The following is a 144179-nucleotide window of genomic DNA, read 5'->3' on the forward strand; positions in this document are numbered from 1 at the left end:
CTGGCTGGCACTGATTCACGAGACCAACACTCCAATTATCATCATTGCCAACAGTAGAGCACAAATCCTAACAGTCTCCACACCACAATGAGACCCACCGATGTAGCGCATGGGTGGAGCAATCACCACATAAATGTGTCAATGTAATGGAGCACTCTAGTTAGATGCATTTCTAGCCCATGGTTTGGCATTACAATTGTTTGTATGTCGCAATGTGCAAAACTCAGATCATATGGTGAAAGTATGGCCTCACCCCAAAACATTGGGTTGTTTTGTCATCTTTGAGATGATCGACAAGAACAAAATAGCCAGTGGCCTCTTAGAATTCATCCATAGCTGCTCATACAAACATTAAAGAAACGAGTTTCAGAGTTTTATTTCATCATTGAATCTCTGACCAGTGCTCCTGTGGCCCCTGTTAGGTCTAAGCCCACAAGCTCAGCCTTGATCCATCTCCCTGTTCATTTGCCTTTTCTTCATTTTCCCTTTGCCATTTCTAACTCATGCAAATTTGGCCTCTCTGCTGTATGATCCATGGACCGGAGGCCTCAGCACTGCCGGGTGCCAGGAAGGGTCTCTGTCAATTATATCCATTTAATACCTACTTATGTCTGAAACGACGTCTTCTTACTGAGGTCACACGGACTTTGCCCTGCACTTTATCCAATAATCTCACAGAATATAGGCTTGGATATTCCTAAAGATCAATGTCATTAACAAGGGGGCACGAAATGCATTTGATTATAGATGTAATTAGTACAGGCCTGAGGGGACTTACTCCTTTGCACAAAGAGACAAAATCCACTTAGTATCAAAAATACCTCCACTCTGAGATCATTTTTGCAACTGATGACCACCATAATGTAATTAGTATCACTAATGACACCAAATTAGGGCTCATATACATAATACTCATGCCTAACTTTGACAGATCGAGAAGAGCATTAAGTGTGCCTAACTGCAAAGAGAGGGTTCATTTAACCATCACAAGTCTCAGTGGCTCATGCTGGCCTGGTTTATTCTCTATCGATATACCTTGGGGGAGAAAAAAAGTAGTCCAGTTGGTCGAATGTCTTTGAGTGAAAGGGGACACTGTGAATGCATTAAGAGGATGAGCTTTAAATAATTCCGCCACACAGTCTGAGAATATCAGACATGGATCATATTACAAGCCGTCTCATCATCTGACCATGTCTCCATAGAAGGGAGTCGTTAAAATTTCCTTTGATGATTTCCTCTCAATTTATTGCATGTTTTATTAAAAGTCAGCTTTTCTACATACACAATACAGGAGGCCTAACTAATACATATAACGGTAAATGAAAATATAAAAAAGATGGCATATAATATGCCACTAAAGCTTTCAAATGCCTGCTTTGAGCTTTTGAGTTCAATATTGAGCTTCATCATAGAAGTAAATCGTATTGCACATACCTCCTTGCTCAAAACAGTCTTGGCTTCCCTTGGAAACCTGTTGCAAAATATTTGAAAAGGAAAGAGACAAAATGGCAGGACTGATGAGAGTTTCTGTTGCCTGTATTGAATTGCATTGTCCTGAAACCCAAGCCTGCGTGGTGTCAAGGTACAGCCGCTTAAGATGGCAAGATAGCCATGATGATGGACAGTTTAATTTTTTACATAATATCCACAGGTCATACTTTACAACCGAGGGATGGAGCATGTTTCTGCTCCCTTGGCTTTCATAAACCCTATTAAAGTGTTTTATATGAAGAAGTTATTTATGGGATTTGTTTCCATAGTTTAAGGTATTTCGCATAGATTCTACACCAGGGGTGGGCAATTGTTTTTTTGCATAGGGCCACATGACAACCAGAAAATATTATGGAGGTCCGGGTCAAAAGGGTGAAGTAAATTCGACATAATATTAATTGGATTTCTTTATTTAAAAAGCAGTATTTTGCATTTTTTGGCATGTTTTTCAGACTTTAAGAGTACACTATTCCGTCGTATTGAATGGGATTTGCTTGACTTCCATATCGTCTCCCCCTCCCACCCTATGCTCTGCAACTTCAAGTAACGGTCCAAATGAAATGAATGCAGTTGTTGACATCGAACCTTAATTGTGTACCAACCTTCGGCGAGCCGGATTAAAAAGACCAACGGGTAAGGATTTGGCCCGCGGGCTGTAGTTTGCCCACCTCTGTTCTACACCATGTAGAAAACAGGAAGAGGCTGAATAAAAACAAAAACATCGATTTATAGGGGCCAGCATAGAAGAAAAAGTGAGCTTTTATGCATATTAATATGTACAATACTCCTATTGCTTCCATCAAATGTCACATGACAAATTATAAGTCTGAGAGTGATATGGGGGGTGGGAAATAGACAGCTAAGCATCTATCTGAATTTCTTTTTTACTACATCACAAAACCACAGTAAATGCACACGTGCAAAATCCTTCTGTTTCCCATCAATCTGGTATAAAGTGTCCATGTTAAATGTTGGTGGTTTGATGATCTACCGCTATTTTATTATATTTTTATTGTTTTTATTTGTAGTTGTTCATGAAATTGAAAGAGTGTAATTCAAAACTTCAGACTGCATTTTGCCCGGTGAGTGGTTGGCATTACAAAAACTGCACACTTGCATTTTTATGCCGAGACTGCTGGTGCCAGATATGAGAAAAATAGGATTGATAACATGTTCCTGAATTCACTAATATGTAACCATGATTTAGTAATCGATATACTCAATGTACAAACCTTTACACTCTGTTTTGTAATCTATATACTTAGTTTAGTTATCTGTATACCTAGTTTAAACCAACTTGCTAAAATGAGGGTAAAGATGACAACAATGAGGTTCCAGAATAGGGAGCTGGAGTCTATTCGACTTGACTTTGGACAAGTGGTGGGTGGGGTACACTCTAGTCCTCGAATGCCGCTATCTTGCTATCTATTTTCTGTCTACCTACTCCAACAAACCTGATTCAAATGATCAGCTCTGAAGAAACCTGAGAACAATCCTGATCAGGACACCGATTACCAGCCAATCACAGAGCACATACTGACAAGCAATCCTTCATACTCAAGGACAATTTAGTCTTCAGTTCACTTTAGAAGCATATTTTTGGAATGTGCAAGGAAGCCAGAGTGCCATGAGAAAACCCACGCAAACATAAGGAGAACTGGTGAACTCCACACCCACAACCTCAGAACTGTGAGGTGGACGCCCTAACCACTTGGTCACCATGCTGCAAAAATAAATAAATAAAAGAAAATAAAAATCTAATAGTCAATCATTTGAATTATTGCAAATAGGCAACTAAAACCAAAGCTAATAAGTTGGTATTTGCATTGTATCTGCATATCTGAAATGCAACAAAACATATTTCCATGACAGCTTCAAGCTCTTCTTATTTTATGTATTCTTTTGCCTGCGGACATTAGGTGAACAAATGAATAACCTGACACATCAAACCGTGATCTCTTAGAGAGCAGAAGTAAAGTTGCCAAGATACAAAAATCCAAGCAAGAATGATTTGTCAGGCAGGGTAACATTGTTTGTCACATCTACCCTCTTTCTAGCCTCAGCTCAAATGAACAAAGTCCAAAAATATGGATGACTTATATTTGACGCTGTAACCCAAGAGCCTTCTTGATGAAATCATCTTTCTTGATTGGCTGTTTCTGAGTTGTGCAGCATCTGATATGATTTCAAATGGTAACACATCAAAGCCATTTGTGTTTAAGTAAGGGCAGTTTGCACACATTTAATTGAAATACAGATGTTTATCAGCATCTTGATGATTGACCTGAGCAGATTGTTGTGACAAATATACTGTGGCCGTCATAGTCATTATAGATTTTTGTGGCTAAAAATATGGAGGGAGAGAGGAGAAATGTATCAAGGTTGACGTGGTATTTGCTATAAAATGCTCTGAGGCCAGCGGAGCTCAGAAAAGCAGGCATAGCAGTTGTGTTACTTCTGTTATCTCTTTGGGATTGAATCAGCATATTTTTAGATGATTTACAATGTTAATGTCCATGGTAAATCCAATATAATGAATGAGTGTGGGCGCTTTTAGTTTTAGTTGATAGTTAATTACCTTTTTAACCTTTACAAACATACACACTGCTAAACAAGGCATAAATAATTCAATCAGCGTGTAGGAGACAAGTTGGACCCATCTCTTGGAGAAGGAATATACATTTATCCAGAGAAAACATCTAACATGACATTGCTGTTGGACAAACTCATTGCAAAAGTCATCAATGTGTGAAAATAAAAATGTAATGGCAAATTGTAAGCGGCTAGACTATCCCCCAAAAGATCTATGCATATTTCAAAGTCATTAGTAATATTTTAGCAGTTTCTTTTAAGTTTTTAAAATGTGAGAAAAACACTGGCGGTGGATCTTTCATTGGAATCTTTTGACTTGGAGACCAATCGGTGCATTATGCATGGGTGTCTTGCAGGTTCAGGAAGTGATTTGAGTGTTATACAATTCTCTGATCATGAATGCATTCTCATACCCTTGTTTTAAAAAAAGCAAGTGTTTGATCATCTTAAATTCAGGCTCTGATGCATGTTCTTCCATTCTAAACTCACCCAAGCCTAACTTTTGGGATGTTGTTTGTGCACTGAGGCATGTCATGCTGAAACAGAAGAGACCCTTCACCCAACTGTTCCCACAAAATTGTCACTGTACTGTAGTCCAAAATATCTTCAATGAAGTATCAGGATTCAGGGTGATTCAGATCGCTGTACTACTACTACTACTGGTTCATTAATTGTGTTTGCGTAGTTCTGTCTACACAGTAAAGTAGAATGCCTTCAGTAGATGGACGATAAATGTATTAAAGTCAAAACCGGAAATAAAAAAAGGAGACAATAGGGCAAGGATTGGGGGAAGCATCTTGATTGTGATTGAAAAACTGCTTAGGATCTCTTCTGGTGCTGCACAGGTGATCAATACCCTTAGGCAATTTTAAGCGTGATCAGTTTGGATGGATTATTGCTTGGCAGGAAGGATTTTTGCATTGATCCTCTCATCATGTCAATCACCTACTGTGACAACCAAAATCTTCAAATTCCATACATCAGCATGAATTGCATACATTTAAGCAGCATCAAGATATTTAATGACTCCAGAGACCCAAATGCTGCCTTCTCTTGTTTAAATGGTTTTGGAGTGTTTATACGCGTCAATCATGCTGTTGTCTGTTTGGTTCTACTTTCCTTCCGCTGTCAACAAAAATCAGGCATTTAGCTCTTTGATAAAAAGTAAGGTGTATTTGGTGAGTAAAGCAGTATTTGGTGCAATGCTGCTTTGCTGCAAGCTAATTCCGTTTTTTATTCCCTTTCAAATGGAGCCACATTTGTAAGGAACAGCCATTTGTGGGATGAGCAGCAAAGCAGACTACGTAGTTCGCATCCTTGAAAACATTGACAAATTTTCTCTGCCAATGCCAGACAGCTTATTTAGCCGTTGCCATCGGCTTTTGTTTGCTGTTATGTGGATTGTATGATTGATCTTTGAAGCAACAAGAAAGAATAGAAAGTTAAAATTCATTCATTTAACAATCATGACCCGCAGTAGAATGGGCAGGGGCCCTACGCATCCAGAGCAGCCTGGCATCTCCTTCGAATACTCGTCACCAGCTTGGTCGCACACTACCATGGGATGGTATCCCATATTTCAATCAGCATTTTGTTGGAATTCAGCCAACGTAGTTGGGTAGTCAACGCCATGTCCAAGCTGATCGCACAAGCGTTCATTTGAGGTCAGGCCATTCCATCATCTCCACTTCCAAATTGTAGCGGTCATCTCTGACAAAACCCGCCATGTGAGGACGATTGTTGTTTTCTTGGAGGATAGAGTTCGGTCCTGGAACACGGAGATGTAAAACTAGTTGCAGAATCTCATCTCGGGATCTCGTTGCATTCAGATGACCCCCATTGATGACAAGCCTTGTTTCATCAGTGAAGGAGATGCCCCTCCATGCCATTACATTGCGTCTGCCAAAAGATGTTACTCCATGGGTGCAGCAAAACAAATCGTTCTGTCCGGAGAAGATCTGGCAATTCTTTTTCCCCATGGGCTTAAGTCCACATACTCAGATCTCTGCTCATATCAAAAATATATTCATTCATTCATTCATCTTCCTAACCGCTTGATCCTCACTAGGGTCGCGGGGGGTGCTGGAGCCTATCCCAGCTGTCTCCGGGCAGTAGGCGGGGTACACCCTGAATCGGTTGCCAACCAATCGCAGGGCACACAGAGACGAACAACCATTCGCACTCACACTCACACCTAGGGACAATTTAGAGTGTTCAATCAGCCTGCCATGCATATTTTTGGAATGTGGGAGGAAACCGGAGCACCCGGAGAAAACCCACGCAGCCCCGGGGAGAACATGCAAACTCCACACAGGGAGGCCGGAAAAATATATGATGCTTCCAAATGTGTGGCACCATTTAAGGGCGACTCAAACACACTTTTCAAAAGTATGAGGTTTATTTTGATCAGAAGCATTGTTAAAATGACAACAAACGAACAAATAAATGCAAATGTACGTACATTTGATGGTATGCGTATTTAATTGTACAGTCAACATGTAAAATTTACACAGACCGAGTGATATTTTACAGATGTAATGGAATCATAATTTACATAATTTGGAATTACAGAAGATGGATGCTACAGTTGTGGTCATGTGCCATTGATGCTAAAGCTATTTTCTTGACTAAAATTAACTGAAAATTAAGACTGTTAGGTGTCAAATCAGATTTTTACCACCTTCCGCAGTTGTGACAGCTGCCATTTCTGTGAACTGGAGTAGGTCAAAGCATCTAAGTGATGAGTGGACTTTCCACATGCATATTTTATACTTGCATCAAAGTGTATAATGTCAGCACTTACAACAGTTGAACAGATGTAATTATTTGAAATTGATATGTAGGATGTAGGAATACATTCATTCATTCATTCATTCATTCATTCATTCATTCATTCATCTTCCGAGCCGCTTGATCCTCACTAGGGTTGCGGGGCGTGCTGGAGCCTATCCCAGCTGTCTTCAGGCAGTAGGCGGGGGACAGCCTGAACCGGTTGCCAGCCGATCGCAGGTAGGAATACATGAAAAAACTTATTTTACTTAGCTTTCCTTTTGAACATCACTGATTGCAAATATTTATTTGTTTGGTATGTCTGATTGCACATAGCCATAAGGTAAAAATGAGTATCAGTAAATCAAAAGGTCTGTACCGTTTTTGTATTCCGTTTCTGTACCGTTTTGTTAGTCGTCCATTAGAGTAAAATAAGGAAATGTTTATATTGCCATTATTCAGTTGGAAAACTTGATTTTCTGGTAATGGCCTGTGATAATGAGGAAGCTCTCCATGTGATTGAAGTGGCTCCTAATCACTGGACGGTTACAGAACGTCATGACTGCTTATTGGCATGGAATTTCATATTGACACAGATCAATACAGCCAGCCAAACAGAAGGCTTTTGTCTCCGAGATTTGACACTTTTAAATTAGTACCTCGGAGGGGAAGGGAGCATGTGTTAAGAGGATTCAATTCTGCCGTGGGCAATAACATGCTAACAAGAAAATAGGCCTGACTGGTTAATAACCCTATGAAACACGTGAAATTCCCCGCTTAGGGAAAAAGGTCATTAAAAAAAATCCAAGATAACAGTTGAAGCAATTCATACCCATATGATGTGAGACTAAAACACTAAAACACTCTTTCAAGCTTTTGCCCATTCGTTGAGCTCTCTGTGCTGGGAATGATGGAGAGCGTGAAAGAGCAGGTTGTGAGATAAAAGGCCACATCACAATGATGATCTCTATCGATTTGCAACCTTGGGCACAAAGAGGAGATCCAGCATTTGTCACGTCGAGCTGAACCCAATAGCCGATCCATGCGGCGCTCTGATGAATTGGCCATGTTTGCCAAGTTTGTTTAATTGATGACTTGTTCTTCTTCAGGTAGAGCACCGCTATCTTCCATACGTTTATTGATTTACCAAAACACCCCCACTTTCCTTGGGTAACCTTTCTCTCATATTATGGACCTAAGATAAACTCAGCCTTGCTTCTACGTCTCAACAAGCATGCCAACAATGTGTCCTTCATTGCACCTCTTACTGAATAGTTAAACTTTCAGAAGCAGTCAATGCCTACATGGAAAAAAAAAGTAATGGAGGCCGTTCGCTGTGGTGCCGGGCTTAACGGAGCGGTGTGGGTGTGCTACTGTTTTAGAAGGTCTTGTGGAAAAGTGGCAGAGCTATTAGACTCCCAAGGTGTCATCGTATCAATGACCCATATCAGCCGTCTGTTGGTGGTAGGGCCCACGGCAACTGCTACTACACTGAAAAACAGAAAGACCCCAAAAATATCCTTTGGCTTTATTTAACTCGATAATTGACAACACGTGATTAAAATGTGGTCAACTGGATGTCATTTTCCAGTGTTTTCGCTCAAAAAGAAACAAACGATATGTGTTAGTTGAATGTAAAACTGAAAATCTATCACTTTTTTTTTCAGTCGAAGGGGCCCTATGGAGGAATTGCTTACAGCTACATGTTCTCCTTGTCGCGTTCAAGCATATGAGCCCTTTTTAAGCATCAGAGAAGTTTAGTGGCTGTATTAGTTGGCATTAGTTAACAGTGCATCATTTTGGATGTGTGTATAATACCTCCACCTCACTGTTGAGGTTTAAATCCAGGCTACGGACCCCCTGTGTGAAGTTTACATGTTCTCTACGTGCTACTCCAGTTACCCCCATTCCACAAACATGTTAATTGAAGTCTTTAAATTGTCCGTGGTTCTGAATGGTTGTTTATCTTTATAAGCCCAGCAATTGGTTGGCGACAGGTTTGGGGTCCTCTCGTCCAAAGTCAGCTGGGATAGCCGCTGCAGAGACGGATGAATGGATGAATAGTTAAACAGCAGACCTGCTGCGAAGCAAATTGAGACAAAGCAATATTTGTGTGAGGTTTGCAAAGAACAGGGAGATCCTTCATGTTGTTTCTTGTATGTGGCTCCCATGGTGTCGATAGTCAATTTGGGACCAGTCAATTTGAGACTCTACTGCATAGGTGTCAAACTCCGGTCCTGGAGGGCCGCCGGTCCTGGAGGGCCACCGGTCCTGGAGAGCCGCCGTCCTGTATGTTTTCCAAGTCTCCCTGTTGCAACATACCTGAATGAAATGAACAGGTTCAATATCAGGATTCCACAAAGCTTGCTGATGATCAGGTGTGTTGCAACAAGGAGACTTGAGGGCTGTTCACACGGCACACATTTGCTCCGGCGCTGCACCGATGTATTTTGTTGCGATATATTTTGCACCGCAGCAAATTGTGTGGAGCGTTCACACGTACAAAGCCGCTGAGCGTGATAGCACCGACACAGCGTCGGTACAGCCCCACTTGCGTTCACACGGCAGTTTCTGCAGCGGAGCAAAACGACAGAAAACAAATGAGCTGTCGTGTTGGTTCTTTTTAAAACGTATACACAACTCAAGCGACTACTGGACAGACACGTCCTTCTCCTTCTCGGTCTCCGTGCCTTCTGCTCAAGAGTGACCGCCCACAAAAACGTAAATCAACGCTGACTTCAATGACACTCAGAAAAGCAAACACTAATGCGGCAAACAGAAAATCAAGAGAGGAAATCACAAAATAAATTATATGGGGCGCGGGGGGTTGTGAACACAAAACAAAGGAACAAACTACACAAACAACTCTGAGACAGTCCAGTCTCCTACAAAAGGAAAGATGTTACCAGCCAAGTCTTGTGTCGTTATTAAACAAACACATGACGGAAGTCCGACAGAGCCCGAAAGCAACGCATTCTCGCCATACGTACTCTTCACAAGCATTTGCCCTGGAGCAAATTTGACTCAGTTGCGTTCACACGTGCAAATTTACATCGGTGCTGCTTCGCAAAGGAGCATTTGCTCCGGAGCAAATTTTTTAAACCACCTCCCTGAGGTGGATCAAATTTGGTCCGGTGTAAGCCTTTTTCCGGGGCTACGCCGGAGCTAATTTGCAAGTGTGAACGCTCTACTTGGGCAGCCCCGGCGTAGCACCGGACCAAATCTTGCTGTGTGAACAGCCCTTTGGAAAACCGGCAGGACTGCGGCCTTCCAGGATCGGAGTTTGACACGTGTGCCTGACTGAATTTCAATCAAGTCGAGTAAAATCGTTACTTAGTTTAAGTGGGTCAGAAATCAGGTCGTCTTTTCCTGATCATAAAAAATTTTGCGTATACACCTGTGAATATTACAGAGGGCAGCACAGTGGGCCAGTGGGTAGTGCGTCGACCTCACAGTGCAGAGGTCGTGGATTCGATCCCAACTCCGGCCTACCTGTATGAAGTTTGCATGTTCTCCCTGGGGCCTGCGTGGGTTTTCTCCGGGTACTCAGGTTACCTCCCACATTCCAAAAACATGCATGGCAGGCTGATTGAACACTCCAAATTGTCCCTAGGTGTGAGTGTGGATGGTTGTTCGTGTCTGTGTGCCCTGCGATAGGCTGGCATCCGGTTCAGGGTGTCCCCCGCCTATTGCCCGAAGTCGGCTGGGATAGTCTCCAGCACCACCCGAGACCCATGTGAGGATAAAGCAGTTTGGAAATTGAATGAATGAATATAACAGAGTCCATGGGCACTGTGAATTTAAGGACTCTGTCGGATTATGGACCTTGCTTGCTGTTTATGATCAAGTGTTGTTTTCTCAACATCTTGATCTTGTTCAGTCGTTTTGCTCTCTTAGTTCCTAATATTGTAATTATTAGGTAATTTGATTTTGCTCTAAATTTGACTCTTGTAATTTTATTGGCTATTCTCTGTGTTCTTTTTATCTGGCCTTTTGCAAGAACTTTTTGTTGATTTCCTTTCTCTGGGTCCTTTATGACCAGGGTTTTCTGTTTTGGACATTGTCAGTTTTGCGTTTTTGATGAATAAACAGTTTGTTTTTCGCACATTGTCTGTGTTATGTGCAAGCATACACTGTAGACATCAAAATATGGTCATAATGTGGCAACTGACTTTTAGCAAGTTTATCCCAAGAGTGTTTGGTGGGAGTTAGGGCTCTCGTGGTGCTCGCAAGCCTTTATGGGCCTCGCTTGGATTGAGAGATTTGAAAAGAACCATTACAATGATTCTTTCTTTCTTTCTTACTTACTTTTTGATTCCTACTCTTGTATTTATCTTCAAGACCGATCAATTTTAAAGGACGAACTATTGGGTACTCTCATATGTTTTTTAGTATTCTATCAATATTCACAAGAAATAATGTGATAAAAGCCCATTGGAGTCTATATTCATTTTATGAGGAGTTCAGTGCATTGTTTTTCCACAAGCAGGTTTTAGTTTGGACTGGAGTTTGACAGCACGATCAACATGAGGCTGAATTTGTAGCATCCTCAACATAGACTTTCGAATTAAAACCAGTTTAAAGAATAGCTCCTGAAGCGCCTGAGCAAGCTATCGACTCCAGAGCTGACGCATGAAGTACAACACGGGAGAAGAAGCACTAACATGAAGGGAAATTCTGCAAAAAGACACACCTTTGGATTAAAAGCACCTATCTCAGATCCCAGAGCCTTGAGAATGGGATTGGATTACTGTCGGGTAGATTTACTCCTGTGGCTCTTTGCCACTACATCATCATAGGGCCCCCTGCCTCTGGATCAATGGGGATATTTACTGCACCTGTTTCAGAGAGACTTTCTCAGTCGGCAGGGCATTAAACAAACAGCCTGGACAGCCGAAAGCCTTGCCTCAGCCCTAGCTAGTCTGTTCACACTGTGCCATGCCCAGATGCAGCACTTAAGAACACAGTTCTATGCCTCAACCACACACACACACCAGAAAAGACATTATGATTTGCCATGTTTTCCAAAATGAAATAATAATGGGGAAACATACCTGTACATATCATTTCAAAATGTTTGTATCCTTTTAGATTGCTTACTTAGAATGCAAACTTTTGTTATGGAAATTGAAATTCTAAAGTGACATTGTGGTCAAGGTTTTTTTTTTTTTTTTAATTCAAACCCTTCTGAAATTGGATACTGCTGAACAGAAATCACTTACGGACTCAACAGTACTCCTTTATGAAGTATCTCTGTGCATCTGCAGTCCGTTGAATTATATGATAAATTTGAGAAGAATTGCCATTTAGATTGTGAGACAAACGTCTGTACATAAACGTATACTGGCTGCCTCCGTTCGCTAAATGCAAGCACATGGGTTGAAGAATGGATGGAATGTATTTGCTTTCCTCTCAAATATGAGCTCAATAATGCCTGAATGGAGAAAAGCCGTCAGTATGAAATTTCTTCATTACTTGACAATCCCGCTGACTGAGCCAGTGCCATTAGCTGACGGGGCAGTGTCAAACAATGGGCCTCTAATCGGCAACACATATTACCATTTCTGCAGCTCACAATTATTGACCACTCAGCCATCAACAGGATTATCGCTGGGTACAGTGGAAGTATGACTACTGAACTCTTTTGAAATATGGATTAAAATAATCACAATTAAAAAAAAAAAACTCCCGATTAAAATTAAAATTTTGAGTAACTATCAATAGAGAAAAAAAATTATAGTTGCAAACTTACAATGATATCGATAGAGCAAATGGATTGGTCAGAGGCATATCGTCACACTAACAACATAACTGCCAAACAAATGTTTTGCCTGAGACAGTTTTTTTTGGGGGGGTGGGGGTATCTCAAACAGCCAATCATATTCTGATTGTATGTTTGAGATCTGTGTTATTGCAGCATCTGCTCTAGACTGTGGAGAGTCATTGCCTGCAAAAATGTTATGGCTCACATTGAATTGAAATCAATGACAATCAAATGTAATCTTATTCTTCTGTTGCATGGAATTCAGCATCAGGGCAATGGATGATGTTTGTGTGGTAGGCAGATTGTCAAAACTTTTTAACTGATCACAGCAAAGCATTTCACTGAGTTTGTTGCATTACAGAAAGTCAGAACATTGTTAAATATGCGAGAGTGTCATTGACTTTGTATGTGCTAGCACATGTGAACTATGTGTCAAATGTAATGCGCAGCTGCCTACAACACGCGCACACACGCAAAGACATGCACACACACACGCGCGCGTACACGCTCCTGCACAATGACTGGAGTAATCTCAGTGTGCATTGTGACATGACAGCATCAGCTCAGGAAAAAAAATCTATTTGAGTACTGTACTGCATGAACAACATTGTCAAGGGCAATGTCATATTTTTTTCAAATAAAGGTGTGCAGTCATCATGCTTTAGTATGTGTTCATGCCAGTATAATACACACACACACACACACTCACACTCACACACACACACACACACACACACACACACCTATCGTCAGCCACAGCATTAATTCCTAACTCATTTTTCATGTTGCAATATTTTGGGAAACAATAAATATTAAGAGAGCACACATTGGTATTTTTTAATGGATAATCTTCCTTTTCGCTTATTTGTTCATCCGACTGGTTTTTGTGACTATTTTGGCCGACTGGTGAGCATATGCGCCTCATAGTGCAGCAGTCGAGGGTTTGATTCCGGTCCCGGCCTTCCTGTGTGAAGTTTGCATGTTCTCCCCCGTGCGTGCGTGGGTTTTCTCCAAATATTCCGGTAGTCCTCCCATATTCCAAAAAATATGCATATTCCTGTGTGTTTTGTATGTCTACATACTACAACATACCTGATTCAAAGGATTCTCTTATCCTCAAACTCAGAAGTAGCCTGATAATAATCCTGATCATTACAATCAGGTGTGTTGGAGGAGGGAGACCCAGGACAGCTGCCCTCGGCTGATCACTGCTGCTCTAGGCTCATTACCAGCCAATCACAGAGGACAAACAGACAAACAATCATGAATACTCAAGGACAATTTTTGTCTTCAGTTAACTTCAGAAGCATGTTTTTGGAATGTGGGAAAAAGCCAGAGTAACATGCGAAAACACACGCAGGCACGGGGAGGACTGTCAACACTTTGTTTTTCTTCTTTGTACCCCCTATTTTTGCTGCTGTAGACTGTAAATCTCCCCAGTGTGGGACAAATAAAGGATATCTTAATATATATATATGTATATATATATATTAGAGCTGTCAAACGATTAAAATATTTAGTCTAATTAAAAATGCAACTGTCATAATTAACTCAAATGAACTAAAAAATTAATCGTGATTACTCACACATTTTTATCGTTTATGAATTTCCTTTTACATTTTTTGTCCTATTTTGTCCCCATTTTAATGCTCTCATCAACATGGAATCATGAATCAGTTTTCTATGTGCCAAATGCAAATATTTACTGAAATAACAATTTCGATTTTCAACTTTACGTGAACAATTTTTCACTTGGTGCAGTTATTCACACATAATCTCTCACACAATATTACTGTCCATCAATAACGGTGAAAAAAATATTTTGTGACACAACAGCTGCTCTAACAGCTTTTTTTATGAAATCAAAACAGAGCAATATAACATCTGAGGTACACTAGTACTCAGCCTATAGTGGATTCAAACCATGGTTGCATACTTCGTTTTTCTCAAGTTTGCTTTCAACACAGCAGTCTGTTTCTGTATGTTTGTTGAAGAATAACGAGACACCGGACACCAGTGTTCATTATGTGCCGCTGTATTCGAAACTGCCGGCCGTACAAACAAGCACACACACTTCCCCGTGCTGCAGGGGCAAACCATTCTGGAAGGGGGGGGGGGGGGGTTTCACTCCCCCTAACACAGTCAGGCTATGTTGATTGTGTTGGTCCTTCTTGCGCGGAAGTCTCTCTACGGTTTTGTGTAGACCTCATTTCGAATGATTACACTTGGTTCGATGACAACGCTGGAGACGTTTTACTTTCGCCAGGTCGCTACCACCGTAGCGCACTGTCGCTGTCAGACGAACACAGAGAAGCTCCACCCGCTCTACTTATATGGACACAGACCACTGTAACCTTCCACACAAAAAAGTTCCAAATAAGTAACAAATACAATCGCGTCAGTGGCATACATCGTATACCTGTATGATACGGAGAGAGAGAGAAGAACAGATAACTTTGGTCTTGTCTGTGGAGCAATATGGCAACTATTTAAAAGTAAACTTTCCATTCATAAACTCTAAGTATCCCTTTTCGGTGTCTCGCGCTGCCGTGGCTGGCAAAACAGACATGGGCGTGGACATCTGCAGCGCGCTTGTTGTTTTGTTTCTGGTGTATTTATAGAGCAACGTAACATCCGCTTGTGACGTGTGCCGCGTTAATCTCGCGAGAAAAAATGTAATCCTGTTAAAATTCATTTAAATTAATGCCAATAAAAATGCGCTAAACTGACAGCTCTAATATATATATATATATATATATACATATATATATATATATACATATATAGCGGCTGGATAGCTCAGTTGGTAAGGCATCGTTTTGGCATACGGGAGACGGTGGTTCGAATCCCGCTTGGGGCAAAAATGAAAATGAGCACATAACACCATCCAGTGTGGGTCCTTGGGCAAGATCCTTCACGCTAATGCCTACCTCACACAATGATGAGAGACAATAAAACGAATGACATGCCGGCTCAGACGTCGCCCGGCCAAACAAGGTCTGCGTCAGGTGCTGGGGAACCAGAGCACCTTGATGAAAAATGGGCTCCTGGAACAAAGCGGAGATGGGCGAGATGCGATAACATGGCTCTGTTGGAATGCTACTACTCAACCAAGCCCAAGAATGTGGGCTAAATGGTTACTTCGAAACCCACAGTCACGGTTGACCACGAAACAACTAGTAACTCAGTGTTCCAACATCCACAAACGGCAACTGCTGTCACAACTTGAGATTGATGAGGTACAAGGCAGGTTCCATGGTGAAGGGCCCCAGGCTGCCAGATCAGAGGAGGAGGTCATACAAGAGATTGGGAGGCAAGCCCCAATGTATGCAGATGATGAGATTGGGTGGCCAGCCCCAATGAATGAAATGCTGAGTGAGGCAGCAACTGACCTGAAAGCTAAGATCATGGCGAGAATGAAAGCTGGGCAACCTAGAAACCGATGGTACTTCACAGCTATGTGAAGTACCATCTGAAAGTCTCATAGAAAGTGTGAGTGCAGCACTGAGGGCGATCCCTACCGTAACGATCACAGAAACCAATGAGCTGATATACGCTTCAGCATCAGTGATCCTGGAGACTCTGGGCTATAAGAGCAACCATGGAAGCCATGAGATACGTTACCCACCATGAAAAAGACGGTTGGAGGCTTAGATCAAGGCGGCCCGGAAAGATGTGAGTCAATTGACGGAGGCCCAGAGAGGTGTGATGAAAAGGCCTAACAACAGAGCTGACCCACCAAGACTGGAAACTGAAAGGCATATGGGAGAAGGAGGTTGTACATAACAGCAGTGCACAATGGCTGGTGACCCTGAGAGAGGAGCACAGCAACCTCCCTGAACAGAACCCAGTTACCATAACAGTGGCAGACATACAGGAAAGAGTTTCAGATATGAAGAACTGGACAGCACCAGGCCCGGACATGGTCCACACCTACTGGCTAAAGAAACTCACAGCACTCCATGAGCGCCTAGCAGTACAAATGAACCAGCTGCTGAGGGATGGGACTCACCCAGAATGGCTAACCGAAGGGCGAACGATCCTGATCATGAAGGATCCCTCGAAGGGTGCAGCCCCATCCAACTATCGGCCAATAACCTGTCTCTCCACAACAAGGAAGCTCATGTCAGGCATCATTGCGGCTAAGATAAGTGGACACATGGATCAATACATGAACGAAGCACAGAAGGGCATTGGTAAAGATACCAGAGGAGCCAAACATCAGCTCCTGGTTGACAGAACAGTCGCACAAGACTGCAGGTCCCGACGTACCAACCTGTGCACGTCTTGGATTGATTACAAGAAAGCCTATGACTCGATGCCACATACATGGATCACTGAATGCTTGGAGTTGTATAAGGTGAACAGGACCCTAAGAGCCTTCGTTGCAAACTCGATGAGGATGTGGAAAACCACACTTGAAGCCAATGGCAAGCCACTTACCCAAGTGTCCATCAAATGTGGCATATACCAAGGTGATGCACTCTCCCCACTGCTGTTCTGCATAGGACTGAACCCCCTAAGCCAAGTAATCACCAAGACAGGCTATGGATACCGCATCAGAAATGGAGCTACAATCAGTCACCTCCTCTACATGGATGACATAAAGCTGTATGCTAAGAGCGAAAGGGACATGGACTCCCTGATCCACACGACCAGGATCTACAGCAGCGACATCGGGATGTCATTCGGGCTTGAGAAATGTAGTTGGATGGTGACTAAGAGAGGAAAGGTAGTCCGCACTGAAGGGCTCTCACTCCCTGAAGGAACAATAGCAGACATTGAGGATAGTAACAAGTACCTCGGTATACCACAAGCCAATGGCAACCTCGAACTGGCAACAAGGAAAGCGGCTATGGCCAAATACCTCCAGCGAGTGAGGCAAGTCCTAAGAAGCCAGCTCAATGGCAAGAATAAGACCCGAGCAATAAACAGCTATGCCCTGCCAGTGATCAGATACCCTGCAGGAATAATAAGGTGGCCAAAGGAAGAGATTCAGACCACGGACGTTAGGACCCGAAAGCTCCTAACCATGCATGGAGGGTTCCATCCCAAATCCAGCACCCTGAGACTGTACGCAAGCCGAAAGGAAGGAGGCCGGGGACTAGTGAGTGTGAGAGCCACTGTCCAGGATGAAACATCCAAGCTCCGTGAATACATCAAGGAGAAGGCTCCAACGGATGACGTACTCAGAGAATGTCTCAGACAATGGGGAACAGTAGAAGAGGCGCTGAAAGAGGGACCATCATGGGAGGACAAGCCGTTAAACGGGATGTACCATCGAACCATAACTGAAGTGGCCGGTCTCAAGAAGTCCTATCAGTGACTAGAGAGGGCCTGAAGGACAGCACAGAGGCACTCATCCTGGCTGCTCAAGAGCAGGCCTTGAGCACCAGAGCCATCGAGGCCCAGATATACCACACCAGACAAGACCCAAGGTGTAGGTTGTGCAAAGAGGCACCTGAGACGATCCAACACATGACTGCAGGGTGTGATATGCTGGCAAGAAAAGCCTACATGGAACGCCATAACCAGGTGGCTGGCATAGTCTACCGAAACATCTGTGCTGAGTATGGACTGGAAACTCCAAGGTCAAAATGGGAAACACCTCCGAAGGTGGTTGAGAATGACAGAGCGAAGATCCTGTGGGACTTCCAGATCCAGACTGACAAGATGGTAATGGCGAACCAACCAGATATCATGATCATAGATAAAGGGCAGAGGAAAGCCGTTGTAGTGGATGTAGCGGTCCCAAGGAAACATCAGAAAGAAGGAACACGAGAAACTCGAGAAATACCAAGGGCTCAGAGAGGAGCTGGAGAGAGCCTGGAAGGTAAAGGTGACAGTCGTGCCTGTGGTGGTCGGAGCACTCGGGGCAGTGACCCCCAAACTAGATGAGTGGTTGCAACAGATCCCGGGAACAACATCGGACATCTCAGTCCAGAAATGTGCAGTGCTGCGAACAGCAAGGATACTGCGCAAAACCTTCAAGCTTCCTGGCCTCTGGTAGAGGCCCGAGCTGAATGAGGGACGGACACCACCCGAGGGGGGGTGAGGCGAGGATTTTTTATTTTTTTTTTATACTGTATATATATATATATATATATATATATATATATATATATATATATATATATATATATGCGGCCCGGTAGTCCAGTGGTTAGCACGTCGGCTTCACAGTGCAGAGGTACCGGGTTCGAATCCAGCTCATGTGTGGAGTTTGCATGTTCTCCCCGGGCCTGCGTGGGTTTTCTCCGGGTGCTCCGGTTTCCTCCCACATTCCAAAAACATGCATGGCAGGCTGATTGAACACTCTAAATTGTCCCTAGGTGTGAGTGTGAGTGCGAATGGTTGTTCGTCTCTGTGTGCCCTGCGATTGGTTGGCAACCGATTCAGGGTGTCCCCCGCCTACTGCCCGGAGACAGCTGGGATAGGCTCCAGCACCCCCCGCGACCCTAGTAAGGATCAAGCGGCTCGGAAGATGAATGAATGAATATATATATATATATATATATATATATATATATATATATATATATATATATATATATACACACACACTTCGATCCATCCATCCATCCAAGGTTGGCACATTGCGGGGGCACATTCGCCTCACAATGCAGAGGTGCAGCGTCCAATTGTGGCTCTAGCCTTACTGTGTGAAGTTTGCATCCGTTTTCTCCCGCACTCCAAAAACATTTACGGTAGGTTAATTGATCTGATTAAATTGTCCTTAGGTCTGATTGTGAATGGCTGTTTGCCTTTGTCTGCCCTGCAATTGGCTGGCCACCAGTTCAGAATGTACACCGACCGCCTACTGCTCAAGGATAGCTGGGATAGCATGCCCACAGACCTTCATGAGGATGAAGCAGTTCAGATAACAGGTGTGTCTGTGTGTGTATGCACGCACAGACACACACACACACACACACACACACACACACACACTCACAGGCGATGATGAAGCCACACACTTCTCACTATGCTTGGAAATAGTTGTATTAAGTTATGTGTTTGCTTTGTCATACATGTATGTTTGTATGTGATCTCTTTGACATGGAAGAGCAAAGGAACAGAGACAAAGGAACATTGCAGATGAACGGGTATGAGTGCCATATAAGCTTGAAGGTTGGTTTGAGCAGGCAGCCCGTTTGTTGGGTGACTGGGCATGAGCTGTGGCCGATAGCAGATTCTGATTGAATGTGGATTATGTTACGGCTTGCGGGAAAAAAGCATCTGAAGGAAATGGGTTGTCATTTCAACATTAACAACAGTGTTACTATATATTTATGTCTTGTTTTGTCCTTACCGTGATGCTGTCTAAAAAAACTCAGCAATGGCAAATAATTTTTTCTCAGACCGAGAAGACCAAAAATAATATAATATTTAAAACACACAAAAAACTAGAAAATATGTGATTCAGCCAGTAAACAAATGTAATACATTGCAATTTTTAAGGACACTGACTATGCCTTTTATTTTGACTAAATCCTATTGAAACAAGCACTATGATGCAGAAGGAGGAATATAAGTCATAGACACCATTGTGGTCAAGTATTTTATTTACGAAGATTTTGACTGACTTATGGGTTTGCACTCCGATGAGTAGCACTGATGCAATCACCAACTGCAAATTGTAGGAGTGGTAAGCCGAAAACAATGAAAACAGCACTTATGATAGCTCGGTCAAAAGGTTAATCGTATCACAGACAAAACGTCTCATTTTTAAAAAGTGCACAAACATGACAAATACTTTCAACTCATGATGTCTGTTTTTATGTGATACAAAATACTGTGTGTATACCTGTTTTAGATTTTTTGTATTTCTATACATAGATTTTTCTTCAAAAGGATCACTTCTTTTGTCTTTCTTTTTTTTTTACAAAGGTTAAAAGCAGGGCAGAGGTCATAGCAGCTTTGGACTTCTCCAGCCTCATATACAGGTCACGTCACCTCCATATTTTAAGATACAGAGTCTTACCAGCTATCCAAATAAAAACCTCAGCATATTCTCTGTTGTGAAACTCAAATGACTTACTGTTTTTATTGAACAGGATATTCATCAGTGAAGTCTGTATGTTGGAAAATAAAAACAATGGAATCAATAAAATGGGTGGGCCATTAAATATATTTTTGTATCCCGCTTTTTTTTCTTTTTTGTTGTCAATATCATAAATACTAAAGACACAGGACAATATTATAAGACAATGCTTTGAGACTAAGTGTAAAGATTATAATAGTTAAAACTTTTTTTTCAAGTTTTCTAGTCATGAGAAAACAAATGTCAGGTGAGCAGAGAAACACTATACTGTAGTCGTTTTCTATCAAAAACAGCACTCGTAAAGCAGGTCGACTGAATGCCTACGAACAAACATTCATTCTTTTCTGTTTTAGTCCTGTTCATGATGTTTGCCCATTGTGAATAAGGCAAAATCCCGGTTTTCAAAAGAATTCATCAAAGCAGTCAAACATACAGAAAAACACTATAAGTCTCATGCAAATCTTGCAAGACAACATTCTGTATTCCCAAACAAGAGACAAAGCATCATTCATCATATCAAGTGAACAGGGAATGCAAAAAAACTCTAGTCAACACTAAATACAATATTTCCAAGAGCAAAAAATATTTCATCTGTACATAATATAGTAACATGAATTTTAGACTTTATCAGCAGTTTCTTTCCATATGAGACTTTTAGTTTTAGTCTTAGCTTCAAGACACTTGTCTTTCTTCAATTGATCCCAATCTCTTTGTTTTCCTCCATATACCTGGAGAATGGGCGGCTCGCCCCGACCTCGAGGGTAGCTTTCTCAATCCCGCTCATAGGAGAGCTGCTGCCTGTGTGCATACGGTCCATTGCACTAGGCATGGCTCGCAGCGAAGGGATTCCTGTACCGCCGAGGCTGACAGGTAGCTGGCTGATACCTCCATTTTGGATCACAGAGATCTCATTGTTCTTCATGGCCAAGCCATTGGTGATAGCAGCTGCATATTGGTTCCAAAAACCGGGGTCGACATTCATTGCCCGAGCTGCCAGGTCCTTCTGGAACATTTCGCTGAACTTCATTGCGTCCCCACCAAGTAGGGCCATGGGATTCTCCACAGATAATCGCCGCCCTCTGCGCGCTGGTGCATTGTTCCACATGTGCGTCCCCATGTGGACCTAAAGAAAGCAAACACATGACCAAAGTACAAATAATTATCATGGTCATCAAGCACCAGAATGATTTGAGACACGTAGTCATGGGAAACAGTTAGAAACAAGCAATTGATTTTTTTCTTTCAGAGGTGAATTTTATTTTATGTCACACTTTTCAACTCGTAGTTGTGGTTTAAGTGGAAAACATCGACAACACCATTTTGTCGGCATACATCCTTAAATCCACCAACTGTAGTTGTTACCTACCTTTAGATTGCCTTTAGTAGTGAAGGCCCGTCCACAGATGGAGCAGGCAAAAGGTTTTTCCCCAGTGTGTGTGCGCTCATGGATTTGCAGAGCACTGGCAGAAGAAAAATTCTTCCCACAAGAGTGGCAGTTGTGCTGCTTTGGTGTACGTCGTGGGGGTGGGGGAGCCAACATGGGGTTAGTGCTGGGGCTCAGGGTGGCTTGGGGGGCTACAGCAGCAGGAACCTGGATGCCCACAGGCAGGTGGGAATTGTCGCTCAAAGCCATCGACTTGCTGTGCCCGTTCATTTCCATTTTGATCATATTTGATGCAGTGCTGGCCAAGCTAGGAGTGTTTAGACCTAACAGAAAAAGTCAAAATAATACTTTTTAAAAAGGCTTCGCACATGACCGTTTAAATGTAACTGTTTACATTTCTTCAGCACACTTGATTGAATCTGATTGGAAATTTGAACCCTTTCACAGTGGTTACTACAGTGGACAGCTTACCATGTTATCAGGTTACAGCGTGCATGAAAGGGTTAAAATATCGATTTGTATCAGAGCTCGTCACTTGTCAATCGTTTCAGGTATCAGAAATGATTGCTCGTTATTTATTATTATTTCTTATTACATATACATATATTCCTTGTTCATATTTATCATAATTTTCCCTTTCATAATTTTGCTGCTGTAAATTGGGAATTTCTCCATTGTGAGACAAGTAAAGATTTTCTTATCTTATTAAACACTGTGAAATGATAGCGATATATGACAATATGATACTGTACCAAGTCTGCACAGATATTTTTAAACTTGCATTTAGATGATTAATTGAGGAATTTTAAGCATACAGACCTCGATCTCTATTCAGAAACAGCATACTGAAGTGGCTCTCCTCCTTGATAAAGTGTCTGCTCCGTTGAATGGCAGTTAGGTCCAGGGCCCCATTGCCTTCTGTTGCAGGAAGTGGAGATGGAGTTTCAGATTTTTCAGACTTCACAGTTGCCAAGCCGACTGCATTGTTCTCCTGGCTCTCCTCTACTGCCACAGCGGTGTTGTGATTATTGAGGGTAGCTGGGGACTTGGATCGCTGGTTCTCACAGTGGCTGTGAGCTGGAGACAAATGTTGCAAAGAACCGGAGGACTCTGACAGCGCAGGGCTCCCCAAGCTTTGAGATTCTGCATCCCCAGCTACAGACAGCGAATCAGTAGGAAAACATTCATTCTCGCTTCCATAGCTGCAGAAATTTTGACTAGGCTTTTGAATAAATGAACTGGTAATTTTTGCAGTGGAGTCAATCATCTTCATCTGGTTCTCCATCGCGGCAATGCTCGACATTATGGAAGTTGGTGGAGAGCTTCCAGGTGAATAAGGTTTCAATGGGTCCAATTCACCTTCTTTTAAATCAACGTCATCATCTATAGCCTGCTCCATTTCATCCAGAAGATCGTCATCATAATTGCTCATTGCATCAATGCTCTTTTCATCGAATGACAGGTCTGTGTCCATTTCCTGAACGTTTTCTGTGACTGGAGTGTTTGGGATCTGGCCGCCCATGTGCATACGGATGTGCTGTTGTAGAACAACAGCGTTGGTGAACTTCTTCTGACAGATAGGACATGAGTGCTGGACTCGTAGAGGGGGTTTGGACCGATGAACACCAAAATGTGTTTTCAGATTACCCTTGGTGGTGAATGCCCGCCCACAAATCTTGCATTTAAAAGGTCGCTCGCCGGTATGGATGCGGTAGTGCATCTTGAGAGCACTCTGACAGCTCAAAACACGGTGGCAAATGACACACTGGTTGGGGTCAGTCATTTTTTTGTCAATGTTTTCAACAAGCTGTTGCAACTTTGATGTCTCTGATGTTTGCATAGAGTCTAGGAGGCCTCCAAAGGGAAATTTAGCCTTAAATTGATCAGAGAGCATGGGGAGAACAGGGTGGGACAACGGGTTTGAGGAGGAGTTTGGGCTGTTGATGGGTTCAGAAACCTGGGAACTGCCAGTCAATGTTGTGGAGGTGATGGCAGTGGAGAGAACCACGTGTGATACTGTTGTTGTAGTAGTGGTGTTTTCCCCTGGCCGACTCGGGCCGGTTGGGGGCAGGAGAATGCCTTCAGGCTTCAGGACAGGAGGTATATCACTCCCCGGTGTGGGTTTTGGGGAAATTGACGTAGTGGTAATTACAGAGTCAATCACAATATTCGGAGACAACGATGCACATTCGCTTGATGGGGGTGATGGCCTTTGAGGTGACCTATTTAAGGGAGTGAGGCTTGCAGAATCACCAAAGCCACCCATCATACTCGGTAAGGTGGGAGGTAGTTGGAGCCCGACTGAGGTGGGAACAGTAGGGAGGACAGGTTTACTGTCAAGCCATGTGGTAACAGGCTTTTCTGGGGGCAAAGACATACCATATGGAATGCCTGAGCTTGTAGGAACATTGTCTAGGTACTCAGGAACTGGGTAGGGGTTCATTTGAATATGAGGGTATTTTTCTTTGTGCCTCTGGAAGTGGACTTTCAGATTTCCCTTGGTAGAGAATCGGTTACCACATATGTTGCATTTGTAGGGCCTCTCTCCAGTGTGGGAACGCAGGTGGATTTGTAGTGCGCTGTCGCTGCCAAATACTTTGGCACAGAATCTACACTTGTGCTTGAAAAAAGGGTCTTCAGAACTGGGCTTAGTGTCAAAAACGGACACATTTGGGGGCTTCCCCTTGCGATGTTTCATCAAAGCAGATAGGGGGTCGAGTGCATTTGCTGTTGCTGCTATGCTAGCCAATGGGTTTGGGAATATGACGCTGCTTGACGAGCTGTGAGGTATCAGCGGTAGATTGGAAGCTGAGTTCAGAAGGCTGTTGTGACTGAGCGATGGCGGAGTGCTGCAGTTCCTGGGATGTGTGGAACTGCTACTGATTCCACCGTTTCCTGTCACACTATTGCTCATGCTCATGTTGGTGAGGGATGATGAGCAGGATGGAAGGAGAGCTGACAATCCAGAGGCACTGGGTGGGGGAAACACTGAACTACTGGAGGATGTATTGGAGACTGAAGAATTCGATGGCTGACTTCTACTCGATGTTTGGGAGTGAGGCCTTTCTATTCCAGAGGTCAGAGGCAAAGAACCTTGGCTGTTGAGAGAAGCCGACAACCGAACAGGCAGCTGATGAACTGGAGGAGTGATAAAGTTGTGAAGCTGAAGTTGACTTGCAACCGAGGGGGCACAAGCAGAAACCGGCCCGGGGTTCCCAGTCACTGTGTTGTGGTGGTTCAGTGCAGGCTGTGATGCAGACTGTCTGTTCATCAGAGCCACTTGACTTCGTATTTGTTCTATCAACTGCAGCTGGTGTATTTGCTGCTGCTGAAGGGCCATCAGCTGATCCAAGATCATAGGGATAGCCATGGTGGAAACTCCATTGCCTGCTGCTGCCCGAATGCTCTGAGAAAACTGTGCAACTGCTACCCGGGTGCCATGCAGTGTTTCGAGGGTAACATTAGTGCTTGGCATGGTATAGCTCGTAACACTCGGGGGGCTGACATCATCAAGCTGAGATACTGAGCCATCTGCTTCAGGTGATGCCACGTCTCTTTCTTCAAGATCCATGTTTTTTTCAGAAGAGAGTTCTACCTCCATCTCCACATCCTCATTTTCTAGGATCCTGATCCCATTGGACGTGGTCATCTCTGAGACATCGTCGCCCTCACTCGCGGGTGTGCGGTTGCCGTCCCTGGCATCATCGCTGTCAGCTTGCTCACTCGGGCAACTGGGCACAGGGGATGGTTCTGAGTACTCCTGGGAGGGAATAGGTGTTTCCTCATTGTCATTTACAATCAGCACTAGTGGGTTCTTGATGCAGCTCGTTAAATGTTCACAGAAATCTGCCCACTTGAAGAACTCAGCACAACATTTTTCACACACATGAGTCTCTTCACTGCCGCTGCGGCTTTCATTCCCGCTGTCAGCATCATCCAGCACATCACCTCGAGCTGAAGGGAGGAGGTCAGGGGTTTTAAAGGGGATCCAGAAAGAGGGGGGGGAGGGGAGAATTCATGAATAACAAATCAATAAAGAAAGTACATATATTTTGCAGTGCAGTGATGAAAAGATTTAACTTTAGATTTTCTCATTTTTAACATTAAAAAAAATCAATGCATACATGTATATACATTTTTTTACTCCTCACAAATTGTCCCATTTCACCAATGGTCAAGGCAAGGGTTGCGCATTCACACCCTGTCTCTAGAGCCAGCTAATCATTTTCTTTGTGCAATCCATCAAATTATGAGGGCCTATCAATTGTGGATACTGCCGCTTAATGAAATTCTATAGAGCCCATCGATTTCCAATATTTCATACAATTCACAGGTGCCTCATCTCTTGGGTACAAATCAGGACTTTGATGGCCCTATTAGGATTCCCCTCTGATATCAGGCTACTGAATTTCCAGCTGAATGTAATTGTGGATTGCGGCGGAATGTACTTGGCCAAAATACTTCAAAATAGAATTTTATCCCAAAAACAATTACGGTAAATGAAGCGAACCTTGAATAAACACAAAAAGAAAACCACGTTTGCTTTTGTGGCAGACATTCATACTCGTTTTCTCTCTCTTTCTCTCTCTCTCTCTCTCTCTCTCTCTCTCTCTCTCTCTCTCTCTCTCGCTCTCTCTCTCTCTCTCTCTCCCTCCCTCCCCAATGCTCACTAAACCAGACTCAACAAATTACATGCTAGTGTGAAGGCAGCAAAGTCTCTGATTAGTTACACATGTTTAATCACAGTTACAGCAAGCCACTTCCTCCAGCTCATGCGACCAGCCGAGTGCAACAAGCCACCTCACGCTTTGAACGGTGACCCATTTAGCACCTAAGACCTGATCACATCGTCTTACGTAGAATACTGGACCCATAAATTATTATTTGTATGTCGGCTAAAATCTAATGTCGGTGTTGGCACAATAAGTGTATTTTTGTGCTCAAATGCAGGCGTTGAATTTTGCACAATTTATATTTCTGTGTTCGATGGAATGATCTCCACATTCTACAAGTCCCCTCCACGGTAACGCTTGTAAAACATACCTTAAAACCCATTTTTATTTATTTGCTTTTAGCATAGCACAAGACTTTGTCCTCATTATTTGGATGTTTTATTTTTTTGTTTACTTTCCTTGGTTTTTTCCAAACTTTATTGTGAATTTTTTTCTTTTTATATTTTTTTCAATTGTCTAATGTTTTATGTTCAGTTTGTATTCATGCTTACCACATTGTTTGAGCTTTTTCCTGTAGAAATAAATGATCATTATTCTAATGATTAAAACAATTAGAAAAGTCAGTTTTTTGTCTGGAACAATGGTGTTGTTGTGTTTGCACACTGGATCCCACACAAAAAGTTATTGTGGCGGGAGATATGATAAGACAGACATTAAATCTTTGATTGAAGACACTCACATCTGCAAATTGGACTCTGGAGGGAGTGTGCTTATTTCAAACTTATAACTCAAAAAGAATTGTAAAATGACAGATGCTGCATTAAAATTCTCATTTTGTAAGATTCATTGAAATTGATCTATAGTTGGAGTAGTAATAATCTGTAAATATATGGAACACGCCCACACCCACCCACCTACACACACACACAAACACATATTTGATCAAATAAGCATCCAATTTAAAATTTTATCCCAAAATTTTGTTTCATCTCATAGCATGGTTTTCCAATTTTTAAAACAAAAAAATAATATTTGTTCAGTGATTTACTTGCCAAAAAGGACAACATTTTGTGATTCAAAACAAACAAAAAAATTCAACAAGTAAAATGGGACAAGTACCGGTAAATAGAAAAGACAGCGACACATGCTATAGGAGGCGGAAAATCCCCTCAGCTCCTCAGCAGACAAAGAACCCATTTCCATGATTGAGGGCTGAAAGGTCAACACAAATGAGTCGGCATTGTGTTTAGATGATTAGTTATTAGAATGGTATTACTGTCAATCTCTTTTACTCTTTCATACAATTACAAGTTGAAACCCCTGTATGCCTGTAACACCTCTCTCAAAAACACGCACACACACGCGCACACACACGCACACACACACACACACACACACATTCATTGTACTTGTGTCTCTCACATTTATGCAAATTACTAATATTTCACCAGCACTGTGGAAAAAAAATAAATGGGAAAAAAAAATTAGAGATATGGACATACTTGTTTTTACATTACAGCGATGAACACACACACACACACACACACACACACACACACACACACAAACACACACACAATGGTTCATATTATGTAAGTGTGTTCTCTGCTATGTTATGTGTATCCCTGATTAGTTTTCATCGTGATTTAGAATTTATTACATCTCACACAAGATACCAGCTTTGTGCGTCTACACGAAATGTTAAAGTTCTCTGAAAAAGAGGCTTAAATGCCTTAAAGTTGGCTCACAGCGTGAAGGCGAAATTTTGTGGCTGTGCGTACAAAACTGCGTGCGCACATTTGTGTGTTGGCGTATTGATTTTCCTATAGAATGAAAAAGCGACGGCTGGAAAAAGAAGAGGCTGCAATACGTCTTTCATTTCAGCTTTAAGAGTCTTCATCTACTCCCATGCAAATATGAAGCAGGACACAGTCAATAGAGTGATTGTGGACATTGAATATGTGTGCCTGCTATCATGCCCAACAATCTTTGGCATGGTAAGTGAAACCACTAATGTGACATATCGGATGAGGTATTCAAGCTTTTTTCTGAATCTGTGAAAACCACAGTGCTGTGCACTAAATAGAGCATTGGCCTATTGAACAATTACATATACTGTCTTTCTTAACCATACATTCCTTTCATGAATACACACAGAAAAAAAACTGCACTAGTAATATCTGCTGCTCATTAAAGTCCACTCTTTGCCTCCTAATTGTATCGCACTATTTGCACCTTATCATCTTCTGTATGATGGTTTGGATTGAATTTACGAAAAGGAAAAAGGAAATCATTTTTGTTTTTAATTCTTCATAGAAGTGCCCCTCCCTTTCACTGTTTGAGATGCATTCATCTAAGGCACCGAGGGCGCACATCAGTGTTGGCTGTTGGAGAATGGGGTCCAGCGATGCTAAGTTTCAAAATGAGGTTTGGATGAGGAGAGGTTTATTGTTTGTTTTTTTTCCAGAAAAACAAAATAAAAACACATTGCACACTTGGAATTATTTTCCTGACAGGTACATCTACATTCATTTTCAACATGTAATTGTGAATATATATATATATATATATATATATATATATATATATATATATATATATATATATATTCCTCCTTCACAAATTCCCCACTACTTTATTATTTCTGATCTTACACATTAGTCAAATGACCTGTTGGTTATATCGACACACACGAAGCTTCTCGCAGAATGAGTTCATGCATCCTTAGACCTGCAGAGGCTCAAGTGTGTGCCATTCGCCCAGTCAGCTCGACTGCAGAGTGCTGCAGTGATATCTGCACAAACAGAGAGGCCTTTGTCATATAGCCTGCAGATGCAGCGCAGCCAAAACATGAACGATTTGTTAACATTAACATTAACATTTGTTAAATTCTGTCTCTTAGAAAAAAGGTTTGACAAATGGAAGAAGCAACAATCACGGCCGATCCTCCTCTCCAGCCCCAAAAATATTCCAAAAGATTTTGACCTGGCTGTTTATGAGAATGCTTTGACTTCCAAGTCCTTACAAAACCCAGGACCACTGTCATCACCAAGCCAGATCTAAATAAAAGGATAAAAGGAACACGTGCATATGAAAAAAAAATACCCTTGCTCGATTTGACGTTTTAATACTGTACGTGTTCTCATTCTAGAAAGGTAATTAAAATAGAGTTGTATTAAAGTGAGTCATATTTAAGTGCCTTCTTGAAGACATTATTGCACTCTGTGTGTGTGGTCCACCAGCCTGCACCCATCGGTGAGAGGGGATTAAAACAAAAGCCAAACAAAGCCTCACTGCAGGGGTGGGGAGTGCGGGGGCTGGTGGTGCATGCATGTTAACACTGTCAGCAGGGGTCTTCTCACTACATTCTACTGATTGCATCCGTGTACTTCTTCAATATATCATATATTACAAAAACATTGGGGGAAAAGAATTATTTGAGACATTTTGTCCCAGAATGTGGAAAGCAGGCAATGGAATGTGTTGCTATCCCAGAATGCGTATAAAAAACAGCGAGTGCAATATAATTTAGAATGGGTGTTTAAGAGCAATCACTCCGTATCTGTATGTTGTCGCCCTGCATGTTTAATTTTCTGGAAGAGATCACTTTCAGAAGTTTTAGAACGAGAGGGGTCAATGTGTGTTGCCATGCAACGTGCGTGCCCTCGGCCCGCACGCATCACATGCACGTTTTCAAATCCGCCGTCTGCACAGGAAGTGGCGACAAGATGAAGAGCCTGTCACTGTTCACACTTTCTCGGATGCCAGCAGACTGTGCAGCCAAGGTCAACGGCGTCCATGTTCTAATTGTTTAAGGATCTTGACACCGAGCTGCAGGACCTGCTCAGCTGGGTTGGACAAAGGTTAAGTCAGCAAGCTTTTTAAAAGCACTCCTAAGCACCCACGGCCCCCGCACCCCAATCCTAACACACACAACCCCCAAAACCCCTGGGGTGGGGCAAATATCCAGAAGGCCCGAGGGGCAGATGATATGCCACACATGGGATAGATGGCACTCAATGATTATCTTTGCCATGTTTGCTCGAGTAATAAATCATGAAGGTGATATCAAATTGACCATCTTAACATAAAACAGCAAATGACATTCGAGTGTAGCTGCATTCTCGACTTGCAGTCTTGGTCACCGTTTGTAAAAAAAATAAAATAAAAAAAATAAATCAGATGCTTGACTTAGTACTTAATGTAAAGAGAAATAGATTTTATGATTAAATATTTCAACGTTCTTCGAATATTTCCCCAAGCTCAGGATCAATTGCGCTGCATGAAAAGGCCGCTTTTCATGAGTGTGATCATGCCGCGACACAGTGACGTGTCACCTGTAAGGTAGCTTCGGCTGTTGTTCTAAGATTAGTACGTCGACTAGGTTTTCAGTGCGGGAAAAAAAAAAAAGTTTGCAATTGTTTCTGTGATTTTTTTTTTCTTGTGTGAAAACAAGAGGGCCTGTTTAGTACTCAAATAAGGAGAGTGAGGAACATTCCACCGCCGCTTCCAGTCTTAAAAACAATGGAAGACACTATTAGTGTGCGTGTGTGTAGGCTACATGTCTACGTGTGTGTCCTTTTTCAACCACAGACACACCTCTATGTAGCACCAGAACAATACAGTAAACGATATCATTTTTCACAACAGGGTTATTTTCACGATACGTGAACTGGACTTGGTCTACAATATCTGCTATGAAAATATTCAAGGATAAAACAATGCAACTTTACATTACATTTATAGACCTTAAGCATCTAAGACTGCCAAGGGCCCTCATTGCATATTCAAAGGAAGCAATGTGTCTGTAAATAAAATACTCTGAAATCATAAGTATAAATCACACTCAAGGGAGCACAGCAGTTTGAGCACCACCACCAAACACACAGACACACCATCACACACATGCAAAAGAGAGCAGCTTCATCATGCCCGTGCCATACATTTGTACTCAAAAAGTCTGCAAATTGAGTGTAAAGGGGTGAAACAATTTAAAATGGTGAGAATTTACAAATTAATACTGTAGTTATAATATGCAATCTTGATTATTAATTGGAAATTAGAATTTAAATTACTTTTAACTGGGCTGGTTATTTTTTTTAGCTTCATTAATAAATGAAATGAAATGAATATCGTGGTTGCTAATGAAAAAAAATAGTTTTAATCATCGTCTCCATTTATCAGCATTAAATAATGTTTGCAATAAATCTTCCTTCTTTAATGTTTTAACATGTTTTGATACAAATGCAGAGTCACAATTTAAAAGTTGATTTTCTATCAAATAGGCGTTTGCACTGTTTTTTTTTTCAAACATGATGTCAATTTCCCCCTGATGGCAAGCTGGAATGCCGACATAGTGAGAGAAAAGGCAATAAATCAAGTGTGCTAAATTTGTGTGAGGGGGGAAAACAAAAAACATTTACATGACAAAACAAGGCTTCAACCTGCACCGGAATTAGCGTTTTTTGTGTGGTCCTTGTGAAGACAGAGAGGCGCAGAGGGACAGCACACTCGCTCATGCAACACAGTAGCTGCAAACTTTTTAAAAGAGCTATTATTAATCCTTGGTTTTATTCGAATTTGAAGTAAGACAGAGCGTCATAAATAGATTGACATCAGTCATGAATGTATATCAATTCGTCATTTCAGAAACATTTCATTTTTTTCACTCGGTTAATATTACAAGACGAACATTACCATCGTTCGGTGAAATCACAGAAAATAGTTTTAATACGATTGCGTTTCCAACAGGCCTTTCAAAAGGCCGGTCGAAATGCTAGCTGTATTATTTACCAATAATCTCAAAATAGCAGCAACATTGTACATAAGACCACTATTTGCAATTGAATAAAGTATGAAATTCCGACGCGCCGCTCACGTCACCTTGGAGAAAGGGTTCCAACTTAAAAACATCCAAATTATGGACTTTTCTAGAATAGTTTCAATCAACACATTGATTTTAAAAAACTCTTTTAAACAAGGTAAGACTGGGGGGGGGGGGGGGGGGATAGACACACTTTTGGACTGGGGAGGTACAATTTGGACTCACCATGCTGAGAAATGATCCCGCTAATGGGCGCATCCTCTTCCGACTTGAGGTGCTGCGGCTTGGCTTGCTTGCGCCGGGACATGCTGGTACTGGTTCTGTTTTTGGTGTTGGCACTGGTGTCCGTACCGGCGTTGGTTTCGCCGCTGCTTCTGCTGTGAGAGTCCGGGGCTGTGCGTGTGCGCGCGGCTCAGCCACATCAGCGCAGTGCGCACCGGTCCACTTGACAAAGTTCTTCTCTCCCCCCTACACCCCCACCCCCCCTCCCAAAAAAAGAGTCTGCAGGCAAAGTGCGGGGACGAACTGTGGAATTTAGCCGCTCTCACTGTCGCGGCTGTGCGTGAGGTTGCGCATGTCGGTATAATAATTATGATAGTGAATAATGCTTGGAGATGAGTGGCAGCGTGTGAAGGTGGGGAGGATTGGCTTGTGTCCAGCGGACGCGCATTGGATATGCTAATGAGGGAGCGACTGAGCAATTAGCCGCCTCACTCTCGAACTTTATCCGTCTCTTTTCTCTTTACCTCCCCCTCAACAGCACAACACAACACACACATCTCTTGTTGTGCCCAGCGCTTTGGGATGGGGGTCTTGTGCATAGGCTGCTCTTCTTCGTCTTGTCCCCTCGAAGTGCAGGGACTCAGTGCTCTTTCAAGATGTTTGCTTCCTCTTCATCACTTTGACCTCTTTGGTTCACTTTCATTTTGGACTAGGTGCTCGTACTTTTTTCACTCTTAGCAAGTTGTTTTTTTTTTCGTGCGCAACTACCACTTCGAATTTCAAGCGAGTTAAGGTTGGGACACATGCTCATAGGCGAATCAAGTCATTGACAAGAGCGACAAGCTGTTACCAGAGTTCTCCAAAGTTTCCGATTTAAAAAAACGGGGAAAAAGGAAGGTCCCACGAAGCTCCTTTTGAGAGTGACCAAAACTCTTTCGTTCCAGCAAAAAAAAAAAACAACAACAATTAAAAAAAAACAGAGTAAGTTCGATCTGGATGCTTTCGAAGACGGCGCACCGTTCTCCGTCTCCCCTCCAAGTGGTTCGCTCCCTTTTTTCGCTTCTCAAAAAAATGAAAGTCGTCTCATTTAATTTACCGGGCCTCAACTTTCCCCCCCAAGATAAAAGCGTCACCGGTGGAGACTTCCGCGTCGAGGCCCGTCTAAAAGTTGTCTTGGAGCGGGCCACCGGTCTTGCGGAGGGTCGCGCGGGCGGGCTCCGTGTGAGTGTGGACGAGCGGCGAGAGTGAGTGTTTAACCCCCACCAAGGCAGCAGCATGCTCAGCCCATTGCTTCCCGCCGCCGCTAGGATGTACCACCACGTTGCTGTTGAATGGACCGTCCTCACCCTCCCGTTTCAACACCCACATTTGTTTTGACCTCCCATCCCCTGACGCCCCAACACATTCTACCGGTCAACGGCTGTCAGGCTGTCAAACGAATTGGAGATTGACTTTTATTTTTCATCCCGCGTTGACATGACTGATAAGTGTACGACATCATCCGCTTGTATGTGTGTTTATGCTTTGACTTGTGCGTCGTCGAATTATTTTCACATTGAGTCTTTTTTTGCATTATTTGGGATTTCTTGCAAAATCATCCAAAAATATACATTTGAAATATGAAATGTAAATGTCAGTACATATGATGTAACGTTGATTGATTTAAAGAAGGAATAAATATACAGTTTTAATGTGTTTACGGAGGGTAGGAAAGGTGAGCATTTTCATTGAGGGTGGATGGGGGGCTCAGCGACACCCATCTTGTTCGTTTGACTTCCCCTGTCTCCACCTCATACGAGAGACAAATCTGCTGGCAACAAGGTCATCCTGAGCAAACTTTTCTTTCTCCACTCATTCGATCATCCCTGTAGAAGTTATGTCCAAAAGCCCGTTATTATCTGGTATTAATAGATGCAGCCCCTGGAAGACAAAATCAGCTATTGATAATTGCAAAGAGTCCACGGCGGCTACTGTATCGATCGGCTTGTCCTCTCCCCTGCTACAGAGAGATAAGGAGACACACTCTTTAGAGCAATATAATTTCTTTTGACCTATCTGCTTGCTACAGACTTATGATGAATAGCCGGAGTGGCTGAAGTCCTTTATCACCAAAGTTACCCCCTTGATATAATATTGATTCTTTATAACTAGCTCACCACACAAAAATCAAACTGTCCACTTGGCCATCATCATCATCAATATCATCACAAAGGCGGGAAGCATGAAGGAAGATCCCTTTCTCTCTTTTTTTTTCCCCACTTCCAAAGTGTGACTTTTACAATCTTCTCCGTGGGCCTAATCGTGAGTCTGCTGATGATGAAAGGAGAGAGGGAACGTGTAACGTTGCCATTCAAGACGAGGTGCCATTTAATCTCAGGGTGGGCCGCACGCACGTGCACGTGTACCGGCGGAGAAGGAGCAGGAGAGGAGGGCGGGGAAGATGCGTTGGGGATTGGAATGCGCATGGTTTGGAAGAGAATGTTTGAGTAGAATTTCTAAGCTGTTTTGAGTCATATATTATTGGTTGTATTCAGCATCGTCACACATATGAAAGATAAGGGGAAATGGTAAATTTTTGGTCACTTTTTGCTTTACACAGCATTCCATAATCCAAACCTTTAAGCAGGCTGCAGCATATCGGAGCCCCATCACGGCGGCTGCACTCCGGTGAGGTGGGGGTTAGAAAGTAGGATGTCGGAGTGGAAGGCGAGAGAGGGAGAAGTGGATATTACCCAAACAAACATTTGAGCCATTTTCACTCTCTTACGAAGTGTAGACCTGGTAAAACGCTCTGGTTTGGTTGTGCAGACCCCCTCTCGACACCTCAAAATGCAGCGGCTCGCTCCTCTTGAATAGCCTCTCCTCTCTTTCGACGTAGCGATTTGCGTCAGCTTGTCTCTCCTCCACTGAGGATACAGAGCGAGGCAGCAGGCCGGGACAGTGACGAAGACCCCAAAAGGTAAAAGATAGATCGTCTTCTTTGATTTATTTATTTTTTTTAAGATCGTTGTCAGAGATTGGTGAGGCAGTGAACATGAAAGTTTGATGACTGCATCCGCGCGTACAAGACATTTGGGTGCATCTGATGCTCTGCCACATGCATATACGCGCACAATCCCACACGCATACGAAACACTTTTGTTGCCTATGGCCAGCCAAAAAAGCTGAGTCAAACTGGACCACTCAGAGAGTGGTTGTCATGAATGTTTTTTTTCACTGGACATTTCTTTTAAAGCTGTTTTTGGAAAAAAAAATATTGATATACTTCTTTACGTCACCCATCCTTTGAAATTGTGTGCTTCTTATTTGATATATAAGAAACCACCGTGCCTGAGGAAAAACAACCAATCAGAAATAGAAGGCGTGACTCATTAGGTGTCAGTCATTTGTCACACACTTGTAGGCACATCCATGTGCAATCCTCACACTGAACTTGTTACCTCCAGAAAAAAAACCCATCTTATTCATAATGGCATGTGACTAGAACACTAAATCTTATCTATTTTAATTTTGTTATTTGACGAGGCTGTGGGAGTGTGCCCACTTGGGCGCGACAAATGATTGACACTTGTAAGTCACTTCTTCTGTCTCTGGTTGGTTGTTATACCTCAGGTTTCTTGTCATATGAAATTAGAGGACCGCGATGGGGTCAGAGGCAGCTGCTTTTAAAAATATATATATATTTTACAGATCATATTGACTGTCGTGCAGTATTGGCAAGCCATAATGACTGTTTGAACAGATACAACAAAATTTCAGTTTCAGTTATACTGGTACCTAGACTCTCTCAGTGGTTAGTGATCCTTTTTCATCTGAAATATACAACTCCCTCAAGACCACGTGTTTAAAAAATGTTTCAGGTAGTGTCATTTACAAATGTATCATGGAGTTCTTGTCTTTATAAATATTATCGTGGGCTGGAGGAAGTGAAAACACAGACACCAGTGCTGTCATATTTTTGCTGATCGAAGACATGATGAATTCGGACCATTTTACCAGTTGTATCGATCGCCTGTAGATTGTGGTCTTTAAAGATGCAAAAGATGTGTCAAAGATCAGGAGGTGTAATATCATCTGCTAGTGTCTCCTCTGTGAACAGTGGATTTCGGACACATTTACTATTGCATTGGAAATAAAAAGTGATGAATGGCTCCCACCTTGAGATGAGCAACATTTGACCTGACTGGTCCAATCTGAACTAATTGAAATGAATTGAATCAACCTATTTCTTCTCCTACTGTAATTAAATTAGAAGCTTTAGCGTAATTGGACATCGAGTTGGCACTTCAGAGGCGATGACAAAATCCTCACTGTTGCCACCAAAGGCCCAAGTGTCAAATTTAGTGTGAAATGCGCTGCGCCAAATGCTGGCTGACACATCGACAAGCCCGCTACTTAGGAAGAAGGTGATCACGGGCCGTTTCAAATTCTATAATGATCTCTAAATAAGCTGTCAGCATCAGGCACATGAGTTCAAATCATCCATCGAGTGCCAGCTCACAGTCACATTTATCTTTTGTGTACTTACATATTTTGAAAGAAAAAAAAAGTTCCCCTGAGCAGTTTTGGGTGAAAAGACCAAAAAAAAGCGATTCAACCAGTTGGTTGACCCTGTAAGCTTTTAAGATCCTAACACACACACACACACACACAACATCATCACCATGCTGAATATATAGTGAACACATTTTTTAAGTCCCTTAAGATAGTGAGAACAGTTTCACGTCTAAATTGGGTATTCTATATTAAATCTATCCACAACTTGACCCGCAAAAGAAAGGCAAGTGTTTTGCTACTCCAAGGCCTCGGTCATCTGCAGCTTTGATGCCATTTCCAAGAGCAATGAGAAGAAAAGGACTAAAGCCACACTGATGACACTTAATCTCATTGGAATTCCTTGTCAGGTTTGACCTTGGAAAGTTATTAGCCGCTAGACAACTGACTGCGTATGTGTCCACCGTTACGTGTGTTAGGGGGAGGGGGGGCCCTACCTGTGTCTACCTGTAATTATGTGATTGATATGTTTGTATTGCAAAAACACAAAAGAAACGTTTGCTTCGCACTGGAGCTAAACATCATCGTACATGCATAAAAACCTTGGTGTGTATTGCGAATGTTGTTGAAAACAACAGTGGACCGCTGGTTTCTGTGGGGCTCGGATATGTGTACCGCACTCTCTGTTCAATAGAAGCCTTTGCATTTTTAAACAGCGTCAGTTACTTTATACTGTCATTGTTTTTGGCACTGTCTGCCTTCCTTAATCCCAGTAAGTGCATAGCTCAGTGACAGTGTTGAACTCTTTCTGTTTCCGGAAGTGTGTGGATGCTGGACATGCGTCATACGGTATAATCTTTGTGCTGAATCTTGGAACTCTACGAATCTTATGGCAGTTTAATCAGTTGCTACAACTGAAGAGCCTAATTGTATTGTTGCTGTGTTCAGGGTATGGACAAGATTGGGAGCAGTTGTTCAAGATGCCTGTTTTTGTGGTGCCATACTGATACTGAAGAGCTTATTTTGTAATAATGATTTACTTGTATTGTCAAAATTCAATAGTTGAGGTCTAATTTCTTCTCACAGCCATGATCATAAAACATGCGTACAATCTAATGAGAGTTAATCCAAAAGCTGTATTGCATTATCTTTGCATTATGTAGCTGTACTGTGAGTATACGATATGTTTTTGCACGTTTGAGCAGCTAAAATTACTCCAAATTTGCAGGACACACTCATTACATCTGTTAGATCACTGATTCTCAAAGTTGTTCAGGTTAAACCTGAGAAAAATGTTCAAACGGCATGTAATTTTACAGTGGAATAAACCTTTTAAAAAATCCAGAATAGTCCATTTGCTTAGTACAGTTTCATTGTATTTAACTTAAGTACCATACATTTGCATTCAAGCTTTTAAAATGGTTTGTTTTCAAACGTTTGATTAGGTACACATTTTTTTAAATCCCTATTCAACGCTGGGCAGAAAGTACACTGAGGGCGGATTGCATGGCGTTTGCATAGTGCTAACCAGTAAAAATGAAGGAAACCAATGCCGTCTAATCCACAAAGCCGGTCGGATGAAAGTCCAGTTTGCATTTCCTCAGTCAGGAAAAAACTCGCGTTGAAAAGAAAAATCATAACGTAATGCATTTGATTTGAAGGCACCTTTCTTGACACTCAAGGGCACCATGCAATCTTACATTACATTTAATAATTATAAAATAACAATAAATAAGAATTGGAATGAGAGAAATACATCCATTCATTCATTCATTAATTTTTTGAACCGCTTTATCCTCATTAGGGTCATGGGGGGTGCTGGAACTTATCCCAGCTGTCTTTGGGCAGTAGGACACCCTGAACCGGTTGCCAGCCAACCTGTGTGGAGTTTGCATGTTCTCCCCGGGCCTGCGTGGGTTTTCTCCGAGTGCTCCGGTTTCCTCCCACATTCCAAAAACGTGCGTGGCAGGCTGATTGAACACTCAAAATTGTCCCTAGGTGTGAGTGCGAATGGTTGTTCGTTTCTGTGTGCCCTGCGATTGACTGGCAACCGATTCAGGGTGTCCCCCGCCTACTGCCCGAAGACAGCTGGGATAGGCTCCAGCACCCCCCGCAACCCTAATGAGGATCAAGCGGCTCGGAACATGAATGAATGAATGAATGAATATATATATAGATATATATATATATAATAGAGAGAGAGAGAGAGAGAGAGAGAGAGAGAGAGAGAGAGAGAGAGAGAGAGAGAGAGAGAGAGAGAGAGAGAGAGAGATCTATACATGTATTTTCATTCATTCATTCATTCATCTTCCGAGCCGCTTGATCCTCACTAGGGTCGCGGGGGGTGCTGGAGCCTATCCCAGCTTTTTTTTTGTTAAAGGAGAGAAAGGGCCAGATGAAAATTGGGTGAGGAGTCAGCTTTAAATAGGTGTGTGTACAGTTGTGATATAAACTGACAAAAATAGTCTCTTCCTAATCTTTCTGCCATGGTGTTCTCGGTGCAAAGCCTGCGTTTATTCTTTGCCATGTGTGTAAAAAGGGGGAAAAAGGTGCAAACTGCATTCAGCAATCAAACTTTGTGTGTGTGATTGTGCTGGTTTATGTCATGAGCGCAAACGTTTTTTCTTTTGTGAATAGGACGTTAAAATGGAGCTCACTGTGGGTGAAAATCAAGAGCAATTAAAGGCATTATCAGCCACTGCAATTAATTCGTTTTGGACTTGGCCCTGACCTGCCATTTTATTTAAACCAATAGTGTCATCTACAGGGGTAAAAAAATTCAAATGGTTCATGAAGCAAATTTGAAGCTTCATTTTCCCATCACGAGCGGGCATCACAGCATCAATGTGGAAATCAGTTCAGTGAGCACATTGTTCTTATTATCATCATGATCATAGTTACTGTCTGGCGTACAGCTATTGGGGGAGCCAAATGAATGATTGAGGGGGAGATAGATAGATGGGGTTGACGGACATGTTGAAATCCCCAGCGGTTATTATCAGCTCATTCTGTATTTAATATTTAAATTAATTGCCACACAGGCCAAGAGCAGTAAGAATGCTCCAATCACACGTGGAGAGCAGCGTCCTTTTCTGCACACAAATGTTTCCATACGAAATGTGAGAATTTTTGATGAGAATGACAGGATTGGCTTTGATTTGAGACAAATGGAGTTCCCGTTCACAGGTTGGTGCCAAGTGCCCTTTTCATTATCAACACTTGGTCTATTACGCCTCTGTGCAGATTTGTGGTGTGCACCATGCCGGATTTGTCCCAGTGAGGAAAATAAATGCCATAGGTGTTCAAAGAAATTTAAAAAATGATGCATTATTTAACTGATATACAAAAAAAAGAAGTCAAAATAATGAAATGCAAATGACAATTTCCTTGGAAATCGTCATGTGTAGTTGCTGAAAATTGCTACGACCAAAAGTGAGTGTGAGTTAGTTAATGCCACACCATATTATAGCAATAGTACCATGCAGATATGCTCATCGTGGGTTTATACTTAGAATATGGCATGACATCACTGGAAGTTTAGGAAGCGCTTCGATGTTCTGGCGATGCCATGGCATTGTTAAAAAAATACTGAGAAGAATGGAGGCAACAGGTGTTCCAGAGCATTAGCATCTGTATGCATGAGAACATTTAAAATTAAGCTGAAATAGTCCTGTTAAGTTTATTGCAATTACACTAATGTGGTAATACTGCAGATCAGGCTTCTCATGCCACCATCCAAACTGAAATATGTGCTTCTTCCTATGGTGACTTGCAACCTGTGAACAAGTTACACCAGCCTAACCCCTGATCAATGCAACACATGATGTGTTTTGCCTTATTCATGTCACTTCGAGTCTGTTGTGTGTTTTGGAGCACTGCCAAATAGTGACAGAAGAGCACCTACAAGTATTTTTAGGGGAGATAATTGTGAACCGGGAGCCTTTGATTGCCAGTATCTTTCACTTTGAGCGGCCCGACTCCCTTTTCGCTTGCACCAACATCCTGATTACAAATCATCTTATTGATTTGATGAGTGCAAGATGTTTGCTAATAACTGTTCTCATGCCATCTGTTAATCTTTGTTGTGATTAAAGAGGTAATCCCAGAACCCATTATTCCCAGTGACAAGAGCAGTATCGTTCGCTTACGCAAGACCCGACCCTTCTCATTGGCTGGGGCAGGGATGGAAGGGAGCTCAAGGGGGAGCAAAACCAAGGATATCAGTGATCTCCAAATGCAATCTATGGCACCCAAACATAACAAGCACAATAAAAGAAAAGCAACCAAAAAAAAACCAAAGAGAGAGAATTACACCCTCTGCTAAAAATCAATCACTCTGTATAATCACACAAAATGATTTTTCTTAAATATGATAATAAATCAGAGGCTGGATCAATAGCCTGTAGACCTACTGCTTCGCTCTGATAACGTATCAATCAATATTTAGTATTTTAATTAATACCTCAGTGGAGCATTGAGCCTCTTAACAATGACTGAAATATAATCCGTGATAAAAATGGACCAAAATAAAGGCAACATAGTGCTATTCAGCTGTTTCTCCTATCTGTCATTGATCAGTCAATATTGTAGTTGTGATTAAAGACCCTTTCAAAATGAAGCTCACGCCGATGTGTGTGTGTGTGTGTGTGTGTGTGTGTGTGTGTGTGTGTGTGTGTGTGTGTGTGTGTGTGTGTGCGTGTGTCGAGGATGCTGCGTGCAGGTCTGTGTTTACATGGCAACACACTCATCGATCATGTGTGAAAGGGATTTGCAGTGCTTCAGAAGCAACTGCTTTAAACTGTGCATACCTGGCCATGTAAAAGCCATTTGCCCTTCCAGGTGGTTATAAATGAGAATTCTACATTCTATTCTAACAAAAGAAGCACTATTCATTTAAAACTAGCATTAAAATAATGTAATGTGTAACAATGTTTTCATGTTTGTTTTGCCACTCATCTGATTGTTTATCCATTGTTTAAGTAGAGTAATCTAACTAACTAATCTTCACGCTTGTGTTTAAAGGTTGCTCGCCTGCACTGTTGCTTGTCTTTAGGGGGTTTATAGCTGATTCCCTGAACTGCTCTGCACCATATTGTAAAGACCTGCAATTAATTGGCTGATGTGTAACTCTGACACAAACACTTAGGCAAATAGTTCCAGAGTGATGCTTTTAAGTCAACACATTCCGAATATGCACGCGATGACCCGTCTGTAATCTTTCCTTAAGGTTCAAAACACGAGACTGCCAACTGTTTTCCAATTGGATTACCTCTTGCCCTTTGTAATTGGAATCCTTTTCGTTTCAAACAAGATTAAAATGTATACATATTGAAACAGACAAATCAAGTTTGGTCGATGGCTTTTATGTTGTCCATCTATCTATCTATCTATCTATCTATCTATCTATCTATCTATCTATCTATCTATCTATCTATCTATCTATCTATCTATCTATCTATCTATCTATCTATCTATCTATCTATCTATCTATCTATCTATCTATCTATCTATCTATCTATCTATCTATCTATCTATCTATCTATCTATCTATCTATCTATCTATCTATCTATCTATCTATCTATCTATCTATGCATGCCTGCAGTACAGATGATTTTAAATATCACACAAGGCTGGCTGGGTGTCTTTCCCAGGTCAAAGGGATAGTAGGGCACAACAACAGGGCCAGCCCAGATGGTGAGTTTCTTTTAAGCTGATCCTTGACACATGCACTCTAGTATATACACACACTCATACATTTACACACACGCACACACACGCTGGGTGCTGGTTGATTTTGCTCTATTTTTCTCATTAGTTGTCATCATTTAGTATTTTTCATTTAATAAAGTAACAACTTGTATTGTTGGAGGAGTGTATTTTGAAGCAACATGAACTGTACAAACTCATGTCGATCTTTAAGTGGTTTGCAAGAGCACAATGGCTCTGTCAACAATTCCGATCACCTATTTTCGTGGGCCATTAATTTGTAGTTCAGTGTTGGGTTCAAATTGTGTGCCGAGTGCAAGTCTGGCATGAGGTTGCAGTGCAAATCTGCGCAGGGGAGAACTAGACTAAGTTTTGGTATTTTCACAGACGCCGTCAAGATGGTGCAGCATAGTACATTTTAAAACATCATTTTGCACCATAATGGGCATGAAAATAGACAACTTGTTTTGTTGCCAATTGAACCGATTCCTCTCATTCCCTTTAAGCCTGTTTGATAATAAACATCCATCCATCCGTCTATTCATTTTCTGAACCGCTTTTCCTCACGAGGGCCACGAGTATGCTGGAGCCTATCCCAGCTGTCATTTTTGCTTAACTTTAAATTTGAAAAACTAATAAATATCTGGACTGTGATGAATTCAGATCAATTACAAAACCTGACATAGGAGTTGTTTTATAAATTTGATGTGAATCCAGTGAAATGTAGAAAGATGCATTAACCATCCATCCATCCATCCATTTTTCAAACCGCTTATCCTCACTAGGGTTGCGGGTGCTGCTGGAGCCTATCCCAGCTGTCTTCCGGCAGTAGGCAGGGGACACCCTGAACCGGTTGCCAGCCAATCGCAGGGCACACAGATAAGAAGAACCATCCGTGCGCACACGCGCACCTAGGGACAATTTTGAGTCTTTAATCAGCCTGTCATTCAAGTTTTTGGAATGCGGGAGGAAACCGGTGTACCGGGAGAAAATCCACGCAGGCGCAGGAGAACATTCAAACTCCACACAGGAAAGCCAGAGCTGGAAGATGCATTATAAAAATAAATGTGTTCTGATTTCTTTATACCATCCCGGTGGGATAATTAGTGTTTCTTCATATCAGTCATTCATCAAAATAATAATAATTGATTGATTGATTGATTGTTTTGTTTATTGAACATAAAACACATACAGTAATAATTTGACAGAAAATAAGGTAGATAAAAAAGTAAAAGAAAGAAATCATTCTTCATTCAACACAGTTATTATGTTCAAGGGAGTAGGATGAAGTAAAAAAACTTATCTAGTCCTACCCCGTTATGTGTTTATATCTACTAAATCATTTTTATATCAATCAGAAAAGAAAAAGTAAGAAGAAGTCTCCATTAAGGCTCATACTTTACCCTTAACCGTGATATTTTCACACTTTTGGTTTGTATCGGGATTATATACATCCTCACCCTGGCACTCTTGTGTCAATTTTCTCTTGTATTCATAATGGATATTGCAATACCTTTCTCTATTTATCAACTTAGTTCTGATTTATCATTATATTTAACGTTTAGAATTTATCATTTTAACTCTGATTAGTGTAGGTTGTTTTTACTATTTTTTTGAATTTGTTTTTGAACTCAGCAAGCGATTTACTCATTTTTAGGTCCGTTTCGAGATTATTCCACAGATTAACACCTTTGCTAGATACACTTCTTTGCTTGATGTTTGTTCTTGTTTTGAGTTTTTTGAATAAGTTGGTACCTCTTAATTCATAGTTGCTTTCTCGAATTTCAAAAAACCTCTGAATGTTTTGGCAGAGCAGGTTATTGTGTGCTTTGTATATTAATTGGGCGATTTTAAAGTCAACCAGGTCATAAAATTTCATCGTATTTAATTTGATAAATAGTGGATTTGTGGGTTCCGTATATTTTGATCTATTAATAATTCGAAATGCTTTTTTTTGTAGTTTGAGAATAGGGAGTGTGTTTGTTTTACAGGCATTTCCCCATATTTCCACACAGTAGGTCATGTATGGTAATAATAATGAAGTGTATAATGTGAACAAGGATCTCTTATTTAGCACTTCCTTGGTTTTGTAGAGGATCCCTACGGTCTTGGCTATTTTTCTTTTTACGTTATCGATATGTGGTTTCCAACATAGTTTTGAGTCTATTACTAATCCGAGAAACTTGGTTTCATACGCTCTTTCTATTTCAATTGAGTTTACCATAATTTTAGCTTGGTATTTGATTGGTCTTGTGCCAAAAACAATTGACTACGATTTTTTCAGGTTAAGTGACAATTTATTTCTGTCGAACCAGTTTTTTAATTTGTTTAATTCGTTTTCTATGGTTGTCAGGAGCTGTTTCAGATTTATTCCAGAACAGTAGAAAGTTGTATCATCAGCAAATAGGACACATTTAAATAGTTTTGAGACCTTGCAGATATCATTTATATATAAGATGAATAGTTTTGGACCAAGCACTGACCCCTGAGGTACTCCGTGAGTGATTTTCAGTTGATTCGTTTTATTTATTGTTGAGTTGCACGTACTGATATCTGTTTTCTAAATAACTTTTTATCCATTTATAAGCTACACCTCTAATGCCATATCTTTCTAGTTTTTTCAATAATATACTGTGATCTATTGTGTCAAAAGCTTTTTTTAGATCTAGGAAAACCCCAACAGTAAATTCTTTGTTGTCTATATTAGTGGCTATTGCTTCCACAAACTCCATAACTGCCATTGAGGTGGTCCGTTTTTCCCTGAAGCCATATTGATTCTCACTTAACAGCGCATGCTTTTGTATAAAACTATCAAGTCTGCGAGAAAATAGTTTTTCTAATATTTTTGAAAATTGTGGTAGTGATATTGGTCTATAATTTGTAAACAGATGTTTTTCTCCACTTTTATAGATTGGAATAACTTTAGCAATTTTCATTTTTGATGGAAAGATACCAGCTTTGAATGACAGGTTGCATATGTGCGTGAAAGGTCGCACTACATATTCTATAATCTGCTTGATTATTGTCATATCAATATTAAAGCAATCAGTTGACTTTTTATTTTTAAAAGTTTTTATAATATTTGATACTTCTTCTTGTTTTACTGCAGTAAGGAACATCGTGGAGGAGTTTTTTTCTACGTATCTATCCACTTCAAACAGGTCTGTTGGATCAGGAATTTGTTTTGCTAGGTTACTGCCGATGTTGACAAAATACTCATTAAATTCAGTTGCTATTTCTGCAGTTTTTTCCAAAATAGTATTTTTGCCTTTGATAAAATACTCTGGATAATCCATTTTTTTAGGACTATTTCTGATTACTTGGTTAAGTATTTTCCATATTTCTTGTGTGTTACCTTTATTCTGCTCTAATAGTGCATGATAATGATCTCTTTTACTGGTTCTTATAATATTTACTAGTTTATTTTTATAGGTCTTATATTTTTTTTCTGCTTCTTCAGTTCTGAATTTTAAAAACAATTTATATAAATTGTTTTTCTTTTTACATGCGTTTTCTATGCCTTTCGTTATCCATGGCTTACTTGGGTCTTTATACTTTTTGGAAACTTTAGTTAATGGAAAGTGTTTATCATATAAGGAGATTATGGTAGACTGAAATACTTCAAACGCTGTATTTGGGTCTTCGTTTGAGTAGACCTCGGTCCAGTTTTGTTTTTCTAGGTCTTGCTTAAAGGCATCGATGGAACGTTGGGTTCGTAGTCTTATTTCTGTTATACGAGTTGTTGATTTAGCTTTTCTATCGAAATAATTATGAAAAACTGCAAAAACAGGCAGGTGGTCACTTATGTCATTAATGAGAAGTCAACTTTCCATTTTATGATCTATCTTATTTATAAATATGTTATCTATTAATGTGGCCGTGTCAACTGTTATTCTGCTAGGTTTCAGGATTACTGGGAAAAAGCTGTTGCTGTACATAGTATTTATGAAGTCAGTTGTTTTTTTGTGTCTATTTGGGTTTAATAAGTCAATGTTAAAGTCACCACATATTATTCGTGTTTTCTTATCGTTGTAGTAACTGAGCATATCTGTTAGTTTTTTATTGAATGTGTCAATACATGTTCCTGGTGTCCTATAGATGCAACTTATGATGATATTTGATGCCTTTTTATTGTGTATTTCAATGGTTAGACATTCCATTAGGTTTTCTGTTGTGTTTGTCAATCTCTCGATTTTACTGCATTTAAGTGCTTTGTCTACATATATTGCAACCCCCCCTCCTTTTTTGTTTTCTCTATTAGTTGCAAACATTTCATAACCTTCTATTTCCATTTCAGTTGTTTTATCTTCATCAAGCCAAGTTTCTGATATGGCAATTATTTTAAATTTATTGAATTTAGTCAGGTATTCTTTAATTTTTGTGAAGTTTTTATAGAGACTTCTACTGTTTAAGTGTATTACCGAAAGTGCATTTTCCAATTTTATATTAGTGTTGAATTGTTCATCCAGGTAATAGTCAGAGTTTGTTACACTTTGTTTGTTGTTGAAGAAGTTATTGTTTGGGTCCAAATTATTCTCGGGATCGAATGGCTTATAGTCAATATCTTCAAAGGGTTGGAAGTTCATGTTTTTGGGATGTGAATTTCCCGCTCCCACACGGTCTTCGATGGCTCCCTCACGGCCGTCGTTGGTTCCCTCGCTGTCGTCGCTCGCTCTCTCGCCGTCATCACTGGGTCCCTCGTGGTCACTGGCTCCCTTGCGGTTGTCGCCGTCTCCCTCACGCTCGCCGGCTGGCTGCCTCCCGGCTCTCTCACGCGCGCTGGCTGGTTGTCTCCCGGCTGCCTCAGGCTCGCCGTCTCCCGGCTCCCTCACGGCCACTGGCTCCCCTGCAGTCGTCGCTGGTTTCCTCTCGGTCGTCGTTGGCTCCCTCACGGTGGTCGCAGGCTGGTTGTCTCCAGGCTTCCTCACGGTCGCTGGCTTCCCTGCAGTCGTCGCTGGCTTCCTCGCGGTCATCACTGGCTCCCTCACGGTCGGTCGTCGCTGGCTGCCTCGCGGTCGGTCGGTCTTGAAAAAGTTATTGTCCGGGTCCAAGTTGTTCTCAGGGTCAAACGTCTTGTGGTCAGTAGGGTTGGAGGTCATCAAAGGGTTGGAAGGGTCATCAAAGGATTCGAGGTCCATGTTTTTTGGTATGTGAATTTCCTGCTTCAGTAGGGTCAGAGTTTTTATTGTCTGGTGGTGAAAATTTCTCAGTATGCTGCTTGATGGTGTTGAACTCGAGCCTGTTGTGTTGGAGTACTGGTGCGGGGGTGGACAATAAGTTTGTTATGTCTTAAGTAGGCAGTTTCCCCTCTGTCACGTGCAACTTTTAATTTTGGGAGGAGCTCTTTTCTTTTTTGTTGTACGGCATCTGTAAAGTCTTCGTTAATGTAGATGTTGGAGCCTTTTAAATATTTTGCTTTTTGTAGGATCCTTGATCTGTCCTTGTATCTTAGAAATTTCACCACAACTGGCCTTGGTCGAGGTCTTCCAGGGTCTTGTCTTCCTGTGCGGTGAGCTCTCTCCACCTCAATTTGCCCCTGTATCAGCAGTTTCTCCTTAAGGATTTTTTGAACTTTTTCCTCTGTTTCAGTCCATGTTTCTCCCGGTTTTTCCTCAATTCCATCAATTACTAAATTGTTTCTTCTTGACTGTCCTTCCAAGTAGTCCACCTTGTCCGTTAATACAAGCATGCCGTCACATACTTTGTAGAATTCCGTTTGCATGTCTTTGGAATGGCCAGTTTGACAGATTAGATTTTTTTTAATGTCGTCTACCTCTTTTTGGGTAAAGTTGATGCTGGTTTTTATTTCTTGGACTTCCCTGGTAAAAGTGTCAAGTCGTGAGTTTGTTGAATCTATTATCATCTTGACAAATCCTTTGAAATTTTCCTGTTGTTGTTGCATATAAGAATACTAACAACAATAATAAAAAAAAACAATTTACAGATCTGTGACCTCCCTATCATCAACTTTATGTCATCCACACATGGAGCTCTGCTTGCAGTTCGTTTAAAATGTATTTTTCACGTTTCCACTTCCTGCATTCAGTTCAGTAAATCTGTTTCTCCTTATAGCATGACTCATGTGCAGCATTTAAATAAGTAAACAAATAAACTTAAAGAGAAATAAATAAATTAATAAATGTAGGGTTTTTTTTGCTATTTGCAATTATGAGCATTGTTGAAGCTCACAATGTCCATGAGGCGCCAAATCACATATTCATCCTGGTCATTTTAAAAAATCTTTGATGAAGTTATGAACTAATTTGCATTCAAGTGTAATTCAGTGTTTTTGTTGCACAATTTGGACAAAAAAATGCTTTTCTTCATCTTTAAAAGAAATAACATTCCATCCAGCCGATCAATAAATGTAGTCTTGCTGCTTTGTTCATATATTGTATTTATATATTTTGTATTTCTGGTTTACTGATGTAAGTCAATCCAATTCATGCATTTCTGCTATCAGTGTACCAGAACTTAGGGCAAACATTTACGTGACACCTGGGGGCCTATTTTGATAGACTGGAGCCTGTGTGCTTAATGTAAAAATGAATGGCACTAATCTAGTCTACTTCCTGTGGGGTCATGTTGGACCTTTCTGGGTTTTCCAGCGCACTGAGTTGCCTCACCCCTGACTCGTCCAACAATTTTGTCTACAGATTGTGTTTAAAAATGTAGACGAAATTTCAGATTCGGGAAAAGATGGTTTCAGTTGTAATGCGATTTTAGAGTATTTAAACAAGGCACAGGCACACAAATTTGGGGCTCTGTTGATGTGAGTTGTATGTGTCATTGGATTTCATTTCTTAAATAAGACATTAGCATGGAGAAATAAATTTATGAAACCATTCATATTTGTTATAATCTTAAAAGTTACTTTTGCGGAGGGTGTGTGTCACACACAGAGGCACGATTGGGGGTACCAAGCTGTTTTCAATTACCTACACGTATGCTCGGCTGAAAACATCATCCATAAGTGTATCTTGCAGTTAATCTGCTACTGTTATGCACGAACCCCAGCAAGACTATTTCTGTCTCCATCATGTCAAGCACAGCATATTCGGGCGTACACCGCTCGTACCTGACACATTTGACACAAACGATGGATGTCCGAGAAAAGACTACTTCCACCCCACAACAGTGCACAATTGCGCGAATGCACCATTACGCCCAATTCTACATGTTTCTTTGCTAGTTTTGCAAAATACCATGAGAAAAAAAATTCTATTCATCTGAACGTCTGCCTCATCACATTGCCATCACCAAAATGCAGTTGTTTGTCTTGAGTCAATGGATCACTTCAACTCTGTGGTACCGCTCATGCCCCTTGAATGTGGACTTCAGCGTCCAATCTCAATTAATCCCTGAGGTTCTATAGGTGCCAAGAGGCACGATGTGGGGCTGGCATGGGCTGTGTTCGCTGAGTGGGTCAGCTGCCACTAGGATTAGTGTAATTGAATTAGTGCGTGTTAGGTTGGGCACGCGATAGGTTAAGACCTCATCAAGCAGTTAAATAGAAATTTAGGAGAAGAAGGTTTTAACATTTGTCTAAACCAGTTACAAGAAATTACTCGAAGGAGTGAAATCATTCATTTGTCAAATATTATGAACAAGTTAATTTAGAGGTTTTTAGTTTATATACATATATATATATGGCGGCCCCACCGGTTAGCATGTCAGTGCAGTGGTCGTGGGTTCGATCCTGGCTCCAGCCTTCCTGTGTGGAGTTTGCATGCTCTCCCTGTGCCTGCGTGGGTTTTCTTCGGGAACTCCAGTTTCCTCCCACATTCCAAAAACACGAATGACAGGCTGATTGAACACACTAATTTGTTCCTAGGTGTGAGTGTGGACGTGATGGTTGTTCGTCTCTGTGTGCCCTGCGATTGGCTGGCAACTGACTCAGGGTGTCCCCCTCCTACTGTCCGAAGACGGCTGGGATAGGCTCCAGCACCTGTGACTGTGTGTCACACAGACTGTGGTCTGTGTGAGTGGGAATGGTCGTGCGTCTCTGTGTGACCTGCGATTGCCTGGCAACCGGTTCAGGGTGTCCCCCGCCTACCTTTGTGAGGATAAAGCGCATCAGAAAATGGATGGATGGATATACAGTGTATATATATATATATATATATATATATATATATATATATATATATATATATATATATATATTAGAGCTGTCAGTTTAGCGCATTTTTATTGCCATTAATTTAAATGAATTTTAACGGGATTAAATTTTTTCTCGCGAGATTAACGCGGCACACTTCACAAGCGGATGTTACGTTGCTCTATAAATACACCAGAAACAAAACAACAAGCGCGCTGCAGAAGTACACGCCCATGTCTGTTTTGCCAGCCACGGCAGCGCGAGACACCGAAAACGGATACTTAAAGAGTTTATGAATGGAAAGTTTACCTTTAAATAGTTGGCATATTGCTCCACTGACAAGACCAAAGCTATCTGTTCTTCTCTCTCTCTGTATCATACAGGTATACGATGTATGCCACTGACGCGATTGTTACTTGTTTGGAACTATTTTGTGTGGAAGGTTACAGCGTTCCGTGTCCATATAAATAGAGCAGGTGGAGCTTCTCTGTGTTCGTCTGACAGTGACAGTGCGCTACAGTGGTAGCGACCTAGCGAAAGTAAGATGTATCCAGTGCTGTCATCGAACCAAGCGTAGTCATTTGAAATGAGGTAGAGAGACTTCCGCGCAAGAAGGACCAACACAATCAACATAGCCTGACTGTGTTAGGAGTGAACCCCCCCCCCCCCACCCCCCCTTTCAGAACGGTTTGCCCCTGCAGCACGGGGGAAGTGCGTGTGCTTGTTTGTACGGCCGGCAGTTTCGAATACAGCGGCACATAATGAACATTGGTGTCCGGTGTCTCGTTATTCTTCAACAAACATACAGAAACAGACTGCTGTGTTGAAAGCAACCTTGAGAAAAACGAAGTATGCAACCATGGTTTAAATCCACTATAGCCCTCTTCCTCAACTGGCGGACCGCGATCCACGACCGGACCGCTGACCTCCTCTGTCCATGCCTCCTCTGTCCGGACCCTCGGCAAATTGTATAAAATAATAAATTATAAAGTGATTTTTAAATTATACATTTTCTATTTTTGGACTATAATCTGCGCATTACCGCGATCGCTTGTTAAAATTATCCGTTGTATTATCTGCGTGCACGAACAGATGAATTGCTGAGGACGCAGCAGTGCGACTCTGTGTTTGTATAATGTTTGAGGAACTGGAGACGGGGGCATGTCGGCGATAACGATGCGCTGATTGGCTCCTCTGAATTTAAGGTGTGCCCATACATCTGCGTCACGCATTCAAAATGGATGATTGTGTCAGGAAACAGACGCATGCGCGACGCTACAGTATGCTCATAGCTTCAGCACAGGAGAGCCACACACAGACAATTAGACAAGACAAATCGCGGGACGTTTCGATTGTGTACAGTTTTGCTCCCGTGTACCCGGGGATCTTTGCAGCTGTTTAACAGAACACCGCAACATGTTAAATGAACATCCCAATGGCGTCCTCAAATAATATTTGCATGCCTCAGACATTGCATTCACCTTTAGTGGAAGAACAGCACTGCACATTCCTGTGCTCCCTTGTGTCAGTATTTAAAATGGTTCTTAACTCCTCTTCTGATATATTTTTCAATGATTTTAGAGGGGATGTGAAAGGGGGAATTGTACAAATGAAAATAATATTTTTGTTTTCATTTTTAGTATTTATTTTGGTAAAATGAATATTTTATTTGGCTTTTGTTAAATTAAGGGAAAAAAGACAACTACTGTTTAACAAAGTTAAAGTAAAAAAATGTCTTATTTCCCTAAAAGGGCTATTTCTATTATTAAGCAGGCACAACTTAACAAAATAAAAGAGTTCCTCTGCCTCAACACAATACCTCTCATTATTTGCTGTGTACTGGCAAAGTGAATAATTGTTATTTTCATGCACCCCATTATTGGTTGGTTGTGAGGAGTGTTGATTTGTATAAGCTTGGCTTGGCCATACTAAATGGGCATATAGCCCTGCTCCCCATGACCACCGTGCATGGGACCGGACCTTGGTCTTATAAAAAAAAAAAAAGTGGACCGACAGCATTTCTAGTTGAGGACCACTGCACTCTAGGCTGAGTACTAGTGTACCATAGATGTGCACTTTATAATGTTATATTGCTCTGTTTTGATTTCATAAAAAAAGCTGTTAAAGCAGCTGTTGTGTGTGACAAAATATTTTTTTCACCGTTATTGATGGACAGTAATATTGTGTGAGAGATTATGTGTGAATAACTGCACCAAGTGAAAAATGTTCATGTAAAATTGAAAATCGAAATTGTTATTTCAGTAAATATTTTCATTTGGCACATAGAAAACTGATTCATGATTCCATGTTGATTAGAGCATTAAAATGGGAAAAAAATAGGACAAAAAATTTACAAGGAAATTCAGAAACGATAAAAAATGTGTGAGTAATCACGATTAATTTTTAGTTCATTTGAGTTAATTATGACAGTTACATTTTTAATTAGATTAAATATTTTAATCGTTTTACAGCTCTAACATATATATATATATATATACTATATGTATATATATATGTATACTGTATATAAGTATGCATGTGTGTGTACGTGCATGTGTGAGTGGTGTGTAACAGAGTGATGCAAAATGTTTTTCTCTTATTACTATGTATAGTTACTGTACGATCAAACGTGTATACTGTTTAGTTCTGGATTATGTTTTTTCAGGCAGAGCTACAAGGAAGTTGCATTGTCATGTCTGAGACCCAATGCGACTTCAACATTGCTCCCGCCATATTGTGTTAAAAGAAAAGCCACAATCCACCTAGGTGTCAATGTTCTTGAAACGACAGCGACATTGAGTTGCAGACCGCCATACTCCATAGTGGCATCCATCTCACACTCACACACACACACACACACACACACACACACACACACACACACACACACACACACACACACACACACACACACACACACACACACACACACACACACGTGTAAATAATAATAATAATAATAATAATAATAATACATTTTATTTATAAGCGCCTTTCAAGACACCCAAGGACACTTTACAATAACAAAAAACAAAATAATCCAATGGAGTCAATTTTGACTTAATTCTTGGTGCATGGACAGAAGCTTTTTTGAAGAGTTCCAAGATTTACTGTTTCAAAAGAAACAAGAACCCTTTTTTAAATTTTCAATCACATCCACAACAGTATGGTATGATGTCAAAAGTCGACTAAGAGTTGAGATACCTTCACAAGAGACCATGGATGAGATATAGTTTGGGGTAGCTGGGCGCAAAATCCATTGGCTTTTTGGGTACTATTTCTTTTTCAAACTTAGCAATGCAAAAATGTGACATTATAAACTTTAATTGACAAAAATAATTTTTTAAAAAATAATTTAGTTAATTTCTAGAAGATGATGGACATTTGCGGAGACAGATTTGTTAGTTCATATAGGCATCTGGATTTTTTTTTTCGCTGAAATGTACTACAGTGAGAATAGAAGCTCTCTCGGCACTCAACTTCTATCAAGCCCAGTGAGCCCCTATTGATTTTTTTATTTTCTGCTCAGGATAAGAAGACAGAGAGTTAGGGATCTCTGTTGAATGGAGAACTTCCCTCAGATTGCTGCTATTCTCCGGTGTATTGCATCCTGTCATTTGCACTTTCAGATGATGTCCAGTACGCCGCAGCTGCTGGAACCGATAAACACGGTGACTAACAATGCTGAAGGGGGGGGGGGGGGGCTGGATAACCACCACAGCACACGCAAAAAATGAAAGCGGAGAGATGTTACAAATTGCTTCTGTTATGCAGCAGCAGGATTACATATATATTTAATTGCTCAACCATGCATCGGTACTTTCACTCAAAGAATGCCAGCCAATTTTAGATTTTATCTTGTGGAAGGAAGACGAAAATGTTAATTTACCCTCTGAAGTCAGACACGAAGATATTATGATGTAGAATTTATAATCTGGCTCGGTGATTTAGTGGTTAGTGCGTCGACCTCGCATGTTCAAGTCAAACTCCAGCCTCCCTGTGAAGTTTTTGCATGTTCTCCCTGTGCCTGCCTGGGTTTTCTCCGGGTACTCCAGTGTCCACCGCCGACCATCCGAAGATGGCTGGGATAGGCTCCAAGCACCCCCTGCGACCCTTGTGAGGATAAACAGATCGGAAAATGGAGGGATAGAATTTGTAATTTTTTTTTCCATTTAAAAAAAAAAGTTTGCAATCTTGCAGGCTTTCAGTTTGTGTGTGTTTTCTTTTAACATTCTCTGTACAAGACTTACCATGTCTTAAATTAAATAGTTTTTTTTTTCAGGATTGAAGGAAAAGCACTATTTTAACATTTTGGGATTTGCTTGTTGAGGTTGAGTCCCGGTTCCCCATTGTATGTGTTACCCTGAGCCAAATTAATTATTACCTTTACCCCCAGGAAATGCAATCAAAAATTTAATGAAATGGGACAATGGTTTTGTCTCATTGCTATTTGATAATGTGTGTACAAGACAAATTGTTGTTGTATTCCATAACAGCTTTTTGTCCTTTTTTGCCCAATAGAATTTCAGGTCATTGCCGCAACGTTTGTTCTTGTATGTAGATCAAGAAAGAGAGGTGAGTGACAATTTGATAAAAAAAAAAGAAAAAAAAATCTCCTGCAACCACTAATTAAAATTGAATAGTCAAGTTGATACAAAACAACCTATTTCAGCTCAAGTAACTATTTCAGGGTGAGGGTGTTTCTTCAATCGCTACTCTAGCTACCCTTTGTTTATTTGTATTTTCCTCTTGATGTCAGAAAGTAAAAGAATACATAGGGTATTTCTTTTTCCCCCTCCCACACTCTCACCTTAAAATAAAATAATTGATTTTAATTATTAAGAGTAAAAACAAAAACAAATCCATCTATGAAGTTCAATTTAAACTGTGACACATTCTGGGGAAAGTCAGTGTGGTTAATCTGATGATTATTTTATTGAATTTATTTTATTATTTTCAGAAAATTAAATCTTCACTTTGCAGTTTATTTTCACATTTGATGGGTGCGCGGGGACCTCAGACACCCAAATACTTATATAAAAACATTAAAACTTAACATTTCTATCACCTGTCCCCTTTATTTATGTATACCTTGCTGCAACTGAAAGCACAAGCAAAGGTCAATGAAATGCGCTGACATGTTCTTTGAACAAAATGTTTTTCACATTATTTAGAATACTACAGGCATTGTCGAAATTCTTCATTCATAGTTGATTAGAATTCTCGAGATGTTGCTGCATTACCATAGCGGTCCCCATCCGTCGGTCCGCGGACTGGTACCTGTCCGCAGGGCAATTGGGGTTTTATTTTGAAAAATTACCGGATTCTCCGTTACATCCGTCTGTGTTATGCCTGACATGCGTCAAGCACGCTTCTCCGTCACGTGACCGTTTACGCTAAAAACAAAACGCTGGAACTCGCAAAATGAGTAAAAAAACTGCTGGAGATCGCAAATGACGGCGGCCTTAAAAGTACGTTCGAGACAACTGGATTAAAGTCATGGCTGAATACTCTAAAATCGCCACAATAGCACGGTTGCTATTTCCTACATCTTACCTGTGTGAGGCGGGGGTTTTCTGCAGTAACGGCGACTAAATGAAAATTACAAAGTCGACTGGACATAAACCACACATTTGAGGTGTCATTTTCTCCTATTACCCTGAGATGGGACCGTCTGGTTGCAGAAAATCAAGCTCAGGGCTGTGGTGAGTCGTCATTTTCATGCACTTGGAATTTGCGTTGTATCTTTTTTTTGAAGGCATGAAACATTACCATAGGGATCAGAGTGTTGCGGCCAGAATAGGCGCTCTTTGTGTTTATTATTATTTTTCGAAAACACCACAGTTTTCATGCAGCTCATACCATATTATTTTGTTGTATAACACAACAACCGCCACACCTTAAATGCCGGTCCCTCAATATATTGTCTGACATAAATCGGTCTGTGGGCCAAAAAAGGTTGGGGACCCCTGCATTACCAGAATACTTAGAATGCTACAAACAAGTTCTAAAAGTCATTTTCCACTTTGTGTCATTTCCAGCCATATGCTTTCACTCAGGGCATGAGCGATTTAGAGCTTGTGTTTGTTTCTGGTTTACTTTATGAGTAAAATGAGAAGAGATGTGGAAAACCACAGATCTGGACAATATTGTGGCTGGGGTCGCACTTTCACTTCCTACTGTCTGGCCTATGGAGTCTGCTTGACCACAAGACCTCGGTCTACACACTTACAAGCAAATACTTCACGACACATACTTGGTGTCAAAGCAACTTTTTTTTGCCATATAAAGCTTGTGTCCTGAATCAATATTTATGATACATTTTTAATTTGAAAAATGTCATTGGAACAGTTAAATATTATAATTGAAATGTAATGTCATTAAGATATTTTTCTTTTTTTCGTTTAAACCAACACCACCTGGAATTTTTTTTTTTTAAAAGGCATACATCCCACAAAAAAGACCTGCTGGCTCTATCAGCTCTTAGAAAAAGAAGTAACGCATTGCAAATTGCCGAAATTATCGAGGAAATGAGATGAAATCTATGAAAACTGAATAGAGCTAACAAGATTGCTTCACAGCGAAATGTTGTGGGTTCAACTCTCTGATCAGGCTTTTCTGTCCGGTCATCGTACACACTAGGTTAATTATAAACACAAATTTGTCCATTGGTGTGATTGTGAAAGTTTTTTTTTTTTTTTAATCAGCCTGATGATTTACTGGAGAGCAGTGTCAGTTGAAATTAGTTTCAGTTAATCTGTCAACAAAATAGAATAGAATATAAAATATGGATTGATGAATGGATGCAAAACGAAAAAAAAGAAAAATCAGTGAATTACTGGCATAGAATCCATCCATCCATCCATCCATCATCTACCGCTTATCCGGGGCCGGGTCGCGGGGGCAACAGCTTTAGCAGGGAAGCCCAGACTTCCCTCTCCCTAGCTACTTCTTCCAGCTCTCCCCGGGGGATCCCGAGTCATAGAAGTGATACAAAATTCTGTGGATCTAACAAAATGGAATGTCATGACTAGCCATTGTACATGCAGTATACTTTATATGGGCATCACTAAAAAAAGTACAAATCAAACGGCAGTCCAAGTGTAATTGAAAAAATAAAAATAAAAAAAATCCCGACAATATTATGCAGTCGTGTTAGCTGTCAGGAAACCGTGTTTGTTGAACCTTACTCAAAGCTCACACTGTAATCATTTTTACATGGTTGCCTGCAGGAAAAGGAGAGGAAATTGCCTTGGCTTAAGCTAGCATTTAGTCATAAGGATATGGTCAATTTGGTACACTACCAAAGCCATGCCCCTGAGTCATTGTACTGTATGTATGTTTTGTCAACCATTCCCAGAACAGCAGCTGAATCATATCGTAAAATAAATAATCTTTGGCATAGGTTTAGAGGGAACAACAAGAGCCCCAAATGTGTGTTCCTTGTGCTCCCACAGAGAAATTGTAAACCTCTCATGTGGTCTCAGCTAGTTATCATCAGCTTCTCATGCTCAATGCTATTTTGATCATCATTTTGGTGGAGTTATGGGTTCATTTTCGTTTTCATTGAGCAAAAGAAACGTGTGCTGAAGATGTGTTCACTGGACTCAATAAGCGCTGTGAACAAGCATGAAGACATAAAGGCCCTGAGCAGCATTATTGATAGTGGGTGGCTCACATTATGATATATACAGTATATATATACTGTATATGTTGGAGCAAGCTCGCCACGAGATTAAGGAGCCCTCAGAGATGAGTGCAGAGTATGACCGTTAATAAAGTCCAGGTACTTCCCGCTCGACAACACATCACATATGTTTAGCTCCCAGGTATACCACTTATGCACACAAACGTGCTTTCTCGTCCTCTGGGAGAATCAGATTTTTCTGGTGAGTTTATACAATACAGTATACCAAAATATATCATTGAAAGAATTCTGTTTGCCACAATTGAGCCACTATGACAAAAAATGATAATAATAACAATATATCTATATATAACAATAAAATAATACAGTGCACTCCGCTTAATAGAACACCGGTTAATAGAGTAATCCGCTTAATAGAGCAAAAGGCTCTGGAACCGATTTGCCTAATGCAATTTCCTATAAAGATACTCCGCTTAGTAGAACAGATCTCCGCTTAATAGAACAGGCCGTAAGCAATGAACATTGTAAACTAGTGGTTTTCGAAGTGTAGCTATCGCGAGAAGTGTAGCTATCGCGATACTGTACCACTATCGTGAGAAAACGCGGTAGTTCTAGCCGTATACAGTAACAGGTAGCACGCTCACTCCACACATAGACACACGCACGTCACAATGGCTTCAACTTCATTCAAGAGACGAGGGCTATCACCTGCGGATAAGAAGGACATACTCAGACGATACGATGCATTGCCGGATTCTCAGAAGGTACGCCCGCGGTTTCCAGGACTTCCCTCTTATCCAGCGCATTGAGAGGGAAGTCAACCGCAAAGTTACGGACTCCTGTTTCCAGACAAAAGTAACGACATTTTTCTCGTGATTTGAGATGTTTGACTGAAGTTGATTAAAGTTGTTGTTTTGTTGTTTGATTAAAGATATGGACGTCCACAGTCGAAATATCTCTTCTAGCTCGTCAGCAGGGGTTTTTCTGCGTGCATAACTTGGTCGTCGACGTGTCTGAAGGTGTACCTAATAAAGTGTCTCCGGTTAATAGAAACCCCGCTTAGTAGAACAGAAGCGCTTCGGCCCAATGGTGTTCTATTAAGCGGAGTGCACTGTAATACATTTTATTTGTCTATCACTTTAAAACACTCAAAGGCACTTTACATAGTAAAATACAATAAATAAAAAAGAATAGGAAAAAATACGACAACCGTAATTAAAAACTACATACGTGCAACTGTGTTTTAAAAAAATGAATAAATACAACATTATGTTGAGAGATTATATTGAATAAATGATTGTGTATTAAAGGTTAAAAACAGATCTGAACAGGTGGGTTTTTATTCCTGTTTTAAAAGAGGAGAGTGTGTCTGAGGTGCTGTGTGAGAAAGTTCCAGAAGGAGGGGACGGCGATAGAGAAGGCTCCGTTTTCCCAGGTTCCGGTGCTTGGTTCCGATGCAAGGGTCAAGGAGGTTGGCACGGGCGGATCGCAGATTGCAGGTAGGGGTGTGGTAGTAAAGGACGCCAGTAAGGTAGGAGGGACCAAGGTTGTGAAGGGCCTTATAGGTGATGAGAAGAATTTTAAACTGGATTTGTTGTTGGATGGGGAGCCAGTGTAGATGTTGAGGACTGTGGTGATTTTGTCTCTGGTGCGGGAGTGGGTGAGGAGATGGGCAACATAATTTTGATGTACTGAAGTCTGTTGAGGGTTTTGGTGGGTAAGCCGTAAAGAATGATATTGCAGTCGTCGAGTCGTGAGATGACAAAGGCGTGAATCAGTGTTTCAGCAGCTGGTGGGGAGAGACAGCTGAATATGGGCGATATTTTTGAGGTGAAAGAAAAGCAGTTTTGGTGATGTGGTTGATGTGGGTTTCAAATGAGAGTGACTGATCAAAGATGACGCCAATGTTACGGATATGGCTAAAAGTGGGAAATGGTAGGGCTGTCAATAGAAAGTGAGAAATCAGGGCAGGATGTGTTGCTATTGAGTTTGAGGAAGTTGGTCTGTATCCAAACAGGGATTAAAAGTGAGAGTAGAAAAAGGTGTGTGTGTGTGTGTGTGGTGTGTGTGGGTGTGGGTGTGGGTGTGTGCAAAGTCCCGTGAATGTCAGTGGTGCTATATTTTAGCCGCTAGCATATTCCGAACTATGGAATCCCCGATTATTATAGGGGGGAACAGTAGACGCGGAGGAGTCTGGAGTGGCTTTGGGGTTGGTCGACGATGGAGATGGAGTGGGCGACGCAGGGGAATTCATGGCGAGATTGAGGGGCGCACAGAGAGAGCAGCAGGGAGTGCCAGTGTGAAAACCGGCTTGGAGTGGCGAGTCATAGGGCGAGCAGAGGGCTCAGGGATGACCAGAGGAGGGAGCACAGACTCATGTGTGGGAGATGAAAGCAGGGACAGGGAATCTGTGGACAGGATAGGAAAATCGTGCATATCCACCATGCTGTATTTATTTTCCAAATGGATGTTGCAATTAGGATGTGGATGTGATGAGCGATTTCCTCTCTTTCTGCGAGAGTGGACAAGAGACCAAGGTTCATGGCGGGATGGAGTAGAGCTAACAAATGTTTTCGGCCTGGCCATAAGGAGTCACAGGAGTCACCCTTGACACTAACCGGAGCAGGAATAGCAGGAGCAGGAATAGGAGGTGCAGCATTGGCATTCTTTCTGAAATCTACAGCTATTATTGCACCATTCAAGGTACCGTAGTTTATGTCTTTTGGAAGCAGACACAAAACACCTCAACATGTGCATGCATGCATGCGTCTGTGTACGCGACAGCAATCTTTATTTTGGGACTGAGGTTGCAAAAGACTTCCCATATAATCTGGCCGTCTTTCACGAGTTTTGAGATTTCTCCTCACCTTGTTTTCATCAACATCTCTTCCCACTTGTAGTATTTTCAGTTCCCACAATTGCAGTTTTTTTACCCCCTTGCCATGAAAGACAATTGTCTTATATTTGTCTTATATTTTTCTTTTTTTCGTTTGAACCAACACCACCTGGAAAACATTTTTTTTAAAAGGCATACATCCCACAAAAAAGAGCTGCTGGCACTATCAGCTCTTAGAAAAGGAAGTAACGCACTGCAAATTGCCGAAATTATCGAGGAAATGAGATGAAATCTATGAAAACTGAATACAGCTAACAAGATTGCTTCACAGCGAAATGTTGTGGGTTCAACTCTCTGATCAGTCTTTTCTGTCCGGTCATCATACACACTAGGTTAATTAAAAACACAAATTTGTCCATTGGTGTGATTGTGAAAGTTTTTTTTAATCAGCCTGACAATTATACAATTGTTTTATAATGGCAAGGGTACTATTATGACTGGTATTAATTTTCATCATTTCCAATTGATGTCAAATCTGAATAGATCTCAGAAAGTCGTATTTCCCCAATGCACATCAGGCTTTTATGTGCTCTCTTGTTTTAATACATCCCCACTGTGGAGGAGAACAGAGGTGACTTGTCATTCAGCTGACCCTTCAAGTGGCCGGATGAAGGCCAGAGAAGAGGGTGGGGGTTGGGGTGGGGGGTGTGGGTAGAAGGAGGACCTGGGCCAAGGTCAAGAAAGCTAATTTGTTTCCTGCTGAGGCGGACCACACACTGCCTGCACAAGAGGGGCTTTGATGTTGTTAAGGGGGCATAAACTGAAGCTGAGTTCATCAGCCACAGGGTTCAATGCATCATACAAGAAGAAAATTTGTTGTTTATTATTATATCATTTCTTCTTTTTGCTGCATAGTATTTAATAGTTTGAGAAAATAATTGCACAATGTTTATGCATGTCTTAACAAGTCACATTCCCAGTCGTGTCCCCGTGGGCACATACAGTAAAATGAAACCTCTTGGGTGGACACAATGTGTTCTGGGAAATAATAATAATCATCATCATCATCATTATTATCATCATCATCATCATCATAATAATGAGTGCATTGTTGATGATGATCATGATAACAACAAACATAATAATAATAATAATAATAATAATAATAATTCACACTGACTCATCCTTACATGTTCATGTGAGTAATTATTTTTGATTTTGCTTCAGTCTTCTCTTTTTTTTTTCCTGTCACATAATTTGGCCAATCCTGTCTCTTTGTATGGACAGTATATATTATATTGTGGTTTTATGACCAGAGTCAATGGAGCACAAGTAAAAATGTGTGCTCAGCAGACCCGAGATTGTCCTTCTGCATTTTCATAATAAATCTGCTGCCTCATCCCTAAGGCCAGTACGGCACTAAAATAGGATCAGAATAATTGTGACATTTTTCCACTGATGTTGCAAAGACAACCACCTGCGATCGATCAAATGCTCACGAGATTATATGACATGAAACACAGTTTTGGAGAGCAGCTTGGTGCTTTTAACAGTCACAGTCAAAGAGGAAATGAATGTATTTGCCACCTCAAGGGCACACATGACAGGTTTGTGTATCCTGTAAAGCAGTGGTTAATCACTGTCTGCATAAACCTTGTAGCCTTGAGTGGGGAAAAGCCATCAGCTCCAGAGGAAAATGTTTATTCTACCAAGCTCATACACTTTAAAAATGCCAGAACCAGTATTTCACAGCATGAAGTGTACAGCACAATAGGTTAAATATCTTCAACATGTGACAAGAAATGACAAGGTTCTGAAAATGAATACTGTATAAATATTAAGAGACTGAAATTGAGCTAATTGTTTTATTTGTTTCTTTTTAATTAGCACCTGCAAGTTGTTTCCCATTAGCACTGTTAAACTCTCCCGGCATTTGCTAATTAAGTGAAAACGGATTGGACAGCTTCTGAGAACAAAGGTCAGTGATGGCACTCTGTCTTAACCCAATATTTGAGAGAAAAGTTCCTCTCACTTAACACTCCTATTTTCGTGCCCAGCGCAAGTCTCGAGCAAAGCACGGTGCAACTGTAGGCGCTTTCGTAGACGGGCGTAGTTAGAAATGGGTGTGTGCGCCGTTGTGGGATTGAACACAGCCGACATGATTGCTGGCCAATTGAAGCAGCTCATTCCCTTTAAATTCGGCGCAGGTGAGGCACGAGGGGAATGGTAGAAGTATTACAGTCTCATCGTAGTGATTACAACTTTCAGAGAATGTACAGTTGTCGGCTTCCAAATGGAGACCACCTTCAACCACCAATCATATGTCTGTGCGTGACAACCTCCGCCACACCAGGTGTGCCACAATGTTGGGGTACTTTTACAGATGATGATGATAATAATCATCAGCATCATCAGCATAATCATAATGATCATTTATTCAGTTAATTGATTTCCAAAATGATTCAGAGGGCTGGGTACATGCTGACGTCACATTTTTTCTTCGTAACAGCAGAGCTCCGTCTAACTGTGCCTGGATCAAATCCAACAAAATCATGTTGCACCACCTGAGTCACAACTTCGTCTTGGTTTCTCCTGGTCTACAGTGTGGCCTACTTCCTGTCATCTAATTTTCAGGTATTCACCGGGGTGAGGGGGGTGGGTTATAGAAAACACCCAACGAAGTGTATCGTGGTCTGCCAAAATCCCAAACATGAGACTTGCTCCAGCACGACAATAAAATTGCTCAAGTTTTTATTCTGAGTGCCTGTACGAAAACAGGGCCTTTCCTTTTGCTTGATGCAGACGCCTTTTCGTACCCTCAGTCTCATTTGCGCTTGATTTTTGACAATGACGTCAACAGCAAATAACTTTTTTTGTTTCTCGTTTACGTACTCTGCTGCACAGGTGAGAAAGGGGACGCATGACTGTGGAGCCATTCAGTCTCTTGCGGATATTATAACAAATCACACGCGATGTCAGATTAAAGCTGAACTGCTGAAAGATAGGTATCAATCACTGACCTTTCTTGAGAGGCTGCAAGGCATGCCACGGTTGTCAAGAAGGAGGACTAAGGTGACTCATCCATCTTTAATCTCCCTTTCCTGGCCAATTGATCGCACTTTCATATCCATTCGGCTGGCTTTAGAACTGCTGTGATGAATAGCCGATTGCAGTCGTACTTCTTGAAGGCCAAAGTGCACGGAAATAATGGCCCGGTAGTCCAGTGGTTAGCACGTCGACTTCACAGTGCAGCGGTACCGGGTTCGATTCCAGCTCCGGCCTCCCTGTGTGGAGTTTGCATTTTCTCCCGGGCCTGTGTGGGTTTTCTCCGGGTACTCCGGTTTCCTCCCACATTCTAAAGACATGCATATTAGGCTAATCGAACACTCTAAATTGTCCCTGGTTGTGAGTGTGGGTGTGGGTGGTTGTTCGCCTCTGTGTGCTCTGCGATTGGCCGGTAACCGATTCAGGGTGTCTGTTTGAGTATGGTGAGCATTCTGAGACCTAATTAAAACATGTATTGCCTCGCAATCAATCACAAAGTAGAACATATTAATTCAGTGAAATTCTCATTTTGAATACATTCAATGTAGTACAGTACTGTCGTTATTTTCAAAGAAACACGTGTTTATATGTATTTTCTAACCTTGAATATGCAATTCTCATCTGAAGAAAAGCTCATTAAACATGTCCTCTGTTAATTCATCATGCCTTCTTGTTGAATTTTGCAGATAACTGACAATTTCCTCATTATAAAGTGTTAAATTACAACAAACTGTGACCCCAACCACAGCCCTTCTTTTCCAAGCGTACAAGCAAATACCACAATTTCGTTTCAGTGCCTGTTTCTAAGTCCATAATAGCTTACCAATGATTATATGGATGTGATTAACTCAGGTGGCCCGGTGGCCCAGTGGTTAGCGCGTGGACCTCACAGTGCAGAGGGTCGCTCTCGCTGTGTGGAGTTTGCATGTTCTACATGCAAACTCCACATGTGTTATACATGTATTATACATGTATTATACACATGTATTATACTATATATAATTGTATATTATCTATATATATATAGCGCGTCGTCCCGCACGCGGTCTGTCCTTCCGTCTGTCCCTTTTCAAAACGTACCTACTTCACCGCGCCGCTGCGCGCCGCCACTGCGCCGCTCAGGCAGTGGCTCACTACGATCGCGCGGGCATCTTGGCGAAAAAAATGTTGTCTACCCACAAGCATTGCAATGAAATTGTTAGTTATTTAGTAGAGCTAAACATCTCTTTATTTTCGCGATAAGCAATGAAGATGAACAAAAAGTTGAACCAAGCAACAACACTTTTGTGGGCCAAAGGCCCACCTTACCAGCCTTCCGCAGGAACTAGCTGATGAGCCGCCCGGAGGGCGGCGAACCACCACCTTACCAGCCTTCCGCAGGAACTAGCTGATGAGCCACCCGGAGGGCGGCGAACCAGCTAGTATTGTATAATATACAATTATACTCTCTGTGCAATTCTTCCTCCCACTTTTGACCATTGAGGGCCATTGCTCACTGTTCTACTGGGTGTCCAAAGAGACTTGATTCATGGTTTAAAAAATACAACAATAACAACACATGCTCATTTCCACAATTTTCAATGCATAAGTTGATGCGCTTTGCAAAACTCAGGTGAAGACAATGGAATAAGACATCATGGCTGTCATCCTGTAAAGTTATACCTGCAACAACTATACGAAATGTAAATTGTGCACACACGCACCTATAAATGACCAGGCATATCATAGACTTTTTTTTTTACCCAGTGGTTTAATTAAGCATTAATTAAGCATATTAAGCATAATAAGAGTCATATTGTCTTTATTTTTATTCATATTTCTGTGCAAGAGGTGGTTATCATTAAACAGCAGGATCAGCAAATATTCTAGTCAGTCATTTTATGACATGTCAAGCACCACACCAATTGCCCAATGTGAACGGACATTTACAGTGCGACAACTTCCACATCGAGACAGCTATCACACTGAATATTTTCTAAATGAGTATCTCTTTTTTTGCATGCCACTTAATATTTTTATGGATGTCTTCAACAAGTGTAATAAAAAAAACTGTCATGATTGCAGATCTTGGCTTACAAAAGACCGCTGACCACTTTACGAAAAAAAAAAGATGAGCGAAGATGAGTGAAATAAATCATAGCATAAAGTTGGTAGAAGTCTTTGTGCAGGCCTGAGTTTGTGAGGAATTCATATGAAGATTGTCATTCAGTAAGGTGACAACTTTTGTTGTTTATTATTTAGAGATCAAGCCGCTCTGTGGAGAACTATGCATGTCCTCCTTCAAATTCCCAACGGTGACTATCAGTTGAATTTATATCGGTTCACTTTTCTATGATTGTTACCCACACATTCTTTCTGCTTGAGTGCCCTCAACCACAAAAAGAAAGAGACAAAAAGTATGTGTTGCACATGAGAACAAGCTAACAAAAGGGAGCAAAAAGAAAGGAGAGAAACTATAGAATTTAATAAAGTCCAACAAGGCAGAAAGGATGTCACGAGTGGTGAATGAATAGTGACTCTGCATTCTCCTCCTATCCAGGTTCTGCCTACATAAACACTTTTACATGCGCCCCTTTATCTGCGCCTGTATTCTCAGGCCAAGGAATCGCTTGACAAAGAGGGACATGCTCATTTCGTTTTTCTTTTTTTTTTTTTTAAATGTTGGCCAAGGATGGCCACCATCTGTGCAAACTGTCTGACTTTCCTGCTTTGACAGCCATCAGCTAAGTGTCACGTCTGACCTATAACATTGTGCATTGTTTTGTGTTAGGCTTTTATATTGACAAATAATTCGGAACTGTCTAAATTATTATAACCACCATTCACTGGGACGTAAAGTGCTTTTGTTTTTATGGTCATTAACTTCATGAATTCAGCCTACATTTGTCTTTATCTTGTGTTAACCAGAAGCCTTTCACTAAGATATGCACAAAAGGGGAGCATTGAAAAATAGATGTTTGTGGATGCCTTGGGAAAATAAATTGTTGAATGTTGTCACATCAATAAGTCCATTTTGCACCACGAACGAAAAGTTGATGATTCCCCAGCAATAATACATTTATGAATAGACAAGTGCCTTCATCACACCAGCAGGGGTGCCCATTAAAATAGAGAATGAACACAATAATTGTGATTTTCAAATAAATCCACTTCCAAATAGGGTTTCCGACTGAGGAATTGTTGAAAAACCTATAATTTTCTCCAAAAACATGGCACACTCACAAGGGCCCTTGCTAATCAACGCAAGTGTGGGCGCGCATCTCTTGTGTTGTCAAAGATAAAGGATTGCAAATGCTTTCAGTGAATCACTTTGTTGACACAATCATTTTTTCTATTAAAATGATGTCGTACTGTCCAAGTGGTCACTGATGACCTTTTTCTGAGACTTATTTGTTAATGCAAACACTGAGTATACCGTATTTAGTTAAGCGTGATGGTTTCTATTTTCTGGTGGCTCACTCGCCTGACTTTGGTGTTGGCAGCATAGGCTAAGTTCCCACTCAGTGACAGGATGAATGTCTGTCTCTATTTGTGCCGTGTGATTGACTAGTGGCCAGGCGAGTGTGTTTGGCCGCCTTTCACTTGAAGCATGCGCACGGGGTGGGTAATTTGGACAACGAGGCGATTTTCCGGTGGGCTGGGATTCAGCCTCCTCATAATAAAAATTTAAAACGAAAAATACCAAGTACCAATACCAAATTGAAACTGGGCAAAGTTGGCGAAAAACATTAACAAAAGTAGCAACAAAAGATCACGGCAAAAGCTGCAGGCAAAAACTAGCTTTTGGAGGCCAACGAGCATTATGACAAAAAACATGATTACTATCAAAATGGGCAACGTTTTAAAAAAAAAATGATCTGGCTCAAGTCCCTTTTTGTCTTATTGTTCATTTCAACTTAATTTGTTGAATAAACACTAATTGTGATCTTGGAAGCACATCAGATTTCAATTGAGATCTTTGATCCGATTTTATATGAATATTAACGATGGAGGGAATGGTAAGCTATTTTAGTTTGATGCACAAAGAAGTGTAAAGTTGTAAATTAAAACATTGGGAAATAAAGGGGGCTAAAGTCAAACCAGGGTTGAAAATGAGACCCACTACAAATATGCGTTCGATTAATTGAACATTCTGAAGTTGTCCATTTCTTTTTTTTAATATAGTCACAGTTTGTAGCTGTATCAAGCGAAATAAAACACAGTATTAAAAGATGCAAACAAAATGTCAATTGGACCAAGCCAAGGATGTGTGTGGGTTTTTTTTTCTTCCCAAGTCTTAGTATAAAGACAAACATGACATAAATTGATAATTGATCATTCTGTGACATACAGATGGCATTTGGGCATCGGCATGCCTTTAAGATTCGGCCCGGCCTTGGAAAAGGAACACATTCTTTGGTGCTTTGGCTAAGTAATAAAATGTCTAGACACCAACTAACATGAATTTCCCTGAAGAATTAGTGTCATCAGTGTGAGAGCTCGACTCTTTACTCTCGGGGGCTGTTTGAAATACCGTCTTTTAAATCAATGCTCACCTCTCCACTGTTCTTTTAATTGCGCTTGGTGGCATACAGTCAAGACCTTTTGTCTTTTAAGGAAACAAGAAATAGTCCATAAAGCTAAGAAGTAAATGTATCGTTTTTCAAGTATGTGTACTCCCCCCGCCCCTCCAAAAAAAGTTACTGATTGTGAGTCATTTTCATGAAACCAAACACTGACTTTAAGCTGCTGCATAATTTTTGGATGAAAATGCACGTGCAATTTTTCAAGATTTCTCGGCAAATATATTATATTTCTGCTTCTTCAATTGTAATTCAATGACTTTCATTATTTTTGCAGATTATGTTTTTTGTGTAAATATCACTCAGAGCCTAAGTAATTAAAAAAAAATCATAATAGCCAAAATAAAATCGATCACATTAAGGGCTGTTAAAGTGATGTGCCTTTTTGCACAATCCTGTGAGACTATTTTCATCACGTCGCTGTGTTGAATTGATGAAGTGATTTGTGAAGCCTCATAAAAGGAAAACAAAGTAACAGTCATTCTTGCACCAAAAAAATCTTTATATTCACCCGTGATTTTTCACCCTGGTGTCCATCCTTTGCTGGTAAGACTACGCTACATTTTACATTCTGTCTTTTTAGAGCGTGTTATTGACAATGTCAATTAAAGGTGGCAATCCTCAGCCTGCTAATGAATTTGATGAATGAACCACACACATGCGCGCACACACACACACACACACACACACACACACACACACACACACAATATGCTGCAAATGAAAATTGACTGAAACTAAAATTAAGTAGGGCGGCCCGGTAGTCCAGTGGTTATTAGCACGTCAACTTCACAGTGCAGAGGTACCGGGTTCAATTCCATTTCCGGCCTCCCTGTGTGGAGTTTCCTCCCACATTCCAAAAAAACATGCATGGCAGGCTGATTGATCACTCTAAATTGTCCCTAGGTGTGAGTAAGGGTGTGCATGGTTTATTCGTCTCCGTGTGCCCTGCGATTGGCTGGCTACCAATTCCGGGTGTCCCCCGCCTATTGCTCGAAGACAGCTGGGATAGGCTCCAGCCCGCCCCGCGACCCTAGTGAGGAAAAAGCAGTTCAGAAAATGAATGAATGAATACAATTCAGTATTAATAAATTGAAAATGGCATTTTCATCTTGAGTTTTAAATTTACTAGTAATTTGTTGTTACTTTGAGTTTTGATTTTTATGAGGTAGGGTATTTGAATCTGACCCCAGTTCCCCTGCTGTTGTTTTTGGTCATAAATTGTCTTATTCAGCGGGGGCTGCATTCCTGCCTGGCTTCATCTGCTTCCCTGCACTAGGATGACCTCAACGCTGCCACATCTGGACCAAACAGGTTCATTGGAAATGGGTCACTGCCATGACTGCGTATAAAAGGAGCATCCCTGAATGGCTCCGTTGTTTGCAAGCAATGATGGTCCTTTGGGAAAAAAATGCTTGAGCAAATAGTCCAACTGTTAAAGAACAATTGCGAGGTATTTAGGGATTTTATGATTTACGGTCCATAATATGATTATAAGATTCTGAAAATCTGAAAAAAGCTTGGTGCGCAAGTGGCAGAGCCGGAATCCAACACGGTGACCTTTGATTCCTCGGGTGGCATAAAAACCGTGATCAGGTGGCAACTTGGTTCCTCGAGGGCTGCTTTCTTGCATGTGTTAGATGTCTCCCTCCTCCAACACATCTGATTCAAATGATCAGGATCATTATCAGGCTTCTGAAGACCTTGCTGAGGAGCCGATCATTTAAATCAGACAGACATCTAAAACCTACGGGAGAGCGACCCTCGAAGGTTTTGCCACATGGGATTCGGAACACTTGAGAAAGCCATTGTTTGCATGTTTTCCCCGGGCCTGCGTGGGTTTTCTCCGGGTACTCCGGTTTCCTCCCACATTCCAATAACATGTTATGGCAGGCTGATTGAACACTCTACGTGTGATTGTGAGCGTGGATGGTTGTTCGTCTCTGTGTGCCCTGTGATTGGCTGGCAACTGGTTCAGGGTGTCCTCCGCCTACTGCCCGAAGACCGCTAGGATAGGCTCCAGCACCCGCTACAACCCTTGTGAGGATAAAGAGGATTGGAAAATGAATGAATGAATGAATGAATGAATGAATGAATGAATATTATGTTAATATAGAGGACTCACTGCGTTTGTCACATTTTACAACTCTCAGAGCTAAATAACAACAAAACGTTTTCGTTTTTTTTTTGGGGTCATTGTGCATTTGTAAATTGTACCTACTCTTGGACCCGACGGTGTAATGTGGCTTTAAGTAATACTGGAACATTTCTTAATGTATTGGGAGAAAATAGTCATAGAAGTAAATTGGCAACAATTCACATCCGTATGCATGTCAGTATTCTACTTCCTATGTGTCATAATATCCTTTCAATATCATTGATGAGTTACTTGTGATAACTAACGTCCAACTTAATTTTTAGCACACATTTTCTCGCATGACATTCTTGTAGAGCAGGGGTGCCCAAACTTTTTGGATTGAAGATCTACTTTTTGATCAACTAACCTCACGGGATCTACCCTTACCGGCGCGCGCACGCACACACACACACACACAAATTTAAGATTTACCTGCTTTATTTTATTTTTTAAATATTTTTTTGTGAAAATGAGACTGATTAGTGTGCACTGTATATTAACACAAAAAATATATTACTAACATGTACAAAGACACACAAATGGTTGTTTGTATTTTTTCTTCTCGACGCTCCTCGGATCTACTTGGGACCTTTCTTAGATCTACCGGTAGATCAGGATCTACCTAATGGGCACCCCTGCTCTAGAGATTGATGAGGATGTTTTTATTTTATATTTGCATGTTGAGGCATTATCTATTTATTTATTTATTTTTACTAAAAAAAAGAAAGTGCTAGACTTAAATACCGGTACGTTTTTGTCAGTGTCTGGATCCTCTAAATGGCGTGGCAAACTGCCCCGGTTACCATGGCTATGTGAGGGTTCAGACACACATTAATCACAAGGATTTAGGTTTCGCTCTGCTGTTTTATTTTTCAAAAAGACATTGAATCTCTCAGACATCCTTTATGAAGCTGATTTATGATGTTTAATATATTTGTGTGTAGATCACGGGCAGTTCCTCTGAAAGGGAACACTTTATGAGGGAGGCAAGGAGCGCATATTGTCGTCTCTGTCAGCAGATTTTATGTGTGTTGGTGTCCAGTGAATGCTTAAGGAAGAAAACCCCAAAGTCTGTCAGTGTGAAGAAGAATTTAACATGTGGCATAAAAGCAATGGAAAGGCTCGAGGACATGTAATGAACTCTTGCACATTGAAGTAGCATTATGTTGCTCATTTGAAAAGTCTGTTGTCATAATGAATGAATTACTGACCGGCTGGAGAATAAATAAATTATAGACATGGTAAATGCATTGGAATTAAAGTGCCTGCTACAAAGGTTATATGAGCAAACATTTTTTTTTTTTTAACCATGTAGTACAATTTCGTAGAGGCTTTGGAGATAACAACTTGAACATTCTCAAACAACCACAGATACAAAAAAAAAGAGTTATACATACTGTATATAAAATGTATTTATTTATAATCAGGATATAATTGTTTTCCTTATTTGTTATTGACCAGTCACAAGATATTGATAATGGTGTGACTGTGATTAAAATAGATTCTGGGAAAAAAGGTTGATGTTAGTAAATCAGTGGCAATTTCGTTTCATTCAACAATAATCTGCTGTTTAGCCATTAGTTGGCAGGAGGTTGTTTCTACCAGGGAATAGTCAAAATGGCAATACACGATGAGAAAAACTGTGTTTAGAGAATAGGTGCTAATTTCCAGCACACTTTTGATGTATAAACACTATGATTCCATTCTACCCATGGCCTTAAATGCATTTGAAAAAAAATAAAACCCGAAAAAAAACAAGAATTTAATTGCCTTGAAGAGACAACTATGATGTGAGTGCACTTAAGCTCCTTCTAGTGTGTGTGTGTGTGTGCGTGTGTGTGCGTGTGCGTGCGTGTGCGTGTGTGTGTGTCTATACACTCGCACTTGTGGCCGATCTATGAATTTGAGCAGGCTGATTGGCTATAAATTGCAATAACAGTCCAAAGGTTCATTTAACCATTCAACCACAACGGCAGATCTCCTCCCCCGCTCCAAAGTAGAACAAACATAATTCACATCGGCATAGCACTGGTAGTGAAGGAGTAAATGCTGCTTCCTTTTAAGTGTCACGATCGTGGTGGTAGAGGACCCTGAAAAGCAGTGGGAGGAGCAGAGTGAACTTGACAAACTGCATTAACAAAACACTGTAAAAACTAAATTTAGAACAAATAAAATTCTGAAAACAGCAAGAACACAAAGTAACAAACAAACAAACAACAAACGCTTGGAATAAGGAAAAAACATTACAAAACTACAAATAAAAATCCATGGTAGTCAGGCACAAACATTAACCAACAGAAGCGGTGACAACAACAAAAACAATAACCCGACCCTGAGTGGTCTTGCTGGGAGTCCTTGAAAAAGAGAACCTACGAATGACATGACAACCAACAGGTGTGCCGCTGTAAGAGGAGCCCTACGGAGCCACCTGTTGGTCCCAAACACATCCAACCGTGACATTCAAGGAGTGGCAAAGGTTCATAGAGAACATTTCAAATACATCAACCTAGATGCCTTATTGAATACGTTGAGGCTGCAGCCGTAATGGCAAAATGAAGCTTATTGTGGAGATGCCTTGTTCATTTAGTACTTGGCGAAACTCACTGAATTAATAACAAACTACGGCTTTTGACTGTATGAAGTCAGTCTATTTTACAAAAATTGATTGTCGATTTTATGATGAATAAAATGGACACATCCAATATGGAGGGTGCACTGACATTGCGGTGTCTGTCGCAGAAATCAAAAAAAAAATGTAAAAGAAAATCGATCTTCACTTTAGATGTCCAAGAGTTTGTGGCTTCCATAGTTTATTTTTGGAAATTAATTCAATTGGCTCTTCAGTAGCCCGCAAAAATGTATTATATGCCTCTTCACTTGCCATAGTGTGAATGTGAAATGTGAGAAACTAAAGGTCACCTAATGTCCAAAAACTGAGATCTGTGGTCACCAAAATTTATGTTGACATCCTCTGAAAATGTATCAGAATGTATTACCGATTTTTATGGTGATTGCATTTTCCGCGCCACCGAGGTGCTCACTGTAAAGCTTTTATCACTGAAGGAGAGAAGCTCTTTATACATAAATACAAAATATTGGGACAAACATTGTAATATTTTCAGAGGTTGATTGTGGCACAAGTCGAGATGTCCACAGAAAGGTACAGTACCTTTTGATGAATAATAATTAAAAAATTCTTGGCATTTTAAATGACGTTTATTCCCCTTATGTTGAGTTTTAGATTGTTGCCCCAAGTGCCAGGCTACTGCAGTGTTCTCGGCTTATTTAAAGATGCGTACGTATTTTACAGGCATGTCTTACACAATGATACATACATACATACCAAACAAACAAACCAAAAAAAAAACCCTTCCACATTCACTTTGAAAAATGTGCATGCAAACATTGACAAACTTGTTCCATACTTGTTCCTGCATACCGAACATTCAGTTCAATCAGGCCCTGATTGGCTGTTGTTGATGGGACTGGCCATCAATGAAGCAAAAATCAGACCATCGTTTATATTTTTACATCAGTATTTCACAACTCTAAAATAGCTATTGTGATAAAAGATAATAAGAGTAAGAATAATAAAAATAATCCACATTTATTTTTAGAAATCCGTGCACCTTGGTGGGCGGGCACAGCTCCCTATGGCACGCCCACGGTGACGGGTTTGCCTGTACCTCAGTCAAATATGCCCAGATGGCGTTAGACCACCAATGCTGCAAAAATAGACTTCATTAAAAAAAAAAATATATTGTACTTGTTATAACCAAATTTGCAGATATGCTGTGGGGTGAAGCGTAGCGTGTCTATCAAATTCACAAACATGCTGAACGAGAGAACATCGCCCCTGCACGGAAATGACAAAACGTCGGTTTCCGCATCGAAGTCAGACTACTTTCTGTTACTAAATTGTCGGATGAGTCCATGGCGAGAACCACAACACCCAAATGCAGGGAAACCATGCCCTAAATATGCTAGACCAGTCTTGCACTGACACAAAAATGAACTTCCGTCTGTTTTTACACTGAGCGCAAGGGTACAAGTCTACTAACATAGGTGCCTATAAGTACAGTTCGTAAGCATGGAACTGCTCATGTAAAGTAAACATTTTTGACGGGCAAATACATTGAAACATATTTGCAAGTACAATAGAAAGCACTTGTCAGAAAAAAAAAAAAACTTGTCAGCCTTCCATGCCCTGCTACATCCAGCCCTGCTCTCTGTTTTTTGACATTGAATTTTTGCATGTAAAGACTTTTACTTCGCAACATCTATGCCGTGTCTGCTTCTGGTTCCTAATTCCACACTCCCCGTGACATCATCTGCATCATCTGAACTGCTTTATCCACACGAGTGTCACAGGCATGCAAGAGTCTATCTCAGCTGATGAGCGTAACATTAGGAAAAACATAGACATGCTAGAAAACAGCTGATCAACAAATTGTTGGTGATTGGAAAAGGGACGGATGGGAGCTGTTATCTTTTATTACTGTACATAAAAGCATGTGCGTGTTGTGTGTGTTTTACTTTGAGTACTTTTAATGTTATGTTGCTGCATGGTCAGACTAACCACGCAGCCCTTTTGTGTAAGACAAAAACGAGTGCAATTTAGAGATCGTAAACTTCAACGTTTCACTCACATTCCACGGGTCACACAGGCATCTGTCACTGAATGGAAAATATTGAACGCCTTTTTGATCTCCGTAATCTGAGCCGTTTTTCTTCTCGTAGCATTCCCCTTGCAAGCTGGCAAGCGACAGTTTCTTCATTCCAGCAGCGTGTCCTCTTCCTCCTCCTCCTGTGTGATCAAGCCTGCAGCACTTGTCAGCTCCCTTGTGGCAGCGTAGATTCTCCAATTTTTGGGATAATGAATCAAAAATGATTTTTTTTTCTCATTAGCCATGCAGCTGGTTTGCAATCTACAAAATCAATGTTTTACAGATGTTTCCCTGCGTTTTGTTTTTCAAGCCTGCACTGATTTTTATTGGGCATAGATTTACGTAGGCTACTGAGGGATTTTGAGTTAATGCAACCGCACACAATCACTTAACACGCACGGCCACAAGACAAACTAAGTGTACGTTATAGTCACACTCGCATGGTGAAATTACAGCCACCGTGAATGGAAAGCAAAAACACACAACTTGGGACTTTTCATTCAACACCTGCAATCTCGGTTGAGAATGCAGCGTTGAGCGTAAACAGTTCATCTAACAGATAGCAACAGCAGTTCCGCGCCATTTCTCCATTTTGCCTCTCCTTTACTGGCTCGATTGTTGACAAAGCCAGGGGCTTCAGCCACACACATTTTCTCTCTGGGTAGCACCCTTTCATCTCGTAACAGCTTCTGGTTCTAGTTCCTGTTGGTTGTAAACAAAATGTAATGTTGCATTTCCTGCAGTCTAGACATAACATGCAACTTGGCAGAACAGGAAAGGCAAGCATGTGCAGCTCAATGGCTGGGCATACTTTGGCACCAAACCAAGTATGAAGGCTACATAAAGACACTGGAATGAATAAAAAAAAGACATTCAGATAAAACAAGACAAGTTGTGGAAATCTTGGAGTTTGCACATTTGTTGAACGTTACCCAACCATCCATTTTTTTTTTATTTTTTTGGTCTGCTTTTCATCTTCAGTGTGATGGGTATACTGAGCCTATTTCAGATTATTTGGGATGAAAGGTGAACTACACACTGGACTGGTCGCCGTTCAGGTGCAGGGCACACAAACACAGACAACGATTCACTCTCACGATTCATTTCATGCAATCCCTGAGTGAGAAGTGAAAAGTCTGGGCCATTACATATAACTACATTATCAGTGACGGATGTTTTGTGCGGTTTCATTCTTATTATTAATTAATAATTAATTATTAATTAATTAATCTTATTATTTAATTAAACCAATTGTTCCCATATTTCAAAGCCATTTTGGTGCCATATTTTTAGTAAATCCCTTAAGTAATAAAGAAAACGATCATGCGGTGGCTTGCGTAAGTAATTTGGCGCATGCGCGTACCCATCCACCGTTCTGCTCAACTACACAGGAAAAGGAAGATGAAGCAGAGGAGCAAAGGAGCCCAAACAGAAATTATTATTGATTTAATCACATAATCAGCCGCAAACACTTGAGGCTAGATAGCAAATCCATAATAGCCTCCCCACATAACCACCCTTACAAATTTACCATCAAAGCCCTCTGTGCACACACAGCAAACAGAGGAACCAGGGGTCACCTTCAGTCGACAGCAAAATATTGACATTCCTAATGCTTCTATATGTTTTTGAGTTAAGCATTATCAATCACTGATAAGAGCCTTATGCTTCTAAAGCGTAACTCCTATGGCACAAAGATTACAGCATCACTTTTTTTCTTGAATAACCTGAACATATCTTTTCAGACAAAGCTAGAGCAAGGCAAAATCAATGGAGTCGCAGGAAAACATTTCCCAAAAATGTTAGTTCAATGTGTCTTCCGTTGCGATGCAGGAATATTATTGGTTTCACACGCTCACAAACACGCAAACACACACACACACACGCACACACACACACACACACACACACACACACACACAAAGTGCAACACAGAAATAAATGCAGCTTCAACTTTAAAATTTACCAACAATGTATTAAACTTTTTGTTTTGTTTTGTCATTATAAGAAGCTCGAGCAGGGCTTCTCGATTAAAGACTAGGATTTAGGAAAATGTCCTGAAGGCCAAGGAATTAGCATTAGCATTCAGTCTCGTGTATTTTGTCATCCAACTGACTGCCAAATATAACAAGAAAAACACTACATTTAGATCAAACAGTATTCCTACAGAACACCTTGCTCACTCTGAAGTCAACAAAAATTGCATTTCTTATAAGTATGCTATAATAAAGTCTAAACTCTTTGGTTGCAGCTCACTCTATATATCATAGGTCGGAATCTCATTTACTGCTCATGCATTATCAGTGCTCTGTCCATGTGCCACTGATTGGATGGCTGTGTCAAAATATTTATGAGATATCATTCACGCTGAGCACACAAATCATGTATGATTTCCCTCAACTCTGGTTGGACAATTTACAGGCGCACATCCAGTGCGAGCAGCCCGGTGGCCCAGTGGTTAAGGCATCAACTTCACAGTGCACAGGTTCGATTCCAGCTCTGCCCTCCCTGTGTGGAGTTTGCATGTTCTGCCCGTGCCTGCATCGGTTTTCTCTGGGTACTCTGGTTTCCTCCCACATTCCAAAATCATGTATGACAGTCTGATTGAAGACTCTAAATTGTCCCTAGGTGTGAGTGTGAGCGCGGATGGTGGTTTGTCTCTGTGTGCCCTGCGATTGGCTGGCGACCGGTTCAGGGTGCCCGAATACAGCTGGGATAGGCTGCAGTACCCACCGCAACCCTTGTGAGGATAAAGCGGCTCAGAAAATGGATGGATGGATGGACATACAGTGCAATTTTTTTTCTCGAAGTCGCTCCGAGACAAATGCATCAACAAAGCCCTCTGAGAATCTTCTGTGATAAAGGGCTATGTAAATAAATTGCACTTGACTTATGACAAAGTATATCAGAAGATCGAAAATCTTTCAAAAATGTGACTCCAGGATTAGATTAGTTTTATTTTTGTTTGGGTGTGCTGATTATTAAAATAATATGGGTTGTTTGTTTTGTTAACATGCATTAATCAAATTAAGAAGATATTTCGCTTACTTTTTTTTTTTTTGAACAGTACGATCTTCCTGCTAATTATTGAATCCGCCAAGATCATCACCCATATCATTTGTCTCATTCCCGATGAGAATTTGTAACAATGACACAGATTTAGATTTGAATACTCGCTCAACATCCGTCTCTCCAGTCATCTATCTATTAGCTTGCCTATCCTTGGCCATCTTGCCCTGGGCAATGGGAAGCCTAATTGTTTACCAAAGGGTTGCGGCTCATTTGCTCCCGGAGATTGGGCCTAATTAACACTAACTTGTCTGAACACAGAGGAGTGCTGTCCACTCCGCTTTAATCTAATCTGTACTCTTTCAAAAATAATGAGATCATTTACACCTCATTAACGGGCAATGTAATGCCTCTGCATTAATCATAATGATTGCTTATCATTTCACTTTGCAATATTATCTCCTCTAATGAAACTGTTCACACAACTGCCAAGTGGGCCTTAATTGGTCGTGTAAAATCACAGAGTACCCAGCAGATTGTCACGACGTGTGAAGTAAAATTTGCATCGACGGGAAGGGGAAACACGGGGGTGGGTATCAAAGTCAGAGGGGGGGGGGGGGGTTGGTGAATGGCATCAAAAGGGGCAATGGGAATCCTGCATTTGGAAACATAAGCAGCGGAGTGATGAGGAATACGAATGGCCGTTGCTATGTGGGACACACAAACTACATTTGCATCAATTTTAACCTTTGCTTTCCATTTAGGATGGCTCACCTCTTGCTATACGATCTATGTCAGCGTGGCATTTGGTGACATAAGCTCCATTCCGTTGATTGCTTTGGGTTACTGCACTGAGGCCTAGGTAAGAAAACTATAAATCCAAAAATCCAGGTCTTGCACTATAAACTTGTCTTGGCTACTTTATTTTCCCCCAATTGGTTACCTCTTACAGGTCTGGCTGTCAGGGGGGTAATAAACTGCTCATAGCGGTTAGCATCCCTCTCCAGCATCTGACCCGCCAAAAGAGGCCATGCTTGACTGCAAGCGGCATTGAGGCTGCTCGCTCGCTTCCCTGGCCCTTCTGGCTTAGGAGGGCTTAGGTGTGGATGTCATTTGCTCCTACTCCTTGGTCGGAGTGGCTAGCTACTAATTGTGGTTCTTGGTGAGATGAGCCAAGGGGAGAAGTTTGCCCAAATTGAAATCTGAGCAGCGTGTCAGAGATTTGGGACGACTGCTGCTACATCAAGCAGTTATATGATGCGGCATGGAAAGGAATTGTAATTTTTGACTCATTTCATCATCCACTGCCGAGTGCCTGTCCCAAACCTGCATCTCTTCCTCTTCCTTTCTTTTCACAGTTTAGTAGAACTCCTGGTAGGGTGATTTGTTTTAGCTGTGGAATCAACCAAAAATTCAAGCAAAAGTTAAGTCATTGAAAGTCTAATATCATGTCATTTTAACAGCAACTAAGGCTGGTCAAATATCGCAAAGGCATTGGAAATAGAAAAGTCATCTTTTCTTGGTGCACTGAATGCGAGGGAAAATACACAAGCCAATATACCGCCGCTGCAGTTTATGAAAGGCCCTTGTTAACATCCACCACGGAGTTGGAATCAGATGCTTGCACTGGCATCTCCACGCGCTGATATGATTTATTCTCTCCCCGAGGACCTTTCCAATGAACAGAGATGTATGTTCAGCTGCCCTGTACATGTAACCCCTGTGTGCTCTGCGGCTTGCCGTGCTGTAATATGATAAGTGTCTTGTCGATAGCTTGTATGATATGCTAATCATACTAAAACACCGTGCCTCGGGCGGTCCCCTTGTTTATTTATGAAGGCTTGACCTGAGGGAGAGGAATAATCGGCTTTTCTCTGAACTCTCTAACCCCGGGAGCCAAGGGAACTGCCAATCACACACATATGAGTCCTAAAATTCTTCCACCTCCTTTTCACACTCACTCTGCGCTCCCTCCACCTATTGGTTGAAATGGCAGATACATGAAAATTGCCGTTTTGTGCGTTTAGCCTTTCAAATGTCAAGTACGCTAATCATGAAAGTAACTTTAAATTAGCACTGACAGAAACAAGCTGTTGGAGATGATACTGCTGGACTGCAATAATATTCAAACGAGTGAATTAATCCTTTCCTCACAAAATTTTGAGCAATATGATGATCCGGCGAATCCTGGCGTACTAAATGTAATTGTTTTAAAGGTTTATGAACTTTGCAACAAATATTTTTTTTCAGACATTTGGCATTAATATGGCACAACTGAAACCTCAATTTACTGCTGGGAAATAACTGATTGTATGCTGCCCCAACTTGGCTGAGTACACTTGGTGCCACATTCGGAAAGTATTTTTCTGCAAGGACCTCATGCTTGACTTCACTATTGCCCACTTGATCCTCTGTTAATAAAAAAAAAATCGTGGTAACTAACTACAGTAAATGGATGCTACACTTATTTTTGTTTATACGCTTGGGATACCTTGTCAAGTAACTTTCTGCGAAACCTGGGGCCAAAGATTTTTAATCATCATCCAAATTCCAACGTAAATGTCTAACAGATTTTATTTTCTGATTCCATCTCTTTTGATTTCAGAGCATTCTTAAAAAAAAAAGTGCAAATGTGAGCTGGGGTGGAACACAAAACGTCCACGCTCATGCTTTGCATCTGTGAGCTTCAGAACAAAGGTTTGTTTGTGTGCCTCAATCACTCTTGGTCATGAAAGCAGACACTTGAAAAAAAGTCCTTCTCTTTTTTTTTTTTTTTTTTTTTCCAGGGAAACACTCTAAACCAACATCCTGGGTATAAATTTGCAAAACGCAATACAGGCCTGATTGTGTGTCGAGTGGATGTGGGATGCATACGAATAGACCAATGTGCCCCTTCCTCTCTCCTCCTCTGCCACAAAATAGAACAACTCTTTCTCTCTTCCCCGGTGTTCTGATGCAGCCAAGTAAGTTAAAAAACAACTCTGCAACTTCATTGTTTTTCTTGTTACCATACTGAACTCTGATCTTGTTTTACTTCCACCATTATCCCAAACACAAATTTAGACAATTGTAATATTTTATAGACAAATTATTTTCTTCATGACACCAACCTGTCCTTGGTTGGAATATGTGTGAAAAGTAGCAAATTGCCTTGATAATAATTGACATTTGTATCTTGTCTTTTTTTTTTTTTTTGTACATTCTTCGCATCTTCCCATTTTGCTGTGCCAAATGGCAGTATAGTTACATGTACACATTCTGCAGCACCGGACTATGTCGGGGAGAATGTGAATGCCTGCGAACAAGTGAAGTCTTGGCACTGTCAGCAGGTCAGCTTGAAGCCCTCTCATAGCCCAGCCCTCAGGACCAGGTGTTCCCTGCATTCAGATGATACGCTTATTCATAGACTGCCTCAACTGGAGTATTAAAACAAGAAATTAGCAAGTGAATGCTGATATAATCCTGGAAATATATGTCTCCATTAAAAAGTATCCCATTTAAAGGAACAAGACGGTCTTTGTGTGAAGCTTTATGTATATTTATCAAGGCACTAAAAGGGATTCAGTAGAGGGGGTGCGTGGGGACTGACAGGGGGGAGGGGGGGTGTCTAAGGGAAGGGATAAGGGGTAGCATGGCATACTTTACAACTGTTTAAATGTTAATTTAAAACTTAACAGCCCTTGTCCTGGAACTATTTATACACCAAATGCAAATTATGTGTTTTTTCTTTTAACTCCTTTTGTTAAGGTGTTTTCTGGACACTTGACTGTTGAGGAAAAAATGCAAATGTATATGGATGGAAAGTTGGGAAAACTCTTGGATTTAACAGCTGTTCCAGTTTGTTCGAGCTTATCTCAGTTTCAGGCTCTCACACAACAAACGTTATTAAGTCTCAAAATGATCACAGGGAGAGCTCGGTTGCTCATTGAAATGATAATTCTTTGGATATTTGGGAGAAGACAATAGTTCACAATTTGGGTAAAAAAAGAAAGTGACATGTTTATTGGAAACGGAAAAGAGCACTAACCATCATGGTGTGTGGTTACCGTTCCTTTATAATAATGACAGTCAGTCACAGAGTGTGTGTGTGTGTGTGTGTGTGTGTGTGTGTGTGTGTGTGTGTGTGTGCGTGTGTGTGTGTGTGTGTGTGTGTGTGTGTGTGTGTGTGTGTAAAAAGAGGTATATGTACTCGGCGATAAGTCTGCTGCATGTGCCACATGCATAGATCTGCACACTCATTTCCAAATGTGATTCAATGGCTTGATAATGGTGAAATATTGACTCGCATAAACACTGCAAGCCTCTTTGCTCTTGGTTTGGGGATTTGGTTCATCTTTCTGTGTAGTGCAAGTTCCGGTGGACGTTGCTATAGAAGGAGCAGGGTGAAAAGTGAGTCATTTGCATGAGACATGTCCAACTCCTCAAAGTAGGCTACTTTCAGAGAAACAAAAACAATACACGGTTAAAGATGCCTTCCCCTTTACAAAAAATAAAGTCAAATATTTTTTCCAACTGCCCTGAAAATCGTAGATCAGACACCCCATTGATTTAGTTTATGTTCAAAATGCCTTAAATATAAAAAGTAATGTTTCATTTTGAGTGCTGGTCCTCCTGGCGCCCATCCTCACTTCCTGGGAGTCCAACATGATTTTATATGTGAGGTGGCTGCTTTGAAAAAGATTTTTTTGAAAATTGGTTCCAGCGGAAGACAGGAAACAACATGTCTTTCACAGGGACTATGTACTAAAACTGCAGTAAAACATGAAAACTAAATGAATGGTCTCTACACCTTATAATTATTTTTTTCCCTCTCATTTAAGACCTACATTACCCCCTCAATGTGTAAATACACTCTGTTTTCACACATGAATAAATGTACTGTACATACTGGAACTCAATTTAAATCCAGAGTATTTCCTGCAGTGAAGAAAACAAAACTTAAACAAGTAATTTAATTGTCACAAATGCAGACAATGTACTTGTAATAATAATAATAAGTGACTATGAAGCTGCAATTAATGTTGTGATTTTTTACCTTTTGGGCTCTATTCACATGGCCAGTGCAAGTCTGGCACTGAGGCACAGTGTAAATCCTGGCAGGGGTAAGTTAGACTAAGTTTTGGTATTTTCGTACACCCGTTTAAGTGGGCGCTGTGTAATGCATCTAAAAAGGGTGTTGAGGACTCTCGTGGGCGTGAACACAAATGACTATTTGGCACCAATTGAAGCGGCTCCATTTTTTTTTTTTTCAGCACCGCACGCAAGAGTCTTGCTGAGTGTTATTGACATGGCACAATAAAAATGAGGCTTTCTTGATTCCTATGGCAAGCCATGCTGCGCAAAGTATATTTACAAGAAATTGCAAGCTGACCTCTATCGGTGATTTTGATACAAAGCTGACTCTGGAGATCACAGATCTGTGAAGTGAGCACGAGGAGATCGACCTCCACATTGATATTACGTGTCCCCGTGTGCCCACCCGAACAACCAACACCGGACATCACTGTGCCATTACAGTGGACTGATTTTAAAAATATTTAATAAAGATGATTATAATATTGCATTCTATGAATTGATTTCTACAACGGTGCTACAACGGTTCAATGTAGACTGTTATCATATTGAGTGAAATCCAATGATATCGCTGACATGTCCGCAAAGCTCAGAATCTGTCTGCGTGCAGCTTGAGCGTTACACTCCCCGTTCCAATAGTTGCATGTGGATCGAGCAGAAGTGAAGTTCACGTGTACTATGAGCCACTAGACCTTCAGGTGCACCGAGCACATGACAAAGGAACATCCATCATTTCGCCGAGAAATTAACCAAATTCCCAAACAGGCGCATCAGGGCTTGCACGGGCACGAAAATCGGGATAAGCGAGTTTTCACGCTGGAGCACAGCTGCGCTGTCTGCGAACATAGAACCCATTGTGTTAAGGTTTGGCCAATATTCTGAAGAAATTAATCAAACAAATAGCAGACATCAATTTAGCGCTATCCTTTCGTAAGGGCTTGTTATTCCTATGTCAGTAAATAATGGTAATATCTTTTCAGTAAGAGTGCAAAAGTTTGACCTTCCTCCAGACAAAGAAGAACACAAGGCCTCTTGAAGTGAATAGGACACTAATTAAATTTACAATCATTCAATGCATATATAATCAATCAATCAAGCCTCAATGCAATACTCTTCTGTTCTCAAGAATTTTGTTGAGAGGGTAAAAACACTCAAGTGTAGATGAAAAGTAGAAAAGAAGTATTTATTTGCTACAACCATTCAAGTACAAGTGCCCTTCATTAAACCCATGTAACTTTGTACATTGTCTAAAACAATCTGCAAAGTTGTGTTATGGATGCTTTGGGTTTCACCAATGTTTTCTTCCATTACTCTTCATACTCCCCCCCCCCCCCCAAAAAAAAAGCCCCGAAACAAAACATGAATATACAATTACACCTCATCACTGAAATCTGTCTGTCTAATTATGATGATAATATCCCCGCTCCCAACAAAGAACCTTTCCAAGTGCTCTTGTTTACAAAAGAGGGAAAGTACAGCAGCATTCTGCTCAATGCAAGACTGGGGCAGAGGGCAATGCCTACAAAGCGGTTGCATCACTTTCCTAACATGATCACCTGAATTGTGCACATTCCATTGTGGTAAAATATCATAAATTGCAAAATCAAGTAGCCACCCCCCCTCTCCAGCATGGACCAAAATGATTATTTATGTGGCTGCAAAGAGACAATTAGTCATATTCACATGCTGCAATTAATTGGCAGACATGACGGGGATGAAGAGGGAGAACAAAGACAGCTTTGTCTCACTTCTTTTCCATCTGACAGGGATAATTAAATAAATGAAATAGGAATTCCTCACTAGGGGTCCTGTTGACAATGTTATTTTGTGTCTTGTTCCTCGTCGCCTTTTTCCCTCTTTTGTCTTCTACTTATGCTAATGTGCACTCTGTTTTCTTTTTTCCTTTTTTTGTGCTGCATGACAGCTATAAGCAGTCTCTACTTTTTTCGCCGATCCCCTTTTCATATGATCACTAATACTTGTGGTGCAGATGACTGCAATGACCTGTTTTTAATGTTGTACTCTCTGTAGCTCCTTATTAAGGCATGTTTGCAAAATTTCCCATCTAAAAATATATTTATTACCTGGCACATTAAGGGCCATCCCTTTTAACCAATTATAGATCGACTGCTCGTCTACAGTTGATAAGGAACTAAAACACAAATGACAGTAATATTTGTATAACTTTTTGCATTTAGTTTCTTTATTTATTTTTTGCGGGTGTTGTTCTTCAATCAGATAGTCAAATCAAAGTATTTTTTTTAAAAATATAAAAAAAAATAAATACAAGATTAAAGCTCCCGAAATCTATGTCCATCATTGGTTTCCTTTAAGTCATGTGAAACCCCTTCCCAGTATGACAGAGGAACATTTGATCAAAGAACTTTGTGGTTAGAGTGGAATTATGGGTTATGTCACCTTTCACCACAAAAGTAGAATGGGGGCCTCTCGTTGTGTTCCACTTACATGAGAAACCGCCTGTGTCATGTTTCTCACAACTGAGAAAACTCCACGTGGCACATGTCACAGTAAAAGCATTCTAAGTGGTTCATTTGAGTTGTAATCATAACATGATACACGAGTTCCTAAACAGTGCTTTATGTTTTTTTTCTCTCTTTTTTTTCTCGTATAACAAAAGATAAGCCAAGGCAACTTTCACTTCTTGTTTTTGAGTCATTTTCTGCAAATAACATAACAGAAATCCTAGTTGAATAAAAAATAAATCAAATAATATGCTGAGATATAGCTGAACTAATCTTGAACTTCTTTTTGTTGTTGTTGTTGTAAATACGAATCAAGCGATTTAGGCAAACAATTTAGAACTCAGAAGATCAATGCCTTTAGCCTAATTAGGGTTTAACGTGAATCCGAACAAACTTTGCTTTCATTTTAACCACTAACGTTTTCATACGTGATCGGCCTTGTTGTGTCTAATGTTTGCCACATTTGTTCTTCAGTGTAATTCTAATTGCCCAATGCTATTTGATAGTGCCAGCATTCCCAGATCTCAGCAGCCTCTAGGCCCTCCACCAATGGAGTATCCTCAAAAAACACGGGGGTAGTACAGTAATAGCTGGACCATCAGGGAGCCAGATGAAAGGGCTGGGAAATGGTGCCAGAAGCCCCAAAAGGATTTAGTGTTGTCAAGTGTTTCACCCCTCTGATAAGCTGTGTTGTCCTGTGGTCGTTTTCCCAAAAGCGACAGTACAATCATACAGGATTTAGCCACTGCCGCATTCATTTCTCGAAGGTTAATTTGGTTAATTTGTCTTGTTTGCCAATGAAGTGAAAAAATTCACGATGATAGGCGAGAGTCTACTTTTTTTTTTCTTTTATGCAATGAGCGGTACCAACACCCCCTTCACATGCTTCACCACTGACGTAGAATAACCAATTTAATTGAATCATTAATTGACACTTTTTTTTAGCACTCCCTTCAACTCATTCCCTTCAAGCCTTCATTGATTGTTGTTATCAGTAAAATAATAATAATTTTTTCAACAGGCTTAATATTGTTCTTCTGGAGCTTTCCCCGTTGATTCGCAAATGAATGAAATGTGATGTACTGCATGTGATGTACTTGTACTGCAGGGATGGCCAACCTGCGGCTCGCGAGCCTCATGGGGCTCTTTGGCCGGTTCAATGCGGCTCACGGGCTTTCACACGACAAGCGTAGAAAATGCCTCCTTTCCATCAGAGTTATGGTACTTGGAATGACAGAATTTCTTTCACAAATAGTACAAGTCTGCCTCCTTTCGCCTTGCAACTTTTTTTTCCTCTGCACCCACACCATTTTGAAGCCGGCCGGGTATGCTGATAGCAGAATCAGCAACAGGACAGAGACACTTCTCTGTCAGGAGGTAGAACCTGCACTCACAATAAATCCTGTCCCATTTCACCAGGACTTTCCTTTACACACACTTCCACATGGGAAAGAGATAACATTCCCCATGATGATCACCTGTAGGAAAAGTTAACATCTCCATCTGCATTTTAATCTAGCGTCATTTCACCAATTATTGATGTCAAGGCACATATCAATCAATAGAAGGAAAAAAACCCAACAATGTCACCCTCCAGAATGAAATAGAGTAGAAGTTACCTGCTCAATGCTCAGATTAAAATCAATATTAAGGTTCAGACAGAAGAGAAATAAATGAAAATGTTTAAACGGGGTTACTTAACAATGACGGTTACCTTATAACAGAAACAAATATTCCCATGTGATCAAAACACCAGTGAATCCGTAAATGAATTTTAATATGACTGGGATCTTCAAAGCTGATTTTTTTTTATGAGACTCAATGTGCATTTTTGCTTGATTTCATTTCATCTCTTCAATTGTTCTATTCATCAGCTTTTCAAAGGTTAGAATCTCAGATGGTGTCCTGACCTGCAATTGGAATTTACTTCTCAGCTGCATTTCCACAGTTCCTGAAAGTTTTGGGTCAATATTGTTTTCCCCAACATTCTGTCTGCAATGAACTTGTACCAAAACTGAGCAAAGTGCATTTTTCTCAAAACTGGGGATTTCAAACTGGCAACATTAAAATTGCTGTAAAATGTCAGTTTTTTAGGTAATTCCATGTTTTATCCATCATCTTAAAGGTAATTAGATGTAGACTTAAAATATGTTAATATATGTTGACTTGCATTTTTGTTATTGTGTAAAATGTAAATAAAAAATACTATGACTTGAAAATCAAATTTCCCTCATTTTGAATTTGACACTTGCAACCATTTCCAAAACAGCTAGAACAGGACGACTAAGAAAGACACACACACACACACACACACACACACACGCACGCACACGCACACACACACAGTTCGGAACATTCCACAGGTGACCAGGTTAATTGGAAAAGAAAGTGTCAGTGTCATGACATGACTGGATAAAAAAGGAGCTTAACTGGTGGTATAGTGGTCACCTTCCAACCTGAAGATAGTGGATTCCATTCTCAGCCCTTGGGACCAAGTCAAAGTGTCCATGAGCAAGACACGAAACCCCTAATTGCTCCTGATGCTGCATCATCAGTAGGAGAAGGAGGAGACAGTGTTAAAGCACTTAACGTGTCTTGTAGGTGACAAAAAGTGCTATTTACTCAAAGTGTAAAACCATTTACCATTTTCCATCCCCGAAAGACTCAGTTAGCAAGCAAAGATGGAATAAGGAACATCTAATTGCTCAATTTGTGAATACCTGTGTGACTAAATACGGTAGTCTAAGACAGTTTCAGAACATAAATTCTCAATGTACTATTACAAGGAATTTTGTGATTTCATCATCTGCAGTACATAATATTAACAGATTCAAAAAATCTGGAGAAATCTCTGCATGTAAGTGGCAAAGCCAAAGCCCAACATTGAATGCATGTCACCTTCGATTCTTCAAGCGACAATATATTAAAAACAGTAGTCAGTAAACACCAGCAAAGGGTATACAGTGTGTTGCTACATCTTCTACTGTGCAGAGCAAAACTCACCCAGACATGCTGTTGGCTTCTATGGGCCCAAGTTCATTTGAGATGGGCCGACGCAAAGTGGTGCTGTTTGGTGCTTTCTACCGCCTTTATTACCGATATGTCTTACTGTTTATTGTGCATGTTAAATATCTCCATGTACAGCACTTTGTATGCAGCGATGGCTGTTTGTTGACTTGACTTATTTCAGCGAGACAATGCCAAGCCACATTATGCATAGTTTCACTGTCCTATACAAACATGGACTTCCATTTTTGTCGTTTTCCAAATGTTGACCTTAATGGGATGCATTAATGTCAAAAGAAAAAAAAGAAAAAGACAAAAATGGACATATGTGTTTTTCAAAGGACAGACGACATGTTACAACAACGTGGTGTTGCAGTGAAAAGCATGTGAGTACTACGGCAGCAGTGCAGACCTGTCTCCTATTGAAAATGTATGGCGCATGAAGACACACAATATGAAAGTATGGGAAAGCATTCCACCTATATAAATCTTGGACAATTTGTGTCCTCAGCTCCCAAACACTTATTGAGTGTTGTGAAATGGAAAGGTATCCCAGCTGTTTTGGAATGTGTTGCAAGCGTCAAATTCAAAATGACTGAATATTTGCAAAAGTTAAAAATAAAAATGTTGATAGTAACCTTCAGTCACAGAAAGTAAAATATCCCAATATGCTTAGTGAACTAGCATGAAACTAACAAAAGCAATAACAGACGTTTATTGAAAATCAGTGAATGGACATCACTTACAGACTCCAAGGTAATTATTGAAAAAAATTACAACAGACTAATAGAAATTAGCTTGGACAAAAATGATGGTACTCTTAACTTTTTGTTTCTTATGTTTATTGCACAACCTTTTGAGAGAAACCACTGCATTGGTTTCTGTAATGCCAATTGGATACTTGGACCTACAAACTTTTGGCCCACTCCTCGTGAGCAAATTGCTCCGGCTATCAGGTTTGAAGTGCGACTTCTTCAAATTGCTTGTCTCAGATCCTTCCGCAGATGTTTAATCGGATGTACTTTAGATCAGGGCTCATAGATGGTGTAATCCTTGTCCTTTTTTGGTTGGTTCTAGTTCAGTATTTCAAATTGTTGTCCTGGGGACCAATTACCTGTGGTCAAGACCAAACCTCTCTTCACTGGGCAGCACGTTCCACCACAGAATGCACCCTGTATCGTCTTTATTTATGTTTATTATTTCATTGCGCCCAGCACAGGCTGAACACACAGTGTTTGAGTTTCTTCCGTGTGATGCACTTTTGCATCTGTAAACATGTAGCTGCTGCGACTTGTCTCATCTATCTAAACAACATTGCCCCAGAAGCATTTTGGCTTGTCAATATTCACTATGGGAAATTCCAGTGTTGTCAATTTCAAGTTATTTCACTGACCATTGCGGTTTTCTCTTTCATTCTTTCACAGGAGGATAACAACAATTTTGCCTATGTGTGTGTGTGTGTGTGTGTGTGTTTGTGTGTATGTGTGTGTGTTTGTGGGGCCGGGGGGGTAATAACAAGATAGAGATAACTGCAGCCTGAGAAAGACATACCTGATAATGCCAATATAAAGTCTATCTGATCCATATGCACCTGGACTTTTTAAGGACACAGGGATGAGCCAAGAAGACAGCACATTTGTTATATTTGTTTTGTTTTCTTTGCAATTGTAGCTGTAGATGTTGTTTGGTATCAGGTTTTCACTGTAATTACAGTATTTGGGTTTATTTCCGCATAAAAAAAATAACATATACTTGTACACATACCAGCGGTTTATTTATTTGTTTATTTATTTTTTCATATTCAACCACTGTGAATCGAGTCTTTATGCACGGTTCAAGTCATACACAAGTGAGAAAGTTCATCGTTACGCTAGTAGTGGGGCACCTCGATAAAACGCTTCAGTGCCAGAAAATGAAAAGCAGTAATTCCTCTTGTGAAGTGAAGTCTGACTTGTCAGAGTAAAGCACTTCCTATCCTTTTGTTCACATCTCAAAGGGGATTAAAGGGGAGAGAGTTAGATATGGCTGGTAATAAGACCACCGAGATCTGGCCATTTAAATGTCAGTTTGGATAAAAGCATGACAATTCGAGCAGAAATGAATATGAAAAACATCATATTTGGCTGAAGTCCTTTACTTAATCTTGATTTAAAAGAGGGTCGCACAGTGAATATGATCAAAATAGACATGATGAAAGACATCAGAGTAAATCCCCAACAGGCATGTAACACCTCTCAGTTTACAAAGAAACGTGCATACCTTTTCAGCGAATGCGTGCTGTACAGTGAACAAATAGGAAGCCAAGAGCTGCAGGGTGATGGTGGGTGCATAGAGATCAATGGGCTAATAAAACAAATCGATGGAATGAGACCACGGGAAAAAAAGTGAAGTCATTCATTTGCATAGACAGGATGATCCCACCAACCACAAGCATTGATTAGAAATCAGGTCTTTGGGGAACCTTCGGGGGGTATCATATTAGGAGAGGGACACAATGGATGAGGTGGGCGGGGGAAGGGACTTTGTGCTGTACCAATGCGGGAAAATGGATTAACTGCTGGATCAATGGTATCTCCATAACTCCAAGAGCTTCGTGATGTGTTTGCTCCTCAATGCACTGTCAACACAATATAATGCAGGTGTGATTCTCTCTCTCGCTCTCTCTCACTCCCTCTCTGCTCATTTGCGCACTCAAATTGATTTTTTTCCAAGCAAAGTCTACTCAAGCATGATTATGATATTGAATACATCATCGAGTACAAAAAGGTCTACAAATAAGGTCAGAGGTGAGGGCCAACGTTCCTTTTTTATCAATATCGTTACTGTTAATCATGAATTCTAATCAATATTATTGGGTTGATTCATATACACAAAGACCTGTTATGTTAGACTGTGTGGGTACAAAGACCAAGTGTTGGTCAGAAGGTTCAGTCAGAATGTTACAATTCAGATACAGTAAGTCTGTTTCAACTAAGTTGTCTTTTTTTACGTGAGTAAATTGGTGGTCAACCCTTTCTCATTTTGATCCTCAAAACAGAGAAGCTGGACATCTCCCGAGTGTCTGATGGATCAGAGTTCTTCCAATCTGCAGAAACGGCATCGCTTTTCTCCAGCCATTTGGGTGAAAGAGAGAGAAGAAAAGAAGGTGATGGGAGATTGACGACTTAAATACTTCATCAATCAATGCTGCAGCCGATGTGTTGTTTGGTGATTGGTGGAGAATTCAGGCAATCCATCTTTCCTACCAGCAACTGGCATTCTGGATTCCCCTCATGTTCTCAATGTATTGCTTTTATTTTTTTTTTATTTCCAGGATTAACCTGCGCTTCAGTAAAAGTGTGAGAGAGAGAGAGAGAGAGAGAGAGAGAGAGAGAGAGAGAGAGAGAGAGAGAGAGAGAGAGAGAGAGAGAGAGAGAGAGAGAGAGAGAGAGAGAGAGAGAGAGAGAGAGAGAGAGAGAGAGAGAGAGAGAGAGAGAGAGAGAGAGAGAGAGAGAGAGAGAGAGAGAGAGAGAGAGAGAGAGAGAGAGAGAGAGAGAGAGAGAGAGAGAGAGAGAGAGAGAGAGAGAGAGAGAGAGAGAGAGAGAGAGAGAGAGAGAGAGAGAGAGAGAGAGAGAGAGAGAGAGAGAGAAAGGAGTGTGTTATTGTGGGGGAGTCCGCCCAAGCCCTTCACTTGTTATTAGAGTCTGTTAGACATGTTTGCTGCAGTACGTATGCTACATTCTGTATCAGGAAAACAGCCACTTCACCGTAGGAACAACGGTTCACCTTACCATCATACTATCAAACTAAAAAAATATTTACCATCGAGTATGAGTTATAAGATGTGATGAGATTGTAAAAAAAAAATGTGGATCATTTATGAGAACACTGTATGTATGATGTGCTAATCTTAGAAAAAAAAATAAATAAATACACAGTAGCAGTACACTTTTGGCAGTAGTGGAAGTCTGGACCGGGACTAGTACCCGCACTCTTTTACGACAAAGCCACACTGTTGTAAAATGTGCAGAATGGGGTTTGGCATTGTCTTGCTGAAAGAAGAAGGGGCATTGATGAAATAGACAGTGCTTGGATGCCATTATATATTTCTCTAAAACCTGGATGCACCTTTCAGCATTAATGGTGCCTTCACAGATGTGTAAGTTATGCATGCCATTTTCATTAACTCAGGTCCATACCTTCACAGATGCTAGTTTTGAACTTTGGGTCCATCAGAGTCCAGATGGTTTGTTTCCTTTTAGGCCTAGAGAACACAACATCTACAAATACCACCAAAAATTAGAAATGTGAACAGAACGCTTTTCCATTTTGCATCAGACGACCTAAGATGGGCTTGGACCCAGAGAAGCCGGTGATTTTTCTGGATGTTGTTGATAAATGGCTTTCGCTTTGCAAAGAAGAGTTTTAAGTTGCACTTATGGATGACGCCCGGAGCTGCATTTACTTGCATTGGTTTTCTCAAGTCTTGCTGGGCCCAAGTGGTGATATCCTTTACACATTGATGTCGATTTTTAATGCAGTCCCAAATGAGGGATTGAAGTTCACAGGCATTCAATGGTGGTTTTTGGCCTTGCCAAAAATTATTACTTATTACTTATTACTGATTCGTCTTACTGTTTATTGTATATGTTAAATCGCTCCATGTACAGCACTTTGTATGCAGCGATGGCTGTTTGAAAGTGCTCTATAAATACTGTTGACTTGACTTGACTTGCCGCTTATGTGCAGTGAGTTCCCCATGATTCTCTGGACCTTTTGATGATATTGTGGACAGTAGATTTTGAGATTCCTTGCAATTGTGGACTATTGTCCCAGAACCGTTCAACTATTTTCTCACGCAGTTGTCCACCAAGAGGTGAATCTCGCCGCATCTTTGCTTGTTAATGACTGAGCAATTTAGCGAAGGTCCTTTTATACCCTAGCCACCCAGCTGTTCTCAGTTGGCCTGTGGCATGTTCCAAAAAGGTGTTTGATGAGCATTCCTCAATTTTCTCAGTCTTTATTGCCAGCTGTCAAAGCTTTTTTGGAACATCTTGCAGTTAATGATTATTATGATTAGAAAAACAGTACCGTTTATCAGTTTGAATTTTAAATATAGAGTCTTTGTAGTGTACTCACTTAAACATAGATTGAACACGATTAGCAAATGATGTTATTCTGTTTTTATTTCTATTCAACACAATGGCCCAATTTCATTGGAATTGGGCTCGTATGTCACTAGCTGACAAAGTTATATTTAGTGTATATCATATATTAGTTGAAATCCTGGAGAACCTTTCATTTTTAGTGTCCATAGGCTGAACAGTGTGTCAGTATTAGATTGCATTTAGATTTTATTTTTTAGAGTAGTGTGCCATCAGGGCCTTCAAGGCCTTCTCTGCAGGCCCAAAGGCTATCAAAAGCACAGACTTACATTTACAGCTTACATGAAATGGTAAGAACTTATTTCCAACAGTCTGCTGTTTTGTCTTCATTTTATGGCATGTATGTTGGCTGTTGTTTGTGTTTTTTTTTCTTTTTTTTTTTTCTTTTTGTCCAATAGATTTCAGCTTGGATGTGTTGTCATGCACAAGTTACTTTCCCAATGCCTTCACAATCTCAAGGTCTGGCCTCGAACACACAAAAACACACTCAGCCATGTTTTGCATCTGATTGGTTGAGCTCGATGTGCATCAAAGCTTGATTTACCATTGAAGATGATGTCAAACCATGATTAAAAATTCACTTTCAAGACTCACTTTTCAACAAAAACTAGACTTTATTAGGCTAGATCAACCAACAGTGTTTTTGAGTGGCTTGTTTCAATTCGGAAATTTTGGGACAGCTCTTTCACTGTATGTATGAGTGGAATAGTCAAGCTCACACAGACTGGCCGGCAGGAGGCTCTGCATTTGCATCTCTGGTGAGTACAATGTGATTTTTCTCGAAAATGTTTATCTTGATAATAATTGATTGTGAACTGCTGTGCTTTAAGATGTGTGGAGTTTTTTTGGAAGTAATGTATTGGTAGAGGGCAGCCTGGGAATCGACTGGCTGGTGCGTCGGCCTCACAGTGCAGAGGTGCTGGGTTCATTTCGAGCTCTGGCCTTTCTGTGTGGAGTTTGCATGTTCTCCCCATGCCTGCATGCATTTTCTCCGGGCTTCCTCCGACATTCCAAAAACATGTGTGGCAGGTTAATGGAACACTCAAAATTGTCCCTCTGTATCATTGTTAGAGTAGATACTCTCTGTGTGTCCTGTGATTGCCTGGCAACCAGTTCAGGGTGTCCCCTGCCTCCTGCCAAAGATGGAGGGATAGGCTCCAGCACACCCGGCAACCCTTGTGAGGGTAAGCGGATCAGAAAATGGATGAATGTTTGCTCGGGTAACTGTATTTTCTGTTTCTATAACAATGGTGTTCATCTTCAAATATGTAAAATGTCTTTGTCTCTTCTTTAATACAACATATTTGCCTGTTTTGCATGTGGATATAAATTGGATATGTCTGTGATGCGTCTGCGGTATGATCGCTCATCTGGACACATCCGAACTACATGTCATCAAAAGCCCAAGATGTGCTCTGGGTGGGCCAGTTGAGTCGATCAACAATTCAGTCTGATTTTGGATTTTGTAACTTGTCTGTATCCACACAAGGAACATATCCCCATTTGTTCTTTTTTTTTTCACCATCTCAACGTCCTGACGTCGGAACGTTAAAGTAATGCTGAAGCCCCCGGGTTTTGTTTAATTAAAATACATCCTTTTTGCGCTCCCCTTGGAGGCCGGTGATAGAATAACTCTGCAATGGGGTTAGCTGTATTTAGCTCCTTGAGGAGTTGGCCAATGTTGTGTTAGGCAGCCACTCACAGCTAAATCAACAAAACACCACAAAGAGAAAATGAGAGAAAGAAGCAGTGAGGGAGTACCATTCGCAAGGAAAAAAAAAGGTTTGTGTGAGGTGTGTGTGGGAGATCCCACATTGTGTAAATCCTTAGCTTTTCACTCCAGACCGCATTTTCATGCTAAGCTCTGAGCTTGAACTGAAATCCTCTCACTTATCCTGAAATCCAAGACGAAATACTGTCAGATGTACTGTGATACAGGGAATTTGTTGAAAGACTGACAGTCCGGACATGAGAGGTGAATTAGTGACTGAAAGCAGGAGATTCGAAATGATTTGTTAGCGCAATTTATTTGATGTAGTAAAGAACAGAGCTCTTACACCCGCTATATCTTATGTTGGGTCCATGTTTGAGTTTGTTTTTCTATCAGTGAATGCTAACTTAACATTTAGCAGCATCTTAATGATTGCTTTTTGGTAGTGCTTCACATCTTTGTTGCTTGAAGTCGACGAGATTATGGCACCTTCTATTTCAGCCCAGGATGATTGCACTTTACATGTCTACAGTATGCGAAGCTGAGCTATCAATAACAAGCCAACGCAAAGACCAGTTGTTTGGTGGAGGGAAGCGAAAACGATGTGCTGAAGAAGTTGTAATTTGCCATACACACCTGCTGGCCAAGATAGAAATAGCGCAACTATTTGTTTGTGGACTGAAACAAGTAAGCTTGTTGTTTTGGGGTGTTCCGGTTTAATAATTTCCCTCACTTTATATGAGTAACAAATTGTTTAGTTTGATTTCCTTATGTCCTTATTTTGAATAGAATCAAAGATACTGTAAGGATTTTAAACTTTACTCACTTTTTTAAAAACATTTATGTTATTCTGCACACAGCTGTATAAAATGTTATGGGCGTCCTGTGCCTGTTATGAGGTGCGGGGCATGGATATTTTGAAGGTTGCTGATCTCTAAATGGCTCCAAGGCATAGGCAGGAAATGGAGTTGTGGCATTTTGTTTTGCATCAGTGCTTCTCTTTATTAGAGGAGGAGCGGAGTCGGCATAGAATAATAATTGGGAAATTGTAAACTTGCTTTCATTATAATTAGCGAAAATCACAGGAAGCAATAATCCAATTATTCTACTTAAAAGCAACTTTCCTCATCCCTGTGCAGTGTGTTGGTGGATGAACGCATTTACCCCGCGCGGATCTCCCGGTTACAATTGCAAACTCTCACATTTAAACAGGAACATGCATCAATGTGCTCAGACAGTTGAACGTACACTGACATATGAGCAGCATTTACCGCCACCAGACGGACACATGAACATATACCGTACTCACGCATACCTCAACAACATAGAAATAATTGAGTAAGATTTGCTGGTACATTAAGTTTAATGTGTTTGACATTCGGCAGGAGGAAATGTGAGGCAAATGGTGGAGTCGCTGGGCCACGTCTTCCCTCAATCAGGGCACTGCAGGGCTTCATTTTACAACCCAGATGCAAAGGGAGACCCTGTCAAAGCTAATTAGTGCTGTTGCAAATGGACGCAGGTCATGGTTTTCAGCAGATTGGTCCACAGAGAGGTCACTGGGGGTCAAACCTGCACTATGGAGTGATATAAACAATCATCTATAGTCCACAGACTAATCAATCCCTTTTAACACTATACACTTCCTGGTTGGCTGCTCTGAGGGGTTAGGGGTCAACATACAAAAAAAGACAACGGAGCAAGTAGGTTTAAAATAGGAAAGCATATGGTTGTCTTTTTTTTTAATCTTAGATTTAGCAATTTGGAAATAAGGGTGGGTGTAATTACTAGTTCATTTCTTAAAATGTGTATTATACATTTTTCGTGTTTTATTAGTTTGTACTATTCTACTGTATTAATTCCAATACGTTTTAAATTCTAATACTTGTTTAATTTCAGATTATTCAGGAATGTTCCAATATGCTCTTCAATCATACAGCTTCAAAATCAAATATACTGGGGAGAAACTGCTAATTGATACCACAGCCCGGGGGTGCCCATTAGTTAGATCCTGATCTACCGGTAGATCTAAGACAGGTCCCAAGTAGATCCGAGGAGTGTCGAGAAGAAAAAAAACAAACAACCATTTGTGTGTCTTTGTACATGTTAGTAATATATTTTTTGTGTTAATATACACTGCACACTAATCAGTCTCATTTTCACAAAAAAAATATTTAAAAAATAAAATAAAGCAGGTAAATCTTTAATTTGTGTGTGTGTGTGCGTGCGCGCGCCGGTAAGGGTAGATCCCGTGAGGTTAGTTGATCAAAAAGTAGATCTTTGATCCAAAAAGTTTGGGCACCCCTGCCATAGCCATTCGTCTTCTCTTTGCGATGTGAATTTATACGTGTAAACGTAACAATTGTAATAATCGTCATTTATTATTTTACCATCAATTTGTTATTGTGCAATAAGATGACCAGGGTGAAAAGGACAGAGCGACTGAGGGAAAATAAGGGAGGGGGAGGAAGCTGGAAACCAATACAAGAGTCACTAGAGCCTTTTCTCATTATCATTTGGCCATCTTTTATGGCCTACGAGTCAGAGATGACGTTCCCATGACCCCACACAATACCCAAGCATATTATTCAATCCTGCCCAGATGAAATTCCTGGAAATAAAACCTTTGTGCTGGGCAACAACTAATTATTTGACAGATGGCTCTCCTTCAAGCTCAGGTTACAGTTTGAAGTACCTCTTTTTTAGGCCCCTCCCACATAAACCAGGACTCTCCTCCTCTCCCTCCTCAGCCACAGTGCAGAGTGGGGCCACTTTTGAGAAAATCCCAGAGGGCCTAATTCTTTTCAGGAGATTATGTATTTCAGCCCCCTTCTTTTCCCTACCATCTATCAATCCAAAATCAAGGACCGTGGAGTGTGTGTGTGTGTGTGTGTGTGTGTGTGTGTGTGTGGGGGTGTGTGTGTGTGTGTGAGTGTGTGCGCGAGCGGCAGGCGGGGGTCTGTGTGTAAGTAACACCAGCTAGTTCATGGATGTTTTCAAGTGGGGAAAGAGAAATTTAAAAACCAGGAACATCTAAAAACATCGGATTTGGAAAATCTACACTAAGGCGGACATATTTTTTCGGGAATCCCGCGGAGTCAACTTCGCCTTTAATCACAGAATTTGGACGCTACAGGATAAAAAGCTCACAGGACCACACGGGAGAGGTTTTATCCAGTAGGGGGGAAAAAAACACAAAACTGTGAGAGTCAAGAAGATGGTCACTGAATGAGGAAAATGCTACTTTTTAATGTAGCTGACCTTAAACACAGGGGCATTATGGGAGTGGGATACATGCTGAACAGGAACAGGATGGGATGAAGGTCGTTCGTTTTCACTGGGATGGTACGGGACAGGATTTTTATTTTTTCTGTGGGAGTGGGATGGGATGAGAGTGAAAATCCACTCCCAGGTCATCATTTAGTTTTCACATTCTGTGTGTGTGTGTGTCTGTGTGTGTGTGTGTGTGTGTGTGTGTATAGAGATAGATAGATAGATATAGTTCTATCTTTCTATCTATCATATATATACATACGCACAAACACATAGAAGAAAAGAGAGAAAGAGAGACAGTCAACCTCGCAGTGCAGAGGTGCAGGGTATGTTTCTAGCTCCGGCCTGACTCAAGGTGTGAGTGTGGGTGCGGATGGTTGTTTGTCGCTATGTGCCCTGCGATTGGCTGGCAACCAGTTCAGGGTGTCCCCTGCCTATTGACCAAAGATAGCTTATAGCTGGGATAAGAGAGATAGATAGAAAGAGCCTGCAGTGGGGTGCATAAAATACATATTCAGTAGTACCAAGAAGTGTCAAATCCAAGGCCAGAAAGGAAAACCCCTGCCACAGTTTGGCTTTATCCACAGGTGCTTCTGCTCAACCAGCAGGTAAATGAGGTCCCTGAGTAGAAGCACCTGTGGCTAAAGCTAAACTGTGGCAGGGTTTTTACTTTCTGGACCTGGATTTGACACCTCTGGGAGTAGCACATTGGTGAAATTTGTGTCATATTATATGATGAATGTCTATATTTTTGTCTGTTTCTTTCCAATGTTTACTGTGTAATGAAATGAAGAGACATTCTGTTTGTTATTTACTTTTTTTTCAAATGGTATAACTGTATACCTACTTTTGCAATAGTGTGTGTGCGTGTGCGTGTGCGTGTGTGTGTGTGTGTGTGTGTGTTCATCGCTGTAATGTAAAAACAAGTATGTCCATATCTCTAATTTAGAATTTCTTTCACCTTAATAGAACACCCACATTTCAGAAACCCCATTTAGGTAAACATTTAAAACATGAAATGACAAAATTAGACATGCACATTTTTTCACAGGACAGCAACTCTCTCTCTCTCCCTCTCTCTCTCCCTCTCTCTCTCTCTCTCTCTCAACCCCCCTCTCTATATATATTTCATTCATTCATTCATTCATCTTCCCAGCCGCTTGATCCTCACTAGGGTCGCGGGGGGTGCTGGAGCCTATCCCAGCTGTCTTCGGGCAGTAGGCGAGGGACACCCTGAATCGGTTGCCAGTCAATCGCAGGGCACACAGAAAGGAACAACCATTCACACTCACACTCACACCTAGGGACAATTTAGAGTGTTCAATCAGCCTGCCACGCATGTTTTTGGAATGCGGGAGGAAACCGGAGCACCCGGAGAAAACCCACGCAGGCCCGGGGAGAACATGCAAACTCCACACAGGGAGGCCGGAGCTGCAATCGAACCCGGTACCTCTGCACTGTGAAGCCGACGTGCTAACCACTGGACTTCCGGGCCGGCCAATATATTTTTATTTTATTTTATTTTTCCCAATGAGGCGAAGTAAAATGTAACATCTGAAATAATGTGGTTTTACGAGTTTGCGTACCCTCTTATAGCTGTGGATATGGCTGTCTTCAGAATTTTAGCCATACGACAGAAGCATGAAAGTTTTGTGCTAACACTGACTGGTATTTTATCAGACTCGTCATAACGCCCTACCTGGATTCAGGCCCCAGTTCCAGCTGAAGACAATCATTGCCTGATGATGCCAACACCATGCTTCACTGTCGGGACTGTATTCTGTTCTTTTGGTCCGAAGCAATACTGTGTTTGCACCAAAGATACCTTTAAGAATGATGACCGAAAAGCTTAAACTTGATTTAATCAGACCAAAACACGTTTTTTCCACAGGCTTGTATCTTTTTATTTCACCTTTAAAAAAATAATAATAATCATATCGGTCACTTTAATGGTTGAAAGATGATCTTAATGTGATGTTGATGTAATTTTTTATATCATTTTTTAGTATTTTTTTAAACAATTACATAAAATTTAATGGGGTATGTGTCATTTTTAGATCGACTGTGTGTTGAAGCATCCCCACTATGGTGAAAAATTCAACCTCTTTAGATTTCGAAAATTATATTGCATTTCATTTTAACACTCATGTTGCCTGTTCACTATTTATTGGTGCTACCAGAATGTGGACTGGGCTCTTAGTGTTTGGCTGAGATGGCCAACAACTGTGATCACCTGGCATGAACCCAAGTGAGAAGAGCCTGGAGTATTCATTGCTCTTCCTGGGTGAAGGTCAAAGAGTGCAGCTCTTGACTGCTTCAGTCCCCAATGAGCAAACATACGGTAATAGAACACCTTCAACGCAGAACTTCTTTTCCCCGTGATGTCAGGGAAAAGTCAAGTCAAGTCAATTTTCCGATCGAGTTTGAAATCACTGTCCAGTGTAAGGCCCAAGTTTGAGACCGTTGATTTCAAATAAGGAGACAGGGGGACACAAAGGAGTCGATCCGAAAGAAGTTCAGATCTTGGCAAAAAAAAAGAAAAAAACAATAGTCAACATTAACAAGTTATAAATGATATAAATACAATAACACCTGTGTAATCCAGTTAGTTTCACCTCCTTTCAGGCTCGTTTCTGTTTTAACAAATGCATGTACAATGTCATCACTCAGTTCATCAACCAAACCCATCTAATCGCTTCCATGTTTCCTCACAAAGCTCATTAGTTTGTGACCTAAAGGCATGAAGAAAAAAACAAAGACAACTGAGACACACACACACATACACACAAACTTTGGATAATGGATACTTGCTGTTTTAAGACAGTAAAAATAAACAGGTCTGCGGCTTTAGTAATGAATATGATGTAAACATTGGCCAGACAAAGTGGCTTTCATGAGTGTCCACCTAATAATCCTGTTCATGTGCATGCATTGTCTTGTGCAATGTGTGTAATCACTGTGTGTCTATGAAACATTACATACGTGCACTGTTTGTGGGTGGGGGCAAAATGATGCCTCGTTGTGGACTTTGTGAATGCTGACACCAGGGTGTCTCGAGTGGCAGAGACTCTCGTCCAGGTGGTAACGGAAGGCCGACTTCATTAGCCTTAAAGAGGAAACAAAGGGAGATGCATTCAGAAAAAGTGTCATTGCTCATCTGCAAGGCCACCACCTGACACATTAGGAATCTGTATGCTCAATTAACCACTGGCAGGCTCATTTTTCCTCTGGCTCACTTGCTGAGGATCAGACAGAGAAGGCCAGCACAATCACACTGAATTAAAATGAGATAACTACAAGGTACGTTAATGTATCTATTTTGGATGTTTGTGTATTTTCAAGTGTAATTCTATAAAATGTTACATCCTTCATAATTATCTCTACATTTTTTGGGCAGAAAAACTGAAGAAAGTTGTGCCAGGTATCAGACCCTCTTCTCGGGGGCAAGCAGATGATTCTTTTCTTCCAATGAGTCTCTCAGAATGATCAAATGTATAGTGTGTATGTGCGCGTGTATATGTGTGTGTGTGTATATCTTTCTCAGTGTACGTGTGTGATACACGTCAACCTTTGATTAACGAGGTGAGGCAGACACACAAGTACCCTGGTTTTGGAGGCCTCCATCCAACAACTCACCACCCTTGATTGGACTAACTTTTTTTTTTTCAGTCCCTCAGTCAGTCCCTGCCTGACTTTCCCCATCTCTCCCCTCCTTCCCCCACCCACCCTATGCCTCTTTCTTTTGAGATCTACCCAAGAGATGAAAAATGGCATGCAGCTGGCCAAGCACTTCCTTCCTCTTGTCGGGGTCAGCAGTTCACAATGCTGATAGAGACCCACACACACCTCCATTAATAAGAGCCCCCCTGCACTCACACAGGTCGCTTTACTGCATCGGTGGACAACCATCACATTTGTCTTCATTTTAAACTTGTGCTTCTCCTGGTGTTCAGACTAGAACTGCGTGTTTGTATGTATGTGTGAGTGTGTGTGTGTGTGTGTGTGTGTCTGTGTATAGATATATATCTATATCTATATCTATATCTATATATCTATATATATATATATATATATATATATATATATATATATATCTATATATATCTATATATATATATATATATATATATATATATATATCTATATATATATATATATATATATATATATATATATATATATATATATATATATAAAAATCCTCATCTCACCCCTCGGGTGGTGTCCGTCCCTCATTCAGCTCGGGTCCTCTACCAGAGGCCAGGAAGCTTGAGGGTTCTGCGCAGTATCCTTGCTGTTCCCAGCACTGCACATTTCTGGACTGAGATGTCCGATGTTGTTCCCGGGATCTGTTGCAACCACTCATCTAGTTTGGGGGTCACTGCCCCGAGTGCTCCGACCACCACAGGCACGACTGTCACCTTTACCTTCCAGGCTCTCTCCAGCTCCTCTCTGAGCCCTTGGTATTTCTCGAGTTTCTCATGTTCCTTCTTCCTGATGTTTCCATCACTTGGGACCGCTACATCCACTACAACGGCTTTCCTCTGCCCTTTATCTATGATCACGATATCTGGTTGGTTCGCCATTACCATCTTGTCAGTCTGGATCTGGAAGTCCCACAGGATCTTCGCTCTGTCATTCTCCACCACCTTCGGAGGTGTTTCCCATTTTGACCTTGGGGTTTCCAGTCCATACTCCGCACAGATGTTTCGGTAGACTATGCCAGCCACCTGGTTATGGCGTTCCATGTAGGCTTTCCCTGCCAGCATCTTACACCCTGCAGTTATGTGTTGGATCGTCTCAGGTGCCTCTTTGCACAACCTACACCTTGGGTCTTGTCTGGTGTGGTATATCTGGGCCTCGATGGCTCTGGTGCTCAAGGCCTGCTCCTGAGCAGCCAGGATGAGTGCCTCTGTGCTGTCCTTCAGGCCAGCCCTCTCTAGCCACTGATAGGACTTCTTGAGATCAGCCACTTCAGTTATGGTCCGGTGGTACATCCCGTGTAGGGGCTTGTCCTCCCATGATGGTCCCTCTTCCAGCACCTCATCTTCTGTTCCCCATTGTCTGAGACATTCTCTGAGTACGTCATCCGTTGGAGCCTTCTCCTTGATATATTAATGGAGCTTGGATGTTTCATCCTGGACAGTGGCTCTCACACTCACTAGTCCCCGGCCTCCATCCTTTCGGCTTGCGTACAGTCTCAGGGTGCTGGATTTGGGATGGAACCCTCCATGCATGGTTAGGAGCTTTCGAGTCTTAACATCCGTGGTCTGAATCTCTTCCTTTGGCCACCTTATTATTCCTGCAGGGTATCTGATCACTGGCAGGGCATAGCTGTTTATTGCCCGGGTCTTATTCTTGCCATTGAGCTGGCTTCTTAGGACTTGCCTCACTCGCTGGAGGTATTTGGCCGTAGCCGCTTTCCTTGTTGCCAGTTCGAGGTTGCCATTGGCTTGTGGTATACCAAGGTACTTGTAGCTGTCCTCAATGTCTGCTATTGTTCCTTCAGGGAGTGAGACCCCTTCAGTGCGGACTACCTTTCCTCTCTTAGTCACCATCCGACTACATTTCTCAAGCCCGAATGACATCCCGATGTCGCTGCTGTAGATCCTGGTTGTGTGGATCAGGGAATCTATGTCCCTTTCGCTCTTAGCATACAGCTTTATGTCATCCATGTAGAGGAGGTGACTGATTGTAGCTCCATTTCTGAGGCGGTATCCATAGCCTGTCTTGGTGATTACTTGGCTTAGGGGGTGCAGTCCTATGCAGAACAGCAGTGGGGATAGTGCATCACCTTGGTATATGCCACATTTGATGGACACTTGGGTAAGTGGCTTGCCATTGGCTTCAAGTGTGGTTTTCCACATCCTCATCGAGTTCGCAACGAAGGCTCTTAGGGTCCTGTTCACCTTATACAACTCCAAGCATTCAGTGATCCATGTATGTGGCATCGAGTCATAGGCTTTCCTGTAATCAATCCAAGCTGTGCACAGGTTGGTACGTCGGGACCTGCAGTCTTGGGCGACTGTTCTGTCAACCAGGAGCTGATGTTTGGCTCCTCTGGTATCCCTACCAATGCCCTTCTGTGCTTCGTTCATGTATTGATCCATGTGTCCACTTATCTTAGTCGCAATGATGCCTGACATGAGCTTCCATGTTGTGGAGAGACAGGTTATTGGCCGATAGTTGGATGGGGCTGCACCCTTTGAGGGATCCTTCATGATCAGGATGGTTCGCCCTTCGGTTAGCCATTCTGGCTGAGTCCCATCCCTCAGCAGCTGGTTCATTTGTACTGCTAGGCGCTCATGGAGTGCTGTGAGTTTCTTTAGCCAGTAGGTGTGGACCATGTCCGGGCCTGGTGCTGTCCAGTTCTTCATATCTGAGACTCTTTCCTGTATGTCTGAAAAAGGCCGATACCCGAGAGGTACATCCAGATATATATATATATAAAATCCTCAGCTCACCCCTCGGGTGGTGTCCGTCCCTCATTCAGCTCGGGTCCTCTACCAGAGGCCAGGAAGCTTGAGGGTTCTGCGCAGTATCCTTGCTGTTCCCAGCACTGCACATTTCTGGACTGAGATGTCCGATGTTGTTCCCGGGATCTGTTGCAACCACTCATCTAGTTTGGGGGTCACTGCCCCGAGTGCTCCGACCACCACAGGCACGACTCTCACCTTTACCTTCCAAGCTCTCTCCAGCTCCTCTCTGAGCCCTTGGTATTTCTCGAGTTTCTCATGTTCCTTCTTCCTGATGTTTCCAACACTTGGGACCACAACATCCACTACAACGGCTTTCCTCTGCCCTTTATCTATGATCACGATATCTGGTTGGTTCGCCATTACCATCTTGTCAGTCTGGATCTGGAAGTCCCATAGGATCTCAAGAAGTCCTATCAGTGGCTAGAGAGGGCTGGCCTGAAGGACAACACAGAGGCACTCATCCTGGCTGCTCAGGAGCAGGCCTTGAGCACCAGAGCCATCGAGGCCCAGATATACCACACCAGACAAGACCCAAGGTGTAGGTTGTGCAAAGAGGCACCTGAGACGATCCAACACATAACTGCAGGGTGTAAGATGCTGGCAGGGAAAGCCTACATGGAACGCCATAACCAGGTGGCTGGCATAGTCTACCGAAACATCTGTGCGGAGTATGGACTGGAAACCCCAAGGTCAAAATGGGAAACACCTCCGAAGGTGGTGGAGAATGACAGAGCGAAGATCCTGTGGGATTTCCAGATCCAGACTGACAAGATGGTAATGGCGAACCAACCAGATATCGTGATCATAGATAAAGGGCAGGGATCAATTCCAGCTCGCTGTGTGGAGTTTGCATGTTCTCGCTGGGCCTGCGTGGAGTTTTTCTAGGTACTCCGGTTTCCTCCCACATTCCAAAAGCATGCATGGCAGGCTGATTGAACACTGCAAATGGTCCCTTTGTGTGAGTATGAGCGCGGATGGTTGTTGGTCTCGATGTGCCCTGCGATTGGTTGTTAACCAGTTTAGGGTGTCCTACTCCCCAATGAGAGCTGGGGTAGGCTCCAGCAACCCTTGTGAGGATAAAGCGGATTGGAAAATGGATGGATGGATGAATATATATATATATATATATATATATATATATATATATATATATATATATATATATATATAGTATGCAGTGCTGACTTTGAATTTTTATGACAATTTTGAGGGTACCATTTCGGTTCCTGGTAAATGTGATGATAGATTATCCAAATTTGTTTTACATGTAAACATTGGTCAGATTTGAGAAGACAGACTATGATTCTCTTTTTTGAGTTTATCTATCACACCGTTAACTTTGGTTGTGCCTACTGAACAGTACAGTGCTACCTCTACTTACGAAATTAATTGGTTCTGGAAGAAATTTTTTAACGAGAAAAATTTGTGAGTAGAGACACCTTTGCCATGCATATGCCATAATTCGTTCCAAGCCCCACCCCACCCCTCCAAATTCAGACATAAATGTGTCCTAAAGCATAAAAATGCATCAGAATATGTAGCAAATACATTTTACAATTAGATAATTGCACAATTAACCAGAGTTCTGCATAATATAAAAACAAAGAACTAAAGACTAAAGAATAAAAATGATGGTCATTTAACTTTTATCAGTGTCCTTTTGCTTTCTTTAGTCCATGTTCTCTCTCAAAAGTGTTTTTTGCCTGGCATTTTGTCAAGAACCGATCCAAAGACGTTTGCTTTTGTCGGCTTTTAACAATCATTCAAAAATGTCCGAGGTAAACATCAACATAGTGAGCAATCGCCCGACTGGTAAACACCTTTTCTGGGTGATTCACATTTACGTAAAACTATCAGAACATCTCATGGCCCGAGCGGTGAATGACGAGGACGCTCCATAGACACATACTGTATTTATCTATATACACACGTAGACGCACGTATAAGTCCCTCTTAGCCAATGGGATGCCAGGATGCACGCTAAGAGGCAATGGCAGAGCAGCTGTAATTATGTTGCGTTCAAGAAATTCGGAACTACGAGTTGCAGGCCATACTGTATTTTTACCATTTGTATCTTGAAATTTCTTCCGTAACAAGAGACAATATTTTCCTTTTGAGACGTTCCGTAAATTAAAAATAAAAACTTTGTAAGAAGAGACGTTCCTAAGTAGAGGTACCACTGTAATATGAAACTACGTCAATTGATTGAATGAAGCAAGTATGACATCAGCTTTGGTACCACGCGGCTGACTATCTGCAACAGAGGGCAGACTGATATGCTCATACAGAAACACTAATTGTAATGCAGAGCAAGCCTTGTTGAGCTGCTAATTACCACTATTATGAAAATCAGAGATGACTCTGTATTCATGCGTCCATCTCTGCATGAATGCCTACACAGGTGCTTTTGTGTGTATTGGTCTGCGCCGATGAAGAGGAGGATTAGCTGTATATCCTGAGGAAGGGGGAAAGTAGGGGGTAAGAGAAGGAAGAGGGAGGTGGTGGCGTGGGTGGAGATGTTGCATGGGTAATGGTGGGGGTATGCAGTGTCCCCCTCCTGGAGACGAGCCCTGACCTTCTCATTTCATCCTCATTAGTATCTCATGTCAACAGAGCAGCCACTCCTTAATCATCCGCTATCGTCCCCGGCCTACAAACACACAAACACCACACACACACACACACACACACACACATACGTGTTTTGGTGCATTTTCAGGACGTCCGTTTGTTCACCCGACATATGGGTACATGCCTTTCCCGTGGTCCTACAGGCTCCAAAAAAATATGGTAACCATGAAAAAAAATCAGGAAGACAGCCATCTACTCAGATTTTGGCTAGGACGTAATTTTTTTTTGATTTATGACAAAACTACTACATATGAGGACATTGACAGGTTTTTGTGTATTATGGAGACAGTCACCTCAAACACACTACCATTTCATGTTTTTGTGAATTTTGAGCCCCCTGGATACACATCATTTTCAAGTATATATGACTTATGAAGACCAGCTAAGAGTAAAGTGTGTATTTTTAAATTGACTCATGTTACATACCAACAGTATATGTTAGGCACATGTGTCCAATTGTCATGCTCGGGCATGGGGAGAACTCTACAAAGGAAGGATGCCCAGATTCAAACATTCAAATATCAATTGCTGAACTGTGAGGCGAATGTGCCAAACAGTCGTTATACCCGTCATCCCTCAAATATTCACATTAATAATACAAGATAGTAAAATAAGCTGTGAAGAAGAAGAGATGGTTAAATATGTGGTCAGTCCACTTTCTTATTTTTTAATTGCTGACAATATGAAATTATGAACACAGAAAACATGCCACCTCCTCTCCATGACACAAAGCACTGCAATAGATGAGGGTTGTTTGAACTGAAGAAGATTATGTCAAAATGTGAATACTGCGATGAAGAATTTTTAATGAATCTGGCCATATATTGTGCCATGTGTGTAGCAACTTCTTTAGCTACCGTTAGACAAAAGCAACTTTTCAAAAAGTATTGAAATTCTTGAAATAGGATGAATTCAAATGTTTTAGGGTTTTTCCGAAACATCACCTCAAACCTAATAAGCCTATCTTTTGTGAGAAGTTTGTATATCGTACGTACGTTTATATACAGCAGGAGTGTCCAAGGTCGGTCCTCAAGGGCCGCTGTCTTTTTGTTTTCCAGCTCTCCCAGGATGTTCTAATGCTGCATCAGAGCTGACTGATGAACTGATCATCTGAAACAGGTGTGATGCAGCCGGGAGAGCTGGAAAACAGGCACGACAGTGGCCCTCCAGGCCCAGATCGGGACATGCCTGATATACAGTATAATTTACATGTTCATACATCTTCAAGGATTTTCCAAATTGCTCTTGAAGATCATGAAACAACAAACGTGAAACACAGTATCCAACAACAAATATGAAATCCATAATTGACCATCCCACCCTAAATGCACCATTGCTATTGCTTTAGTTAACTTGAACTGAAATGTACCCAGACGTGCTCGCATTTCAATGGACTAGCCATTCATTTCCCTTTTTAATGCAGTTATATCCTGTTGTGGATGTAGTTTTTGATGGACACCCAGCCTCTGTCGTTCAGAGCTGCTGGCTCTGCGTGGAGACAGGACTCACAGCTCGTTTTACCTGAAACTTTATGGCTTGTTATGAAATCAAACATATGTCGCTCAACAGCCTTCACTTCATAATCTGTCCACGTGCGTCTCTTATTCCCACCTGTAAAAGAAGGCATTATTTATTAAAAATGGAAAAATAAAATAATCAAAATAAGGTATTCCAGGAAATAATTAGAATTTTGAAAATTTGAGAATTTTGAGAATTTATCTCTCATTCCATTCATGGTCTCCAGAGGGTTCAGTCAGGTCACTTGGTGTCTGGAACATAACATTACGGTGTCAAAATATTCAGCATTCTTCATTCTGACCAGTTAAGAAATGAATAAACATTAATTATCATTGAACATTGCTCACGGGAGAGTTTGGGATGAATATACCACACTATAGAAAGTTAACACTGTTCAGTTCTGTGGAACAGCAATATGGGGACATTCGAACACAGGCTCTCCAGAGTTAGGTTAAGACAAAAGTCATGTCACCTGAAACACACTCAGGTTTTTCAGGTCTGAAGAAATATGAGGACATGACGACTGAAATCATGGAGAGTCCATGTTTCTCATTTATAACTTCTCCTGTGTTTGTCAAAGAAAGCTGAAAACTCAAACCTAGTATATAATGATAAGACGTAGTAACCTGTTGTAAGGAAGAAGTGGATCTTCCACTCCTTTCTTGATCTTCAAAAGGTTTCATCAGGATCGGAACACTTGGTGTCTGCAACATAGCAACAGTGCAGTGTCAGAAATATTCAAATTTATTCATCCTGATTAGTTAATAAATGAATGAACATTGTTATTCATTGAACATCGCTCACAGGAGGGTTTGGGATTAATATAAGACACTATAGAAAGTTAACACTGTTCAGCTCTGTGTAACAGCAATATGGGGACATTCGAACACAGGCTCTCCAGAGTTAGGTTAAGACAAAAGTCATGTCACCTGAAACACACTCAGGTTTTTCAGGTCTGAAGAAATATGAGGACATGACGACTGAAATCATGGAGACTCTATGTTTCTGACTTACAACTTCTCCTGTGTTTGTCAAAGAAAGCTGAAAACTCAAACCTAGTATATCATGATAAGAAGTAGTAACCTGTTGTAAGAATGAAGTGGATCTCTCACTCCATTCATGGTCTCCAGAGGGTTCAGTCAGGTCACTTGGTGTCTGCAACATAACATTACGGTGTCAAAATATTCAGCATTCTTCATTCTGACCAGTTAAGAAATGAATAAATATTAATTATCATTGAACATTGCTCACGGGAGAGTTTGGGATGAATATACCACACCATAGAAAGTTAACACTGTTCAGTTCTGTGGAACAGCAATATGGGGACATTCGAACACAGGCTCTCCAGAGTTAGGTTAAGACAAAAGTCATGTCACCTGAAACACACTCAGGTTTTTCAGGTCTCAAGAAATATGAGGACATGACGACTGAAATCATGGAGAGTCCATGTTTCTGATTTATAACTTCTCCTGTGTTTGTCAAAGAAAGCTGAAAACTCAAACCTAGTATATCATGATAAAAAGTAGTAACCTGTTGTAAGGATGAAGTGGATCTCTCACTCATTCTTGGTTTCCAGAGGGTTCAGTCAGGTACCTGTCACTTGATGTCTGCAACATAACAACATTACGGTGTCAAAAGTTTCAGCATTCATCATTCTGACCAGTTAAGAAATGAATAAACATTATTTCTCATTGAACATTGCTCACAGGAGAGTTTGGGAATAATGTACAACACTATAGTAAGTTAACACTGTTCAGCTCTGAGTAACAGCAATATGGGGACATTCGAACACAGGCTCTCCAGAGTTAGGTTAAGACAAAAGTCATGACACCTGAAACACACTCAGGTTTTTCAGGTATAAAGAAATATGAGGACATGACGACTGAAATAATGGAGAGTCCATGTTTCTGATTTATAACTTCTGCTGTGTTTGTCAAAGAAAGCTGAAAACTCAAACCTAGTATATCATGACAAGAAGTAGTAACCTGTTGTAAGGATGAAGTGTATCTATCATTCCATTCATGGTCTCCAGAGGGTTCAGTCAGGTCACTTGGTGTCTGCAACATAACATTACGGTGTCAAAATATTCAGCATTTTTCATTTTGACCAGTTAAGAAATGAATAAATATTAATTATCATTGAACATTGCTCACGGGAGAGTTTGGGATGAATATACCACACTATAGAAAGTTAACACTGTTCAGTTCTGTGGAACAGCAATATGGGGACATTCGAACACAGGCTCTCCAGATGTTAGGTTAAGGCAAAAGTCATGTCACCTGAAACACACTCTGGTTTTTCAGGTCTAAAGAAATATGAGGACATGACGACTGAAATCATGGAGAGTCCATGTTTCTGATTTATAACTTCTCCTGTGTTTGTCAAAGAACATTGAAAATTCAAACCTAGTATATCATGATAAGAAGTAGTAACCTGTTGTAAGGATGAAGTGGATCTCTCACTCCATTCTTGGTTTCCAGAGGATTCAGTCAGGTACCTGTCACTTGATGTCTGCAACATAACAACATTACGGTGTCAAAAGTTTCAGCATTCATCATTCTGACCAGTTAAGAAATGAATAAACATTATTTCTCATTGAACATTGCTCACAGGAGAGTTTGGGAATAATGTACAACACTATAGTAAGTTAACACTGTTCAGCTCTGAGTAACAGCAATATGGGGACATTCGAACACAGGCTCTCCAGAGTTAGGTTAAGACAAAAGTCATGACACCTGAAACACACTCAGGTTTTTCAGGTATAAAGAAATATGAGGACATGACGACTGAAATAATGGAGAGTCCATGTTTCTGATTTATAACTTCTGCTGTGTTTGTCAAAGAAAGCTGAAAACTCAAACCTAGTATATCATGACAAGAAGTAGTAACCTGTTGTAAGGATGAAGTGTATCTATCATTCCATTCATGGTCTCCAGAGGGTTCAGTCAGGTCACTTGGTGTCTGCAACATAACATTACGGTGTCAAAATATTCAGCATTTTTCATTTTGACCAGTTAAGAAATGAATAAATATTAATTATCATTGAACATTGCTCACGGGAGAGTTTGGGATGAATATACCACACTATAGAAAGTTAACACTGTTCAGTTCTGTGGAACAGCAATATGGGGACATTCGAACACAGGCTCTCCAGATGTTAGGTTAAGGCAAAAGTCATGTCACCTGAAACACACTCTGGTTTTTCAGGTCTAAAGAAATATGAGGACATGACGACTGAAATCATGGAGAGTCCATGTTTCTGATTTATAACTTCTCCTGTGTTTGTCAAAGAACATTGAAAATTCAAACCTAGTATATCATGATAAGAAGTAGTAACCTGTTGTAAGGATGAAGTGGATCTCTCACTCCATTCTTGGTTTCCAGAGGATTCAGTCAGGTACCTGTCACTTGATGTCTGCAACATAACAACATTACGGTGTCAAAAGTTTCAGCATTCTTCATTCTGACCAGTTAAGAAATGAATACATATTAATTATCATTGAACATTGCTCACGGGAGAGTTTGGGATGAATATACCACACTATAGAAAGTTAACACTGTTCAGTTCTGTGGAACAGCAATATGGGGACATTCGAACACAGGCTCTCCAGAGTTAGGTTAAGACAAAAGTCATGTCACCTGAAACACACTCAGGTTTTTCAGGTCTGAAGAAATATGAGGACATGACGACTGAAATCATGGAGAGCCTATGTTTCTGATTTAGAACTTCTCCTGTGTTTGTCAAAGAAAGCTGAAAACTCAAACCTAGTATATCATGATAAGAAATAGTAACCTGTTGTAAGGATGAAGTGGATCTCTCACTCCATTCATGGTCTCCAGAGGGTTCAGTCAGGTCACTCGGTGTCTGCAACATAACATTACGGTGTCAAAATATTCAGCATTCTTCATTCTGACCAGTTAAGAAATGAATAAATATTAATTATCATTGAACATTGCTCACATGAGAGTTTGGGAATAATGTACCACACTATAGAAAGTTAACACTGTTCTGCTCTGTGGAACAGCAATATGGGGACATTTAGACACAGCCTCTCCAGAGTTAGGTTAAGACAAAAGTCATGTCACCTGAAACACACTCAGGTTTTTCAGGTCTAAAGAAATATGAGGACATGACGACTGAAATCATGGAGAGTCCATGTTTCTGATTTATAACTTCTCCTGTGTTTGTCAAAGAAAGCTGAAAACTCAAACCTAGTATATCATGATAAGAAGTAGTAACCTGTTGTAAGGATGAAGTGGGTCTCTAACTCCATTCTTGGTTTCCAGAGGGTTCAGTCAGGTCACTTGGTGTCTGCAACATAACATTACGGTGTCAAAATATTCAGCATTTTTCATTTTGACCAGTTAAGAAATGAATAAATATTAATTATCATTGAACATTGCTCACGGGAGAGTTTGGGATGAATATACCACACTATAGAAAGTTAACACTGTTCAGTTCTGTGGTACAGCAATATGGGGACATTCGAACACAGGCTCTCCAGATGTTAGGTTAAGGCAAAAGTCATGTCACCTGAAACACACTCGGGTTTTTCAGGTCTAAAGAAATATGAGGACATGACGACTGAAATCATGGAGAGTCCATGTTTCTGATTTATAACTTCTCCTGTGTTTGTCAAAGAAAGCTGAAAACTCAAACCTAGTATATCATGATAAGAAGTAGTAACCTGTTGTAAGGATGAAGTGGATCTCTCACTCCATTCTTGGTTTCCAGAGGGTTCAGTCAGGTACCTGTCACTTGATGTCTGCAACATAACAACATTACGGTGTCAAAAGTTTCAGCATTCTTCATTCTGACCAGTTAAGAAATGAATACATATTAATTATCATTGAACATTGCTCACGGGAGAGTTTGGGATGAATATACCACACTATAGAAAGTTAACACTGTTCAGTTCTGTGGAACAGCAATATGGGGACATTCGAACACAGGCTCTCCAGAGTTGGGTTAAGACAAAAGTCATGTCACCTGAAACACACTCAGGTTTTTCAGGTCTCAAGAAATATGAGGACATGACGACTGAAATCATGGAGAGTCTATGTTTCTGACTTATAACTTCTCCTGTGTTTGTCAAAGAAAGCTGAAAACTCAAACCTAGTATATCATGATAAGAAGTAGTAACCTGTTGTAAGGATGAAGTGGATCTCTCACTCCATTCATGGTCTCCAGAGGGTTCAGTCAGGTCACTCGGTGTCTGCAACATAACATTACGGTGTCAAAATATTCAGCATTCTTCATTCTGACCAGTTAAGAAATGAATAAATATTAATTATCATTGAACATTGCTCACGGGAGAGTTTGGGATGAATATACCACACTATAGAAAGTTAACACTGTTCAGTTCTGTGGAACAGCAATATGGGGACATTCGAACACAGGCTCTCCAGAGTTAGGTTAAGACAAAAGTCATGTCACCTGAAACACACTCAGGATTTTCAGGTCTCAAGAAATATGAGGACATGACAACTGAAATCATGGAGAGTCCATGTTTCTGATTTATAACTTCTCCTGTGTTTGTCAAAGAAAGCTGAAAACTCAAACCTAGTATATCATGATAAGAAGTAGTAACCTGTTGTAAGGATGAAGTGGGTCTCTCACTCCATTCTTGGTTTCCAGAGGGTTCAGTCAGGTACCTGTCACTTGATGTCTGCAACATAACATTACGGTGTCAAAAGTTTCACCATTCTTCATTCTGACCAGTTAAGAAATGAATAAACATTATTTCTCATTGAACATTGCCCACAGGAGAGTTTGGGATGAATATACCACACTATAGAAAGTTAACACTGTTCAGTTCTGTGGAACAGCAATATGGGGACATTCGAACACAGGCTCTCCAGAGTTAGGTTAAGACAAAAGTCATGTCACCTGAAACACACTCAGGTTTTTCAGGTCTGAAGAAATATGAGGACATGACGACTGAAATCATGGAGAGTCTATGTTTCTGATTTAGAACTTCTCCTGTGTTTGTCAAAGAAAGCTGAAAACTCAAACCTAGTATATCATGATAAGAAATAGTAACCTGTTGTAAGGATGAAGTGGATCTCTCACTCCATTCATGGTCTCCAGAGGGTTCAGTCAGGTCACTCGGTGTCTGCAACATAACATTACGGTGTCAAAATATTCAGCATTCTTCATTCTGACCAGTTAAGAAATGAATAAATATTAATTATCATTGAACATTGCTCACATGAGAGTTTGGGAATAATGTACCACACTATAGAAAGTTAACACTGTTCTGCTCTGTGGAACAGCAATATGGGGACATTTAGACACAGCCTCTCCAGAGTTAGGTTAAGACAAAAGTCATGTCACCTGAAACACACTCAGGTTTTTCAGGTCTAAAGAAATATGAGGACATGACGACTGAAATCATGGAGAGTCCATGTTTCTGATTTATAACTTCTCCTGTGTTTGTCAAAGAAAGCTGAAAACTCAAACCTAGTATATCATGATAAGAAGTAGTAACCTGTTGTAAGGATGAAGTGGGTCTCTAACTCCATTCTTGGTTTCCAGAGGGTTCAGTCAGGTCACTTGGTGTCTGCAACATAACATTACGGTGTCAAAATATTCAGCATTTTTCATTTTGACCAGTTAAGAAATGAATAAATATTAATTATCATTGAACATTGCTCACGGGAGAGTTTGGGATGAATATACCACACTATAGAAAGTTAACACTGTTCAGTTCTGTGGTACAGCAATATGGGGACATTCGAACACAGGCTCTCCAGATGTTAGGTTAAGGCAAAAGTCATGTCACCTGAAACACACTCGGGTTTTTCAGGTCTAAAGAAATATGAGGACATGACGACTGAAATCATGGAGAGTCCATGTTTCTGATTTATAACTTCTCCTGTGTTTGTCAAAGAAAGCTGAAAACTCAAACCTAGTATATCATGATAAGAAGTAGTAACCTGTTGTAAGGATGAAGTGGATCTCTCACTCCATTCTTGGTTTCCAGAGGGTTCAGTCAGGTACCTGTCACTTGATGTCTGCAACATAACAACATTACGGTGTCAAAAGTTTCAGCATTCTTCATTCTGACCAGTTAAGAAATGAATACATATTAATTATCATTGAACATTGCTCACGGGAGAGTTTGGGATGAATATACCACACTATAGAAAGTTAACACTGTTCAGTTCTGTGGAACAGCAATATGGGGACATTCGAACACAGGCTCTCCAGAGTTGGGTTAAGACAAAAGTCATGTCACCTGAAACACACTCAGGTTTTTCAGGTCTCAAGAAATATGAGGACATGACGACTGAAATCATGGAGAGTCTATGTTTCTGACTTATAACTTCTCCTGTGTTTGTCAAAGAAAGCTGAAAACTCAAACCTAGTATATCATGATAAGAAGTAGTAACCTGTTGTAAGGATGAAGTGGATCTCTCACTCCATTCATGGTCTCCAGAGGGTTCAGTCAGGTCACTCGGTGTCTGCAACATAACATTACGGTGTCAAAATATTCAGCATTCTTCATTCTGACCAGTTAAGAAATGAATAAATATTAATTATCATTGAACATTGCTCACGGGAGAGTTTGGGATGAATATACCACACTATAGAAAGTTAACACTGTTCAGTTCTGTGGAACAGCAATATGGGGACATTCGAACACAGGCTCTCCAGAGTTAGGTTAAGACAAAAGTCATGTCACCTGAAACACACTCAGGATTTTCAGGTCTCAAGAAATATGAGGACATGACAACTGAAATCATGGAGAGTCCATGTTTCTGATTTATAACTTCTCCTGTGTTTGTCAAAGAAAGCTGAAAACTCAAACCTAGTATATCATGATAAGAAGTAGTAACCTGTTGTAAGGATGAAGTGGGTCTCTCACTCCATTCTTGGTTTCCAGAGGGTTCAGTCAGGTACCTGTCACTTGATGTCTGCAACATAACATTACGGTGTCAAAAGTTTCACCATTCTTCATTCTGACCAGTTAAGAAATGAATAAACATTATTTCTCATTGAACATTGCCCACAGGAGAGTTTGAGAATAATGTACCACACTATAGTAAGTTAACACTGTTCAGCTCTGAGTAACAGCAATATGGGGACATTCGAACACAGGCTCTCCAGAGTTAGGTTAAGACAAAAGTCATGACACCTGAAACACACTCAGGTTTTTCAGGTCTAAAGAAATATGAGGACATGACGACTGAAATCATGGAGAGTCCATGTTTCTGATTTATAACTTCTCCTGTGTTTGTCAAAGAAAGCTGAAAACTCAAACCTAGTATATCATGACAAGAAGTAGTAACCTGTTGTAAGGATGAAGTGTATCTATCATTCCATTCATGGTCTCCAGAGGGTTCAGTCAGGTCACTTGGTGTCTGCAACATAACATTACGGTGTCAAAATATTCAGCATTCTTCATTTTGACCAGTTAAGAAATGAATAAATATTAATTATCATTGAACATTGCTCACGGGAGAGTTTGGGATGAATATACCACACTATAGAAAGTTAACACTGTTCAGTTCTGTGGAACAGCAATATGGGGACATTCGAACACAGGCTCTCCAGAGTTAGGTTAAGACAAATGTCATGTCACCTGAAACACACTCAGGTTTTTCAGGTCTCAAGAAATATGAGGACATGACGACTGAAATCATGGAGAGTCTATGTTTCTGACTTATAACTTCTCCTGTGTTTGTCAAAGAAAGCTGAAAACTCAAACCTAGTATATCATGATAAGAAGTAGTAACCTGTTGTAAGAATGAAGTGGATATCTCACTCCATTCATGGTCTCCAGAGGGTTCAGTCAGGTCACTTGGTGTCTGCAACATAACATTACGGTGTCAAAATATTCAGCATTCTTCATTCTGACCAGTTAAGAAATGAATAAATATTAATTATCATTGAACATTGCTCACGGCAGAGTTTGGGATGAATATACCACACTATAGAAAGTTAACACTGTTCAGTTCTGTGGAACAGCAATATGGGGACATTCGAACGCAGGCTCTCCAGAGTTAGGTTAAGACAAAAGTCATGTCACCTGAAACACACTCAGGTTTTTCAGGTCTCAAGAAATATGGGGACATGACGACTGAAATCATGGAGAGTCTATGTTTCTGACTTATAACTTCTCCTGTGTTTGTCAAAGAAAGCTGAAAACTCAAACCTAGTATATCATGGTAAGAAGTAGTAACCTGTTGTAAGAATGAAGTGGATATCTCACTCCATTCATGGTCTCCAGAGGGTTCAGTCAGGTCACTTGGTGTCTGCAACATAACATTACGGTGTCAAAATATTCAGCATTCTTCATTCTGACCATTTAAGAAATGAATAAACATTAATTATCATTGAACATTGCTCACGGGAGAGTTTGGGATGAATATACCACACTATAGAAAGTTAACACTGTTCAGTTCTGTGGTACAGCAATATGGGGACATTCGAACGCAGGCTCACCAGATGTTAGGTTAAGGCAAAAGTCATGTCACCTGAAACAAACTCGGGTTTTTCAGGTCTAAAGAAATATGAGGACATGACGACTGAAATCATGGAGAGTCCATGTTTCTGATTTAGAACTTCTCCTGTGTTTGTCAAAGAAAGCTGAAAACTCAAACCTAGTATATCATAAGAAGTAGTAACCTGTTGTAAGGATGAAGTGGATCTCTCACTCCCTTCTTGGTCTCCAGAAGGTTCAGTCAAGATCCCGTCACATGGTGTCTGCAACATAACACCATTACGGTGCCATTACGGGACATTCGAACACAGGCTCTCCAGTGTTAAGTCCAGACAAAAGTCATTTCACCTGATCACACTCAGGTTTTTCAGCAACATTACAGTATCAGAAATATTCTAAAAAGTATTCTACAGTAACTGGGAAGTATGAGGGCATGACTGAAATCATGAAAATCAACATTATAGCAACCATAGAGTGTCAGAAATATGTCGTAGTTACATGACTTTTGAATAAATTAAACTTCATACACAGCACAAGCCGGCTCTTTATGGTAGTTACCACTGTACAGCTCTTATAGCTAACAATTTCAGGACAACAGACATGACTGAGTTCAAATAATAAAGACAACACCCGAAACATATTCTTTCAGACTAAAACAATGTAATGACTGAAAAATAATTCCGGTGACCATTCGTTGTTTTCAACTAAGTAGAGACTTTTGATGGGCAGTACAAATTGCTGATAAAAATTTGGATTTGTCAAACAGCTACCACAGCCTTCTTCAATCAGGTGAAATAAGCATTATGAAGGAAGTTTAAAGGCATCTAATTTTCCTCGACTATTACGGATGGTATGCGTTTTTATGAATTGTGATATTTGGTGAAGCACAATATTTTAACAGAAGCCGAATAATTTCTATTTCTATTTTTTCATTCCAATATATTCCTAGTTCTACATGGCAATACAATATTCTCAATAATTGAATGATAATGGCTGCTAAACATTTTCTTCAAAAGTACTTCAATTATTTTTGCTCCAATATGATCAATGGCATAAAAAATATGCTGTTTATTGTGACATTTTTGGGGTAAATACAATGTACGAATAAAATCTGTCACTGTGACAGGCTTTGGTTGCAGCTCTTGTCATGTGCTTGCGGTAGCCATAAGAATTAGATAGCAGGTAGATTGATAGCATACCTTTATAATCATTGATCCACTGGGCTTTCAAACAAGGCTTGTTGACTCCAGATAAAAGGAGCAGCCTCAGATTCAGGGCTCAGTCTGGTTCTTCTTTGTGACATTATCACCACCAGTAAACATCTACAATGGAAAGTGAGAAGAAGTCAGCCAGACAAGCAAGCACAATATTATGGCAGCACTTATTTTGGCTCAAAAAGTACTGAACCAAAGGAATATTATTTTCTTCCTCAAAAATACAAAAATTCATTTCATCAAACATTTGCTGGTCAGACTAATAGATTCGGGCAAACCATTTGTCAGGCAGATAACAATGTAAAATTAAAATAGAGTAACACAATATTGTCTTGACCAAATGTACCAACAAAGCTGAATTCTGCTATAATTTCATTGCAAACGTTTGTTTGTTTTTTTCATTGAAACGGTGTACAATTGAATCAGCACAAGAATAAACAGTGTAAATACACCGGGCTTAGCGTAAATGCTAGAAGTGCCTGGCCCACTTTCATTAGGCTACCTGTACTAACTAATTTAAATTAACTGCAATCGAATAAAACAAATACTGCACTGAAATAAACATATGGTACCAAAACCAAGTTCCACAGAATGTGTTGTTAAAGATTTAGAAAAGTTTTCCAGAACCTTGCCTGCAGGACATGTCCACATTACTTTTACTGGAAGCTTATTAGCATGCTAACGATCGAGCTAGCTAGCTAGCTAGCTGTCTTATTGAATGATATTACCTTTGGTGGGCACTGTTAAACACGGTTATATTGAACAACTTCTATGTTACGGTAAGATAAACGAAAAGGAATTGCTTACCCGATGGTCATCCACGCGTGGTCGTGTTTGAGAGTAGGATTGTCTGGCTGCTTCACATGTTGGATTTTGTGTGACTGCTAATTGATGTGACTTATCAGGACAAGGGCGGGGAAAATGTGTGAGTCAGTCCGAAAAAGATGACATTTGAGGTCCTGCACAATGACGTCACTGAAAGTGTGTTAAAAGTGTGTTAAGTACCGAAGTTGGCCACTAGTTTTCCAAATGAAAAGTGAGTCGAAAGTTAAACACACTTAAACACACAATTTCTGAAAATTGTGCTCTTTCAGGACATCACTTATTTTTGGTGTGGGAGTATCCTCGTGAGCTCTAGAGTAGTGTAGACTGCGTGGAAATATGAGGACGTGAAAAATGTCCTCATTTTTCCACAGGTCCTCATTGTGAAGGTGTGTTATCATAAAATTGTCCTGAGATGTCATGAATACAAACGCACACACACACACACACACACACACACACACACACACACACACAGAGTCACAGAATGACACAATCTTCCATGATAGGTTGATTTTACAGCAAAATAAATTGCCCATCACTTTTTATCTAATACTCTACACACATATTTTTTCATATGCTCATGTCTTTGTTACTGTAACCTTTTAAAATAAGATTCTGTTCACCAAAAAACAAATCTGAGATCATGGGCTCGTCTGTCTGAGTCACACTCAGTGCTACAGTGGCCCCAACAGGGTCGAGCGGAGCAGGGACTCTGGATGCCACTACAAATGAGCTCCATTCATTTCCCCACTTTGGCATATGGTGGCCCATTGTCCTCGGCCACAGAAGCAGAAGTGAGGCAATTTGTTGGTATGTCCTGTCATTTCACAAAATACCCATTCCACTGAGGCCCTGGCTGGCAAATGAGAAGCAAGGGCATCGCTATGCCATTGCATTGAAAGCACCATACAGAAGTGCAAACGTGTGACTGATGAGTATGTAAAACATTACACACACTTGCCATATGCAATGGAAGCATCTGCAGCTATATGTGCAGATATTCTGAAGGAGTCTCCAACATCAGAATAAGCACACTTGCTGAAGATTATAAAGTATCTGTGTCTATCCATGTTGTGTTCTTCTTTTCGTCCGTCAATGATGGACTGAGTGGGCTGTTGCCACTTGACCCGGTTAGTTATTACTCTGAAGGATGAAAACCTACTGTTATCAGTGCTTAGTCCATCATTGTTTTCTAGTTTCCCATCATTCGTCAGCAAAACGGACATCTGTCAAGTGACGAACGGACAGACCTTCCGTCAGTACTGATGAAATGATCATCAACAACGATGTGTGTAGTGCAAACAAGCATGAGATTATAGTAGCCAGCGAAACATATCATGCATCACTACATACATACATACATATACAGTATATATAAAGTATATTTAAAAGTGCATGTACACATATGCACTTTTAAAAAACATCTAATTTCACTTTCATCTTATTTCTTCAACATTACACTGACTGAGTTTTTATTGTTTTAAAATGTATTTTTTTTCAGCAGTGCATGTTATTAAATAAAACATCCTGTTTGAGTTGAGTGAATTGAACCATATTAGTTCAGTATTATATTATTATCTCTATTTTTGTGACCAGTGCAAGTCTGGTGCCTGGTGCTGTGTAAATCTGCACGGGGCCGGGATTGTTTTGGTATTTTTACGGATGCACGCATCTTGGTGCAATTTAAAGTAAAATGGGTGTTCTGTGCCATTATGGATCTGAACACAACCGACTTGATTTGCCTCTGATAGAAGTATTTCCTGTCATTCCCTTTAAATCAGCACACAAGAGGCCCACAGTCCTTTACATGGGCGAAGAAAAAAATGAGTTGTTGGAGTTCATGCAGGAGGTCAAAGCGTGCACATTACTTAGTAAGGAACTGCAACTAGACCTCCAATGGCAGTTGATGTAAAGTTGGAGGAAATCATAAATTGTGCAGTGGGAACTAGGACACTATTCACCTAGATTATCCATCTTTGACCAGACCAGCCCACCCAGCCTGCCATATTCGTGCTGTTGTAGGTTGGATTATTTTATAAATGTAATAAAAATCGTAATAATCACAATACCGTATTTAACGCAATATAAGGCACACCTAAAAGCAGTCAATTTTCCCAAAAGCCGACAGCGCGCCTTAGAATCCTTTGCTTATTATGTATGGATCAATATTCTGATTTCTCGGATGTAGTATTTTCAATGTTCTGAAAAGCGCTTTGTTTACAACTGCCATCGTTGTGAAAGCTGTGTATAAATAAAGCTGTATTGTATTCTATTGTATTGTATTCCCTTTAAGGGCGGCCCGGTAGTCCAGTGGTTAGAACGTCGGCTTCACAGTGCAGGGGTACCGGGTTCGATTCCAGCTCCGGCCTCCCTGTGTAGAGTTTGCATGTTCTCCCCGGGCCTGCGTGTGTTTTCTCCGGGTCCTCCGGTTTCCTCCCGCATTCCAAAAACATGCATGGCAGGCTGTCTGAACACTCCAAATTGTCCCTAGGTGTGAGTGTGAGTGAGAATGGTTGTTTGTTTCTGTGTGCTCTGCAATCAGCTGGCAACCAATTCAGGGTGTCCCCCGCCTACTGCCCGAGGACAGCTGGGATAGGCTCCAGCACACCCCGCGACCCTAGTAAGGATCAAGGGGTTCGGAAGATGAATGAATGAATGTATTCCCTTTAGCGTACTCTATCCAGTGGATGCATAACGCAACCGCAGCCACTCTTGTAGCTTCTATTCTATGCGCCTTGTAATGCCTTGGTGCACCCTATATATGAAAACAATTTTACGTGCGTGGAAATAATAATAAGGGTTCAACTGGTTCGCATATCCACCTCACAGTGCTACGGTCACGGGTTCAATTCTGGGCTATGGCCTTCCTGTATGGAGTTTGCATGTTTTCCCTGTGCCTGCGTGGGTTTTCTCTGGGTTTTCCGGTTTCCTCCCACATTCCAAATTGTACATTGTAAATTGTCCCAAGGTGTGAGTGTGGGTCATGTGATTGGCTTTCAACCAGTTCAGGGTGTACCCTGCCCACTGATGGAGTTTGCATGTTTTCCCTGTGCCTGCGTGGGTTTTCTCTGGGTTTTCCGGTTTCCTCCCACATTCCAAATTGTACATTGTAAATTGTCCCAAGGTGTGATTGTGGGTCATGTGATTGGCTGTCAACCAGTTCAGGGTGTACCCTGCCCACTGCCCGAAGACAGACTGGATAGGCTCCAGAACGCCCCACAACCCTTGTGAGGACCAGCGGATTAGAACATGGATGGATAGCTGATGATAATAATCATCATCATCATCATCATCATGCATTCATTGAATTATTTCTGCAATTATTCAAAGGGTTCGATGCATGCTGTTGTGATATTTATGTTTGAAATACAATGACATCCACCACATGTCAGCAGAGCTCTAAATCTGTTTGGCAACACCTCAATGAAGCTCACCATATTTGCGCCCCCTATCTGTCTCAATACTTCGGTGTGGCTCCAGCTGGTCTTCAATTTAGTCTGGTTTTGGCCACCAAAGTGTTAAGTGCGCTCGGTGGCATTGAGGATGGTGCCCGCATGAAATTTAGGATTCGCCCGGTTTACGCTCGAGCACAGATGCACTATGCAAAAATATACAGCCGAATGGGTTTATATGTAAACAGTCCTAAAGTGTTGTTGTACAGTACCACAAACTTTTAATATGAATTATTATGCATACAATGACTTACAGTACTCGTTTTTGCTAGAAGAACTAGTGTGGCTCTTCAATACTTGGTCAAGCTGATAGAGGGATCTGGCAACACTCAGATCACCATTAGCCATCCATGTATACATTTTCTTTGTGGGCTATTATATTCAGTCCAATAGCTGAAGCATCTCCCATATAATTTAAAAGGTGCACTACTCATCGGAATATTGTCAATGGGCATTGGGCTTGAACTGATTCTTTGCCAGCTGCAAAAAGGTCTGCAAACCCAGAAAAAGTCTGATTCCAATAGCCAAACGGACATTTAATGTCAACAAACCCATGCCATAATTGTTGAAGTAATTAAGTCCACTTTGGAAAAAAAATATAGGAAAGAAAGAAAATCTTAGATCTGTGAGTGAGAGTGACTCAAGCAGCTCACACATATTTAGTTCCTGGTTTCACTATTCAGAAGCTTGTGTGTGTCAGCAGAGAGGAAGGAATCATGTCCGAACTTCCTAAAAAAGTTTTGACATGATGTGTGCAATATAAGTATGCAGCAGGAAAACAGAGGTGTCTAGACATGATTGCGTTGAGGCCAGACAGAGGAACATCTGATTACAAAGTCATGCACAAAGTATTTATTGCCTTGGTTGGCCTAGGTCAAACAACAGTGAACCCATGTTACACATGAGTAAGCGAACGTGGATCTGAGTAAAACATTTTTGCTTCAGGGTGTGGCGTGTCACTCACTCAACAACTCTTTTGTTAGGAGGAGGTTTCATTTACATTGTTTGCACGACATTTACAGTAACTTCAGCTCACTCTGACTCGTGCAGCACGCGTAACAAAAATACGGGGGACAAATTCCCGAGAAGTAATCTACATAGGGGAGCATTGTCAGAAAGACCGTCTGAAGGTGCTCTAATGGTTGATGACAGGTGTCGCCATTTGTGTGGGCGTAAAGAAACAAGTGGCCTTTGGAGACTCGTTAGGCCTCTCTAAAGTTACGTTAACACTGCAGGGCATGATGCCCAATACCGATTTTTTTTTAATTTAATCTTTTTATGCACTCGATCACATTGCAACAAACGTGACATCTAATATTAATGGAACTCGCCCACGATGTGACAAGCACACGCACAAAGCAAGTCGTCAAATGGCACAGTTTTTACGGAAGTTAAATATGGTCCCATGTGAAACTGGCTCACCTCAGTCATTGCTATGCGTAACAAATGAACGCGGCTGAATTACTACTATCACCTCATCAACTCCCCTCCGTGAGTCGTCACCTTACCGTGGTGGAGGGGTTTGTGTGTCCCAATGATCCTAGAAGCTAAGTTGTCTGGGGCTTTTATGCCCCTGGCAGGGTCACCCATGGCAAACAGGTTCTAGGTGAGGGGCCAGACAAAGCACGGCTCAAAGACCCCTGATGAAGATTAAAATAAATGGATAGAAGTTTCCATTGCCCGGACGCGGGTCACCGGGGCCCCCCTCTGGAGCCAGGCCTGGAGGTGGGGCTCGTTGGCAAGCGCCTGGTGGCCGGGCCTACACCCATGGGGCCCGGCCAGGCACAGCCCGAAGAGGCAACGTGGGTCCCCCTTCCCATGGGCTCACCACCCATGAGAGGGGCCTAAGGGGTCGGGTGCAATGTGAGCTGGGCGGCAGCCAAAGGCGGGGACCCTGGCGGTCCAATCTTCGGCTGCAGAAACTAACTCTTGGGACATGGAATGTCACCTCTCTGGCAGGGAAGGAGCCCGAGCTGGTGTGTGAGGCAGAGAATTTCCGACTGGATATAGTCGGACTTGCCTCCACACACAGCCTGGGTTCTGGTACCAGTTCTCTCGAGAGGGGTTGGACTCTCTTCCACTCTGGAGTTGCTCACGGTGAAAGGCGCAGAGCAGGTGTGGGCATACTCATTGCCCCACGGCTCAGTGCCTCACCGATAGACGAGAGGGTTGCCTCCCTCCGCCTTCGGGTGGGTGGACGGGTCCTGACTGTTGTTTGTGCATATGCACCAAACAGCAGCTCAGCATACCCACCCTTTTTGGAGTCCTTGGAGGGTGTGCTGGAGAGTACTCCTGCTGGGGACTCCCTTGTTCTGCTGGGGGACTTCAATGCTCACGTGGGCAATGACAGTGAGACCTGGAGGGGCGTGATTGGGAGGAACGCCCCCCCCCCCCCGATCAGAACCCGAGTGGTGTTTTGTTATTGGACTTCTGTGCTCGTCACGGATTGTCCATAACGAACACCTTGTTCAAACATAAGGGTGTCCATATGTGCACTTGGCACCAGGACACCCTAGGCCGCAGTTCGATGATCGACTTCGTAGTTGTATCATCGGATTTACGGCCGCATGGTCTGGACACTCGGGTGAAGAGAGGGGCGGAGCTGTCAACTGATCACCACCTGGTGGTGAGTAGGCTCCGATGGTGGGTGAAGATGCCGGTCCATCCTGGCAGACCCAAACGTATTGTGAGGGTTTGTTGGGAGCGTCTGGCGGAATCCCCTGTCAGAAGGAGTTTCAACTCCCACCTCCGACAGAGCTTTTCCCATGTTCCGGGGGAGGCGGGGGACATTGAGCCCGAGTGGACCATGTTCCGTGCCTCTATTGTTGAGGCGGCCAATCTGAGTTGTGGCCGTACGGTGGTTGGTGCCTGTCGTGGCGGCAACCCCCGTACTCGCTGGTGGACACCAGCAGTAAGGGATGCCGTCAAGCTGAAGAAGGAGTCCTATCGAGCCTTTATGGCCTGTGGGACCCCAGAGGCAGCTGACGGGTATCGACTGGCCAAGCGGAACGCAGCTTCGGTGGTCGCCGAGGCAAAAACCCGAGCGTGGGAAGAGTTCGGTGAGGCCATGGAAGCCGACTTCCGGACGGCTTCGAGGAAATTCTGGTCCACCATCCGACGTCTCAGGAGGGGGAAGCAGTGCACCACTAACACTGTGTACAGTGGGGATGGGGCGCTGCTGACTTCGACTCGGGACGTTGTGAACCGGTGGGCAGAGTACTTCGAAGACCTCCTCAACCCCACCAACACGCCTTCCTTAGAGGAAGCAGAGCCTGGGGACTCTGAGGTGTGCTCTCCTATCTCTGTGGCTGAAGTCACCGATGTGGTTAAAAAGCTCCTCGGTGGCAAGGCCCCAGGGGTGGATGAGATCCGCCCGGAGTTCCTCAAGGCTCTGGATGTTGTGGGGCTGTCCTGGTTGACACGCCTCTGCAACATCGCGTGGTCAACAGGGAGAGTGCCTCTGGATTGGCAGACCGGGGCGGTAGTCCCTCTTTTTAAAAAGGGGGACCGGAGGGTGTGTTCCAACTACAGAGGGATCACACTCCTCAACCTCCCTGGTAAGGTCTATTCAGGGGTGCTGGAGAGGAGGGCCCGTCAGGAAGTCGAGCCTCAGATTGAGGAGGAGCAGTGTGGTTTTCGTCCCGGCCGTGGAACAGTGGACCAGCTCTACACCCTTAGCAGGGTCCTCAAGGGTATATGGGAATTCGCCCAACCAGTCTACATGTGTTTTGTGGACTTGGAGAAGGCGTTTGACCATGTCCCTCGCGGAGTTCTGTGGGGGGTGCTTCGAGGGTATGGGGTACCGAACCCCCTGATACGGGCTGTTCGGTCACTATACCACCGATGTCAGAGTTTGGTTCGCATTGCCGGCAGTAAGTCGGAATCGTTTCCAGTGGGGGTAGGACTCCGCCAAGGCTGCCCTTTGTCGCCGATTCTGTTCATAACTTTTATGGACAGAATTTCTAGGCGCAGCCAAAGCGTTGAGGGGGTCCGTTTTGGGGGCCTCAGTATTGCATCCCTGCTTTTTGCAGATGATGTGGTGCTGTTGGCTCCTTCAAACGGGCCTCTCCAACTCTTACTGGAGCGTTTCGCAGCCGAGTGTGAAGCGGTTGGGATGAAAATCAGCACCTCCAAATCTGAAACCATGGTCGTCAGTCGGAAAAGGGTGGAATGCCCCCTCTGGGTCGGGGAGGAGATCTTGCCCCAAGTGGAGGAGTTCAAGTATCTTGGGGTCTTGTTCACGAGTGGGGGCAGGAGGGAGCGGGAGATCGACAGGCGGATTGGTGCAGCGTCTGCTGTGATGCGGACGTTGTATCGGTCTGTCGTGGTGAAGAAGGGGCTGTGCCAAAGGGCGAAGCTCTCAATTTGCCGGTCGATCTACGTTCCAACCCTCATCTATGGTCACGAGCTATGGGTCGTGACCGAAAGAACGAGATCCCGGATACAAGCGGCCGAAATGAGTTTTCTCCGCAGGGTGTCCGGGCTCTCCATTAGAGATAAGGTGAGAAGCTCGGTCATCCGGGAGGGGCTCAGAGTCGAGCCGCTTCTCCTCCACATCGAGAGGAGCCAGATGAGGTGGCTTGGGCATCTGATTCGGATGCCTCCTGAGCGCCTCCCTGGTGAGGTGTTCCGGGCATGTCCCACCGGGAGGAGACCCCGGGGAAGACCCAGGACACGCTGGAGAGACTATGTCACCCAGCTGGCCTGGGAGTGTCTCGGGATCCCCCGGGGAGAGCTGGAAGAAGTAGCTAGGGAGAGGGAAGTCTGGGCTTCCCTGCTAAAGCTGTTGCCCCAGCGACCCGGCCCCGGATAAGCGGTAGATGATGGATGGATGGATGGACCTCATCAACTCAAATGTCCACTTGATAGTTTCATGTTTCAAGTGTGATTCACTTAAAGTCAAATAGAAAGGGAACAACCCTCTCTGGGCAGGTGTTGCAGATTTGCAACAACCAAGTACCTTGTCTTTACCTGTTACAATAACTTAATTTGAGCCTGAGAGGGTCTAAACAAATTTGCACGGACGATCGTCCACAGCCTCCCAAGCGCCAGAGCGCATCTTGGCCCATTGATGACGTATATGTCAGATGTGTACGGATGAACGTCAATTGAGCATTCAAACTGCAGATACATCGGATACATATCTGATTTATATCCACATACGAAAGTGGCTTGGATCAGATTTGAAGAAATGCAATTGTACTGTTCTCATTGCAGCGAAAACATCTGAAGTGAACTGCAGTGTGAACATAACCTAAGACTTGGATTGTGCTCTCCCGTACTGACCATTAACTGTAGATTGAGTAAAATAATTGCCAGTTTACTAAGTAATGTAGTGTTACACTGTAAAAATATTTTCATGGAAATGAATCAGAAAATAATGTGAGAAGGTGGATTTGTTGCTGGGGTTACGTATAATATATATATATATATATATATATATATATATATATATATATATATATATATATATATATATATTACTAAACTGGCTGTCATAGCAAAACCACAACTGACTTCACTCCTCGACATACTACCCTCGCTATTTCAATCGTGCTACAGTGACCAAGGTCTCTCTCCGACCCTATGCTTAACCCCATTTTTATCCTCCAACCCGCCTCCCTCCACCCACCAACCTGTCAGAGACCCGCTTCCCATGTCTATCACCGGGTGATGGATGAGGTTATAGGTCATCACCCCACTCTCCAGAGTTCACTGTCCCATCAGCCATGCAGACACCTCGAAATAATAGTGACGAACATGACGAAAATCATACATTCGGGGAGGGACACAATTTTATATTTTTATTTTTTTAGCCATGTAAAGGCTATAAAACGGCAATACAGCTTTTTTTTTTGAACTATTGAATGAAAGACGGACATTTTAAAAGACAGCATACCGGTAATTCACAGCATGTGTTATTTGCACAATACCTTTCTGTGTAGATACACATGAATTGCACTGCCAATGTGCAACAATGCAAGTTTAACCGCACAATAATCTTCAAATACAAGGTGACATGAGCTTCATCTGTATGTTTCATTCCTTTCAGTTGGTGGAAATCTTGAAATTATTTTTTTGGATCCAAATAGGGTTAAATCTAGCTTACAGTCACATTTAAATATCATTAGGTGTCTCACCTCCGACGGACCTCAATTTACGACATAATGCCCATGGCAGTGTTGGAAAAACAGCAGCCTGATTCTGTTGGTTCACCCTGGAAAGAAAATGATACATTTCGGAAATGTGTTTCAATTGTCGAGAATGCGATAGAAGGTAAACTCTGTTCCCGAGTACGTCCTCTTTCCATCAATACAGCCACGGAAGGCCATGGAGAAGCGGCTCTGTGCTCACTCATTGTTCTGTTAGCTACACAGAGATTGCTCAACCATAAATACACATCAAGAATAAACAACCGTGTCAAGCCCCACCACTGACAGGGGCATCGATCAATGTTATTTGCCACTTTTACAAAAATACCTAATTCTCTTTTTTTTTAATCAAGCATCTCCTTGTACGGTGACGATTGATGATGCCCCCCGCTTTTATGAGTACCTGTTTCATTTTCTTGTATCCGCAGTGACACCTAAAGTGATAGGAGTTTTATGCTTTTGATAACAATATGAGTTTCACTTTGACTCAGAATTCATGACCCTGTCAGCAGACAATAAATAACCCAAGTGCATCGCAAACGTTCACAAGCCTCGATGACAAAACATCTACCGGATGGGATTTACCTTGGGATGGGAACAGGGAGGAAAAAATGTGGAATAAGCCAAGAATGTCACGTTGTGCCCGAAGCGATAGAATGATCGCTTCGTGCACAACAAAATAAGGAAGTGGATCCCCGAAATAGCAGACACAAAAGGAGATTTTGTCAGATAACAAAAGGAGTCTTTAATGACGAACACAAAATACCCGACAGGGAGGATAACAAAAAACGCTGGTCAAAATAAGGACCAGGAATAGAATAAAGAGAACAACAGAAAACGCTTGCGGAAAACAAATGGCAAGGAAGGTCTGATTAGTCAATTATATAAATCTCATACGCAAGAGGAACAATGGCGCGTAATAACAGCCACAAGGCTAAGAGGCAATGAATAATCTGAATAGGAATTTGAGCGAGAGAGTATTGGTGCGGCGTGGAATTCTCCGGCAGTGAGTAGACTGCCAGAGCGTCCCAATAAAGGCAGAGTAATTACTCACAAATGAGTAACAGGTGTGCAGGCGGCGGAGAGAAAGCCCGCCCCCTGCTGGCAAACACGGGACGTGACAAAGAAAAGGTGCTACAAGACGGGTCGTTAATCGGAAAAATGTAGTATTTCAGTAAAAGGTCAAGTCAGGAATCACAACGGTGCAAAATGTTTTCTGGTCAGGATTGTTGATGCCATCTGATCATTTTTGATAATGTCACCTGGGCATAAACACTGCTGTGACAGTTGTCTTCAGTTATCAGATCTATCTACACCGAGGATTCTCACGTTCATGTCACAGAGCCTCAAGTTAAAAATCATTACACAGGTCATAGACCTGACCAGACGTCTGCTATTTTTGTACGTTTTGATATCAACAATCCAATATAAACAATAACAATCCTAATCCCAAAGCCAAATGCAGGAGCACCTACAACTGAGCATTTTACTGTAAAACCTTCCTTTGCCCTTTTAACCACATTCTAACCCACACTCACCCAATAAAACACCCCTTCACCCTCTTGTCTCCTGAGAAAATCCATTTCAGTTTATCACAGGCTGTCCAAAATGTGTGAGAAAGTGATGCAACAAAACTTCTCATATACATATGAAAAATCATCTTCTAAATGGGAGCCAGCAGGCTTTGATAGATTTATATTGACACTTTGCACATTCCATTGACAAACTGGCCGTTTGGTGCATTGTTCGCAAAAACTCACTGGTTACCTTGACAATGACATTAAATGGCTCTTTGCATGTGATGAAGTCAAACAAAGATGACGCACTGTACCAGACAACTATATCTACAAAAAGGGAGTAAAATGTCAAGCATTTCAAAAGGAAACCATTGTAAACTGTGGTAACAGCGAGCATAGGGAATCCACGCCCGTCTGCAAAGGTCTTTGTCCAAGCCCCTCCCTGTTCTCCTGAATGTTGTGGGCTTGAGTGAAAGGAAAATGAAAGACGTGGGTTTTGTATATCACTACTTGAACCCTGTATGCTATGTGTTTTGCACGGGGGCCCCCGAGAGGCTCAAAGAGATGAATAAAAGGGGTCAGAACAAATATCCAGTGCTATAGGGGTGGCAACTGGCACAGGTTCTTGGCATGGACACATTGCATTGTGGGATGGCATTGCCCAGAACCCTTCTGGAAGAAACACATGGTGTTTGTGGCAGAATAAGTACCTTGGTGTAGCCACAGAGGAAAATTTGATCTGAAGCTTGGAGGGAGAAAATTGAGACAGTTTTTCTTGTGGTTGTTGAGATGTTTCAGAATCATCAAATTATCCAACCGTGGTAGGGTTTTATTTTTAATTTGGGAGTAAGGTTTGGATGACAGACCAGAGATCACAGGACTGTATTAAGATTCGAATGACAAAACTAACAATGTTCACCAGTCCATCCATCCATGCACTCATTCTTTTTCTACAATGCTTGTGCTTCTCAGGGTCACAGATGGGCTTTAGCCTATCCTGTCTGACTTTGGGTGAGGGATCGGGTGCACCCTAACCTGATGACCAGTCAATCACAGAGTTGACAAAAAGACACAAACATTCACACGTGCATCATTTGCAAAAGAATAAGACTATTGTTTCAGCCTGCATGTGGGAAAAAAAAATAAAATTTAATCAATAAAAGTACACAATTGATCACATGTATTTGCTTCTGTAGAGTCAATGTTAAATATACATGTGTTGGAGGAACTGGAGGGCATGGAGAGAAGCCACTCATCCATAGTGCGAACACCATTTGACATGGACACCTAACAAAAAACAAGCATTGAAAATATAAAAGTTCTTGTGTGAGCATTTAATAGCCCTAACAGTCCCACTACTGGCTGGTTTGTGTTCTATATTTGAGTGCTAATAAAAATTGTGTTTAATAATGGCACTATAGACTGTGGAAAAGTTCAGAAAGGTAATGGTATCGTCTGTTTCTATATTACTTATATCGCTACATCAACATCATGGGTTTTCAGGCCAATTCATTCATTTACCCATTTGAGATTGTTTTGCTTTTTTTTACCACAGCCTAACCACACCACAGTTTGCTTGAAAACCAACTGTCTCAGTTTGGCTTATTTATATAAAGTTCAGTTATTGTATTCTGAATTGTATGTCAAATGTTCTGGAAAGTGCTTTACTGCAGCAGATGTGAAAGCACGATATCAATAATGATGCATTGAATTGTATATTGTATTAATTAAAACAAAACAAGTGAATGATTCAAGTATGAAAGCTTCTTCTGTTCCTTTTGGCTTTTCCTTCAGGGGTCGCCACAGTGAGTCAGTTGCCTCCATTTAACCCTATTTTGTGCATCCTCTTCTGTCACAACAGCTACCTTCATGTCCTCTTTCACTACATCTATAATCCTCCTCTTTGGTCTTCCTCTCGGCCTCCAGCCTGGCAGTTCAACACTCTGCGTCCTTCTTCAAATATATTCACTCTCTCTCCTCTGGACATGTCCAAACCATCTCAGTCTGGCCTCTCTGCCTTTCTCTCCAAAACCTCTAATATGAGTTGACCCTCTTATATACTCATTCATGATTCTATCCAACCTGGTCACTCCCAAAGAGAACCTCAACATCTCCTGTCTGTTCTTCGGTGGCATTGTCTCCAGTCCAAACAGCATGGCTGGTCTCACCACAGTTATATACACCCTTCCTTTCATCTTAGCTGAAACTCTTCTATCACACATCACTGCTCTACTAAAATTCTAATATGAATAATGCAGCGATAAATTCTACTTTGCTCGCATCTATCCACATTAGAGTCTAAGGTGAACAGGAGACTCTCTCTCTGTGATTTTGGGCTAGAGGTGAGATACACTCCAACCTGAACTGGTCACCAGCCAATCACTTTTGCATCCATTCATCATACTGGTTATCTTTAACATGTTATTCGTAAATACAGTATAAAGGGCAGGCACAAGACAATTTCTCCTCAAAAGTATAGACTTATATACAACAGAGAGCCAGTCAAACAAGAAGAGCACGGAGAAGTCCACATAAATTTTAAAAATATACCTTCGTAGAAGTTTGTTTGCTATGTGGAGTACTTCTTCTACTTTTTTGGGATGGTTGGCAAATACTTTAAGTGAATTACCACCACCTTCTGGCATCTGGCAATATTGCAGCAACTTCCAAAAAGAAAGTCCACACGATTAAAAAATGGAAATTTTGGGTGCCAGTTCGACCTGTAATTTTATTCTAAACAAGTCGAAGGACCAGCCAAATGATGAAAAAAAGTGGGATTTTTCATCCCAAAATTCCGGTTAGCAAATCAGTATTATTTACTACAACCACCCAAAGACTGCTGTGATAGGCTCTAGCACGCCCGCAACCCTTGTGAGGATAAGCAGATTAGAAAATGGATGCATGAATACAGATATATACAGTATATATTAATATATATATATATATATATATATATATATCGCGTTTTTATTGGCATTAATTTAAATTAATTTTAACGGGATTAAATTTTTTCTCGCGAGATTAACGCGGCACTCGTCACAAGCGGATGTTACGTTGCTCTATAAATACACCAGAAACAAAACAACAAGAAGTCAACAACAAGAAGCAGAAGTCCACGACCATGTCTGTTTTGCCAGCCACGGCAGTGCGAGACACCGAAAACGAATACTTAAAGAGTTTATGAATGGAAAGTTTACTTTGAAAAAGTTGCCATATTGCTCCACTGACACAAGACCAAAGTTATCTGTTCTTTTCTCTCTCTCTGTATCATACAGGTATACGATGTATGCCACTGACGCGATTGTAACTTGTTTGGAACTATTTTGTGTGGAAGGTTACAGTGTTCTGTGTCCATATAAATAGAGCGGGTGGAGCTTCTCTGTGTTCGTCTGACAGTGACAGTGCGCTACAGTGGTAGTGACCTCGCGAAAGTAAAATGTCTCCAGTGTTGTCATCGAACCAAGTGTAGTCATTCGAAATGAGGTCTACACAAAACCGTAGAGAGACTTCCGCGCAAGAAGGACCATCACAATCAACATAGCCTGACTGTGTTAAGGAGGAGTGAAACCCCCCTATTTCAGAATGGTTTGCCCCAGCAGCACGGGGGAAGTGCTTGCGCTTGGTTGTACGGGCGGCAGTTTTGAATACAGCGGCACATAACGAACACTGGTGGCCGGGGTCTCGTTATTCTCCAACAAACATACAGAAACAGCTGCTGTGTTCAAAGCAAACTTGAGAAAAATGAAGTATGCAACCATGGTTTAAATCCACTATAGGCTGAGTACTAGTGTACCTTAGATGTGCACTTTATAATGTTATGTTGCTCTGTTTTGATTTAATATAAAAAGCTGTTAAAGCAGCTGTTGTGTGACAAAATATTTTTTTCACCGTTATTGATGGACAGTAATATTGTGTGACAGATTATGTGTAAATAACTGCACCAAGTGAAAAATGTTCATGTAAAATTGTTTCAGTAAATATTTGCATTTGGCACATAGAAAACTGATTCATGATTCTATGTTGATGAGAGCATTAAAATTGGGAAAAAATAGGACAATAAATGTAAAAGGAAATTCAGAAACGATAAAAATGTGTGAGTAATCATGATTAATTTTTTAGTTCATTTGAGTTCCCCATTACGGGACGAATAAAGGATATCTTATCTTTTTATCTTAGTTAATTATGACAGTTGCATTTTTAATTATATTAAATATTTTAATCGTTTGACAGCTCAAATATATATATATATATATATATATATATATATATATATAAAAAAAGTTGTCCTAATCAGACATATGTCCGTCCTAACGAACAAAAGCCACACACGGTTGAAAACTGCATACTGGCCATAACCATGTTCTCTTGTGAGAGAAGGCAGCATATATTTAGAACACCACACAAAAGCGTGAGGCTCAAATCCCCAGGGTCATTTTGTGTTCTGCTCTTAATTGAGAGTGTTCTGGGAAAATCATTACTATATTAATGATTTAACACAAAGTAACTACCTGCATGTTCCAGGAGGAAAGGGAGATTTGCTTCAAATCAATACTCATATACGCTCATTATAAAGGAGGTAAAGTTATAGTAATTAGGCAGACACCAATAACTTTTTAATGATCTTTGTTTTTAATTGCATATTATCGGCGACACTGTGTGTATGTTTATACATAAATATAAGATAATGTTGAAGGGAGCAGTAGATTAGAGACAGAGGGAAAATGCACTTTTTTTTTTTTTTTTTTTACCTCGGCAATTATGAAACCACTGATACTCTACTTTGTGCAAAGGAGGCAATGATTGTGGCCATCATTCTTGGTAGCAGTTTTCTTGTCAAGCAACAGCGGCTCACCACGGTTAGGAAATATTTTTTTTAAGAGAACGGACCATTTCACAAAGGAAAGTGACGGGATGAAAAAACATGAGGACATTTCGGAGTAAGCGTTGAAAGAGTTGGACTTCTGTTCTTCATAAAGTTGCTTTGGATTTGCAACAAACAGCCTTAATCTTTGAAGACAGATTCATGCATTGATAAAACAATCTTGTGACATTTATAAACGTTTTGCCAAAACTTAAATGTCTGTCTGTTTTTTAAGCAGGATCATAAAAATGTTCTTAAAGAAGCATGAACCAAAGACACAATTATCAAATACTAAATATAGGAGTGTGGGGTTTTCGTAGACACTCTAGGACCTTGTTTTGTGAAAAACCGGATGCGTTTTTTGTGTAATTTGACAAAAAAAGATAAGCACACACACACACACACACAACCACACCCATTGTTACTTTAATGAACATGCACATTTATGCAACAACAAACATCAGAGATGTAGATTGCCCATTCAACAACGCCCAAGTCGGATGATCATCATTTTTTCTGTAAAATCCCATTCACTTTTCAAATATTTCATTGAAAAAAAACAATTGTGAAATGACCCCTGTATTCATCTTGCTAATTGCCCCTTCACTGCATCAACAGTGTCAACTTTAAAAGAATGCCATCTGAAGGCAATTATGCATGTTTTGAGAGCCAATTATGATTGCTCTCACAGCAGCGGTTAAGCTACCAGCAAGGGAGTCTTCAGAAATTTTCAATTTAATTACAATATGCTCTTCATTGGATTCAGCATGCCAAATACTTACCCCCCACCTCCCACTCACAACGTCTGCTATCTCAGCATCCACAGAGGGAGCCATTAATGCAGATAGGAAAATATTATGGCCCCTCTCAAGGGCCACAGTGGGAATGTGTGGAGCGTCCCAGCAGTACAAGGTAGATGTCATCCCCTCATTTTCTCTGCGTGATCACAGCTGGCGTCGTTGAGTCAGACCAAAGGCAGGTTGGATAGTACATTTTCCAGCTTGGACTATGCCGACATTGGGAAATAAACTCACCCAATTCCGCAGCAGGATACAACTGAGACAAACTGGAGAAAAAGTGCGTGACAGTTTGATTGGTTTGGAAAGAAATGACAGATATCCAATCACAGAAATTAGTCTACTGAGTTGTTTCTCGATCATTTCATAGACAGATTCAACAGTTTAATTCATACGATTGGAATTTTGAGGGGCTGATCACCAATGAGCGACTTAAATGTTGCACATTAACATGAAATAGGTTTACATACGTACATCTTCTTCTCTGTCTTTAATGAAAAAAATACATGAACATCACTATAATCAATCAATCAGGACGCCCGGGGGTTTGCTAAAACATTGGCTAACGCTAAATACTAAACAGCTGTAACCAAGTGCATATACAGTACTTAATAGCTACGCCAATTTCCTCGTTCCACTTTCTGCTCCTGCTGCCTGCACCTTTTCGGCTTGTATTGGAAGGAGGCTGTGTTGTACAACTCTCAGTGCCCACAGATTGCAATTATTATTTTATTACATAAATTTTCTTACAAACTGTACGAGAATTGATGTAAAACCATCAAATAAAAAGAGATTCAACGTGCACACACACTCACACATAGACACACACATTGATTTCGCATCACTGCAAATTACAATCACAATCACACACATTTGGGCAAATTAATAAAAGTTGTAACTTAAAACTTTTCAACTTCTCACCTTACATTGAATATAACTGAATGTAAAGTCATGTGTTTTTATACTGACGCTCTTGTTTTGGATCTGTTTTCATTATGCAAGTATGTATAATGTGTGTATGTATGTATTATAGATGCAACTGATTGCTTTTATAATTGTTTTTTTTTTTAACGAACAAAATCTGGATTGATAGTTTTGGCCAACAGAATTAAAAGTCATTGTTCAAATAACAGAATGCAGGTTAGACCTGCGGCTCCCTCCTACTCCCTCTGGGACGTTTGTATAAAACCCAGTCAGTTCTCAGGGGTAGAGGTTGACAGGAGAAGACATCGCCCCAGTCCCCAGGAGATTGGCGAACACAACACATATATTAATGCATTAAATGTGTTGACTGTGTTAAGCCCAGGGATGTGAGGGGGTGTGAGAGAGAGAGAGAGAGAGAGAGAGAGAGAGAGAGAGAGAGAGAGAGAGAGAGAGAGGGGTTTGAAGGAGGGGTGGAAAACTGTTGTAATGTATGGTGTTGTCTTGTGTAGCGTGTCTGGCAGCAGTGTTGGGGAAGGGGGTGGGTTTGGAGGAGTGTCGGCCAGATTATAAGACCTGTGCTGAGAGATGAGGGATGGCCGACTTGTAAACAAGTGACAAACGTCCTGAATGACAATTCCTAATCCATCATAGTCCTGTCAGCGGTGACCGGTGAGGTGACGGACAGGACCCAGGAGAGTAGACAGCTGCCGCACGTCAATCTACATCATAATTTCAAATGCTTTTCCACATGAGCTGAAAAAATCAAACAGAGGAGGAATTGAACTATCTGCAGTCACCATTTCAATTGCCTTTGCTTTCTTATCCTGCCAACAATGTTAGCAATGCTTTAAAGAATGAACCCTCTGCTTTATGTCTTACCAAATTTCAAGTAGAAATATAGACTTCCAAGTAAATTTTCTCTTCCACTTATTTTAACTATCAGGAGATAAAAGTGTGGAAGTGTGGCGTAGAACCTTATTAAATATTCATGCATTAAACTACATAAATAAATGATAGGGGCAGTCTGGAGCTCTCATGTGTATTGTACACCGCTAATTCACGATTAGAGTGTTGTGGCACACAAGTTCAAAAATATTAAAAAGTTCACAAGTAGCATTCCTTTCGTTTGTGAGGGCAGGGTGGGGCCGGGTGAGTAAGTTCATCAAACAGATTTTAATATCACACAGTTACAACTCAAGGAAATACGAAAAGCAGTTTTCAAATGCCAAATTGATAAAAGTGCAAAAGAAAAAAAATATACCAAACTACCTATTAAATCACAAAGTAACCCGGATTAACGACACTTTTGGGAAAGATGAGTTCAATTTCATCGGCAACACCCTAGTACCACATTTGTTGAATCAAGAAATCACATCAATAGAATTTGTCAGAGAAGGTTACAAGGTCTCAAGAAACAAACACACCATGCTGAGATCCAAAGAAGTTCGAGAATAAATTAGAGACAAGCTTGAAATCTCTCAGTCTGGAAAAATTATTTCCAAGACTCTGGGGCTCCAGAAAACCACTGTCAGAGCCATTGTTGAAAAATGGAGAAAACTGGAAACAGTGGCACACATTCACGGGAGTGGTCGACCAGCTAAAATTACTCCAAGAATGTGACTACGACCTATACATGAGGTCACAAAAGAACCTGGAACAATGTTCAAAAAACTCCAGCTTAAATAAATAAATAACATTTTGGGGTGGCAAAGTCCATATTTGAATCCAATTGAGATGCAGCGGTGTGACCTTAAACGGGCAGTTCATGCTAGAAAACCCTCCAATATGGTGGAGTAGAAGCAATTCTGTGAAGAAGAGTGTGCAAATTTCCTCCACAGCGATGTAAAAGACTCATCACCAATGATTGCAAATGCTTGATTTGAGAAATTGCGCTAAGGGTGGCAAATAGGTTCAGCTGGCAATTACTTTTTCACATAGGGACAAGTAGGTTTGGGTCATTTATTTATTTATGGCTCAATAAATTATATTGGCATTTAGAAAGTTGTGAGTCGTCACCTTACCTTGGTGGAGGGGTTTGTGTGTCCCAGTGATCCTAGAAGCTAAGTTGTCTGGGGCTTTATGCCCCTGGCAGGGTCACCCATGGCAAACAGGTTCTCGGTGAGGGGCCAGACAAAGCACGGCTCAAAGACCCCAATGATGATTGCAATAAATGGATCTAGGTTTCCCTTGCCCGGACGCGGGTCACCGGGGCCCCCCTCTGGAGCCAGGCCTGGAGGTGGGGCTCGTTGGCAAGCGCCTGGTGGCCGGGCTTACACCCATGGGGCCCGGCCGGGCACAGCCCGAAGAGGCAACGTGGGTCCCCCTTCCCATGGGCTCACCACCCATGAGAGGGGCCAAAGGGGTCGGGTGCAATGTGAGCTGGGCAGCAGCCAAAGGCGGGGACCGATCCTCGGCTGCAGAAGCTCGCTCTTGGGACATGGAATGTCACCTCTCTTGCAGGGAAGGAGCCCGAGCTGGTGTGTGAGGCAGAGAATTTCCGACTGGATATAGTCGGACTTGCCTCCACACACAGCCTGGGTTCTGGTACCAGTTCTCTCGAGAGGGGTTGGACTCTCTTCCACTCTGGAGTTGCTCACGGTGAGAGGCGCAGAGCAGGTGTGGGCATACTCATTGCCCCCCGGCTCAGTGCCTGTACAGTGGGGTTCACACCGGTAGACGAGAGGGTTGCCTCCCTCCGCCTTCTGGTGGGTGGACGGGTCCTGACTGTTGTTTGTGCATATGCAACAAACAGCAGCTCAGCATACCCACCCTTTTTGGAGTCCTTGGAGGGTGTGCTGGAGAGTACTCCTGCTGGGGACTCCCTTGTTCTGCTGGAGGACTGCAATGCTCACGTGGGCAATGACAGTGAAACCTGGAGGGGCGTGATTGGGAGGAACGGCCCCCCCGATCAGAACCCGAGTGCTGTTTTGTTATTGGACTTCTGTGCTCGTCACGGATTGTCCATAACGAACACCTTGTTCAAACATAAGGGTGTCCATATGTGCACTTGGCACCTATCTCTGTGGTTGAAGTCACAGATGTGGTTAAAAAGCTCCTCGGTGGCAAGGCCCCAGGGGTGGATGAGATCCGCCCGGAGTTCCTCAAGGCTCTGGATGTTGTGGGGCTGTCCTGGTTGACACGCCTCTGCAACATCGCGTGGTCAACAGGGAGAGTGCCTCTGTATTGGCAGACCGGGGTGGTAGTCCCTCTTTTTAAAAAGGGGGACCGGAGGGTGTGTTCCAACTACAGAGGGATCACACGCCTCAGCCTCCCTGGTAGGGTCTATTCAGGGGTGGTGGAGAGGAGGGTCCGTCAGGAAGTCGAGCCTCAGATTGAGGAGGAGCAGTGTAGTTTTCGTCGCGGCCGTGGAACAGTGGACCAGCTCTACACCCTTAGCAGGGTCCTTGAGGGTATGTGGGAATTCGCCCAACCAGTCTACATGTGTTTTGTGGACTTGGAGAAGGCGTTTGACCGTGTCCCTCGGGGAGTTCTGTGGGGGGTGCTTCGTGGGTATGGGGTACCAGACCCCCTGATACGGGCGGTTCAGTCACTAAACCACCAATGTCAGAGTTTGGTTCGCATTGCCGGCAGTAAGTCGGAATCGTTTCCAGTGGGGGTAGGACTCCGCCAAGGCCGTCCTTTGTCACCGATTCTGTTCATAACCTTTATGGACAGAATTTCTAGGCACAGCCGAAGCGTTGAGGGGGTCCTTTTTTGGGGCCTCAGTATTGCATCCCTGCTTTTTGCAGAATATGTGGTGCTGTTGGCTCCTTCAAACGGGGCTCTCCAACTCTTACTGGAGCGTTTCGCAGCCGAGTGTGAAGCGGTTGGGATGAAAATCAGCACCTCCAAATCTGAAACCATGGTCCTCAGTCGGAAAAGGGTGGAGTGCCCCCTCCGGGTCGGGGAGGAGATCTTACCCCAAGTGGAGGAGTTCAAGTATCTTGGGCTCTTGTTCACGAGTGGGGGTAGGAGGGAGCGGGAGATCGACAGGCGGATCGGTGCAGCGTCCGCTGTGATGCGGACGCTGTATCGGTCTGTCGTGGTGAAGAAGGAGCTGAGCCAAAGGGCAAAGCTCTCAATTTGCCGGTCGATCAACGTCCCAACCCTCACCTATGGTCACGAGCTATGGGTCGTGACCGAAAGAACGAGATCCCGGATACAAGCGGCTGAAATGAGTTTTCTCCGCAGGGTGTCCTGGCTCTCCCTAAGAGATAAGGTGAGACGCTCAGTCATCCGGGAGGGGCTCAGAGTTGAGCCACTTCTCCTCCACATCGAGAGGAGCCAGATGAGGTGGCTTGGGCATCTGATTCAGATGCCTCCTGAGCGCCTCCCCGGTGAGGTGTTCCGGTCATGTCCCACCGGGGGGAGACCCCGAGGAAGACCCAGGACACGCTGGAGAGACTATGTCACCCAGCTTGCCTGGGAATGACTCGGGATCCCCCGGGGAGAGCTGGACGAAGTAGCTAGGGAGAGGGAAGTCTGGGCTTCCCTGCTAAAGCTGTTGCCCCCGCGACCCGGCCCCGGATAAGCGGTAGATGATGGATGGATGGACGGATGGATGGATGGATGGATGGTATTTAGAAACTGCATTTTGTATTTCCCTAGGTTGTCTCTGTGTGATATTAAAATTGAATTGATGAAGTGAAAAGTTTGTGTGTGATCAATATGTAAACAACACAGAGATCAGGAAGGATACTT

General features: G+C 41.5%; 1 protein-coding gene and 3 long non-coding RNA genes across 7 annotated transcripts; 1 reads left to right on the top strand and 3 right to left on the bottom strand.

The window, feature by feature from the left end:
- Positions 1 to 20069: 20069 nt before the first annotated feature.
- sall3a (spalt-like transcription factor 3a) lies at positions 20070 to 34179 on the bottom strand. Its single transcript, XM_052064625.1, has 4 exons — positions 32767 to 34179; positions 22864 to 25998; positions 22027 to 22367; positions 20070 to 21783 (listed from the first exon to the last, which is right to left on the bottom strand). Exons 1-4 carry the CDS (start codon positions 32846 to 32848, stop codon positions 21352 to 21354), a joined length of 3990 nt encoding a protein of 1329 aa, XP_051920585.1. The 5' UTR covers positions 32849 to 34179; the 3' UTR covers positions 20070 to 21351.
- A 1149-nt stretch (positions 34180 to 35328) lies between these two features.
- LOC127600387 (uncharacterized) lies at positions 35329 to 103667 on the top strand. 3 transcript variants are annotated; one of them, XR_007962328.1, is made up of 6 exons: positions 35329 to 35722; positions 81575 to 81666; positions 81756 to 81932; positions 92569 to 92676; positions 103057 to 103080; positions 103204 to 103667. It is a non-coding gene; the product is annotated as an uncharacterized LOC127600387 (long non-coding RNA). The 3 variants fall into 3 exon arrangements; XR_007962327.1 differs by lacking the exons at positions 103057 to 103080; positions 103204 to 103667 and having other exon boundaries at positions 35340 to 35722; positions 92569 to 93010; XR_007962326.1 differs by lacking the exons at positions 92569 to 92676; positions 103057 to 103080; positions 103204 to 103667 and adding an exon at positions 82208 to 82478 and having other exon boundaries at positions 35343 to 35722.
- LOC127600393 (uncharacterized) lies at positions 53904 to 64859 on the bottom strand. The gene is made up of 2 exons (XR_007962337.1): positions 64570 to 64859; positions 53904 to 55178 (listed from the first exon to the last, which is right to left on the bottom strand). It is a non-coding gene; the product is annotated as an uncharacterized LOC127600393 (long non-coding RNA).
- Positions 103668 to 116940: 13273 nt separating the features above from the next.
- Positions 116941 to 119987, bottom strand: LOC127600403 (uncharacterized). Of its 2 annotated transcripts, none has more exons than XR_007962348.1 (4): positions 119922 to 119987; positions 119030 to 119101; positions 118583 to 118654; positions 116941 to 117304 (listed from the first exon to the last, which is right to left on the bottom strand). It is a non-coding gene; the product is annotated as an uncharacterized LOC127600403 (long non-coding RNA). The 2 variants fall into 2 exon arrangements; XR_007962349.1 differs by lacking the exon at positions 119030 to 119101 and adding an exon at positions 119477 to 119548.
- Positions 119988 to 144179: the final 24192 nt, after the last annotated feature.

This window comes from Hippocampus zosterae, chromosome 5 (assembly GCF_025434085.1).
Source record: "Hippocampus zosterae strain Florida chromosome 5, ASM2543408v3, whole genome shotgun sequence".
NCBI classification, from domain to species: domain Eukaryota; kingdom Metazoa; phylum Chordata; class Actinopteri; order Syngnathiformes; family Syngnathidae; genus Hippocampus; species Hippocampus zosterae.

Bases quoted from the DNA above. Each gene is read 5' to 3' on its own strand.
- sall3a (XM_052064625.1), bottom strand. From the start codon at position 32,848: ATGTCCCGGCGCAAGCAAGCCAAGCCGCAGCACCTCAAGTCGGAAGAG. The intron at 22,368-22,863 runs GTCTGTATGCTT...TTTTTCTGTTAG, and splicing joins GTTTCTGAATAGAGATCGAG to GTCTAAACACTCCTAGCTTG. The intron at 21,784-22,026 runs GTAGGTAACAAC...TGCTTTCTTTAG, and splicing joins CTACTAAAGGCAATCTAAAG to GTCCACATGGGGACGCACAT.